Source organism: Myxocyprinus asiaticus, chromosome 19 (assembly GCF_019703515.2).
Source record: "Myxocyprinus asiaticus isolate MX2 ecotype Aquarium Trade chromosome 19, UBuf_Myxa_2, whole genome shotgun sequence".
NCBI lineage: Eukaryota > Metazoa > Chordata > Actinopteri > Cypriniformes > Catostomidae > Myxocyprinus > Myxocyprinus asiaticus.
The window spans coordinates 3807189-3951367 of NC_059362.1; the positions used below are offsets into that span (position 1 = coordinate 3807189).

Below are 144179 nucleotides of genomic sequence, written 5' to 3' on the forward strand. Positions count from 1 at the left end.
TTTTTCTACCATTCCCTCGGTGAAATCTGTGGGTGGTGAAATATTTACCTCAGCCATTGATATTAATAATGCTTTTAAAGAATTCTACTTTGATCTCTATTGTTCCACGTCTTCGTCTACTGATGAAGATATTAGGAACTTTGTGGAACCATTAGATCTTCCTAAACTGATGACTGAGCAAAAAAATTCTCTTGATTCTGAGATAACCTTGGAGGAGCTTGATGAGGTAATTCAGGCCTTGCCTACAGGCAATGCTCCGGGGCCTGACGGATTTTCCTCTGAGTTTTTCAAATCTTATGCTACAGAACTGGCTCCACTTTTGTTAGAAGTTTATATGGAATCATTAAAGAATGGAAAGCTTCCTCCAACCATGACACAAGCCCGGATCAGTCTGATTCTTAAAAAGGACAAAGATCCAAGCGAGTGTAAAAGTTACTGCCCAATTTCCCTGATCCAGTTAGATGTAAAAAATGTTTCACAAATTCTGGCTAATTGATTAAGTAAAGTTATGATATTACTTATAAATATAGATCAGGTGGGGTTTATTCGAGGCTGTAGCTCTTCTGATAATATTAGGCATCTCATCAATATCATGTGGTCAGTAGCGAATGATCAATCTCCGGTCGCTGCCATCTCACTTGACGCCGAAAAGGCGTTTGATATGGTAGAATGGGATTATCTTTTTAAGATTTTGGAAATGTATGGGTTCAGGAGTACTTGTATTGTTTGGATTAAGCTACTTTATAGACACCCTGTGGCAGTGGTACAAACAAATTTCAGATTATTTTACTCTGGATAGGGGCACCCGGCAGGGCTGCCCTCTTTCCCCATTATTGTTCTGTCTTGCTCATTAGCATAACCATTAGCAGCCGCGATAAGAAAGGAGGATGATTTTCCAGGGGTGATTGCGGGAGGTGTGGCACATAAGCTTCTGCTTTACGCAGATGATATTTTATTATGCGTCTCCGACCCTACTAGATCTATGCTTTGCCTCCACAGAATTATTAACTCATTTTCCAAGTTCTCAGGATACAAAGTCAATTGGTCTAAATCTAAAGCTTTGGCTTTGACAGCGTACTGTCCAGTAACGGCCTTCCAGCCGGGTGCCTTCCATTGGCCCAAACAGGGAATTAAGTATTTGGGAATTTTATTCCCAGCAAATTTGTCTGATTTAGTCAGAGTTAATTTTGATCCCTTAATAAAAAGGTTTTCGAATGATGTGGACAGGTGGGCTTTATTACACTTATCGATGATTGGGAAGGTTAATGTTATTAAAATGAATTGTATTCCAAAATTCAACTACCTGCTACAGCCTCTCCCTGCAGATGTCCCCCTCTCTTATTTCAAGCAATTTGATAGCATAGCGAAGTCCTTCATTTGGAATGATCAGCATCCCAGTTTAAATTTTAATAAGTTACATAGGCTGATTGACAAAGGTGGGTTAGGCCTACCCAAGATTTCGTTTTATTATTATGCATTCGGTCTTAGACATTTGGCTCATTGGTCGCTTCTACCTGAGAGAGCCCCTCCCTGGTTTTATATTGAAAAGGAAGTTCTTGCCCCTATCTCGCCACTGCAAAGCCTTTCGATTAAACTAGCCGAAGAGATTAAATCGCACCCCGTTATTTTGCATTTGCACTCGATATGGACAAAAGTGTCCAGAGTGTTTAATTCTGATATTTATTTAAACGTAGCCTTGAGCATATGGCTGAACCCTAAACTATGTATTAATAAGTCCCCTTTTTGTTGGTCAGATTGGATTGTGAGGGGGGTTAATACACTTGGTGACCTATATGAGAGTGGAGTATTGAGAACTTTTGAAAATTTGGTTCAACATTTTGGCATTCCCAGATCTTAGTTTTATAAGTATTTACAGTTGCGCCACCTACTCTGCACTGTTTTTGGGAGTGGCACGCACCCAAAGTGTGGCAGACACACTGGGAGTGGTGATTGCTGCTTTTGGGAAGGGTCATGAGGCATCAGTGTATTACTCCCTGCTAATTCAGAGTCTGGGGGACGGAACTTTGAATTCTCTCAAAAAATTATGGGAGAAAGATCTAAACTTGACATTGGAGGAGGGGGTGTGGGCTAGGATCCTAAAAAATGTCAAGTCTGCATCTAGAGATGCAAGGGTTTGCCTTATGCAATTTAAGATTTTACATAGATTTTATTGGACCCCCTCCAGATTGTATAGGCTTGGTCTTAAAGACACACCCACCTGCTGGCGATGTCAATCAGAGGTTGGAGACATAACTCATGTCTTTTGGGGGTGTGTTGAGATCCAGGAGTTCTGGTTGAAAGTTCAGAGTCTTATATGTGATGTATTGGGCACTCGGCTTTCACTTTGCCCCAGACTCTGTATTTTGGGTGAAGGGGTGGTCATCGACATTGAGAATCGGCACATAAAGAGTTGGGTCCTAACAAGCATCATGATCACCAGACAGGTTATTTTAAGGGGTTGGAGGTCGGTTGGAGCACCCTCATTTCATGAGTGGAGCTCGGAGATGGGGAGGGTGGCGGCCTTTAAGGAAGGGATGTATAGAAGGCTGGGAAATCTGGGGTTATTTGATAGGAAATGGGGCAGATATTTGGCCTTTTTGGAAGGCTTTCGGGGAGGGGTAGTGGAGAGGGATCTCTAGTTTTAAATATGTGTGTGCAAATTTATTGTTTTTTGAAAATACGCTTTTTATTTTTATTTTTTGTGTGTGTGTGTGTGTGTGTGTGTGTGCGTGTTTTGTGTTTTTTTTTTATTTATTTTTTTATTTATGACCACTGGGGTGTGTTTGTGTCGGGTGGGGGTGTTCGGGGGGAAGGGTTTAATTGTACATAATTTGATTCCACATTTTCTGTGTTGTTTATTTAATTTGTTGAATGGAATCAATAAAAATTGTTAATAACAAAAAAAGAAAATCACAGCCAAAGGAACAACTGCTTTCATTAAACTAGAGGACAAGAACACAGGTGAACATCACAACACCTCTATATGTACACACATATATTCTGTATGCTTTATTAATGCCATGTTGTTCAGATGAGTTGTTAAGCTCAGGCTCCTGCGGATCAGTATCCAGGTTCTGCTGTTAAAGCCGTCATAGACTCCAGCAGATAATTCGTCATCAGGATTGAAGATGGAAATGGTCGTCACGCATTCATTGGCCTTGGTTTCGCTGATCGCGGCATTTCTTTTGATTTTAATGTGGTGCTACAAAAACATTTCAAGTGGGTGAAGCAGGAGAGTGAATTCGCCCGACAGGAAGCCAATCAGGACCCGGGGCTGAAGCTGGATCTGGGCTTCAAAGAGGGTCAGACCATCAAGATCATCATCGGGAATATAAAGAAGAAAGAGTCCAGTGGGGTGGTGAAGTCTCGGGCGGTGGGCGGCGGTTTACTTCCTCCTCCTCCTGGTGTGAAGAGCGGCGGGCTCCTCCCTCCACCTGCAGCACCGCCGATGACAGCTGTGTGTCCGACCAGCACAGGGACGCTGTTGGATTTTGGAGGCCCCGCCCCTATCTCCACCCCCATCGCTGCTCCGCCCTCTCAACATCTGTGGGGGGATTTTACAGCTGCAGGCTCAGGGTCGTCTCAGGACGTAGCGCAGATGGGTTGGGTGCAGTTCTAGAAGTTTATAAAGGGAACATGAGCCATCATCATGAGTCATGTGACTTGTGATGTCACACAGACGATGTTTTCTATGCAATGACATATGGCTGCGGTCACATGTCTGAGTCTAATGGCTCATATTTGACGCATCGTGTGAAACATGTTTCTTATTAGTTATACACTCACTTCCTGTTTGTTTGGCCTCAGTTATTGTTTTCATAAATAATTCATCTCAATCCAGTTGTCATCTGATCAGTATGTTTACCTGTGTTTTGATGTCAGTTGTTGACATGTTTAGTTTGTTTGGTGTGTCAGAATCAATGATTGTGTCAATGTAAGAGATTTATAATTACAGTCACATTCAAATCACGATTTTAAGAACTTATTTTATATTCATTTATAGCAGATGATGTTCACACTATTACATATATATAGAGCACTAATCCCACACTATTCCTTTCATTGTTATTCTTGATATTGTCAGTAATTAAAATCTTCAAGTGCCTTTCTGAAACACCTGTAGAATGTAACTGATGGTTTATATGAAAATAAAGCTTTTCCTGAGAAAAAAACAAACATTGCAAGCGAGTGGGCCTTTCATATCTTGATGCTCACTCATTAGTCATAATGCAGCACATTTGCAAGAAAGGCAGAAATAGCAAAAAAGCTTTGTGTAATATACCAGCTGCATGATGAAGAGAGACACTTAAACACCTGTTGCATCTCTTATCTCCATCTCTATTTTCATCCAGGGTTGGAAATTAATGTAGGCTCTGGGCAAAAAAATAAAAATTCCCCTGAAATCTGATATAGTTCCAAATTAATATATCCATCACGTTCTTCATTTGAATTTTCGCTGAACATTATTTGTTTTGTGCCGTCCGTTGTGCAGATGTTGCTGAGTCAGTGGTGTATGCCTGCACCATAAACGCACACAGATGGGCACTCTGCTTCTCATGCTCCACATCAGTTCGGTGTCATGCTCCCATGCTAAAAATACCAAATTCTACAATGTAGTTAATAATAATATTAACATAAATAATATACAGAACATTAACCTCTTTTGTTATATGAATCTCTGATTAATGTTCATTGTTTTATTAAATTGGCAAGGAGTTGCTAAGTTTTTTTTACAAGCTCCTCATTCCAAATCTGGAGAAATGCTGTCATCTACTCTGTGTCGGTGCATTAGGCCCCCTCTGCGATGGGCTGCACGCCGGGGCCGGGCCACGGGGGCGGGCTGCGGTGGAGCCGGAGGTATTGCTGCAGGGAGATGACCTTGGCAACAAGCAGATGGGGTGCAGAATCTTGAGCCGCACCAGGGCAGGATGTGCTTTATAGCCTCCATCTGCTTCTTCACTGTTGAGAACTGCTGGGCAAAGTCCTCGACAGTGTCGCCAAACAGGCCAACCTGGGAGATGGGGGCGTAAAGGAACCGTGCCTTGTCGGCCTCTCGCATCTCTACCAAGTTGAGCCAGAGGTGGCGCTCCTGGACCACAAAAGTGGACATCGCCTGCCCGAGAGACCGCGCTGTGACCTTCGTCGCCCGGAGAGTGAGGTCGGTCACCGAGCGCAGTTCCTGCATCAATCCCGGATCAGAACTAACCTTGTGCAGTTCTTTTAGCACCTTGGCTTGCTGTACTTGCAGGCGAGCCATGGCGTGCAGGGCGGAGGTGGCTTGTCCAGCGGCACCGTTGGCCCTAGCCGTCAGAGACGATGTAAACCTACAGGCCTTGGACGGGAGCCTCGGGCACCTGCACCAAGTGGTGGCGCTCTGTGGACACAAGTGCACCGTGAGCGCCTTTTCCACCTGGGGGACCACCGAATACCCCCTGGCCGCTCCACCATCGAGAGTAGCGAGAGCAGGGGGGCTGAAAGATCAGGACCGGGCAGTAAAAGGTGCCTCCCACAATCTTGTCAGCTCCTCATGCACTTCTGGGAAGAAAGGAACGGGGGTGGGGCGTGGCTGTGAGCGGTGCCCCGAGCCCCGGAAACAATCGTCGAGCCACGAGGGTTCAGGGGAGAGTGGAGGGTTCCACTCTGGCCTGACGCTCACAGCTGCCCGGGAAAGCATGTCCATCATTTCTGCGTCGGCCTGAGACTGGGCGACCGTTCCCGAAGGAGGAAGCCCAGCCGAAGCCTCAGCATCAGACGGGACGAGCCCGCTCTCCGATGCTGTGCTCGATAACTCATCATCTTCCGGGGCGCCAGACGAGATGTCCAACCCGCCCTGAGACAAGCCGGCGAACTCGTCCGAGCACACGATTAGGGCAAGCGAGGGTGCTGGGGAATGGGAGGTCCGTGGGGGGATACCCAGCGGAGGTGGTCCCATTGAGGTCCCCAAATCGCCCCCAGTGCTCACCAGCATGGCCTCATACCTGTAGGTAGGAGGACCGAGGCGGGAAGCTGCTGGGGTGGCTTGCTTTCTTACGAATGCAAGCCGCGACCACAACGTTGCCATGGTCATGTTCTCACAATGAGGACATGCTCCATCCACGAACGATGTCTCCGCGTGGGCAGTGCCCAGACACGTAAGACAGCAATCGTGGCCATTGGAAGCGGAGAGTTAGCGACCGCAACCAGGAATAACACACAAACGGAAAGGCATCTTTAAAAAGACGTTCCGTGTGTGCCGCTCTTTTATGAATAGAAAATATACTCTTTTCAGAATATACTCTTTTTTTGCTTTGCCGAAGCGCCCAGGGGCGTTCTCTGCACTGCACAGGCACAGAGGGGGAGAAGCCGCTGAAATGTGCCGTCAAATCCAGCAGTCTTTAGCGAGGTGAGTTTTTCTAGAGGAATTGTATTCAGTGCACTGAATGCAACCGCTCGGCTCCAAAGAGAAAATCTGAATGAGTGGTTGCATACTAGCTCCTTTTATACCCGTTTGTCTGGGGGAGTGGCATGCAAATTCCATTCGCCAATTCTCAATGGCCTTTTTTAAAAAAAGCAGAGGTGTTTGGGGCTCCCAAGAGTGACCTCTAGTGTCACTACATCGACACAACATCGAGTGAGTGACAGATAGGGAACAAGATTCATCAGACCAGGCTATGTTTTTCACTGAGATCCCATTCTGATGGTTGATGTGAACATTAACTGAAGCACCTGACCTGTAACTGCGTGATTTTATGCATTGCACTGCTGCCACACGATTGGCTGATTAGATAATTGCATGAATAAGTAAATGTACAGGTGTACCTAATAAAGTGGTCATTGTGTATATATATATATATATATATATATATATATATATATATATATATTTGCAAGAGAATGTATGTGAACCCTTTGGAATTAGCTGTTTTTCTGCATTAATTGGTCATATAATGTGATCTCATCTTCATCAAAGTCACAAGTTTAGACAAAGCACAATGTGCTTAAGCTAAAAAAACACAAACAATTATAATCTTTCATGTCTTTATTGAACACATCCCATTAAACATTCAGAGTGCTGTGGAAAAAGTAAGTGAATCCTTGGATTTGGAACTGGTCGATCCTCCTTTGGCAGCAATAACTTCAACCAAGCATTGCCGGTAGCTGCGGATTAGACCTGCACAATGTTCAGAAGGAATTTTGTATCAGTCTTCCTTACAGAACTGCTTCAGCTCAGCCATATTTTTAGGATGCCATGTATGAACGGCTCCCTTGAGGTCATTCCACAGCATCTCAATTGGGTTAAGATCTGGGTTCTGACTGGGCCACTCCAAAAGGTGGATTTTCTTTTTTTGAAGCCATTCTGTAGTGGATTTACCTCAATGTTTAGGGTCATTGTCCTGCTGCATCACTCAACTTCTACTGAAATTAAGCTGGTGCACAGCAACCCTGATATTATCCTGTAGGATATCTTGAAAAACGTTTAAAAAATTTTTTCCCTCGATGATGGCAAGCAGTTCAGGCCATGAAGCAGCAAAGCAGCCCCAAATCATGATGCTTCCTTCACCGTACTTCACCGTTGGGATGATGTTTTCATGTTGGTATGCAGTGCCCTTTTTACACCATACGTTGTGCTGCATGTTCTTCCCAAACAATTCAACCTTAGTTTCATCAGTCCACAAAACATTTTCCCAGTAGCGTTGAGAAGTGTCATTGTGGTCTCTGGCAAACTTCAGGTGCGCAGCAATGTTTTTGTTGGAAAGCAGCGGCTTCCTTCGTGGTGTCCTGCCAGGGACACCATGCCTGTTTAATGTTTTCCACATAGTAGACTCATGAACAGAGTTGTTAACCAGTTCCAATGATTCCTTCAAGTCTTTAGCTGTCCCTCTAGGGTTCTATTTTTACCTCATTGAGCATTCAAGGGTGTGCCCTTTGAGTCATCAAACGGCCACTTCTAGGGAGAGTAGCCACAGTACTAAATTGTCTCCATTTATAGAAAATGTCTTTAACTGTAGACATATCTGAGCTCTTCAAGATAAATTTGTAACCCTTTCCAGCTTTATGCAAAGCAACAATTCTTGATCGTAGGTCTTCTGAGATCTCTTTTTTGCTAGGCATGGTCCACGTCAGGAGATGCTTTTTGTAAATTGCAAACTCAAAATGTTTGAGTGTTTTTTATAAGTCAAAGTAGCTCGAACCCACACCTCCAAAGGTTTGCCAACTACTGATTTTAATTAGCTTTTTTTGACATCATTAGCCTGTGGGTTCATTTACTTTTTCCACAGAACTGTGAATGTTTAATGGGATGTGTTCAATAAAGACATGAAAGTTTATTATTGTTTGTTTGTTTTTAGCTTAAGCACACTGTGTTTTGTCTATTCTTGTGACTTTGATGAGATCAGATTTTATGAGCAATTAATGCAGAAAACCAGCTAATTCCAAAGGGTTCACATACTTTTTCTTGCCACTATATATATATATATATATATATATATATATATATATATATATATATATATATATATATATTCTACCAATATATGGTCCACTCTGGTCTACTAAGTTGAATTATCATTTGCTGTTAACAATATGAATACGCATTTGTAGCGGGGAAAACACATTATCATAATAATAATATAATAAATTTTTATACCAATCTATTTCTGTTGAAAATAAAGTAGGGTACAGGTTATTCACCCATTTAACTGTTGCTGAAGCTTAGCCTTGAACTCATAGCTGATTGGTCCTTCTAAGATGAAGTGCAGCTTTGGTGCCGTTAGAGTGTTAGTTGTAGAAAATTGTCCCCTACAATGAGTTGGTAATTTGATATGTACAGTTTTTTTCAAGAAGCTGCTTATGATGTAATTGAGTAAATTGTCTGAATATTTATATTTCAGTTGAGGAAATTCTGGTGAGGCTGGTGAACGGCTCCGGACTTCATGAGGGTAGAGTGGAGGTGTTCCACGAGCGTCGGTGGGGGACTGTGTGTGATGATGTATGGGACATTAAAGATGGAGACGTTGTATGTAGGATGCTGGGGTACCGCGGTGCCAAAGAAATTTACAAAACAGCGCGTTTTGGACATGGTAAGATTCACTTCAAGGCAGATGTGTACAAAAAGCCACCAAAATCTTGTTTATTCAAAATGTGAAATGGAACTCTTAATTTAAAAATATCTTAATTGTTATTATATTGCAGTTCAGTATCAGTACACAAATGTTCACAAGGCCAATTCACATGTGTGAACTTATGAGTCATATGTGAGGCGATGTTTTTTGTGAGGTATAAAGAAATGGAAAGTTTTTCACTTAATCAAGCGTAATGTGTTCTCTTGGACCTTCAACTCCTCTGTCTTGTGATATGAAACCATGAAGGTAGATAAGATTTATTTAAACAGTTTTCGACCATCTTCTGTCTATCTTTAGGCACTGGTCTGATCTGGATGGATGATGTGGCTTGTGTTGGCACTGAGGACACTATTCACCAATGTAAGTTTTCAGGCTGGGGCAAAACCAACTGTGGTCATTTCGAGGATGCAGGGGTGACCTGTAACATCTAGCCTGTTTGAAGTCTTTAACATTCTGCAGAATGGACAATTAACCTGTAAGAGCTCAGCAGCGTTGATGATATGCTGCGAAGTCTGTGGAAGCAGTATTGTGTCCCTCCATACAGCAGTAGATGTATGAAACTGATAGTCAGGCTGAGGGAGAGTTCAAAGGCCCTGAAGATCAGAGTATCACAGGCTCACAACATCCCACCAACAAAGAACTTCTACACAAATACTACACCCATATACCATAAAAGGACATCTAAGGAAAGCGTGCGTTTTCACAAGGATAGCACCTTGAAATCAGCTTTATTGTGAGAACCAAACAATAGGGTTAGGAGATAGAAAATATCATTAGCACAGTGGAAAGTCCCTGTCATTATAGAAAAACAAACATGTGTATGGGGGTGGGGGAGGGGGGGTGTTATTGAATGGCTCATCCCTTTTTTAAATAGCCAATAGCCTTTAGTTTAAATAGCTATAAACCATAATTTGCTAGTTGATTGCAGGTGGTATAAAAGGGAGTGGAATTTACATTAGAAAGCATTTTAGAGGGTACAAATGTAAAAACTGATCTTAAATGTAATAAAGGCCCTAAATATAATAACTTTGGTCCTAAATATATACTAACGTGTCAGCTAGTTTAATTTTGTGCATATATTAGTATATATATATATATATATATATATATATATATATATATATATATATATATATATACGTAAAAGTTGTTTATGCACTCATTTTTGATAGCTGATGATTTAATATAATGATGTTGGTATAGCTGATGAAGGTAAAATGGTACTGTTTCTTTACTTTATGCACAGTTGAGTATGGTTTAACGGCCAAAAGTTCATTATCACATATATCCTTATCCATATTTTTTGGGTGTATATATATATATAATCTTTAAACAAATCGTAATTTGTTCACATTTACTAAGTACATTTATGAAATCTTGTAGCACTAGGTAGTCACTCTTTAAAAAAATGGCCTGTAGGAGCTGTACACATTATAAATCTAACTGATAAATAGTTCATTGGTGTAAAATGTAAAAATTATTACAGATAGGTGCCCTCAATTACATTTGTGCCCTCAACAACATTTGACTGAACAAAAATCTGTGTAGTGCAACATGAGTCAATATTTTTGGTCAATTTTCCTGGAAGAGCAATGGTATTAATTTTAAATGTGTATAACTGCTAAAAGTTCATTTTGTCTACATGAACTAAAAGCTACACATTTCCAATTTGATTTGGGCCTTTAAAGCTCTATGCTGCTGCTTGAACTGTTTGTATTTGATTTGTCAAATGTATTATATTTTTTAAATGAGTTGCAGTTTATATTGTGTATAGACAGATGCATTTACAATAGCTTTCCAAAGACATCTATGGACACATTTTTATAACTCCCAGTATATTTTTATAATGTTTAACTCAATAACAATTTGAAAGGCATGTGCATCTGCAAATTTGCTTTTAAACTATAACATTGATCATAATGAGATGTTATGGCATGGTTAGCATTTATATACAGTACCTCAGTCAATGACGAGTACAATCACGGTCAGTCTGTTGAACAACAACAGTCTTGAAGTGGTTCACTATCTGTTGTTCAGCGCCTTTATTATTACACTAAAATATTAGTATTGATTAATCTTTATTGTACAACAATATGCCAATAAAAAAAAACATTTTTATTAATAGTTGTTGTTATAGTGTCATTGATTCATCTTTAAGGAAGTAATTTTTTAAAATACTGTTTTAACAAAAATGTAATGATGATTTAGGATGTTTCCCTCATCCCTTTTAGATGACTGTGGGCCTGGTTAAAGTCAAATTATTAAATGTTAAACTGGGATACTTTTTACAAGCTTAGCGTTCTTTGCTCTTTAATTACTTGTGCAACAAATTTGTAAAGGCTTTGTAAATGGCCTAACAGAATATTGTTTGAGCACTATAAAAGAATGTTATTTTCTATAATGTCAAATTTTATTTACTGTGTCTAAGTTAAAGGTGTTGTAAGGGATTTTAGCTGTTTTGTGAATTCACAGAAACCACAGAAACTCTCTAAAACCCTGCCTCTAAAAGACTTGTCAGTGATCCTGAGTGTGCAAAATGATTGAAAGGCAAAGATTGTTACTTATTGGCTACATTTTCTGATTGGTCAAAAAAGTCAGGCCACTCCCTGGCTCTTTCAAAGAGATCAAAGAGTCATGAATGATTTCTCACAACATATTTTACTGATATCTGTCAGGTAGAGAAATGTTATGTGTGGTATTCCAAAAAAAAAATCACTTGCAGCAGTTTAAATAGCTGTGTATTCCAAGGAATATTGTATTATCATTTTTGGTCATTTTGCCCTTTGATTTAAATAGATGATTAATTTTTTTTAATCACTCGGATAATATTTGACCAATGAACTGTTTCCATATCTAAATCCTTCAATAGCACATCTAACACACTTTGGATGGTTATATACAGTATCCATGTATACTCTTGTATGAAGAGACTATGAAGAGTTATGCTTATAAACTCATGTCATGGTTATTACTGATAAGCTTGCAGAATAATTATGAATGTGGATTGTTGTGGACATATTTTTTTTTAATTATTTTTTTATCTATGATGTCAGCAAATTCATAGATATACAGTGGGGTCCAAAAGTTTCAGTCCATCAGTGATTTTGCATTTTCCTAATTGAATACATTTTATTTTTCAAATATAATTGAAAATTAGCCTATACTATCAGCAAAACAATTTGAATGAAAAATGGATTGTATATGAATTTCAGAACTTCCTTGTTTTTGACAAGTCTGCTTGTGATTTCATGGCAGCATGCACCTGGCATGGACTTCACAAGTTTGTGCAAAGCCTGATGATCCATTTCATCCAGCATGATTTGAGAATGTTCCAAAGAGCACCTTGTGTGCTTGATTGGAAGCAAGGAAATCAGACTTTTCATAATAGGGAGCATGGTCAATATCACAATCTGACACACTGTCCTTTTATTCCTGTCCAAGTGTGTGATCATTTGAAATGAAACAGTAGCTCTTTATTTGTTACAAACTGTACAGTAATGTGCCACCAGACACTGAAAATGCTCAAAGGAGGAAGGAATTCAGAGGAAGAGAACAGTGGCAGTGTTCTGCACACACTAATGCTCAGGGGCGGTCTTAGGCATGTGTGACATGGGCAGCCTTTTGATCTAAGATTTAGGTTTAAAAGCTTGAAATTCAGTCAAGTGTCCAGCATGCATGAAATCTCCTTCAATACTATTAAAATAGCAGGATGCACCTTAAGAAGTTGGTTGAGAGGATGATCAGAGTGTGCAGAGCTGGAATCTACACAAAGGTTAGATAGCTTGAAGAAGATAAATTATATCATAATTTTGTTTTATTTATTTATTTTTGGTCACTACAAAATTCCCATACTCCCATTTGTCTTATTTAACAGTTTTGAGGAGTGTACTACTGTATTATTGTAAAACACATGACATGTATGACATTCTGTTGTGTACAGTATACATTTTGTGCCATTTAATTGCACAGAATTTAACCCCTGATACTTTCTAAAATTACTTCTGCTAAATGACGAGTTACTTATTAAAATAAAACTCCATAATTTTTTTTTATTTTATTGTAAATCATTCCTTAGTTCTACAGGAAGGATCATAATGCCCTATAGTTAAAGAGATAGTTCAACCAAAAAATGACAATTCTCTCATCATTTAATCACCTTCATGCTGTGTGAAACTTGTATTATTATTATTATTTATTTATTTATTTGTATTTATTTTTTGTATCTGAGGAACACATACAAAGATATTTTGAAGAATGTCTCATGTGTTTTTGTTCATTTAATGTAAGTCATTGGGTCTAAACTTTCACACTCCAAAAAGACATAAAGGCATTGTGCAATAAATTCTAGGATCTGCTCTTCAAAGTTTATTGTAGAATTAACAGCAATGTGACAGAAAAATGTGCACAAAGGTTAGGTTACAGGTTGTTTGTTTTTTTAATCACTTTTGCTACTATTTTCACAAGCAAGTGGTACATTTTCAAAACTCAGTACAAAACACCAAACTGATCACACTTGTAACAAAGCTAGTCATTCTTTCAAAACCTGTTAACATGCTTTCATCAGGGTCGTACATGTTTCCTTTCATATAATCACTATTTCAGAACACAAGATTATTGTGACGTGTAATGAGAATATTTGGTTTAATCAACCAAACACAACAGAATGATCATCTTTCTATTTAGTCATTTTATCAATCTGTTCATTCTGTAGCAAACAATACAAGATACATTTTTCAAATTAATTTTTTTAAAGTTTTTTTTTCACAGTTGTAAAGTCACATTAGGAAATACACTTACATTGCGTGACCAAACTGACATTACCGTAAATTCATAATGTCTATAATATCAACCCAATGTGTAATCAAAAGATGTGATCAGTGAAGTGACAGTATGACGCTGGACTGACGTTTTCAGTCAATTCTGACAGTACGGAAAATACTGTAAGAATTGTGTAACAAGTACTGTAATGTAGACTATAATGTCATTTACTGTTCACTACTGTACAGTATGAATTGTCAGTTAACCATTTCAGATTGGGGTGAGTAATTACATTTACATTGAGTCATTTAGCAGACGTTTTATAATAACCAAAGTGACACAAATTTGTCACAGTCCTGTAATTTGCTTAATAGTAGTTAGGGCTTTGTTTACTGAATCACATAGTGGACACTGATGGCCCAGATCCTGCCCTCTTCCTCCCTCTGATGCCCACCTCTGTGACCTCTCTGACTGGCCTCCAGTATACAATTTCATTGTTTGGTTCCTCTTCCTTGCAGTCTCTCCTGCACTATGTTGACAAACTGCAAATGCTCATACACACATTCTGAATGCATATGATACATACTGTAAACAATAGTGGTTATGTATTATATAAATTGGCAATATTGTAACAAATGCATTATGTTTTCCTGGTCTGAACATGTGATTTATTGTAGATGTTATTTTATAAAACAGTCAAACCAGTTGAAAATCTTTAGATATACCAAATGATTAATCATTAAGATGAATTGGATGAAATGATAGACAAATGTATTAAACTGAATGAGAACAGATGCAAAAACTGCATTTTTGATGATCTGTTGTGATATTAGTTGTGATATAGAAAATGTACCTCTTAATAATAAATAGATAAATACAAATAATAATAAATAAATATAGTACCAAAGCGTCTAAAAAAAAAAGAAAAAAAGAAAAGAAAAAGAAAAAAAAGAAAGAAACTGTAAACAAAACTTGCTGCAGTACCGCTAAGAACCACACAGAGGTGCAGTGAGCTAAATGAAACATTTCTTCTTTTTTTTTTCAGTGCCTCTGCAGCTCTCCACAGAGATCAGCAAACAAACCCTCCAGCAGACCACAGACATGTGTTTATTGATGGACGCAATTAAGTGTATTTCCCTGAGATTTCAGCATGTTGTTGCCTGGCTGGTACAAATACAATTTCTAATAGACAATAGTAGTAAGATGTCAATAACTTTAATTAATCAAATCTACAATGCAAATTACAGCACAATAATTTCAGGGAAATGGTAACAGAGAGGAATTATATACCTCACCAGTTCAGAATCAGAATCAGAATGAGCTTTATTGCCAAGTGTGCTCAGGTACACAAGGATTTCCTTTTTTTTTTTTTTTTTTTTTTTTTTGGTGATAGGAGAAACAAGTGCACACAGAACATTACAGTGAGACACAGAATATAAAACAAGGTAAGAGTATAATTAGACATACAAAAAATAGGACATATAATATAGAATTAAATATGAGTGAATTTGCATATGTACAAGACATATTTATACATTATTGCACTATGGGGGAGTCCTGAAGGCAGTTTAATTGTTCATTTGGAAAATGGCCTAAGGGTAAAAACTGTTCTTGTGTCTGGATGTCCTGGCGCTCAGTGCTCTGTAGTGCCGGTAAATAAATACTCTGTATTTTATTTATATATATAAAAAACATAATATATATAATATATGTAGCCTATATGGGTAATATATACACAAACTTCTCTGTTAAATAATTTCCTATTTTATTTTGTTATATATATATATATATATATATACATACACACACACTACCGGTCAAAAGTTTTGAAACACTTGACTGAAATGTTTCTCATGATCTTAAAAATCTTTTGATCTGAAGGCGTATGCTTAAATGTTGGAAATTAGTTTTGTAGACAAAAATATAATTGTGTCACCATATTAATTTATTTCATTATAAAACTAACATTTAATAAAAAATAAATAAAAAAAAAGTTTTTGAAATTGATGACTTGAACCAAATAATAAAGAAAAGCAGCCAATAAGTGCCCAACATAGATGGGAACTCCTTCAATACTGTTTAAAAAGCATCCCAGGGTGAAACCTCAAGAAGTTGGTTGAGAAAATGTCAAGAGTACATGTCTGAAAATTCTAGGCAAAGGGTGACTACTTTGAAGATGCTCAAATATAACACAGTTTTGATTTATTTTGGATTTTGTTTAGTCACAACATAATTCCCATAGTTCCATTTATGTTATTCCATAGTTTTGATGAGTTTACTATTATTCTAAAATGTGAAAAAAAAAAAATATAATAAAGAATGAGTAAGTGTTTCAAAACTTTTGACCGGTAGTGTATATATATAATTTATTTATTTATTTAACTAAAAAAATATATTAACTTAATATTAATACTGGTCATTTTTTAGTGCTCTACGCTAAGGACACTAATTTGTCATTTGACAAAAGTGTTATTTAGGGATGACAGTACCTGTACAGTCCGCTAGATGGCATTGTTGAACCAAATAAAAATTATAATCTTTTTTTATTTTTTTTATTTCTTGACATAGGGATCTTAATATCCAACGTAGTAAACATGCATATATTGTTTATTTGCTCCGTATTTCTTTTAAACACATGTCATTGAGTGAAGGAATATCTTTTTTTTTTTTTCCATGCCCTGAGTTGCTGTCATTGTGTTGTGTTTTGTGTGTGTGTGTCCGTCCAATAATAATTTCAGGGATCTACAGGTAGAGAAATCATAGAGGGAAAATGTAAAGAGGGAAAACGTATTAATGTGTACATTTGCTAATGACATGTAAAAACAGTGGTATTCTTGGGCAGCGTCTTTGAAATCTCTTTTATGCTTTTTAGACACAGTCCTTTTAACATTTCAAGTCAGTTCATGCATGTCAGTTTTATACTTGCATGACCTTCATATTACTGTAATGAGCAGGTGTCTGTTATTAAATCTTTGCCCTTAATTTGCGGGTCCATGCCTCACTATGTTGTATGCCTCATTGTGCATCCAGAAATGGGTCAATTATTGGACTTGTAGTCGGGGGAGCTGGTCTCAACTTCAGCACTGCTTTTTGCTCTTTGGAATGGTCACTTTCAACTAAGGTGTGCAGTTAATCATGTTACAGTCTTTTTATTCGCTTTGGTACTATTTTCACAAGTGATACATTTTCAAAACTCTTAATTCTAATATCACAACAGATAATCAAACAAATCCATGTATTTTTTTAACATTTCACCATATTTCCCACTAAGTACAAAACACAAAATCACAAAGTAAGATTTTCACCACACCAAATTAGTGTTTCATCTAAATATACATTTCATTGAAAGTATATGCCTTTCATAATGCCATTACCATCAAACTTTGCATATGTTCTCGTTCATTTGAATACCTTTGAGTATCATTTCATCCAACTCATCTTAATGGTTAATCAGTGAATCATTTGGTATATCTAAAGATTTTCAACTGGTTTGACTTTTATGTTTGTAAAATATCAACATCTACAATAAATCACATGTTCAGACCAGGAAAACATAATGCATTTGTTACAATATTGCCAATTTATATAATACATAACCACTATTGTTTACAGTATGTATCATATGCACTCAGAATGTGTGTATGAGCATTTGCAGTTTGTCAACATAGTGCAGGAGAGACTGCAAGGAAGAGGAACCAAACAATGAAATTGTATACTGGAGGCCAGTCAGAGAGGTCACAGAGGTGGGCATCAGAGGGAGGAAGAGGGCAGGATCTGGGCCATCAGTGTCCACTATGTGATTCAGTAAACAAAGCCCTAACTACTATTAAGCAAATTACAGGACTGTGACAAATTTGTGTCACTTTGGTTATTATAAAACGTCTGCTAAATGACTCAATGTAAATGTAATTACTCACCCCAATCTGAAATGGTTAACTGACAATTCATACTGTACAGTAGTGAACAGTAAATGACATTATAGTCTACATTACAGTACTTGTTACACAATTCTTACAGTATTTTCCGTACTGTCAGAATTGACTGAAAACGTCAGTCCAGCGTCATACTGTCACTTCACTGATCACATCTTTTGATTACACATTGGGTTGATATTATAGACATTATGAATTTACGGTAATGTCAGTTTGGTCACGCAATGTAAGTGTATTTCCTAATGTGACTTTACAACTGTGAAAAAAAAACTTTAAAAAAATTAATTTGAAAAATGTATCTTGTATTGTTTGCTACAGAATGAACAGATTGATAAAATGACTAAATAGAAAGATGATCATTCTGTTGTGTTTGGTTGATTAAACCAAATATTCTCATTACACGTCACAATAATCTTGTGTTCTGAAATAGTGATTATATGAAAGGAAACATGTACGACCCTGATGAAAGCATGTTAACAGGTTTTGAAAGAATGACTAGCTTTGTTACAAGTGTGATCAGTTTGGTGTTTTGTACTGAGTTTTGAAAATGTACCACTTGCTTGTGAAAATAGTAGCAAAAGTGATTAAGGATAAAGGATTTAAAAAGGCATATAAGTTTAGATTTTAGTAACCAAAGGCTCTGTAATATTGGTTATACAACATACACAGTGGTATATTTTTACAGAATGTCCCATCTAGACAAAATGGTTTAATTGTTTCAAGAAATACTTTTTTTTATTTCAAACCTGAAGAGCAAATCTTTACAAATTATTTGATAAAGATTTTTTTTGTTTGTTTTTTTGGAGCAAATCAGAATAAATCAATGCAAAGGTGACAAAGTTTATTCAGATTTTTTTTTATTGTTTTTACAAATAACTTATCTATTACAAAGACAGTTTTCCCAGCTAAAAACAAAAATATTAGATATTCAAATGACTTTTCTCCCCCTTTTTCTAAAAATCCATACACACATATGACAAGTTGACAGACGGATCTGATTATTTCTTTGGGTTTCTCAAAAGTTAATGAAACATGACTCTGAACCAGTTTCTTGGAAATAAAAAGCACATAGAATAAATGTTCTTAATGTTCTCCAAGTTATTTTTAGCCTGGATACCAGAAACCTGCATTCTGGGAATTGAATGTATTCATTTGTTTTATAAATAATGACCTCATAACATTTCAATGCACAATTTATGCATTAGCAGTCTGAGGACAGGTAACAAAACATTTCTCTGAGAAAAAAAAAAAAAGGTTAGATCAATGAATTAAGTTAGAAAACATTTGAAAGGACCTGTTTAAATTCTGTAACATCTGCAGAGGAGGCATTGTGCATACTGTCACAAACCATGATCCGTAACAGAGAACCTCTACAAGACTGAAGGCACATTGTGAAATATTTCGCTACACTCAGGAACACAGTGATATGCGCTTCATGTACTTTGGCAAATTTCAAAATCTATAAAGGCCAACGGTGAGTACTCAGTGTTTTAAAAGCCCTTGCGAATACTCATCCCTTTTAGGTGGGCACCCAGACACCGTAAGACAAATCTAACAAGTCTTTTCTCTCAATCCACATTATATCAAATACTCTGATAAAGCTTTACGAATGCATAGCAAAGAATCATTCCTCTTGGCACAAAGGTATAAATTCAACTAATAGTAAACCTACATTCCAGTTGTCATATAGGAAGGCATTGGTTGTCTGAGGCTTTACTGGATTTCTTGTGAAGTCTTTTGACCGCTCAGAGGTCATGTACCTTATTAATGAGTTCGTGATCTTTTTCAGTTTTGCTGCGACAAAGAGCATTTTCTTTTTTCCCCCCCATTTGCCGTTGCACGTTTGAGCATCCCTTTAAGTTCTCACAAAACACCCTAAAGCTCAAGATGGAAAACAATACTTATCTGAAAGAACAACAACAACAAAATAACACATAGAAATAAATGAAGTCTATAAAGCTATACTTACAGGAAATACATGTGAAATCTTGAGAAAGAAATAGGCATTGAAAAGCTCATTCTAAAACTATGTACAGAAAAATCTGTGTGGTGGAGACTCTCCTCTGTAAACTGTACATCTAAAGCATGCATTTTTTTTTTTCATTTTCAGTTTAATTTACCAAACAAAAGAAATGTGAGTTTAGCAGATACCAAAATTAGAAAGATTCCATCCAAAAAAGAAGTCCTTTTGTTTTTCCATTCAGGTGGCTTGCACGAACAGGTCCCCTGACGAAAGGCACGCTGGCATCCATACCCACACGTATGAAGTGTTTGTGTGTGTTTGCATTTTATAAACATGTAATAATATCACTGACAGCATTGAGCTGCTTGAGTGCGTGAAATCTCCCATGATCTCCCATGCAACACACAAAACTCACATTCTATACAGAGACAAAAGAGCTGTAAACATCATCCAGTCTTCAGTGAACACCACAACACAAACAGATAAACACTGACACTGCGCGGCAAATAGGAAACTTTATACAAAGACGAAAAACCTCCAACAGGTGTGTCCAAGATTCCTGATGAAGGCAAAACGGTGGCTGTCTATGCGTCTTTGTGTATGTGACATGCATTTTGTGTGAGGCTCAGAAATGCCGTGGAAATTCACACTCTTCACAGCGGATAAGGGCAGGGTGATTGAGGAAAGTGCAGGCAGTACAGCTCCACGGAACTCCCTCATCTTCCTCAGGTTCCGACATCACCCTCACGTTTCTACTGCCCTCTGAAACAAAGACACAAATGCCATTTACATGAGGTATAAAGGAGGGGGATCCTGTCATCAATACCTCATCAATGTAGTTCCAACCTCAAATGACTTACTTTCTTCCATGAAAGAGGAAGATGTTATGCAGTGTGTTAAGGCGGTTTTACATGGTACGCGGTGGGCGTTCCTTAAGATCCTGCTGCCTCTCGTGTGTACAGGCGTTTTCCATTTACACGAGAGGCGGTGCGAAGTGTGCCAGCGCAAGTGCACTGATGCCCCCTACTGTTTCAGTTCAAACAATGCTAGCGAGCGCTAAGATGCTGTCTCTGAGGCGATTACGGTAAATACTGTATTCTGTGTCTCAGGTGAGTTCTACATTTACTTTAGCAAGTGGTTAAAATAAAAGACTTTGATATTTCATATTTTTATTGGCAAATTTGTATTCACAAATACCTTAAATAAAATAATCACATCAAGTGCTACATTTAAGTTTGCGTTATAAAGTTCAGGAAAATCTGCCACAGTGAGTACTACATTCTCCTCCATGATGTTTTTGACAATGTAAAAGCTACATGCCATTTGATTGGTTGTGAAAAAAATCCCCTCAGGTTGGTCAATGACAAGCGGCAGCTGCGGAAAGATAAAATATTTTTATCTTGCGCGGTGTGCGGCACAAGCAGTCCTGCACAACAAAGCAGTAGGATTCTCTTGAGTGAGCTTGGAAAGCGGCGCTCTCCACTGCGGGTCCATGAGGGGACTCGGCTGAAGATGCCTCTCGCACGACGTCATCATGTGAGAAATGCCGCAATACAACCGGAAGTGCAGCTCGATTTGTTTACAAGAGAACGCTGTTCACAAGCTTCATTGCTTTCGCTTTCATTTGAACATGCCAAAACGCTTGCGTCACGCGAGAGGCAAGGTGAACCAAATCCCACAGTGGACACGCATTGGAGAGCGATTGGAAGTAAACAATTATAGTGAAAAGGAATTACATTTTTATCTGTTTCTCACCTAAAGCGATCAATTCGCTTTAGAAGACATTAATTTAACCATTGGAGTCATATGGATTACTTTTAAAATGATTGTCTGTGCTTTTATGGAGCTTTAAAGTGTTGGTCACCATCCACTTGCATTTTATGGACCTACAGAGATGAGATATTCTTCTAAAAATCTTCATGTGTGTTCTGCTGAAGAAATAAAGTCACACATCCGGGATGGCATGAGGGTGAGTAAATGATGAGAAAATTTACATTTTTGGGTAAACTATTCCTTCAAGAAAAACTGTGGTACCGGCAGTATTTTGAAGCTTGAGTACCGCGGTAATACCGTGCAACACCAAGCTAGTATAGAACTGTCTATTGAGGTGTTTCTTTACTAGTTTTAATTTTTTTACTTCAGATTTGCAAGGAAGGATAAAGCTTGCACACAATGTCCATAGATTTGTTTTTTTAAAGATAATTTATTCAGAGGCCAAAAATTGTCAAAGTTCTTAGTCAAAACAAAAAAGACATCACGTTTTAGATACTAGTTCAGTTGTTGAATATCTGTGAAATTGAGAAAGTGTCAACTAGAAGAAAAAAGAAAGTCATACAGGTTTGGAACAACATGAGGGTGAATAATTAATGACAGAATTTTTATTTGTGGGTGCACTCTCTCTTTAATACCACATGCAAACTGGGCAAAAGCCTGAAGAGTTAGAAATAGAGCGGGAAAAGTTAGAGAAAATGGAAAGAGAGAGAGACCCACCCATGGGTACAGCCACAGGAGGAGGTACAGGAGGTAGAGAGGGGTCTCGCTTTAACTTGGAGCTGACATTTATTTTGCGTCGCCTCTTGTCTAGAGCGCCTGTGGGATCCGCACCTTGATGACCACCACAACACGATGTACAGATTGAATTGAAAAAAGAAAGAAGAAACTGAGGATGAGAATGAAATGTGGAGGTGGAGAAATAAAGCTGTAGATGCTTCACGAAACAAAACAAAAAATAAAAAGGTCAAATAGAGAAATGCAGACAGTTACTGCAATGTTTAAAGGTTTCATAGACAGAAATGCAGATAAATAAACAGATAAATAAATAAAAACAACAGAAGCACATAAAAAAAATGTGCATAGATTGTACCAGAAGTGTAAAGAGATGAGGACAGAGGGTTTCTTTGAGACCAACCTGGCTTTGTAGGACCTTTAGGAGGTTTAGGAGGTACAGGACCCTTGAATCCAAGGTTGTCATAAAAATTGTGAATTGCAATTGGATTAAAGTCTGGTCCTAAGAGACAGAAGAACAAGCAGTCAAGTACTTGTCCTTCAAACAAGTAAAATGATCATTGAGTCACTTAAGTCCAAAAACAATACACCTTTAGCACATTAAAAATATCAGAAAAACAAAATCAGAGGCATTAGGAGTATAAATGCAACCATAAAGTGTAAGTACAAGTCAGTACTTATGCTAAGCTAAACATTTAAGTCTAAAAGAACAAAAATGCATAAAAATCACATTGCAACAGCAGCTTTCATGTTCAACTGGGTGTGTGAAAACTACAAACATCAAATAACGCCTTCTGACTAGTGGTCAACCGATATATCGCCGAGGCCAATAAATCAGCCAATACATTTTCCCATTTGGCCGATTTGTTTCTTGAGGGCGCTTGCATGTGAAGCGACTGAGACATGTAAACGACCAGTCACGGTTCGTTTTGTTGTTACGTGCCATCGTGTTACTACAATAATAGACCGGTGTGCAACACAGTCTCATTTAAACGATCCGCATATCAGAGCCGCGGCAGACACATTTGAGCTCATAATGTTAAAGTGCTCGCCTGGTTCATTCTCCCTCTCTCTCCTCAACAGTTCCCTGTACATTTTAACTGTCTTATCTAATGAGAAAAAGGCAAATATCAATAAAACTTCTATTATATACCGTCTGCGAATATGTGCATATCTCATTTAAACAGATATAATAACCCAACCTCACACAACTTGAGCAGATCCAGCATCCTGTGGAATGCTCATAAATCTTCCTCTAAAGCACATATTTTAACAGTCGCTCCTCAACAGTTCCCTGTAACTTTTCTAATGATAAAAGGCAAATATCAATAAAACTTGTATTATATACCATTTGCAAATATGCATATATCTCATGTAAACAGATGTAATTCACGAACCTCACGAAAATCCAGCATTTTCTTCCTGTCGGAGGCTCATCTAATATCTTCCTCTAAAGCGCGTATTCTATCAGCCAGAATCAAAAACTTCAGGATCAGGATCAAAAGTTCCTCTGATTCATAAATCATGACGGTCTGACCTGTGACAATCCAAGCAGGCGATCCAGGCCATTTAAACTGTCAGGAGACTGTTGCTCGCACTGGATCCGCACGAGCGCGCAAGATATTTTTTTTTTTAGTAAATGCGATTGCTAACGTGGACATGCCATCCATGGTTGCTGGACTAGTGTGTACTGTTATTTCCTTCTTCCTAATAATATTAACAATTTCTTTAAATGTGCAAATAAATTACTAAAATTTGATGACTAAACAGAAATCAGAAGACATCTTTTTTTAGTTTTGTGTGAAATTGAGTAAATATAGTGCTAAATAAGAGTTTTTTTTTTTGTTTGTTTGTTTAGTTTTTTTTAGCAATTTTATGTGTTATTTACTATATTAAATTGTGTGATATATCGGTCCCCAGCTCTCTGGATATTGGCATCGGCCATTAAAAAACCCATATCAGTCAACCACTAATTCTGACTCCAAATTAAGTCAAGTTTTGCCCTTGCTCTGCTGCCAATTTAAAGAGTTACTCTTTAAGGGTGTTCACACTTGAGTCCTCTTTAAAACAAATACTGCTGTAATATAATACTGAATTATTATTATCATTATTAATAGGCTTGGGATCAATGCCTTTTTCATGCATCGATAAATCAGAAGATTTTCCTGATGTTTATCGATATATATCGGGATTTTTTTCAGATACAGTTGAAACATTTTTTTTTATCCTTGTCCTAGACCGTGATCTTCAATCTTAAAATCATCATCAAATATTATTACATTTCTTAAACTATGATAACATGTATTGTGTGAAAATGATTTATATCAATGCATAAAATGCTTGCTAAGAAGTTAGCATTAGCAATATGTATGTACAGTTGAAGTCAGAATTTACATACACCATAGCCAAATACATTTAAACTCAGTTTTTCACAATTCCTAACATTTAATCACAGAATACATTCCCTGTCTTAGGTCAGTTAGGATCACTACTTTATTAAGAATGTGAAATGTCAGAATAATAGTAGAGAGAATTATTTATTTCTGCTTTTATTTCTTTCATCACATTCAGAAGTCAGAAGTTTACATACCCTTTGTTAGTATTTGGTAGCATTGCCTTTAAATTGTTTAACTTGGGTCAAATGTTTTGGGTAGCCTTCCACAAGCTTCTCACAATAAGTTGCTGGAATTTTGACCCATTCCTCCAGACAGAACTGGTGTTTGTAGTCAGGTTTGTAGGCCTCCTTGCTCGCACACACTTTTTCAGTTCTGCCCACAAATCGGATTGAGGTCAGGGCTTAGAGATGGCCACTCCAATACCTTGACTTTGTTGTCCTTAAGCCATTTTGCCACAAATTTGGAGGTATGCTTGGGGTCATTGTCCATTTGGAAGACCCAATTGCAACCAAGCTTTAACTTCCTGGCTGATGTCTTGAGATGTTGCTTCAATATAGCCCCATAATTTTCCTTCCTCATGATGCTATCTATTTTGTGAAGTGCACCAGTCCTTCCTGCAGCAAAGCACCACCACGCTTCACGGTTGGGATGGTGTTCTTTGGCTTGCAAGCCTCACCCAAACAGTTGAATTTTTGTTTCATCAGATCAGAGGACATTTCTCCAAAAAGTAAGATCTTTGTCCCCATATGCATTTGCAAACTGTAGTCTGGCTTTTTTATGGTGGTTTTGGAGCAGTGGCTTCTTCCTTGCTGAGCAACCTTTCAGGTTATGTCAATATAGGACTAGTTTTACTGTGGATATAGATACTTGTCTATCTGTATCCTCCAGCATCTTTACAAGGTCATAGGCATTTTTTGCACCAAACTACGTTCATCTCTAGGAGACAGAATGCATCTCCTTCCTGAGCGGTATGATGGCTGCGTGGTCCCATGGTGTTTATACTTGTGTACTATTGTTTGTACAGATGGATGTTGTACCTTCAGGCATTTGGAAATTGCTCCCAAGGATGAACCAGACTTGTGTAGTCCACAATTGTTTTTCTGAGGTCTTGGCCGATTTCTTTGATTTTCCCATGATGTTAAGCAAAGAGGCACTGAGTTTGAAGGTAGGCCTCCAAATACATCCATAGGTACACCTCCAATTGACTCCAATGAGCCAATTAGCCTATCAGAAGCTAATTGGCTAATTCCCTAAAGGCTTGACATCATTTTTTGGAATTTTCCAAGCTGCTTAAAGGCACAGTTAACTTAGTGTATGTAAACTTCTGACCCACTGGAATTGTAATATAGTCAATTAAAAGTGAAACAATCTGTCTGTAAACAATTGTTGGAAAAATTACTTATGTCATGCACAAAGTAGATGTCCAAAATGACCTGCCAAAACTATAGTTTGCTAATATTAAATCTGTGGAGTGGTTAAAAAAAATGAGTTTTAATGACTTCAACCTAAGTGTATGTAAACTTCTGACTTCAACTGTATAAATAGGGCTGCTCGTTGCACAATAGTCTTTGTCTCTTCAGACATATTTCTCAACACAACTTTGGTTAAGTGTGAGCGGCAGGGTAAATTAAAGGGGGTCGCACACTGGACGCATCTGGCGGACGACATGGTGCCTTCTAAAATTAGAAACAATTATTTATTTTCTACAAAATGTACGAACACACCGCCAACACTCAGCGTCAACATTCTGAAGTGCCACGGAGCTCAACTCTCTTAGTTTTCCATTAAATTAGACCCAAATCATTATCAAAGGACAAAGATTATTTACTCTAGCCATCACTAGATGACCTATTGTGAACATATATCTTTCACAGAGCCTAATTTTAGTTACAAGTATGTTGTTTTGTAGTTTGACAGCTTGAAAAAAGACCTATTAAAGGCTACTGTACATACAGAGAAACTGCATAATAAACGTCGCCATTTCTAATCGTTCAGTTTGTGCAGTTTTACCAGTTTCTCTAACCTTTAAAATCAACCCCACTTTGTTCATTCTTGAAGTACAAAAACCCTCATAACTTTGGATTATCTCCTGTGCCACTTCAGCTCGTCCTGTGTGTGTGTGTGGGATACATGTTATATCGCCCTCTTGTTGTCTTCCAATGCTATTACGCCAGACTGTTAAACAGAGGCCAACTAAGACAATTGGAAAGCACGCAAATTGGGCTTCTAATTGAAATGTCGGATAATTTTAAAATATCGATGCCTCAAAAATATATCGATAAAATAACATGCTGATCAATAATCAATATATATCAATATTTTATGACATCCCTAATTATTAAACAAGTATTGATTTATTTGAAAACGCGGAATGGAGTTGAATGCATTGAATAGCGAGGGGAAATTGCTGTTGCTCCAATCCACTCTGGTGTCGATAACATATCTTATAAGGGTATGTTATTAAGCTGTTTGTCTTTAAAAACAGACACAATTGTGTGTTTTAAATATTTATAAAATGCCAGCGTAACAAATCTGAACACATACATTCTTCAATGGCTTTAAATAAAATTCTTAAACGTTGCAAATGTTTATAGCAAATTTCCTAAATAAAAGGTGCTCCAAAGCAGGTTTGGGTGCAGAAAACACATTAAACATTCCTTGGAATAACAGTGAGAACAGAGACACTGAAGAAGTGACAGTGATAGACTGAGGAAGGCCGCAAGGCTGTAATGTCTCTGTACCCTGATATGTTAGAAATAAAAAGACAAAAAATTGATGTAAAGGGAGTGCAGATTTTATTTATTTTTTTGAGTATGGACAGAATAGAAAGGAAAAGACTAGCATGGCTCACCTTGTGTTTGAAGGAGGTCGATCTCTTTGGTTAAACAATCAATATCAATCTGCAGTAACCTATTCTTACACCTCAACTGCTGCATCTCCTCAATCTGAAAAACAAGAGTATAAGGTGTAAAAAAGGCATTGTCATATTACTTTGCATCAATACCTGTTGACGATTAGGACTGGGTAAAAATATCTATTTTCTGATGCATAGCGATCTCGATTTGAATGATCTCGATATCAATTCTTAAATCCCAAGATCACTCTTTTACTGTATGCGCAACCCCCTACAATTAGAGAAAATCGCTTGCATTTGCAACCAAATTCACCAAATTCACGCTTTCCGACTAAAAAGGTCTATGATTATCCACTGGCTGTTTAATGTTCAGATTTTACTCACCAGTGATTGTGTAGTATACTGGGGAAGCATTCAGCCTTTCACTATGTGTTGAGAGTATAAGTTTGGCTTGACTCGTACCATGTGTGTACAAAGACGAGATCCATTTGTCATTGAATAATATCTCTTTTAATATTCTTGTTGTTCTTTACAGTCAGTTGTTGATTAAAAAAAGAAATAAAATAAAATAAATAAAATAATTATAATTTAAGAAATGCTCTTTAAAGAACAGCTGGTTTTCTTAAAGAGACAGAACCGTTTTTAGCACGAGTTCAACAAATCAATGTAAATACTTGTAAATAGTACAAATTGTGCATTTAAACAATAAACATGTAACTAAATATTATATATACAATATAATATTATATTTATTGATGGAATACATTAATTTGTTCATTTTTAAAAAGCTAAAATGATCTAAATGATGAAAAACTAATAAAATATAATTAGTACAATTTATATTTTCATAATGTACCTAGTTAGAAGGTCCCCTGTATAATTTACAGCATTAGCTGGGAGAGAATTTCTTTCATATGTAAGCAAAATGGACATTATAACTGAAATATACCCACATGAATCGATATCAAATCAAAATTGGATTCGAAAGCTTGTGAATCTGAATAAAATCTGGAAATCTGTATAAATACCCAGCCCTATTGTCGATATTCGATACATATCTTTTTCTCCCAATTTGGAATGCCCAATTCCCGATGCGCTCTAAGTCCTCGCGGTCGCATAGTGATTCGCCTCAGTCCGGGTGGCGGAGGACGAATCTCAGTTGCCTCCGCGTCTGAGACAGTCAACCCGCGCATCTTATCACGTGGCTTGTTGAACGCGTTGCCACGGAGACATAGTGCGTGTGGAGGCTTCACGCCATCCACCGCGGCAACCACGCTCAATTCACCATGCGCCCCACCGAGAACAAACCACATTATAGCGACCACGAGGAGGTTACCCCATGTGACTCTACCCTCCCTAGCAACCGGGCCAATTTGGTTGCTTAGGAGACCTGGCTGGAGTCACTCAGCACGCCCTGGGATTCGAACTAGCGAACTCCAGGAGTGGTAGCCAGCGTATTTTACCGCTGAGCTACCCAGGCCCCCTTCGATACATATCTTGAATAATAATGTATTTGCTCTTAAATTACATAAGTGATTTTTATAGATAGATAATTAACACAATAAATTTTATTTAATCATTTATATTTAGATGCACCAGTACAACAATACAGTAATAAAAAGCAATACTGACCTTCATACCTTAATTTTTACTAAAAATAATTTTTGTGAACGAACAGGGTGTGCAAAAACTACAAGTTCAAGCACTTTTTGGGATTATTATGAGGATTATACTTGTTTTGTACAATAGTAATATTATTTCTGTCGTATTTACTCCACCTTTACCTGGAGCTTTTATTTTGCAGACCACTGAAAGTGCAGAGAGTATTTGACAGTTTATTATGTTCCTCATTACAAATCTAGTGAAACACTGTCATCTCCTTTTCTGTGATACTGTGACCCGTTTTAAGATTTGTATAATAACTTGTAGTTATTCATATAACATATTAATTAGGGCTGCAACAACTAATTGATAAAATCAATTATTATCGCTAATGGTAATCATCGACAACAAATTTCATTATCGATTATTTTGATATATGCCGCCAGCACGGAGAAGCTCCGTCAGTGACGTCACTATACAGCCCGGTGGAAAATGTGTTACATGATGAAACTCATTTGAAAAGCTTGAAAGTTGAAGTGGAAAAAAACACGATCCAAGTTGTCCAGGGCACGAAAGTACTTTATAAACACTTCAAAGAAGATCATAATAAGCATACAGTTTAATGTGGAGCGGTTGCTGCATCAGGTGCACTAAAAGAGTGATTGTGCCGTCTGATGCGCTTAAGAGTTGTTTCTTGTCCCACTCCATCCCCGATGGATCATTTTACTCTTTAATGAACAGTACTTTTTGTTCTACAAAATTTTACAAGTAATGAAAGGAACAGTTTTGCATATGTACTGAAAGTAATAATAAATTCATACTTAACTTTTCATGATTCAGGCTTTGTTCAGAATTCAAGTTTTGTGAGAGTATAGAATCATGAATTCAGTAATGTAAATCGAGCCAAATCCTTACACCCTTTATCATTTCTGTTTAAAAATATAAAAAATATTTAAATAAAATACAGAAAATAACTTTTCTTTTTTTATCCGATTAACCAAAGAAATAATCGGAGATTAATCGATTATCAAAATAATTGTTAGTTGCAGCCCTAGTATTAATATAAAAACCATTACGTACACCTCAGCATCTCAATGCCTCCTACCTACAACCTTGCAAACTGTACATGTGGAATTTTGAGACTGGGGAACAGTCTTATTCTGAGAGCAATCAAACAACTTTACCTACTGGAGGACTAATGTAGAAAAAAGCACTCACTTTTGCCCGGGAATAAAGCAGCCGAGCTGAATGCTGCTTTGATGTTGATGGGATTTAAGCAGATCTGGAGACATCGGCCACCATGGTAGTGTTAGTAATATCACTTGGGCTAAGCATTGTGGTTAACCTAGCACAGAAATGTGCCATAGACAGAAACCACTTGGCAGCGGATTTGTGGCTGGCCGACTGCATGTGTGATTTTAATGAATTCATTCCCCATTCCCGCTATTTTGAAAAACCTTTTTACAGATCGCATAAGCTTTGCATTCATTGCCTTAGTTACCCATAACTCAAAGTCCTTTTCCTCCAGCCATTTCTCAGAAAACTTACATTTCCCCATCTTGTCACAGTCCTCCTAATGTCTTCTTGGTGCGAAGTTAGACTAAATCAAATGGGTGACGTCAAATTAAACCATGATTCTATTTGTTTCTACACAGACACGCAAAATCAACCTGCACAAATGAGATATCCTAATAAACAATTTAATTCAACCTTACGACCCATGGAGGGAAATGTAAAAAAACAACTAAGACATCCTTCCTATAAAGCCCCATACACACATGCAGACTTCCATCAAAAAAAGCGACCTGATCTCATTCATTTTCAATGAGATCAGGCGACTTCCAATGACACGAACGACAGCGACCTCTGGCGACTAGATGTGGGCGTGGCGAGCAACACGACAAATATAAGTTAAGCAAACATTTGGCAATAACAACCAATATGAGTGAAGACGGTGTTCACTAGAGCTCACGTCACCCATCTCCTTTGAATTAATGGAGTCGAGTGCAGGCAAGACAGAGGAGAAGTTTCTGTGACCACATACATGGATATAATAAAAAATGATGCATGGAAAAGAAATTGTTGGCAGTCTGAGTGAGTTTGATTCATACATTGATAGATTGTTCATCTTGTTAATGATATGATGCACTGAGAACTGCTGTAGTTTATATAAAAACACTCCACAAAGAATGTTCATTTTTAGGGACAACAGAACTGATTCCCTGTCAAATTTGTATGATATCTTATTTTTACCAGCATTATATCTCATATGTGATCACATTTTCTAAAGATATAGCCAAACATGAAGTCCACCAATAATGTTAGAGCGAAAGCAGTACAAACGTCTACTAGCAATTTCATAGTACAGAGACTAGCGACATCAAGCAATAAAGTTGCTGCAAAAGTGTACAGGGCTTAAGACTTCCTAAGTTCTTTCTGCTCAACACAATGTACATTAATTTCCAAAATACAATTAAAGCCGGTTAATGTTCAAGACTTTCCCCATGTGAACTTCCCAACTCCCTCTATATGTGAAAACCAAAACAGACACAGGCCCAAGACTCACTGCTATCAGCCATAGCAGATTTCTATATACATCATTTTGTAAATAATCATAATCAAATCATTGTCAGAGCAAATATCATGGACACCCCTCATGGAGAAAGATACATGAACTTACAGATGGTATCTGACAGACTGAGTTAGAGCGCTGTAGTCGTCTCCTCGTGAGGTCATTCTCCATCTCGTTGACTTCCTCTTTCAGCTTCTCTAGCTTTCTCTTCTTCAGCTCTAATTCATGCCACAACCGCTCCATACGTGCACGCTGATGCACTAACAGAGCTGTGAATACAAGCAGACCTTTATTAGATACATCCAGATCCAGCAGATTCTCGCAGACTTTGAGACTACTTTTTAGAAAGGCTAATTTTAGAAATGCTGCATTTCTTCCAACAGTGGCTTAAACAATGCCCATATAACTATTTGGCTATTGGTTTATATTAACCAATAGCTGACACAGCCTTAGTGATGTCAGCTGAAAAGGAAAGCTGTTTCAGAGGCTATTACATTTTAATGAAAGATTACAAAAACATTTGTATTTCTTTAGAACAACATGCATCTAAGAATCATGCACAATAAGACCAGAACATGTCTTTCTTCAATTCACTTCTCATGGTCTATATGCTCCAACTCACTCTCTGCAACCTATGAATGAGCGGCGTCTTGTGGTCCCATCACAAAGAGGCTCAAAGTCTATTTCACGAACGTTCACTTTCTCTGTTCCACTGTGGTGGAATGAACTTCCAACCTTCACACGATCTGCTGATACCACCTCAACTACGGCTGTCAAATAAAACATTTCGAATAATCGTCGAATTTAAGAAAAATACACACATTCGAATGCTAAAGCTGCACATTCCGATTTTGGATGTGTGCCAAGCACTGGCAATGACTTCAGACTGATCGCATTCTTGTGCTAAAAAAAGGCTAGATGAAGCGCAACAAAATACAGTTTAAAGGAAACCAGGTGTCTCGAGGCGCGTTTTGAAGTTCTTTTTAAGTTGACACAGCATCTAAACAACAGTGCTCCTCCAAGAGATACTGAATAAACAAAAACAAAGCGAATCAAAGACGTTCATCAAGCGCATTTACATAGAAAAATAAATGGTAAACTGTATGGTTGCTAAAGCGTTCAGTGTGAACAGCCCCTTACAGTAGTTGGAGGTCTTTGGCCATTGCGTCTTGCTCTCTTATCAGCATTTCTCAGTTTAAGAAATGGTTTTGTCTGTAAAGGAGTTCAAGTTGGAAATGTGTGTCTCGAGATCCTCGCGTTCAGTTCCTTTCTGTTGTGATCCCTGACCACTGCTATCTGGGAATAATTCTACCCTACATACAGCTGTAATTAATGAAAAACACTGTGGTATATCACTGTTATTATGAAGTTTGTGTCTGTGGTAGTATATACTGTGGCCCAAGTGCAAGTGTAACCATGTTAACACAGAACTGCCTATTGAAGCATTTCCCCCCTCATTGTACTTTTGACTTAAAATATGAACTAAAACAGTTTTTTTTTTTTATTTTTTTTTATGCACTTTAGTTTAAAAAGTTTTTTTAACAGCCAGGAATGTTCTTTGCAATAATATAACATGGTGCTGTATGGTTCTATGTATTCAGTGCGTCCTCTTGTGGACTAAGGAAATAATGTCAATTTTAAATATCAGCTGACTTTAAAATTCAAATTTAGAAAATTTTTAAGGTAAAAATTCGAATTTAGTTTCTCTGCCCAATTGACAGCCCTAACCTCAACATTCAAGAACCAGCTGAAAACATCTGTTCCGCAAGCACTTAACCAATCCACATTAATTACACTTACTATTGAACTTAACTTGCACTTACTGTACACAAAAAACTTCTGTCTCCTCCTGCGCTAGCACCAATACTACTCCAGCCACATTGAGAGCTTGGCAGTACAACACTGTAGATGTTGTTGAACTTTGTATGACAAATTGCTTGCTAAGTTCCTCATTTGTAAGTCGCTTTTGGATAAAAGCATCTGCTAAATGACTAAATGTAAATGTACATGTTTTAAGAAAGTCAATAGAGCCAATTTTGTTTTGTTGACTTTCACAGTGCTGAAAACAAAAATGTACAAATTTAGACTCTACACACTAATCAGGATTTCTTAAGCCTTGCATGAGCATACACACATATTCAAATAAGATGCATGCACATACTCATAAAACATGCATGCATGCACACAGACAGACACACACACACACACACACACACACACCATTAACAGTTTCAGTAATGTTTAATGATCTAGTGATGCCAGAACATATGTAAGAATTGAGGGTTGTTTAAAAAAGTAAACATTGAGTTTTGCTGCTCCTGCACATTTCATAATGTACTCCATTGTGGGTTAAGTACACATAACAAGCTAATAATACTGTATCTGTTCATACTGAGTGGGATATAAATGAAAGTTAGGATGTTTGTAATTTTTATTCCATATCCACTAATGGCTGTTGAATGATTCATTACATCTCAGGAGTTTTTGGATTTTTTTAGTTAAAGCCAGCAAAGACATAGAAGGATGTGTTGTCTTGGTTTTATTTCAGAACACCTGGCCCTTTATACTCATTATGTTTAATTAAGATCGCAAGCTCACAACTCGGGTAAAATATGTTTTTTTTTTGTTTTTTGTTTTTTTTTTGGTGAGGCATTACGATTTAGTAGTGGTGTAGGAAATACTTTGCTGTATGCTATGAAGACTGGGAGCTATGTGTCATCAGAATCAGATTATGTGAGCAGAGCGAGTTTTTTTTAAAAATCAGAGCGTCATTGTTTTCCCTCGCTCCAAGAGCACTCCACTTCATCACGAGCATAACACCTGTTAACAGACCATAACACAGCAAGAATTCACCATGTTTTAAGCAGTGTTAAACACTATTGGCATGAAAGAATTATGCAATTTCTGATATCACTAAAGGAGAGAGAACCTTTTTTATTCGTTCACAGAATTGTAGCACAAGGTTAATTTATATATTAAATAAAAACATTTTGTTTGTTAATTCATTTATTTGATCTAATTTAACCCTCCTATTGCATTCAGAATCTGCATATATCTTTTGCATTCATGGGTCAATTTTGACCCGGTGGAATTCAAGCTTATAAATAATTCATCTAAAACTATACTGTAAGTCATTAATAAGTTCTTAACTGTTCATACATGTAAAAATATTGATATTTCCGGCATGTTAAATGACAAATATAAAAGTTAATTAATATGCCATTTTTCTACAAATAATAAAATGTAGACATTCTTTGACATTTCAGAATATACATTAACTACAGCAAAACCAGAGTGATACATGTGAAGGCATCTTTTTTTAATCAACATTTCTGTGAAATTTCATCTAAATATAACATAATATACAATTTATATTAACATCTAATGTGAGAATTACTAGTAATTTCCTATTACTCATAACTGCTCAATACAACTTGGTGGTCAAAAGTTATGAAACCAACGTATTTTTTTCAGCTAAACCAACTAAAATATAGAACATTAATACTTCTCTACTATGTTTTTAAGCAAAATCAATTCTATTTACTCGCATGAACTGCTGCAAGCTGGTTTGGCATCAGATGGCTGCAGAGCAAAATAAAATAAAAAAAAATCCTCTTTCAAGCCCTATTTAGACTAATGTGTGCATGAACTTTTGCTCTCGCCACATTCCCTTTAGACAGTAGTACCTTTGGTTTAGTTTATTAGTTATGTTTGTTAAATCTGTCATGTCTGATTTGTACAGGAATGTGTGTGTGTCTGTATGTGTATGTGCGTGTGTGCATTTTTGTAAACAAGATGCAATCCCAGTGAGAGACAAAAAAGTGTGTGAGTATGGGAAAGAGACCAAATGTAAGTGAAGTGCTTATAAGAAAAAATCGAATTCATAGATGTACAACATCTACATAATCATGCCTTAATCTACAATTGATGCCCGGGTCAAAATTGACCCACGAACGCAAAAGATGTAACAATTTTATTAAAAAGCAGAAAAACATTTCTTGTGTATTTTGATAGTCTTGACGAAGTCCCAAAGTTTGGATTCTGTACTAAAAACAATGTGGTATTTAAAAATTATTATCTACCTCTCCCTGGTAAAAATGACCTGAACACAATAGGAGGGTTAATGTTTTTCGTTTTGGTAATATATATATATATATATATTGGGGTTGCTTGCCTGAAATGTTTCTCATGATCTTAAAAATCTTTTGATCTGAAGGTGTATGCTTAAATGTTTGAAATTAGTTTTGTAGACAAAAATATAATTGTGCCAACATATTAATTTATTTCATTATAAAACTACAATTTAATTAAAAAAAAAAAAACTTTTTGAAATTGATGACTTGGACCAAATAATAAAGTAAAGCAGCCAATAAGTGCCCAACATATAGATGGGAACTCCTTCAATACTGTTTAAAAAACATCCCAGGGTGAAACCTCAAGAAGTTGGTTGAGAAAATGTCAAGAGTACATGTCTGCTAAATCTAGGCAAAGTGTGACTACTTTGAAGATGCTAAAATATAACACAGTTTTGATTTATTTTGGATTTTTTTAGTCACAACATAATTCCTATAGTTCCATTTCTATTATTATTCTAAAATGTGAAAAAAAATAAAAATAAAGAATGAGTAAGTGACCCTAAACTTTTGAACGGTAGTGTATGTGTGTGTGTGTGTGTGTGTGTGTGTGTATATATATATATATATATATATATATATATATATATATATATATATATATCTTTCATTTTTTTATTTCTTTTTTATTTGGTAATTTAATTTAATGGATTTGGTAATGTTCCAGACATGTAAGCCAATTAAAAAAATTGTATATAGATTTGCGCTAATTTTAGTGTTCTAATAAAGCACATTAATGCTTTTCTCATAGTATTGTGTATTTACACAGATCAGCCACAACATTAAAACCACCTGCCTAATATCATGTAGGTCCCCCTCGTGCCACCAAAACAGCTCTAACCCGTTGAGGCATGGACTCCACAAGACCTCTGAAGGTGTCCTGTGGTATCTGGCATCAAGACGTTAGCAGAAGATCCTTCAAGTCCTGTAAGTTGCGAGGTGCAGCCTCCATGGATCGGATTTGTTGGTCCAGCACATCCCATAGATGCTCAATCGGATTGAGATCTGAGAAATTTAAAGGCCAAGTCAACACCTTGAACTCTTTGTCATGTTCCTCAAACCATTCCTGAACAATTTTTGCAGTGTGTACATTATCCTGCTGAAAGAGGCCACTGCCATCAGGGAACACCACTGCCATGAAGGGGTGTACGTGGTCAGCAATGATCTTTAGGTAGGTGGTACGTGTCAAAGTAACATATACATGAATGCCAGGACCCAAGGTCCCCAGGTAAACAACGCACACGCACCCGGTCGTCCACATGATCTAAAAGAAAATGTGATTCATCAGAACAGACCACCCTTCTTCCACTGCTCAATGGTCCAGTTCTGACACTCATGTGCCCAATGTAGGTGCTTTTGGCGGTGGACAGGGGTCAGCATGGGCACTCTGACTGTCTACGGCTATGCAGCCCCATATGCAGCAAGCTGCGATGCACTGTGTGTTCTGACACCTTTCTATCATGGTCAGCATTAAGTTTTTCAACAATTTGTGCTACAGTAGCTCTTCTGTGGGATCGGACCAGATGGGCTATCCTTTGCACCCCACGCACATCAATGAGCCTTGGGCGCACATGACCCTGTCGCCAGTTCACCGGTTGTCCTTCCTTGGACCACTTTTGGTAGGAACTAACCACTGCATACTGGGAACACCCCACAAAACCTGCCATTTTGGAGATACTCTGACCCAATCATCTAGCCATCACAATTTGGCCCTCGTCAAAGTCGCTCAGATCCTTACGCTTGCCCATTTTTCCTGCTTCCAACACATGAAATTCAAGAACTTGGTATTAATGTTGTGGCTGATCAGTGTATTTTTCATTTATTACATCATCTGCACAGAGGTTTGTGATATTTAAAACCATATTGAACTAACTTTACACTGGAGCAGTAATTAGGCACAAATTTTGCCATGGAGCGAGAAATGGACAATCTGGAGTGGAGCTGAGTGGAGTTCCTTAAAATGGAAACCTACCCAGCAGAACATGAAGTGTAAATGGACAACTGTTAATCAGGGCAAAAATCCATATAAGGCAACACAGCACTGCAACTTCTCATTACATCTCACACACAGCTCAACTTTCATTCCCATTCTTAAAACACACCAGCCGGAAGTTACACACAGAGTAGTCTGTGTAAGAGAAATGTTCATGAGTAAGTCTGTGCTGACAGTTCGGAAAAAATCTGTGCGTAATCAACACGACAAACGCAAATCCCAAATCAGGCACATACCAGTATCAAATGAACATTTTCTTGGCAGCGGCATGTAGAAAAATGTTTTACAACAAACATATAAAACATATAGTGTGCTTACAGGCAGGCAGGCTGTTTCTCATATAGGGCCCAAGCGAACTGAACGTGTTTCAGTGTGTTTGTGTATAACATAAAGCATTTAGTATAATTACGTGTTACGTCTTTAGTAGAACTTTAAACTATTTAAATAAAGCAAGAGGACTCTGAGTCTATATCAGGTTCTAGTCAGCCTAAGTATACTGTATACTGACCTAAAAAGTACAATTAAAACTTATCAGCAGAAAGGAGAAAATATTGAAAATCAGCTTAGTTTGTAGATGTGTATAATGAGAACAGCCCAGACTGGGACAGAGAGGAATCTTAAAAATATAATGCAAAATTGCACAATTGTACAAAATAAATAAAAAAAATCCTTTTATAAATAAAAATGAAAGAAAATGTGAAACAGTATTAACAACACATTTAAAAGGTTCAATGGGTTCAATTCAAGTTATGCTCTATGTACAGCATCTGTGAAATGCTGACAATTAGAACAGAAAAACTCTTCCCATAAGCAAAAAATGGAAGTCTAACAATGGAAGTCTATGAGAATAAATGTTAAAATATACAACATTTTCAATGAAATCAGTTACTAAAAGTAGGCTACACAATTAAGCTTTAATATTGAGTTTGAATATTATTTTCCTTGCCGATGCAGCCCTCGTTTCATCAGTAGAAAAGTAACTGCATTTTGATGAAAGACTACGAAAATACCATTTTACTCTTTAGAATAACATGCATCAAGACGAATCATGCCAAATAAGATTTTAGGAAATTACATAAGTAAATTCTGATGTCAACTTTAAAACTTGCAAAACATCCAGACACGCTCGACACAAACACTAAGCTTTTCTCCAGCCCTCCAACTGTTTCACTTACCTTGTGTGTAAGCAGCGTCGTCAGCACCCATGCTGAGTCTGCGCGGCTCTGAACTTTTGTCCCCGTGAGGTGAAAGCGGGTCAGAATGGTACAGGGGCTCTGGCTCTGAGTAATGGTGATCGGCAGGTAGACTGAGTAGGTTAGTGGGCTCGAACGTTGGAGATACCACTCCAGGAGATACAGCCGGGGGTTTATTGGGGGAGACAGTGATTTTAAAGGTGTATTTGGTGTTGGGCTGTGTTACCACCACACGAGGTGACGAAGCTGTGCCTCCAGCCCCCACAGAGGGTCGAGATTTGGGCGGGTGGTGGTGGATGTAGGCGGGGCCCATGCTCACCTGTAGGGTTGTTACAATAACAACATTTTAGTAGAATGTCCCAATACCAGTGAAATTTCTTGACTCTCAAAATAAATTTGAATACCACAGCCAAAATAGCCAATATGTTATTGAACACACTACTTTATTTTTAAAGTTAAACATTTATGTAAAAACTAACACATTAAAATAAAAGAATAGCATGTTTCCTTCGTGTTTTTCAATTAAGTAACAGTACTTCAAGTTGACAATGAAGCACATATGACTTATCACGTGAAACCACATTACCACATTTACTTTGAGGAGCGAGCACTGTTCATACTCAAATATGCATGTTCAAAAACAGCTGCATGTCAGACAGCATGCACATATGGAATTGATTCAGAAAGACTGGTATCATTACATCATTTTAATTTTAGTATGAACATTTTAGTTCAACTTTTGACTACCCAACTCACCTGGCTTCCCAAACCTCGAGAAGAACCCTGAAGTGTTGGATTGGCCGAGATGTAAACAGTGGCCGGGTTTCGTCCCACTCCGTCATCGGATGACGTGTTGGCAGAAATGTAGAACTTGGGCTGTGAACGAGGGGTGTTAGGAACGATGGCACTTTCATCTGATGGAGTTGTAGCAGCAGTGGGTGGAGATGCAGAGATATACACCGTGGGCTGGCTGCGGCTGAGTCCCGGACCTCCAATTGAGATTGGAGTTGAGGATCCGGTGCTGGTAGCCAGCGAAGACGAAGATGGACAGGACGAAGATGTAGGGGCGGGTCGCGGGGCGGAGCTGGATCGCAGGAGTGTAGCGGTGGCTGTGCCCGAACCTCCACCTCCTCTCTGAGGAGACTCCAACTTTATCTCAATCTGATTCTTCCGTGGCCCTGTTGAGATGTTCTGGATGTTGTACTGGCTAAAGGAGGACGAGACTGGGCCAGGAGTAGATGAGGAGGATGAGGAGGGCAAGGGTGATGAAGAGGAGGCATGTGACGCCACTGCCGAGGGTATGGAGGGGGCCTGGGTGTTGGTGGGTGAACTGATTGGCATGTATACATGTGAAGTCTGATGTTGGGTTCCACTCCAAGTACTCTGGGAACCTGCGGGATGGGTGATCTGATATATCTGCTGAGCAGGCTGTGAGGTGGGACTGTACTGCGCTCGGCCTTGTACCTGTCGTGTAGAGCCCGGCTGGGTCACATACGGGCGAATGTAGATCGAATTTGGACTGTTCAGACCCGATTGAGGCCCTCCATGAATGTGGAGGGAGGTAGGTGTATTTCGACCGGTGTTGGGTGCAAGTGTCACTGTGATAGGGTTGAAGCGTGGGGTCGGGTGTGGCCCATGACCTTTGCCCCCAATCTGGTACAGGCCAAGGTGCTGAGGAGGCTGGGGCTTGCGAGCGGACTCCATGGCACCAAACGTGCTGAGGCTTGTGGGTGTGTGTGTGGGCACGGACTGCGCTTCAGGCTTATAGAAGTCAGAGGCGGGAGATGGAGCATTTAAAGGCCCATCGCTCACACTTGGGGTGACAGTCCTGCTGCCATTCATCCTTACTACATCTCGCTGAACAGCACCATGGGTATTCTGTGAGACGCCGAGGTTCAGCTGGGTCATGTGATTGCGAAGGTCTGTCAAACTTTGGCTGCCTTCACTATACAAGAAACCAGGACTCACCTTGGCCAGGTACTTGCAACATGCAGCCAAATCGTTCTTATTCTGAGAAAGGAAGAGATGAAAGAAATTGACAAAGCAATCTGTCAGCATCAAATATGTACGAGAAAAATTATAATAACAAATCATATCTTTATGTCAGGATCAATGTAGTTACCGGTACTTATATTATTTCTCAATACATCATAAATGTACTTCTAAAAATAACCAGTTTTGTTTTAAAAAAAAATTCTTTAAAAGTCAACATAAAACATTGTAATAGGTAGTGACTTGATTTTATCCATTGGAAACTGTTTGGATAGTGCAAAGTTGTCTCTATATGTGGTTGAAATGGAAGGTTTGAAAAATAAGAGGGCTTGTTGAAATCCAGTTTTATCCTTAGAACTAACATTCTTAAGGCCCTTTTACACCAAACACGATATCTTGCTGATTTTGAATAGATTTTGAATAGAAACAATGGATTCCTATGGAGCCTTTCACACAAGGAACGAGCATTCGTACACCTACAAGGTTCCACGTTTAATAAAATGAGTACTTTTGAGGATGAAATACATATGTGGCCTTTAAACACAATGTGTGAAAAAAAAAAAAAGAAAAAAACAGATCCTGCAATTCCACAGGGTATCGCACACCGTCAGGTGGCACAGGAGATACATGATCAGTAGAGGGCAGTTGTGTCTCATTCTATGAACAAACACTGATTTCTAATGGCTTTATCAACCTGATAATATGAGCTAGAGGTCTGCACCCATTGATTATTCATGTATTACTTCAGGTTCGAGTCCGTATTTAATGAAAAATGTTATTATAATTATAAACTAATTAAATAGCACAGTGATCTGTGATTAATTGTGATTAATCATGGTACATGATGCATTAAAACAAACATTTAAAAAAATAATCCTAAATATAAACTTGGCAAAAAAAGAAACGTCCTCTCACTTTCAACTGCTTTTATTTACAGCAAACTTAACATGTGTAAATATTTGTATGAACATAAAAAGATTCAACAACTAAGACATACACTGAACAAGTTTCACAGACATGTTACTAACAGAAATGGAATAATGTGTCCCTGAACAAAGGGGGGGTCAAAATCAAAAGTAACAGTCAGTATCTGGTGTGGCCACCAGCTGCATTAAGTACTGCAGTGCATCTCCTCCTCATGGACTGCACCAGATTTGCCAGTTCTTGCTGTGAGATGTTACCACACTCATCCACCAAGGCACCTGCAAGTTCCCGGACATTTTTGGCCCTAGCCCTCACCCTCCGATCCAACAGGACCCAGACATGCTCAATGGGATTGAGATCCGGGCTCTTCGCTGGCCATGCCAGAACACTGACATTCCTGTCTTGCAGGAAATCACACACAGAACGAGCAGTATGGCTGGTGGCATTGTCATGCTGGAGGGTCATGTCAGGATGAGCCTGCAGGAAGGGTACCACATGAGGGAGGAGGATGTCTTCCCTGTAACGCACAGCATTGAGATTGCCTGTGAAGAGCACTTTTTGCCAGTCCTGTCTGGTCCAGCGAAGGTGGGTTTGTGCCCATAGGCGACGTTGTTGCGGGTGATGTCTGGTAAGGACCTGCCTTACAACAGGCCTACAAGCCCTCAGTCCAGCCTCTCTCAGCCTATTGCGGACAATCTGAGCACTGATGGAGGGATTGTGCGTTCCTGGTGTTACTCGGGCACTTGTTGTTGCCATCCTGTACCTGTCCCGCAGGTGTGATATTCGGATGTACCGATCCTGTGCAGGTGTTGTTACATGTGGTCTGCCACTGCGAGGACGATCAGCTGTCCTTCCTGTCTCCCTGTAGTGCTGTCTTAGGCATCTCACAGTACGGATATTGCAATTTATTGCCCTGGCCACATCTGCAGTCCTCATGCCTTCATGCAGCATGCCTAAGGCACGTTCACACAGATGAGCAGGGACCCTGGGCATATTTCTTTTGGTGTTTTTTAGAGTCAGTAGAAAGGTCTCTTTAGTGTCCTAAGTTTTTATAACTGTGACCTTAATTGCCTACCGTCTGTAAGCTGTTAGTGTCTTAACGACCGTTCCACAGGTGCATGTTCATTAATTGTTTATGGTTCATTGAAAGCATGGAAAACGTTGTTTAAACCCTTTACAATAAAGATCTGTAAAGTTATTTGGATTTTTACAAAATTATTTTTTAAAAACAGTGTCCTGAAAAAGGGATGTTTCTTTTTTGCTGAGCTTATGTACTTTATACTTTGCTTCTATGTTTACTTTGTCATTATGTTAAAAAGGTTTTTTTTTTTTTTTTTGTGGCTTGAGTTAATGAGACACATTTTGACAGGTATAAATCTTTGATAGAAGTATATGTTTACATGCCATAAAATCAGTGGACATGCTGTGATTAAAAGCTAAATCTTCAGTCGTTTTCCAGTGGGGAAAAAAAAGGATCAAATGGGCATATTCAATTCATATCAAGGTTTATTGGCAAGAAAAACTTAAGTGTACATTGCCAATGCATTACTAGACACTATGCATAAATACATAAAAAAATCGAAAGCTGAAGTTTAATTTGCTGAGGTTTAAATTCAGTCTCTATTGCACACATGCTGGGTCTCTCTTATGCGGGTTCACTTTTGACACTGGTTCAGATGTTTTCGGGCAATGTGAAGCGATATGGCAGCTTTCCTGTATCTCTCTAACACCTGGCTCACTGCTTTAGGTGAAGTCTCCATTCTCTGTGCAGTAATCCGCTCCCATGTTTATTATGGCTGGGACATGCGTCATGAGTAATGAGTAATGAATAAGTGCGCACTGCTCCACATAATTAGTTTCTGACTGTGCTAGTATGTGCAGTCGAGTCCAGCGTGTACCTCCTGGAAATTTGTATATGCCAATTTTAGCAACAGGAAGTGGGTAAAAACAGTGAAGTTTCAAGAAGTAAAAAACAGATACTGCATTTATTGTGCAATATTTTTCATATTATTTTGTGTAAAATAGTCAAATATTAAATCGCAGAAATTAACACATTAAATTTCCCAGTCCTTGTTTAAAAAAATAAACATTTTCATCTTTTCATTTTGTTCATGTTGTTTTTGTTTTGAGTGTGAATTATTCCATATATATTTTTGAAATTGTACAAATATAACTTTCACTTTCTTTGCTTTTAGGTATATCCTTCACAAATTCCCCAATGAAGATGTGATAACTATTTAAATTCTAGGAATGAATGACAATAACTTTTTAATAGCCCCTCACATGAATCTCCCTAATTTGCCCCTGCTCGACCTACATTAGGGTGATGTCAGGTAACACAGACACTTAAAATTATAAGCAATAAAATTATCATTATTGGATTATTACCTGACAATACCTCATAATTATTACCTGATAATTATTACATTTAAAGGATTAGTTCACCCAAAAATGATAATTCTCTCATGATTTACTCATTTTTAAGCCATCCCAGATGTGTATGTCTTTTCTTTTTCAGCAGAACCGATGTGAAGATTTTTATAAGCACATTTCAGCTCTGTATGTCCATACAATGAAACCGAATGGGTGCCATCAGGCTGCTGGCTGTTTGACGGTTCAAAAGTCTAACATTTGAATTAAATATTCATTACAATGTAGTTTACTGATTTCATTAATAAAAAATCCAGATTTTTGGACAGCTTTTGTTTATTATATATATATATATATATATATATATATATATATATATATATATATACACACACACACACATACATACATACTATATATACACTATATATATATATATATATATATATATATATATATATATATATATATATATTGATAAGGCTATAAAATGTAAAGATTAAAAACATAAGTGCTTATGCAGAGTTTAGAACCAGCAACACAATCCGTGTATCTTCCGTTCATTTCATATCCGTTTTGAAATAAAAAAAAAAAACGGAAAATGAAAAAACAACTTGTCCTTTTATTTATCAATTATTTGCCTTGGTAAATTATTCACTAAATCAGGTTTTTTCTCTTTTAAAAAAATGCATTATGCATTCGGAAAATTACGTTTTAGAAAAATGACCTAAATACTGATTATGTAAATTCAATTTTCCAATTATCTGTAACTCATCTGTTGGCTGTTATTTCACGAAATGTCCATGAAAGTTCACGTAAAGGCTAACGAGGACTGACACTTTTAACCTACTTTATGTTCTGCTGTTCCTATGAGGATCATAGATGCTGGATGTTTGTTTTATATGGGGACGTGGGGTAATGTAGCGAATAATTACCAGAGTTTCTACCTAAATTAAATCCCATGCGAATTGGTCATGCCAGTAATTTTTCTGGACTTCTTATGGACTGCACGTTCCTGAGCAGGTAGGCTATTTTACCTTCTATAAAACGTTCGGTAAAAATAACCCTTGCTTATAATCCCATGCAAACTGACATGCTGGTAAAAACCCAGTGAATCTGTACTGTCCAACCTGTGAACACTTTAACTTTCGTTGTTTCTCAAGTTATTCAAGTTCTGAAGTGGATGTTAGCCAAGAGTAGACACCAGAAATTGTAAAACACGCTTCACTTCAGATAACCTGCAGAAAACACTTGCTATTTCATTTGCATTGATGCATGTGTTTCTCAAGCTGTCGAGTGTTTATTTAGCCATGAAATTGTTTTTTGTTTTGTTTTTTCGGTTAAGAAAATGAGAAAAGTAGCTGGACTAGCAAGGAATATTGTGATTTTTCCCCTGCGTTTCAGAACGTATTTTGCAGAGGGACAAATATAATGTGAAAGGATTGTTCATATTTTATATTCAAAAGTGTAATATAGGATTTCAGACTCGCTAATATCACCAGTTCTGTTGTATTTTGCCAGATATTCCAATCAGTTTCTTCTAATAATAGCAGATACAGTATATGATCATGTTTAATATTTCCTGTATAATCAATCAGCATTGCCATACATTTTCTGATAGGTCAGTTACGTGGCGACAGTGTGTAAATGAAGAAGACCCATCTCTGTTATTTCTGCAGACATCGCTTAAGTCCCATGCAAATCGATGGTAAACTTAAAGACATCTGCAGTAATAACATACAGACATACGTCCGATAAACGAATCCCATCCGAATCAGGCTTTCCTTACCCTTTAAAAGTCCCATTACTGTATATCCCTTAAAATCACCATGATAACAATAATTTTTCAACAAAATTCCATATTTACTATACTATTATTAACCATCTGAATATTCATATCTTCTTACCCCACGTTAAATATATTGGGTCTTTTTTTAGATTTTCATTTTTCTTCTGTAAGTTTTAGTTTTGAGAAGAGAGAATAAGTAACAAAAATGAATCAATTTGTGTATGTTTGTTTTTGAAAAATAAAAAAATAAAACACCTGTTTTTTCATTATCCGATTTTTGATTTCAAAACAGAAATGAAATGAATGGAAGATACATGATTTGACACACTACTCTAGAAACTGGTTGTTTTGTACTGTATATTTTAGCTTTACCTAATATAAAAATTTACTGTATACTATAACTGTACTTACTACTGCTTGATGGTTCAGTTGATCTTTTTAACATTCCATGTAGCACCTGGTGGATATTGTGAGAAGTGTAACAAGTGTATTTACATTCCAAGAAACCCACCAGACGTTCCTGTGCGAGATCGTGTGATAGGTTGCATGAAGCTGCCTGGAAAAGTGTGTGTTTTCAAAGGCCACATTTATAAATAACTGGTTATGCTTAAGTGCCTAAGTTTTCCAGGTTAATTACATCTAATCTTTTAAAGATTTTCATAGTTTCATTGCACATAGCAGCAAATCAATTTTCAATATTCAAGAGAAGAACTGCATATTCTGCATTTTTTTCTTAGTTATGTCAATGAGATAGTCTGTATTTAGCTTTTCTTTGCTGTACTTAGACTCTCTGCACATTTTCCACTATTTTTCAGTACATTTACTGTGCATTTGCTCCAGTCTTAGTTGTAAAAGAGCCCAGATCTTTTGCCGCAGTCCAAGGTCTATGCAAGACTAGGCAACATTAGCTGTAAAGTTATTTCAGAGATAGTGCTAGCAATTACATTTTCATGAAAGATAATTTTCTTTAAAATAACGTGCACTGATAAATCGTGAACAATAAGTCTAGGACTATGTATTACACTGAATAAGGTCCATTTTGATTTCACAGTTGACATGCAGCAAAATGTGCTGGGGTGCCAAAAGACAGTTTTGGTCACATGAGATCTGACATAAACAAGACTGTTGCATGAAAATTACTTGCACCTTTAAAAATACCTTAAAAACTGAAGTGTGTAATTTCTGCACCACAAGCGTCACCAAACCAAACAGAGTGAAAAAAATAAAATTTACTTTCCTGAATACTCCCCACAACTGCCTTTGAACGAGAAAAAAAAAAAAAAACAAAAAAAAAACAGACAGTATTGCCCAAACTCACGCCACTGGTTGAGTGTCAGGTTGCTCAAAACAAACAGCATTTTTTTTTAGAGTGCCAAAAAGACAGTGTTTACAGTTTCTGATGAAAAATGTACAAATGGCTTTCTAATAGTTGTCTCTGTATTAAACTGGGAAAGGAGAAATTATATCGAAAAAACATTACACACTTTAAAGTCATTGTAAAATTCCCACACAGGACCATTTCCAGACACACAGGTAGAGTATTTCCGACTCACCTCTAGGACACACTGAGACACCACGTCCTCTGGAACTTCTGGAAACTTCTGGCGCAGGTGGTACAGAACCTGGTTATCAATCTGCTGGTTTCCCTGTGCCATTCGTCTACTGCCACAACAAAACGGACTCGACCACAGCACACACTCACACACACTAACTCAGCATCTTCTGCATTGGAGAGAGAGAGAGAGAAAGAGAGAAAAACAGTAAATACATTTGTGTGAACAAACCATTAAAATACAGGAAAAGCATGAAATGAAAACATGTGGGGCAGATTCTGATGTAGTAGAATAAAATAAAAAATAAGCTAAAAACAGCAACTACTATGTAGGCCCAAATGTAATCGGCAAACTATTTTCACATCTTCTGTACTCATTTTCTGCTCCTTTTGTGTTCAACGGAGGGAAGACATTATGTTTAATGACAGAATTTTCATTTTTGAGTGAACAATTATACTGAGTTGTGGACGAAAAGCTTTCAAATTCCGTGGAGCTTTCCGTAGAGATCTGCAGGCACAGACTGTGTGTAGGCCTTCTAATGAGTTCAGAAAGAGGGAAAGTGAAAGATTAATAAATCAACTAATATGAACCTACCCCTAACAGTCTGCTAAAGCACATGAACAAGAATTTCCTGCATTATAAATGTAGAATCTGCAGGCATGATTAAAATTGTGTGCAATACCCATAATCCTGCAGTGAAATTCAGGCCCTGCCCTTCGTGTTACTTTTAACCACATCATTTCAACACTTGCAGTAACAAAAACATTCCTCTGAAGGCTTGCTGATTCACAGAGTTCTTCCTCAACTGAGAGGGTTAGGTCAAATGATAATGCCTTTTCTGACTATTTCTATTTAATAATGTACTATGTTTTCATTTTTATATTCTTATAATCATAGTTATTATTTTTATCATTATTATCTTTTTTCTTTTTTAGTCTGCACTTTTCTTCTAGATTGAACAGCACTTTGGTTCAACTCCTGTTGTTTTTAAATGTTCTCTATAAATAAAGTTTGACTTGACTTAAATATCACACTGGAATAACACAAATGTTGTCTGACTAACAAATTAAGGCTTTAAACATTAGACTTTTGTTCTTAACAGTGATGTGCCAAGTTTTGCTTTGTGGACTGGTACAAAATACTGAAATATTATAAAAGCAGTTCATGAAAGCACTGAGCTCTGACAGCAGGAGATGTGACAAGTAAGGATTCACAGATTGTGATAGTCCGATTGTGCCTAGATTCTGTGCCAGTCTTTCTTTAATTGCAGCATGCACAAAATCATACATACACTGCAATTCTAATGAATGAGCACTTGCTTGAATTGTTGGCAATTCTACAAATTTTAGATATGCTGTTATTCAGATGAATATGCTGGTTTGTTTTAAAAATGTTCATGAATTACATGTGTATGAATATTAAGGTGCCCATTTTCAAGGTTCGTCACAGTAACACTAATACCAGCAATAACAGTTTAACCTTCAATAATTAAGGCAACGTCTACATTAATCCAGATTCATTCGAAACGCTCTGTCCACACTGCTGTTTTTAAGTATGTTCCAAAAGTTGCTCGTCCACACTGAAATGTATGAAAATGCTTAAATCCCCTTACTGCGCATGCAAAAAAAAAAAAAAAAAAAAAAAAAATCGCTGTTGCATATACGGCTGAAACGCAATTGTACTCGTGTTCTGTCACCAAACACCAATTGTGAGTAAACGTTCCGTCGCCTTTGATGGAATGCAATGTGAAGGCTGTACAAAGTAAAATGTATCTTTAAAAATGCTAATTGAAGTGAATATTAGGCACAACAGCGCTGCTACAACATAGGCAGCCATCTTGATTGTTTTGGGTTGAATGGATCACATGGCTGTGTCACATGACAACAAATAAGTAATCATTTTCAGATACACTACCGGTCAAAAGTTTTGAAACACTTGACTGAAATGTTTCTCATGATCCTAAAAATCTTTTGATCTGAAGGCGAATGCTTAAATGTTTGAAATTAGTTTTGTAGACAAAAATATAATTGTGTCACCATATTAATTTATTTCATTATAAAACTAAAATTTAATAAAAAATAAAATAAAAGTTTTTGAAATTGATGAATTGGACCAAATAATAACGAAAAGCAGCCAATAAGTGCCCAACATAGATGGGAACTCCTTCAATACTGTTTAAAAATCATCCCAGGGTGATACCTCAAGAAGTTGGTTGAGAAAATGTCAAGAGTACATGTCTGCAAATTCTAGACAAAGGGTGACTACTTTGAAGATGCTCAAATATAACACAGTTTTGATTTATTTTGGATTTTGTTTAGTCACAACATAATTCCCATAGTTCCATTTATGTTATTCCATAGTTTTGATGAGTTTACTATTATTCTAAAATGTGAAAAAAAATTATAATAAAGAATGAGTAAGTGTTTCAAAACTTTTGACCGGTAGTGTATATCCATTTTCGCAGTCCACACTACAAAACGAAGTCGGCGTTTTCAAATGTATCCACTTGGGAGAGCATTTTCAAAAAGCTCAGTTTTTGCTGACAAAAACACCATCTCAGTGTGGATGGAAGGCCAAAACGTAGAGAAAAAGATGCATTTTTAAACTAAAATGTATTAAAGTGGACATGGCCTAAGCCTCTTCACACATATGCTTAATAATTAGTGATTTGTGTAACAACAAAATGCCAAAGATGGTAAACAAATCATAGATACTAATATTACACACACTGAGAACTTTATTAGGACCACTATGAATCTAATAAAGTGCCCGACATGGTCTTCTGCTGTTGTAGCCTATTCGCCTCAAGGTTCGAAGTGACCTCATCAACAAGGCGTTTTAGTTGTTTTAGAGGCAGATAAAGTTGTTACAGATTAAAAAAAAAAAAAAACATTTTTTAAAACAATTAAAACAAACCTATTAAACAACTATTAATACCATTTTCATGTTAAATGTACCGGTAAATGAGCTCCATTTTGATTTCATGTTGACATTAACAGACATTTTTGGATTGTTTTACTCATCAGAATATAAGATGTTTTGTGTGGATAACGCTCTGCCCACAGACCATATTCTGATTAATGGCTTACTGCTGAAAATGAAAAGGACCTGTAGGACTTTTATACAACATGAAGAGGGTCTTCAGGTCTGGAAATGAGGATGATATTAACCTGAAGCAAGCTAGACTGTGTCAGCTCTGAGAAACTTCAGCACAGCATGAAGAGGGTGCAGTGTGGAATCAGGACCAACACCCGCTACATACAGGCCTGTAACATGGTGGTATAGGAAACATGCCAAGGTTTTGTCTGTCAGTCAACATGACAACCTCTCTGAGAACACAACCAAAGCCCAGACTGACTGTCTCTGCTGACCAGGTGAGGATTCACTATGCTCAGATTTAGAGAAAACAGACTATTTTATAATGTACATTTAGCTGGACAATCAAAAAACTTTGAAGCCATTTTTCTCAGTTTCAGTGTTGGCATAGTTACTGCATTTTGGCATTGTGTGGCAGCAGTGTTGTTGGGTTACTCAACACCTGTTCTTGCTCTCCCTGAACCTGAAGGAGGTATATTCCTTTGAAACCTCTCTGAAACCCCTTTTCCGTAGAAATGGTGCTGGTGTTCAGCAAGGGGATCTGTGAAACTCTCTCAGTACCAGCCCTCTTGAGGTCAGTGCTCCGACATATGGTGCGGTATCCATAATTCTGGATTCAATAGTAGGGCTGGGCGATAAAACAATCTTGACATTCATCTGGGGGAAAAAAATCCTCAATATTGATAAGAGTAGCTTTCGATTTTTAACCTATGAACTACATTGAGACCAGGAGTGCTCATCACATCGATCGCATGACAACCACTGGTCAGTCTTGATAAAACTTTTTTGTTATTCAGATTTGTATTCTTTTATTCTTTTCGTGGAGGTTCCAGAATTAAGGTACATTTTCTTTACAACTTTTTAAATCAAAATAGACATTTGCTCATCGAACAAGGAAAAGAACGCAAGTCTTTTTATTTCCTCGCCTCTGTAGTCGCGTGCCGTTTAACTGACAGGTGGCTTATGTGTGTGTGTTTTAAATACGTGTGTGCTCAGAGAGGGCCTGCACTGTGGATATGCGCCTAAATGGGACAAAACGCAGATTTGTATCAAAATGTTGGACTTGATGTGTAAATGTAACCTAAGGCTTTGTACACACTGCAGAAAAAATAAGAATTTTTAGACTAACAGTTCAAACTGCAGGTTATATGTGGACAGATCGGATTTTTTGCTTGTTCAGACTGCAGTCGCTTTTGCTAGCACGTCCACATTAGTTGTCATGTAATGCTGCAAATTTGTGTCTGTTCACCATGCATGAGTGTTTATCAATGGATGTTTTTCATGAGGGGATCCAAATATTTACACATTCTTCACAGAAAATGGCTTAAAAACAGAAGATGTAGCATATGCAATGTTTATTGCTGCTAGGGTTTACAACTGTCCCGTTTTTGCCAGATGTCCCGTATTCATCCCAAACGGGACACGCCTATTATTTTAGCAGGTAGTGAAACATCCCCTATTGAAGGCTTAGTATCCCATATTAAAGCATAAAAGGGCCGGACAGCGAGACTTTTGAAGAGGACACCCGTCCTGTATTAAAGCGCTCAAAATGCTCAAGCGCCCTGTAACATACAGTATATGACATATGGGTACGTTCCAATCAGAAGACAGTCCCTCATACTTCACCTTCCACTGTCGGAGGGCTGATAGGTTTAACAAAACAGTCATGCTGAACTCGCTTTTTAAGTTATTTTTATTGAAAATTGTCTTGTAACGATCCCACAGCATGGCCATCATTATTGTTTTCCCTTCTAAATTTCCTGTAAAGGCATCGTTTATGCCATTTGGAATGCAGTACATGTCTTCTCATCGCAATACATGCATTTAGAAAAATCTGATTTTAATTGGCTTGTAAAAATTAGATTTTTTTTGTGTTTTTGTCCTGTTCAGACTACAAAAACCTAATCGGATTTTAGTCAGACTGGCTAAAAAATCTGATATTTTCTGCCTGTGTGAACAAAGCCTAATAGACAGCCCACTGTCTAGCAGAGCATGTGAGCGGAGCGTAGCGAGGAGCGCGTTTCACAAGACTGCGCTCAGCTCCGCTATGGCCACTCACTTCTGCTCCTACCAGAATGCGCTACATTTCTCGTGCGGCCAAATTAGTATGTGCGCGCTTCTACACTGAAAAATAACTAGTGTTATTTAGGACCAAGATTTTAAACAGAGTGGATTATCAGAGATGAGGCAGCATTTAAACTCTGTGTGATTCGCGAGCTGATAGTGACAGTATGAAGGTAAATCAGTAGCAAAACTCTAGAGCTGGCATTATTGGATATGAGAACTTGTACAATAAATATTTGTACTCGTAAGTTGAAATTTTCACTCACTGCACCGATGTGAAAACTTGTAAAATAAACATTTGAAGTTGAATGTCGCAATCTGCACCCACAGACAAGAATTCAAAGCTTGTGTTTTGAATTCACAATTGCAGACTAGTCACAAATGTGTAAAATTACATTCACATAAATACAATTACAGACACAAACTTGTATTACACATTTAATTCATTTTCACATTACAACCACAAATCGGCACTTACAACCTCTAAAACTCTGGCACTGCAACTTTAAATCTTCAAGCCTCGACTTTTGCAACACCTTTTGTGAAAAACCTGTAGCAAAACTCACTTGTGCACTTGTAAAATTCTGATGTGAGAGAGCAAGACCAGTGTTCTACTTTGTGCATGACATGAGTAATTTTTCCAATTGTTTACAGACAGATTGTTTCACATTTAATTGACTATATCACAATTCCAGTGGGTCAGAAGTTTACATACACTAAGTTAACTGTGCCTTTAAGCAGCTTGGAAAATTCCAGAAAATGATGTCAAGCCTTTAGACAATTAGCTTCTGATAGGAGATGTACTGAATTGGAGGTGCACCTGTGGATGTATTTTAAGGGCTACCTTCAAACTCAGTGCCTCTTTGCTTGACATCATGGGAAAATCAAAAGAAATCAGCCAAGTCCTCAGAAAAAAAATCGTGGACCTCCGGAAGTCTAGTTCATCCTTGGGAGCAATTTCCAAATGCCTGAAGGTACGACGTTCACCTGTACAAACAATAGTACGCAAGTATAAACACCATGGGACCACGCAGCCATCATACCGCTCAGGAAGGAGACACATTCTGTCTCCTAGAGATGAACGTAGTTTGGTGCGAAAAGTGCAAATCAATCCCAGAACAACAGCAAAGGACCTTGTGAAGATGCTGGAGGAATCAGGTAAACAAGTATCTATATCCACAGTAAAATGAATCCTACATCGACATAACCTGAAAGGCTGCTCAGGAAGAAGCCACTGCTCCAAAACCACCATAAAAAAGCTAGACTACAGTTTGCAAGTGCACATAGGGACAAAGATCTTACTTTTTGGAGAAATATCCTCTGGTCTGATGAAACTAAAATTGAACTGTTTGGCCATAATGACCATCGCTATGTTTGGAGAAAAAAGGGTGAGGCTTGCAAGCCGAAGAACACCATCCCAACCGTGAAGCATGGGGGTGGCAGCATCATGTTGTGGGGGTGCTTTGCTGCAGGAGGGACTGGTGCACTTCACAAAATAGATGGCATCATGAGGAAGGAAATTTATGTGGATATACTGAAGCAACATCTCAAGACATCAGCCAGGAAGTTAAAGCCCGGTCACAAATGGGTCTTCCAAATGGACAATGACCCCAAGCATACCTAGAAAACTGTGGCAAAATGGCTGAAGGACAACAAAGTCAAGGTAATGGAGTGGCCATCACAAAGCCCTAACCTCAATCAGATAGAAAATTTGTGGGCAGAACTGAAAAAGCGTGTGCGAGCAAGGAGGCCTACAAACCTGACTCAGTAACACCAGTTATGTCTGGAGGAATGGGCCACAATTCCAGCAATTTATTGTGAGAAGCTTGTAGAAGGCTACCCAAAACGTTTGACCCAAGTTAAACAATTTAAAGGCAATGCTCCCAAATACTAACAAAGTGTATGTAAACTTCTGACCCACTGGGAATGTGATGAAAGAAATAAAAGCTGAAATAAATCATTCTCTCTACTATTATTCTGACATTTCACCTTTCTAGATCCCCTTCAATTTGCTTATCGAGCAAACAGGTCTGTGGATGATGCAGTCAACATGGGATTGCAATATATCCTGCAACATCTGGACAGACCAGGGACATATGCAAGGATCCTTTTTATGGACTTCAGTTCGGCTTTCAACACCATCATCCCAGCTATACTCCAGAATAAATTACACCAACTCTCTGTTCCCATATCTATCTGTCAGTGGATTACCAGCTTTCTGACGGACAGGCAGCAGCTTGTGAGACTGGGGAAACTCACTTCCAGCACCTGTACAATCAGCACTGGTGCCCCCCAGGGATGTGTGCTCTCCCCACTACTCTTCTCCCTCTACACCAATGACTGCATCGCTAAGGACCCCTCTGTCAAGCTTCTGAAGTTTGCAGATGACACCACTGTCATCGGCCTCATCCGAGATGATGATGAGTCTGCATACAGAAGGGAGATTGAACAGCTGGCTGTCTGGTGCAGTCAAAACAACCTTGAGCTGAACACGCTCAAAACGGTGGAGATCATTGTGGACTTTAGGAGAAACACCCCAACACTGACCCCCTTCACCATTCTAAACAGCACTGTGGCAGCAGTGGAGTAATTCAGGTTCCTGGGCACTACCATCTCACAGGACCTGAAGTGGGAGACCCACATTGACACCATTGTGAATAAGGCCCAGCAAAGATTGTACTTCCTTCACCAGCTAAGGAAATTCAACCTGCCACAGGCGCTGCTGATACAGTTCTACTCAGCAGTCATTGAGTCTGTCCTCTGCACTTCAAATACTGTCTGGTTTGGTTCAGCTATGAAATCAGACATCAGAAGACTACAAAGGACAGTTCGGACTGCTGAGAGGTTTATTGGTTGCCCCTGTCCCCCCTTCAAGGACTATACACTTCCAGAGTAAGGAAAAAGGCTGGAAAAATCACTCTGGACCCCACTCACCCTGCCCACTACCTTTTTGAACTGTTGCCTTCTGGCCGACGCGTCAGAGCTCTGAGCACCAGAACCGTCAGGCACAGGAACAGTTTTTTTCCCTCAGGCTATCCATCTCATGAACAGTTAAATTGCCCCATTGAGCAATAACTATGTGCAATACACAGTTTAGTCTTTTTTATATTTATCCAACACATCCAACCTCTTCTGCCATTTCATTCCTCTGAGAAAAAAAACAAAAAAAAAAACATTTGCACTGTACATAACAAATTTCTATTTGCACTGTACATAACAGATTTGTATTTACACTGTACATAACAGATTGTATTAGATTTGCACTACCCATGTGTATGTGTGCATGTATATGTGTCTGTACGTATGTGTATAATTATTTTTTATTATTATCTATGTCTTACTGCTGTTTTTGTATTGTTTTTGTATTGTTGTACACTGGAAGCTCCTGTCACCAAGACAAATTCCTTGTATGTGTAAGCATACTTGGCAATAAAGCTGATTCTGATTCTTAAAATAGTGATCCTAACTGACCTAAGACAGGGAATGTGTTCTAAAATTAAATGTCAGGAACTGTGAAAAATTTAGTTTAAAATGTATTTGGATAAGGTGTATGTAAACTTCTGACTTCAACTGTAATATTGACAGAATGTAGAATTTTTTTATTTTAAAAAGATAAAATCCGATCATGATGACAAACAAATGAAATAAAAATAAAAACTACACTTTCACATACTTTTTCAGGACAGATTCTGTTTGTTCTACTGCTTGTCATGCACCTGATCAGCCTTAATGTAGCCAACTATTTTGCAACATTTATTTGTTTGTGATCTTTTCTTATAGAGAAGGTAAATGAGAAACTCTTTATTAATTGAACTTTGAGAATTTATATTGTGTATTAAATATCTTTATTCTGATGAGAAATTATAATGTGCATTTCACTTAAACATTTTTCTAAAAAATATTTGTTTGTCATACTTTCAAGTATCATTTAAGTATTAAAATGTAGAGATATCGAACCTCATACATCAAACTGAATCGTGAGCCATATCGTCCCATCCCTACGATTAACGCATTTATCAATTTTCACATTTGTTTCTGACAATTTATTCAGCTCCGTGTGAGTACTAAACACTGGTTGGACTAGGGCGGAACCTTTATGATGTGTCAGGTAGGGACATGACACTGATGCATACATCAGAAACACACAACAGCGATTCTGTGCCAATGATCAACAGTGTTGGGGATCATTACTTTTAAAAGTAACTCGTTAGAATGTTGCATTACTCCTTAAAAAAGTAACTTAATTAAAAAGTTATTTTTTTATGGAAAGTGTTACTTTACTTTTGCGTTACTTTTTTCTCACAGCCACTTTCTCTTCTGCAGTGCTATGCATTCCATATAAATAAGCCATGCATTGCATAAAACAGACATTACAGGTCATGCTAGCTACTGTACAAAACTCATGTTAAAACAACATAGTAAACCGACTTCATGACAGCTTCTTCCCCCAAGCAATCAGACTTTTGAACTCTTGATCGCTCACGATACATATATCAGCACCGCAATTTATTAGCCTCAGACTGGACTCACATTTTATACTTCTCTTAATAACACACTGGCAACTGACTATCAACCGACAGCTGAATGTCATCACAACACTGACTATCAACCGACAGCTGAATGTCATAACAACACTTCATATTTATTTCCACTGATTACATTATACAATTACATTAGGTGTATATTGTATATTATTATTTTTATTGTATACAGTCTTTTGTGTATACTGTATATTATTTTTATTGTATACAGTCTTCTTATTTTGTGTATACTGTATATTATTAGGTATATATTGTGTTGTGTAACAAGATGTGTTAACTGTGTTATGTGTAAATCAGTTTATTGTAATTGTCATACTGCTATGTTGCTTGGAACCGTACTAATGACTTTCACCCACTACTGCACTTGTGTATATGGTTGAGTGACTATACAGGGATTTGATTTGATTTTGATAAACAAACAGATATTTAAAAAGTGGGTCTTCACGTCATATTTATAAAAAAGAATCAACAACATGAATATGCATGATTTGTTTTTCCATCAGCATGGCAGACAATGTGAATAATGAAGAATAACCACTGTCTTACCTAAAGCAGCAAAGTCCAACACTTGAACCTGCATCATATATGCTATCATGTGCTATGCCCATAGACAATGCCAGAGTCAACTTAAGATGTTTTTAAAAAGTCAGGATAAAATTCAATGGAGAATGCCAGTCTAACATGTTCAAGGAACAAGTCTGATGAATAAATAAATATTTATCACTTAAGTCATCTCAGTGCAAGCTTGTTTTGAGTTGATCCATGGCGCGTACAGATGCCACAACTTCAAGGCGCATTTTGATACAACTTGAATGGAAATGTTTTTAATGATACCAAAATGTCATAAAAACAGATTGTTTCATGAATCAAACTACTTGTTTATTATAAATCAAAAATGTTGAATATATAGAAACTAAGACATTTTCTCTGCGCACACAATCGATGTAGAACTTTGCTCGGAGCCACTGATCCAGAGTCTTTTCTCATCCCATTCTCATCCCAATTGAACGAATATTTCACCCTGTGTATCATGTCGTGGCCAGTGGAAGACTAGTCTTTTAATCCCTCTGCCTAAACACGTTTACTGATTTTTTTTTAATGCAGTGTGTATTAACACATGAGTGGTGGTGGCATAGTGGGCTAAAGCACATAACTGGTAATGAGAAGGTTGCTGGTTCACTCCCCACAGCCATCATCATTGTGTCCTTGAGCAAGGCACTTAACTCTAGGTTACTCCAGGGGGATTGTCCCTGTAATAAGTGCACTGTAAGTCACTTTGGATAAAAGCATCTGCCAAATGTATAAATGTAAATTAATCAACCGTGTTTCACTCAACCAAATGTTGACCTCATATTCATTTAAAATACAAAATGCGCATGTGCGTTAGCGAGTTGATTGACAGGCGTTGTCTGTATCTAAAAGGTGATTGGCTCTTTTACCTGCAAGGCGGAACTTCCTTTCTACATCCATTGACTGTTGGGTGCTAGAGCTTCTCGGTTGGGCATTCCAATTTCTTCCATTCATTTAAATAGAAGTAACTCGTCTCTCTGCTAAATAGTCTCTGGCCTCACAAGCTATAGAACTACAATGCTCATCATGCACTACGTCTCCTCCCCTAAGTTCGCACACTTTTACTCCTGATTTCTCACAATACAGGGACAGTAGACGTACAAAAGCAAAGAGTTACTTTATTTAAAAAGTAACTCAGATATTATGGTCTAAAATTAAAAATATGACTGCCTGAAGAACTTAACGGCCCGTTTTTTTTATTTTATTTTATTTTTTGTTGGTTCCGCTAGCGGCTGGAGTTTGTTTTGTGGAGGCACACACTTTTGAGACAGTTAAGTGGATGAATCTACATGTTTTTTTGTGTTTATTCCGCTTATGGACTGGAGTTTGTTTTATAGATTTTCTTCTATACAAATTTTTGTATAGAAACACCGGACTTGAGCAATCCGACGGCAAAGTTGTCGCAGGGGCTCTCGTAGGCGTACATGGACTGTTTGAGTTTAGAGGGATGGACGCTGGTTGGCGCTGTCGTGCGCGGGGTTAATGCGCATGATTTTTCTTTTTTCTGTTTTTGCTCTGGGGAAAGTTCGGGGGTTGATTGTTGCACCAATGTGGAATGTGGTCTTTATAATTTTATTTTTGACACAATCTATTTTTTCTAATATATCAAAATGTCAAATGTTAATATGAGTGGATTGTCTCTCTCCACGTGGAATGTGAATAGGTTGGGGCACCCCATAAAAAGAAGGAAGGTTATTTCTTTTCTTAAACGTAAGAAATATGATATTGTGTTTCTTCAAGAAATGCATCATTCCCCGCAGGAAGCTGAAAAATTCGGGAAGATATGGGGTGGACATGTTTTCTTTAGTGCTGGCTCAAGTAAGAGCAGGGGAGTCATTACATTGATTAAGTAAGCATCAACAATTCAAATGTCTCAAACAGATTAAAGATAAATTAGGAAGAGTCATTATTATTTTAGCAGAAATTCAGGGGCAAAGGTTGATTTTGGCTAATATTTACGCACCTAATGTTGATGATCAGAGCTTTTTTATAGATCCTGAAGGGAGGTTGCAAGTCGCTGGCACCACTCATGATATAATATTGGGAGGAGTCTTTAATCATTTGATGGACTCAGTCCTTGATCCTAATGAAGCAAAAGTGTGCAAGCCCCCTAGAGCAACATTGATGCTTCACAGGATGTGTAAAAATCTTGGTCTAACAGATATTTGGAGACTTTTGAACCCATCTGGTAGTGACTATAAATTTTTTTCATCAGCCCATACGATTTATTCTAGAATAGATTTTTTTTTACATTTATTCTAGAATAAGATTTTTTATATTTCATCTGTTGTGGATTGCTCAGTTGGAAACATTTTAGTCTCAGATCACGCCCTGTTGAGTTTAGAGGTGTTTCCATATGAAGAAATCATATAGTTGGCGCTTTAATGTATCCCTTTTGCAAAATCCTGTATTCCAACAAATGTTAAAGGCTGAAATCAATGTTTACATGGAGACCAAGTGGTCCTCAGTATCCTCTGTGGGTGTGGCTTGGGAGGCACTTAAGGTGGTTCTTAGGGGCCGGATCATACAGTATGCCTCATTCATCAAAAAATCCAAAGCACGAGAACTCGTGGAGTTAGAAGAGAATATTAAGAATGCTGAGGCAGAGCTGAAGTAGCAAATGTCATCTGATGGCCTCAGAGAATTGCAGAGATTGAAATACAGATATAATACTATTTGTCAAGGAAGGTGGAGTTTTGGCTATTCAGGGCAAGACAGTCTTAATTTGAGTTTGGGGATAAAACAGGGAAGCTTTTGGCTAGATATATAAAGCAGAGAGAGTATTTTTCTACCATTCCCTCAGTGAAAACTGCTAGTGGTGAAATATTTACCTTGGTCATTGATATTAATAATGCTTTTAAAGGATTCTATCTTGATTTTAATAGTTCCACGTCTTCGTCTACTGATGAAGTTATTAGAAACTTTGTGGAACCATAAGATCTCCCTAAACTGACAAATGAGCAAAAAAATTATCTTGATTCTGAAATAAACTTGGAGGAGCTTGATGAGGTAATTAAGGCTTTACCTACAGGCAAAGCTCTGGGGCCAGATGGTTTGCCACTGAATTTTTTTAGATTTTATGCTACAGAGCTGGCTCCACTTTTGTTAGAAATTTATACAGAATCATTAAAGAATGAAAATCTTCCACCAACCATGACTCAAGCCCGGATCAGTCTGATTCTAAAAAAGTACAAAGATCCAAGCGAGTGTAAGAGTTACCATCCAATTTCTCTGATTCAGCTAGACATTAAAATTTTGACAAAATTTTAGCTAACCGATTAAGTAAAGTTATGACATCTCTTATACATATCGATCAGGTGGGGTTTATTCGGAGTCGTAGCTCTTCTGATAAGATTAGGCGTTTCATCAATATCTTGTGGTCAGTGGCGAATGATCAGACTCTGGTCGCTGCCATCTCACTTGAGGCCGAAAAGGCGTTTGATATGGTAGAATGGGATTATCTTTTTAAGATTTTGGAAATATACAGGTTTGAAAATACTTTTATTGAATGGATTAAGTTACTTTATAGACACCCGGTTGCGGCGGTACAAACAAATTGATTAATTTCAGATTATTTTACTCTGGATAGGGGCACCCGGCAGGGTTGCCCTCCTTCACCATTATTGTTCTGTCTTACCCTGGAACCATTAGCAGCCACGATAAGTAAGGAGGATGATTTTCCAGGGGTGATGGCAGGAGGGGTGGCGAATAAGCTTTTGTTTTACGCAGATGATATTTTGTTATTCGTCTTCGACCCCACTAGATCTATGCCTTGCCTCCACAGGATTATTAATTCCTTCTCTAAATTCTCAGGATACAGAGTCAGTTGGTCTAAATCTGAAGCTTTGGCTCTGACAGAGTACTGCCCAGTAACAGCTTTTCAATCAGGCACCTTCCAGTGGCCCAAACAGGACATTAAGTATTTGGGCATTTTATTCCCAGCAAATTTGTCTGATTTATTAATTTTGACAGCTTAATAAAAAGGTTTTCGAGCGATGTGGTCAGGTGGGTTTCATTGCATTTATCTTTGATTGGGAAGGTTAACGTTATTCAAATGAATTGTATTCCAAAATTTAACTACCTGCTACAATCTCTCCCTGTAGATGACCCCTCTCTTATTTCAAGCAATTTGATAGCATAGCGAAGTCCTTCATTTGGAATGGTAAGCATCCTAGATTACATTTTTAAGTTACATAGGCTGATTGACAAAGGTGGGCTAGGACTCCCCAAGATTTTGTTTTATTATTATGCATTCGGTCTAAGATATTTGGCTCATCGGTCGCTTCCACCTGAGAGAGCTCCTTCCTGGTTTTGAATTGAACAGGAAGTTCTTGCCCCTATTTCGCCATTGCAAAGCCTTTCTATCAAACTAATCGGAGAAGTTAAGTTACACCCCGTTATCTCGCATTTGCACTCGGTATGGACAAAAGTGTCCAGAGTGTTTGATTCGGACATTTATTTGAATGCTGCCTCGAGCATATGGCTGAACCCAAAATTATGTATTGATAAATTCCCCTTCTGCTGGTCAGAGTGGACTGTGAGGGAGGTTTCTACGCTCAGTGACCTATATGAGAGTGGAGTGTTGAGATCCTTTGATAATTTGGTTCAACATTTTGGGATTCCCAGATCTCAATTTTTTAGGTATTTACAGATGCGCCACCTGCTCTGTACTATTTTTAGTAGCATACACCCCCCCTAAAGCGGCAGACACTCTGGGAGTGGTGATTACTGCTTTTGGAAAAGGTCATGAGGCATCAGTGTATTACCCCCTGCTAGTTCAGAGTCTGGGGGATGGAACTTCTATCAAGAGATTATGGGAGAAAGATTTTAATTTGGTATTGGAGGAGGGAGTGTGGGCTGGGACTCTAAAAAATGTCAAGTCTGTATCTAGAGATGATTTTACATCGATTCTACTGGACCCCCTCTAGATTGTATAGGCTTGGTCTTAAGGACACACCCTCCTGCTGGCGTTGCCAATTGGAGGATGGAGACACAGCCCATGTTTTTTGGTGGTGTGCTGAGATCCAGGAATTTTGGTTGAAGGTACAGAGTTTTGTGTGTGACATGTTGGGCAATCGGATTTCATTTTGCCCCAGACTGTTGCCCTCAATTCGGGAGTGGTGCGAGGAGATGGGGAGGGTGGCAGCCTTCGAAGAGGTCTTGTGTAGAAGGCTGGGGATATGGGATTAATTTAATGGGAAATGGGGTACTTATTTGATGTATTGGGGGGACTCTCGGAGAGGGACTGTGGAGAGAGGGGCATAGTTTTAGAGCTGCATGATTAATATATATTTTATTTTATTTATTTATTTTTTCTTGTGTGTGTGTGTGTGTGTGTGTGTACTTATGTAAGACCATGGCGATGTTCGTTTGGGGTCCAGTGGGGTTCTTGATTGGGGAGGGGGAGGGGTAGTAGTGGGAGTTAAATGTTGATTCATTGTATATATGTTATGTTTTTCTTTGTCTTTCTGGAATCAATAAAAATGTTAATCTTCATAAAATAAAAATACTGTGTTACTTTACTCAAAAAGTAATCTGATTACGTAACGTGTTACTTTTATCGCGTTACCCCCGACACTGATGATCAAAATCTTTACGTTTTGAATCACGATACACTTAATATAAAGGGGAAAAAAACAACACTTACTAATGCTGTACATCCCATACTAAGATACAGTTGTGCTCAAAAGTTTGCACACCCTGGCAGAAATTGTGAAATTTTGGCATTGATTTTGAAAATATGACTGATCATGCAAAACAACTGTCTTTTATTTAAGGATAGTGATCATATGAAGCCATTTATTATCACATAGTTTTTGGCTCCTTTTAAAATCATAATGATAACAGAAATCACCCAAATGGCCCTGATCAAATATTTACATACCTTTGAATGTTTGGCCTTGTTACAGACACACAACGTGACACACACAGGTTTAAATGGCAATTAAAGGTTAAATTCCCACACCTGTGGCTTTTTAAATTGCAATTAGTGTCTGTGTATAAATAGTAAATGAGTTTGTTAGCTCTTACGTGGATGTACTGAGCAGGCTAGATACTGAGCCATGGGGAGCAGAAAAGATCTGTCAAAAGACCTGCGTAACAAGGTAATGGAACTTTATAAAGATGGAAAAGGATATAAAAAGATATCCAAAGCCTTGAAAATGCCAGTCAGTACTGTTCAATCACTTATTAAGAAGTTGAAAATTTGGGGATCTCTTGATACTAAGCCAAGGTCAGACAGACCAAGAAAGATTTCAGCCACAACTGCCAGAAGAACTGTTCGGAATACAAAGAAAAACCCACAGGTAACCTCAGGAGAAATACAGGCTGCTCTGGAAAAAGACGGTGTGGTTGTTTCAAGGAGCACAATACTTTTTGACCCCTCTCCAAACATAGCGCTTATGGTTGTGACCATAAAGCTCTATTTTGGTCTCATCACTCCAAATTACAGTGTGCCAGAAGCTGTGAGGCGTGTCAAGGTGTTGTCGGGCATATTGTAACTGGGCTTTTTTGTGGCATTGGCTTCTTTCTGGCAACTCGACCATGCAGCTCATTTTTGTTCAAGTATTGTCGTATTGTGCTCCTTGAAACAACCACACCGTCTTTTTCCAGAGCAGCCTGTATTTCTCCTGAGGTTTCCTGTGGGTTTTTCTTTGTATCCTGATCAATTTTTCTGGCAGTTTTGGCTGAAATCTTTCTTGTTCTACCTTGGCTTAGTATCAAGAGATCCCCGAATTTTCCACTTCTTAATAAGTGATTGAACAGTACTGACTGGCATTTTCAAGGCTTTGGATATCTTTTTATATCCTTTTCCATCTTTATAAAGTTCCATTACCTTGTTACGCAGGTCTTTTGACAGTTCTTTTCTGCTCCCCATGGCTCAGTATCTAGCCTGCTCAGTGCATCCATGTGAGAGCTAACAAACTCATTGACTATTTTTACACAGACACTAATTGCAATTTAAAAAGCGACAGGTGTGGGGAAATTAACCTTTAATTGCCATTTAAACCTGTGTGTGTCACCTTGTGTGTCTGTAATAAGGCCAAACATTCAAGGGTATGTAAACTTTTGATCAGGGCCATTTGGATGATTTCTGTTACCATTATGATTTTAAAAGGAGCCAAACAACTTTGTGATAATAAATGGCTTCATATGATCACTATCCTTAAATAAAAGACAGTTTTTTTGCATGATCAGTCATATTTTCAAAATCAATGCCAAAATTTCACAATTTCTGCCAGGGTATGCAAACTTTTGAGCACAACTGTACCTGCATTAAAAAATATGAATGAACTCCAGACACAACCGACTCGTGTTGTATTCAGAAGTGATCACCTCTGGAAATATTCAGGCGTGAAATGTCTCAAACACAACCGCGAATTCGCTTTTATTCCTCCTCCTTCAAATAGCAAATTCAACCCGGCGGGCCCGTAACCAATGTAGTTTGGGGTAGAGAACAGGATTTTTGGGAGGGAAACAAACGAAAATACACCTCTTCATCTCTGCATTAGCTGCTTTGACGCCAGGTTTGCGTACATGACTCTTAAAGGGGCGGGGTGAAAACGGACTAAAAACTTGGCCTAACTGCATTGCATACATCAGCAGAGAAAAGTCAGTCATACCCCCGGAAGAGCAAGTTGACATTTTGATTAAAGATTCAAGTTCAATTTAGGATTCTGCAAATGACCTACCTCTAATTAGACCTAATGCTTGGAAGTCAAACAGTGTGAATGTCTGCTTGAATTTGATTCATTATTCATACACAGTTTGGTGGGCCAAGAGTGAGCCGAGGCTATCTGTGCTGAGTCTATGGCAGAGGAGAGACCGTTGTAGCGGAAATGCTTTAAGCAGCTGCTAAAATATTACTCCCTACCTTGAGGCCAACCAAAAGACCAATTGCAGCCAAGTCACATGACTCAGCAATGAAGAGACATGATTGATTAAACATCATACCATTCCATGCTGTTGTTTCATACCATCAGCCAGTTAATCCAGCAATAGTTTAAGCAGCATACAATATGATCTGCACAACTGGATATTTACAAATCAGGAAACAAAAATCGAACTCGCAATGCAATCAGCTACAGTAGGGCAGGACTTTTTTAAATCCAATGGGATGTCCATTTAATTGAATTGTGAAAAGTGGGGGCTATTATATTCAGGGACTTAAAATGGTTCAAGGAACGAAACCGAAAAAGAACAAAACGTTTAGTTAAAATACTGAATGTCCTATGTGTCACAGTCTTCATTTGCACAATCTCAATATCGATTCTTAAATCCCAAAATTTATCTTTATTCGGCAACCCTCTAAAATGAGAGTAAATCACTTGCATATGCAACCAAATTTTGTGCTATGCAACTAAATAATCTTTTTAGTTTAGATTAGCCACTGGCTGATAATTGTTCAGTTTTTAACTCACCAGTGATTGTCTAGTATATTGGTGAAGAAGTTCATAAATGGATATATTGCTAGGCCTGTCGTGATTATTAAATAACCGTCTGATTGAGGTTTTTTTTATCTAACCATTCCAATCACATTTTACTGTCCAAATAAGGTTATGAACAGCATGTTTGAGTTTCTCATTTATTTGAACTCCGACCATCTCACAGAGCCACACTGTGGACTGCACTGAGTGCAGCTGCTGAACAGCGTGTGAAGATAACTGCTTCTGAACCAGCTGTGATGCATGAACCGTCCGTGGAGGTTCACGCCAAACTCCCACGAAAATATTAAACGAGGATTTTAGTGAATGCAAAGTACTCCAGTTTCACTTTAATTTAACGATCGTGTAATGGCAAATGTTATTTGTCGTTGTGGGTTCAGTGTTAATGACACGCAGTGACACAGAGGAGCCCTGTGTCACGTCCGAGATGATAGAATGAAGAAACACAGAATCTCAAAGGTCTTTCTTCATGTGTAATAAGGGTTCGTATGTTTAATCGGACAGCCTTAAAGGGTTAGTTCTCCAAAAAATGAAAATCCTCTCATGATTTACTTACCTTTAAGCCATCCCAGATGTGTATGACTTTCCTTCTTCAGCAGAACCGAAGTGAAGATTTTGTCGCACGGGCTACGAAAAAAATCAGTCTGTGCGATGACTGAATTTACCACAATAGCACCCGTATGACACAGTTTTGCATGTGTATGAGACAGAGCCGCATGTCTGTGTGTGAGGTTAATCGATGGCGCATCGCTATTTTTCTCGGTAGTTGTAGTCTATTATGCGATTAAAAATCATGTCCCGGCTGTGTAGAGTTCATACATCTAACACCAATTCCCACAATTCCTAGGGAACAATCCCATAATTCCTACGCAGTTGCCTCTATGCCATTTCCTCAGCTAGTTGAGCGTGTTAGATGATGACAGGAAAACGAAGCGGTATTTTCAAGTGCTCAACCAAAAACACAAACGAGCCCGCGAGGAAGAAACGAAAGAAGCAACACTGCCAAATTAAATTAAGGGAGAAACTAAAGGGAAAATTTATAGATAAAATGCCGAGTGGAAAAAGGATATTCCTTGGTTAACTTTCGATGCTAAACAACAGCTCTTGTTCTGTTGCTGGTGCATGGATGCTCCAGAAAAGATTAGAGAAGACAATCCTTATGTAATGGGTAACAGCATTTTAAAAAGGGATAACATAAAAATAAAAAAACACAGCACTTCCCAACGCCACGCCAGAAGAACAAATAGGAAAGATTAGCCAGCAGACATGCTAGATCTGTGTCACACACTCACACAATGCACTAAAGCAATGATGCAACTGTAGACAGCGTGAGTTCAATGGAGGAGTGTCACAGTTTGATTGAGTTTGCAAATAAAAGAGTTCTTTTATTAAGTGATGTCTGTCCGCAGACCCACAGATTTGTCCTGCTAATTTGAAGTGTAATATATGGATGTTTTTTTAGGATTGTGATTAGTGATATTAGTGACTTGATGTTATGCAAGAGGTGTTATGTTCATGCTGTCTGCCATTTTGGCAAATAAAGAAAATGTTTGTCTGAAACATTTCTTGTCAAGGTTTTGGTTTTGTGTGCCCTGTATGCAACATTAATGTTAAAAACATTTTAATTATTGATTTTGTTTCTTACACCAACCTATCAGTTTGCTCCAGAAAACATTAATTGGTCAACTGGTGTCGTGTGGAATACTTTTATGCTGCCTAAATATGACTTTTGGACTGTCAAACAGCCAGCAGTCTAATGGCACCTGTTTACTTTCATTGCATGGACAGACAGAGCTGAAATGTGCTAATTAAAACCTTCACTTTGGTTCTGCTGAAGAAGACATACACATCTGGGATGGCTTAAAGGTGAGTAAATCAGAGAATTTTCTTTTTTGGGTGAACTAATCCTTTAAAGTAACGTGTGAAAGTTAGAATTTTGAATAGAAATACTTTACTATTGCATAATTTAATATAATATGATACAATAACAACAACAGTAAATGCAAAATGGACCAAGACCAAAAGGAGAACAGATATTTTTAGCATTTTGAAATATTTTGATGTTTCAAATATCATTTTTAATGTCACAAGTTTTTAAAGCCTTAAAGGTAATCATGTTAAAGTTAAATATGAATAAATTACTGTGGTGCACACATATTACTATGACAAAAGTATGATAATTTGTATGACAATTGATCGTCATAATTGTGAAAGCCCTAAAACAATAGTCATAATCGCAATTATTTGTTTGACAATTAATCGTCAGCCAAATTTCATAATCTTGACAGCCCTATATACTGCACACATTATACACACATATATACACACACACACACACACACACACACACACACACACACACACACACTACCGGTCAAAAGTTTTGAAACACTTGACTGAAATGTTTCTCATGATCCTAAAAATCTTTTGATCTGAAGGCGTATGCTTAAATGTTTGAAATTAGTTTTGTATACAAAAATATAATTGTGCCACCATATTAATTTATTTCATTATAAAACTAAAATGTAATTTAAAAAAAAAACGTTTTTGAAATTGATGACTTGGACCGAATAACGAAAAGCAGCCAATAAGTGCCCAACATAGATGGGAACTCCTTCAATACTGTTTAAAAAGCATCCCAGGGTGATACCTCAAGAAGTTGGTTGAGAAAATGTCAAGAGTACATGTCTGCAAATTCTTGGCAAAGGTGACTTCTTTGAAGATGCTAAAATATAACACAGTTCTGATTTATTTCGGATTTTGTTTAGTCACAACATAATTCCCATAGTTCCATTTATGTTATTCCATAGTTTTGATGAGTTTACTATTATTCTAAAATGTGAAAAAAAAATTATAATAAAGAATGAGTAAGTGTTTCAAAATCTTTGACTGGTAGTGTGTGTGTGTATATATATACATATATATACATATACATATACAAATATACACACACACACACACACACACACACACATATATATATATATATATATATATATATATATATATATATACACACACAGTGGTGTATACACTTTTTCACAGTGGTGTGAAAAAGTGTTTGCCCCCTTCCTGATTTCTTATTTTTTTGCATGTTTGTCACACTTAAATGTTTCAGATCATCAAACAAGTTTAAATATTAGTCAAAGATAACACAAGTAAACACAAAATGCAGTTTTTAAATGAAGGTTGTTATTATTAAGGGAAAACAAAATCCAAACCTACATGGCCCTGTGTGAAAAAGTGTTTCAGCGGGCTTTCGAACAACGCTGCCGAGCATTCAGCTTGCGAATCTCCGCTCTCTTCCTAACAGAAACGGACGAACTACATCTCACCTGCACAAACAAGACTTTTCAACCTCTGCTGCCTTGTGCTTCACAGAAACCTGGCTGAGTGAAGCCATTCCGGACAGCGCGTTACATCTGCCTTCCAACTGTTAAGAGCGGACCACATCGCGGAGTTAACGGGGAAAACGAGAGGCGGTGGAACATGCATTTACATCAATGAAAGTTGGTGTACAGATGTAACAACGTTAAAGAGGATGTGCTGTCCTAATTTGGAAGCGCTCTTTATTAACTGTAAGCCTTTCTACTCGCCGCGGGAGTTTTCCTCATTTATTCTGGTGTATATCACACCAAACGCGTGTTTGAATGTGGCGCTGCAACAGCTGGCTGATCAAATCACAGACACGGAACAACAATACCCGGACTCAGTTATTGTATTCTTGGGGATTTTAACAAAGCAAATCTCACACGTGAACTGCCCAAATACAAACAGCACATCACATGCCCCACCAGAGACAGGAACATACTGGATCGTTGTTACACAACAATAAAGGATGTGTATCGCTTTGTCCCTAGAGCAGCTTTGGGACTCTCTGATCACTGTCTGGTTCATCTTCTTCCAACCTACAGGCAGAAATTAAAATCAACCAAGCCAGTAGTAAGGAATGTAAAGAGATGGACCAATGAAACAGAGCTGGAACTATAAGCCTGCTTCGATTGCACGGATTGGAGTGTTTTTGAGGCTGCAGCCACAGACCTGGATGAGCTCACAGATACTGTTCCATCATATATCAGTTTCTGTGAGGATATGTGCATTCCTACTAGGACTTATTTAAAGTTCAACAATGACAAACAGTGGTTTACAACAGAGCTCAGGCAGCTTTGTCAGGCCAAAGAGGATGCTTACAGTGGTTGGGATAAAGTCTTGTACAATCAGGCCAGGAACACACTGAACAGGGAAATCAGAGTGGCTAAAAGAAGATACTCTAAAAAGCTGAAAAACAAGTTTTCAGCTAACGACCCTGCATCAGTGTGGAGTGGCATGAAACAACTTACGAATTACAGGACTCCTACCCCCAACCCTGTGGTGGACCAACTGGCTGACGACCTGAATGTGTTCTACTGCAGAATTGAAAGGCCCAATCTCACACCCCACACACACTCTGACCTTCACTTCACACAAACACCAACACCTCCTTCAACCCCCCTCCTGATTCTGATTCTCTGATTCTGATGTGTGAAAATGATTCCTTGTGCTCCCTGAATCACTCTTTCACAATTTGAGCCTGATGAATCTTGGCATTGTTGTCCTGGCATATGCCTGTGCTGTCAAGGAAGAAAAAAATCCATTGATGGGATAACCTGGTCATTCAGTACATTCAGGTAGTCAGCTGACTTCATTTTATTGCCGCATAACGTTGCTGAGCCTAGACCTGACCAAATGAAGCAACCCCAGATCATAACACTGCCTCCAGAGACTTGTACAGTGGGCTATGCATGACGTGTGCATCGCTTCATGCATTTTCCTACTTACCCTGATGCGGCTATCGCTTTGGCATAGGGTGAATCTGGACTCATCAGACCACATGACCTTTTTCCATTGCTCCACAGTCCAATCTTTATGCTCCCTAGCAAATTGAAGTAATTTTTTTCCGATTAGCATCACTAACAAGTGGCTTTCTTGTGGCCACACAGCTGTTTAGTCCCAATCCTGTAAGTTCTCGTCACATTGTGCATGTGAAAATGCTCTTAATTTCACTATTAAACATAGCCGTGAGTTCTACCGTTGATTTTTTATGATATGACTTCAAGCGTTTTAGTGATCTCCGATCAAGATCATTCAAGATTTTTTCTGACCACATGCATATGTATATATACATACACACATGCACACACCAGCAGCTTGCAGTGCATAAATCAGGTACTCCAACACTCCTTTTTGGGCTTATTTCCAGAATACAATTGCGTCTTGGACCTTCACCCACCCAGCAGGTGTGATGTCATTAAAACAATTTTTTTTTTTTTTTTTTAGCAGAACCAGTTCCATTTGAAAAATAAAAATAAATAGATAATCCTAGAACTGAATGACTTTCATGACTTTTGGCTCAGTTAATGGTCTCAAACGTGCAATTTTGGAAAACTGCATTAAAATATTCTTGACAGTGTTTCCTATTCAGTAGCATTGCAACACTGTCAATAAAATCAGCAACACGAAACATACAGCTCGATCAGTGTAGTCAAATTCCTAGACAAATAACTCAGTCGGTTGTTTTGATTCTACACTGCAAAACATATGAAGCTTTCTACCAAGTGTATGACGCTCATGAGCAGGTTCTTTTTAGTAAATCAAGAACTTACTGAACCATGGCATTTTGTAAAAAAAAAAGAATTAAAAAAAATTTACTGACCCCACGCTAAGCCCCGCCCTAAAGGCATTTCTGACCAATCCTATCTTAGGAACTGTTGCAGTGCACAATTTCTCTGAACAAGCGCTTGCTTTTTTCCCCCAACAAGAGTCTACAGGAGTAATGTCTGTTTGAGCAGTTTTCAGCATAATTTTATAGAAATGATTAAAAAAAATTATAAAAAAAACAAATGTACACTTTGTTGCTGGACCATTTGTAATAGTGACATGAGGTACCTAGAGAGGATACATAGTGTTTTTTCTTTCTTTTTTTAAATCTTTAAATAAATCTCGAGAAGAGTATTCTATGGAATAAACCTGGTCAGCCCTCATTCCCACATGAACATGTATAACATCAGCAAGGACCTACATTTGCTCCAAGGTAAATTAAAGCTAATACATTTACACTAATTCATTTGCATACTGATTCAGGTCTAAGTAAAAGTGATAGAAAATAAAGTGTTAAAAACATCATAGTGAGTGTGTTGTGAAATGTTATTAGCAGTTCTGTTTACTTAAGATAATGTTATCAGGTTCTCTTTTCAAGTGACTATAACAATCGTTTGCCTCAATTCTGATTCACAGTCTCCACTGTGTAATTTAACAATTTCTTTTGCAAAAAATTTCAGATAAATATGCTTTATAATGTCACTCTTCATTCCAGCCCATGTAATAATATTATCCATTCCGTTTATGAGAATATTTTGCCAAAAACTGCGGCATTCATGGCAAACTCCTATTCATTCCTATGGGAAGTTCTGTAAAGCTTGTCAAAGTGAGCAGCGGTAACCAAGAGGGGCGGAGCTTAGCGAAGGGTCAATTAAAAAGTATTTTAAATAACTTTTGCAAAAATCTGCCATTTCCTTGCAAAAAAAATAAAAAATTGCATACAAGACCAATTCTATGTTCCCGCAACATGCATACCTCAACATGCATACGCAGAAAGGCTTTCTTAGGACTACATCAAAACTATTGTAAGACAAACCACAGCTTCAACACAACCTTAAAAAATGTCTGCAATGCCACAGGATTTCAAGAGGGCTTTAACTAACAGAACTAATTCATGAAAAATTAGGAAAGCCATCATGTTGCATTACTGCAGAACAAATCTATCAAATAAATAAACAAACAAACAAACAAACAAACAATAAAAAAATATAAAAGGCATTTGCCAAACTATATTTCTAGGTTACCAAATATATTATTAAGGTCATGTGTCCTTAAAAAGGTTCATTTTGTTAACATTAGTTAACATGAACTAACATTGAACAATATTTTTACAATTTTTATTAATCTTGGTTAATGTTAATTTCAACATATAGTAATACATTTAAATCAAAAGTTGTATTTATACTTTAGTTAAGGCACTATAAACTAACATGAACTAACAATGAACAATTGTATTTTTATTACCTAGCATTAACAAAGATTAATAAATGCTGTAAAAAAATATAACGTTCATTGTTAGTTCATGCTAACTAATGCATTAACTTATGTTAAGGAATGGAACATTATTGTAAAGTGTTACCAAAATCTTAAGCACAGTTATATGTAACAATGTGATTTAAGCATTGAATTCAGCAGAAACTACAGCACTATCAGCACATTTCACACTGAATAGCTGCTGCGTGGTGGTTTTTGGCCAGGAAGTTGAATATTTTGACCTGTGTGGGCCTGCCGCTCAGATCCTATAGAGGGTGAATTGAAAAAGGCCATTCATTTCCATCCAACTGGACATTTATGATAACATTCTGTTAGCCAATCAAACTAGCCTGTGTGCACACCTGAATAGTGCTAATGGAGAGATATGCAATATCAGCCAAAATGATGCCTAATTGCTCAAGATGGCAATTTTTATAACACTACAGTGACAGTCAATACGTTTACATGGACACCAGAAAGTGGCTTATTACGAAAAAGTGTTGTTCCTGTTTACATTCACTGTATACGCAGCATACTCTTTACTCCTGTATACATGCAGCTCGGTCAGTAAGCAGCTTTCTCCACAGCAACATCATTTCCCCAAAATGCTTGCGTAAATAACATACATGGCATCCGAAGAAGACTTCGCTATTTTCTTCTCTGTTGCTTCGCTTTATTTTCAGATATTCCAGAGTTGTTGCGGTGTTTACTTAAATTTCTACTGCAACCTGCAGTGGAATTGCGCTGCAATAGTGGGGTTTCCCACTTACGTCAAACTCCGGGATTCCCCCAATGTAGGAGCGCATATATGGAAACGTGAAGGACCGTCAATATTTTACACTGGTGTGTATAAATGGATATAGTTTATACTGTATGTGCTTTTCCCACTGTACTCCCAGAAATGTTGAATTCTTTCCACTGTTGACTTGTTGGGCTCCATCCTATGATGCTTATGCGTTTACATGGCCACATAAGCCACGTTCTCCAGGAGAAACCCAGGTGTGTTTAACTGCTTTCTCTTAATTCCTTAAACGGCTTAAGGAAATCTGTGTTCTCATTTACATGACGTTTCATAACGCACTTTCTCCAAAACCATGGAATAAACCGTTTTAAGTGCATGTAAACATGGTCTTTGTTTACAGTTTTCAAAGAAATCTACAAATGGTTTACTTATAGTTCAGCTGGGAAAGAAGAAAGTATTTGATGTAACAGTGGCTGGGTTTCCATCAAAATATTTTGCATTTTTTTAATGCGCATTTCTGAAAATTTGACTAAAGAAAATGCAAAACATTGTGTGTTTCCATGAATTGTAAATGCACATTATCTTAAGGGATCCTGCTTTTTTGTCATGGAGCAGCTGAACGACTTCGGGGAGAGTTGTATTTATTGTAAAAAAGCAACTGTACATTATGTTATTAAATGCAGCCAGGAGACGTCGCAGAATAAGCGCAATAGCTCACATAATGAGGGCTCAAATGGCTATTCCCATTCGCCGACAGCCTCCATATACCTGGGAGCGCCTGCGCTCAAAACACTTCTGGTGGATTGTGAGGACCCACTTTAACGATGATCTGTGGGTGAAGCACTTTCGACTAACCAGGGCTACGTTTAAAGAATTGTGTGCCGGGGCCCGTGTAGCTCAGTGAGTATTGATGCTGACTACCACCCCTGGAGTGACGAGTTCGAATCCAGGGTGTGCTGAGTGACTCCAGCCAGGTCTCCTAAGCAACCAAATTGGCCCGGTTGCTAGGCAGGGTAGAGTCACATGGGGTAACCTCCTCGTGGTCATGATTAGTGGTTCTCGCTCTCAATGGGGCGCATGGTAAGTTGTGCTTGGATCGCAGAGAGTAGCATGAGCCTCCACATGCGGGGTCTCCGCGGTGTCATGCACAACGAGCCATATGATAAGATGCGCGGATTGACCATCTCAGAAGCAGAGGCAACTGAGACTTGTCCTCCTCCACCCGGATTGAGGTGAGTAACCGCGCCACCACGAGGCCCTACTAAGTAGTTGGAATTGGGCATTCCATACTGGTAGAAAAGGGGATTCAAAAAAAAAAAAAAATGTGTGTGCCATGGTCGAGCCTTTCATTGAGCCAGTCCCGTCAAGCTCTCGCACATCTAGACTATCCGACGACCACATTGCCATCGCGCTTTACAAATGGTCATGACAAGTCATCGCTCATGCAAATAAACTGTTTTAATGCGCATTTTAAATAATGCAAAACTACAGAAAATCCACCTCCTCCTAGCGCATTAAATTTTATACAAATTTTGGGAGTTTATTCGTACATCAAGCGTTTCCATTTAGGATTTCTTTTGCGCAATTTCAAAATGCACATAAAAATTGTTCGATAGAAACGTAGCTACTGGTAAATTTACTAAAAATTTTTGATTCAAATTGAAAAAATACTATTAACCTCCCATGCAATTAAAATAATTAAAAAAAAATAATAATTAAAATAATAATAGTTGTTTTGTAAAAGCAGGGTTTTCTGTCGAGCTTCCAACTGTAAGGCCTTCTAAAAGTCAGGAATTCTGAAGTTTCTGGGAATAGACACTGTCCTGCACTGTTTAAATGGCTAAACTGATTTCAGCTATTAACCTAGATAATATTTTGTTAGATAAGATACTGTTTACATCTGTGACACTATTGTGCAATCTGTATAAAAAAAAAGAACAAGGGAGGAGAAAACACAACAGTAAAAAAAGAGAAATTGAAGTCACGTAGTCATTTCACTGTTTGGGAAATGTGTCGTTTTCTTCCCTGAGGCTAAAAAGGCCATTTAAGACACTCCAAAAGTTGCAAAACACAAGCAATGCCATCTTCATTCAGTGCTCCCACTGCTTGTTTGTTTGAAAGGATGGCCCTCAGAAAAGTCACTGTTTTACAAGATGCCTGGAGCGCTAAACTGCCTGCCACACCCACACAATGAATGCAAAACATAACAAACAGAAAGAGATGCAAATGCTGCTCATAACGGCTGCGTCTGAAACCAGGAAAATGCTGCCTCCGGAGGCTATATATGGAGGCAGGAAGGGATCAAAGCACGTCCGAATCCAATGTTCGTGTCACATCATGTCTAATAAGATACCTTCATCTGATCGATTTTTGAAGGCAACATAGATGTATCCTTAGCTGCCTATGAAATTCCACAATCCTGTGCATGCGGATACACAGCGGCTGAGCTGAAGAAAACAAATGGCAGCCGAAGAGGCAGTTGATAGCCAATTTGTGTATAATGTACGTTTTTATTCACTTATATAACTTTTGATTCCAATTCTAGCGAGAAAGTAGTATTGTAGTTATGAAATAAACACTTGCTTATCGCCAAAACTCTCTTGATTTTGTTCTATATTATTAGACCATTGTGGTTTGGTTGGACTGAATGAAGCAGACGCGTTACCTTTAGTGGACACCAGATGGCGATAATCACTTGCTGGTATCCTAGCAACGATGTGAGGTTATGCTGCCTCAGTAGCCTGTCCAAAACCAGTTTCTGAAGGGATCTGCGTATGCAAATGCTGTCTGGCAACAAGACAGCTACCTTTGGTTTTGGACGCAACCAACATCACAAAACGGGTAGTTTGGTGTAGTGGTTCAAGATCAGGGATGGTAATGGGACAGTTGCTGGTTCTAGGCATGGATCTTGATAGTCGACCAGTTGTTCAACAACAGATTAATCGATTAGTGAAGTGGACTAGTTTTTTCAAGCTTAAGTATATTAAGTGCCGATGTTTTAAAGAACAGACGCAACTTTCTGAAGAGGGTTTTTAGTGCACTAACAGTAGACCTGTTGCAATTATTAAATAATCACTTCATGTTGATTATTTGATGTAACTGCTATTATTTGAGATAACCGTGATTATTAAGGGAATTTTAAGCGAATCTAGAAATACCATGAATGCTGATTCTTCCGGTCTCATTTTCCGGTGCTACAATGCATATAGAATAATATATATTAATATACTACAATACAATATAATATTATAGCAATATCACATGAGCAAGACTACTGTATGGCCCTACATCAGCACGGCTGTGATTCGGCCGTAAGTAATCACAGCAGTGCTGATTTAGGTCCATACAGCACGATTGCGAGTGTAATATTGCTTTTATATAAAACTTCAACGAACAAGTAAATAAAAAATTGGGATAAAATAAGGACTGTCACAAAAAAACACACTTGGCCATGGAACTACTTTCTTATGCCACGAATCTGTCTCTGCATGTTTTAGGGTTATTGTTTTTGATTAAAGATTAAAAGGGAAAAACAACAACAACAAAAAATTAAATAAAGTGCACAGATAAATACTATAGTTTATAATAAAAACAGCAACATCCAATAAGAAAATAAGAATTGTCAATTTTGAATTCATGGTGATTTTACATATCCATAAGCATGCCATAAGCATAGGTAAGACCATGGATGGCTCCTCATTTCTGTGGTTAGGTTAATGAAGTTTGTCTTTCTAAAAATAATAATAATAATAATAGAAATAAGGTGTTAATTAAATAAAGCTTAGTTTGATTTCACATAGCATCTTAAAGTAAAAAAAAAAAATCAGCACTGAATTCAAAATGTTCCCATATACTTAGATGGTGAAAATCCAATGTAAACATGAAATGTAATTAAGTAATTGTTATTATATTAATTAAATGCAATTATGTAATAAACCAACTTCGAACATGTGGATGACCATATACGTCAGTCACCACTAAAGCCCATTTTTGACCAAGGAAATAGCCTGCCATTTGATTGGTGTCTGGTAGACATGAACCCAAACCAGCCTGATTACACAAAAATTTTGTTTTCCACATCCCTAGTTTGATAAATGCCCTCAAGGGGTGATCCATCAACAATGTGTCCTTGATCAAGACAGGTTACTCCAGCAGGACTGAACATGTAATAAGTGTAACTGCAATCACGTTGGTTAAAAGCGTTGCTACATGACTACTTTCTTACAAAATGTGCAACGTTACAAGACATCTGTGATTTTTATCAGCTTCTGGATGAGAGACTTCATTGGAGCAGTAAAGACTTCAAAGTTGTGGGAGACATGCAACAGTTATAGTAGAGTAGAATCACCAGGCTGCCAGACACCACTGTTATCATGCAGAAGTATAAGGGCAGCCTATTGACGATATTCAGTATATGGTATCTTGATAATTATCTATTTGCTCTAAAATGGCTCAAAAGTGTTTGTTTGTTGTTGTTTTTTATCAGAGGAACCATCATTTCATCCAAACAGCCATTGTAGCCAAGTAGATTAAATATTTTAAAGACATTAAATACAAATCTAATAATTCATTTTTCATTAAATAAACACAATGGAGAATTAAATTCAATCATTTTCATTGATATGCACTTTATATTTATATTGCATATACAATGATACAAAGTAGCTTAATAAAAAGCATTATTTACCTTCAAATGTTTTTACTGTGCAAAGCTTATTTTTGAAACCCCAGCTGAACATTGCATAATATTAAATTATTACTGTGGGACACATCGGGTTGATTATTATAATATAATGCTGAATTACCATTATTATTAGATTTGTGTTATACAAAAATCATATATTTCTGTCCTGTTTCATCTTCCCTTGGGGGCTTTTATTTTGACACCGAAAGTGCTGCAGTATTTACTTCAACTTCACAAGGAGCTTTTATTTTGACACAGAAAAGGCAATGTGTATTTGACAGTTTACAATGTTCTGCATTTCATGAAATGCTATAATCTCCTCCTCTTCTGTTATTCTGTTCCGCATTTGTGGATTTGTATAATAACTTGTAACTGTTACTAATGTTTGAAATTGCGTGAATGCTTGAACCTGCATTACTTTGATTTCACAATCAATGCACGTGAACTGAACTGAGAGCACCGCCATGCACATGCACACATAGATCAGCACGTCACCGACAAACCATGTTTATCTGTCTTTAAATCAAAGCCTTTTGTGGATTAATAATTACATTTGACCAACTTGCCATTTTGATGTTATTTTGTTTAATTGTGCAGCCCTGAAGGATCGTGATATTAGTCTACTTATGCGCTCTTTATGAAACATAATGGCCAAATGAAAGCGCATTAAAATCATCGTGATATTCACGATAATGGTCAATTTTACAACGTCAGCAAAATTATCACGATAGTATCGTTAATATTCTATATATCGCCCAACCCTAATAAGTATGTGCACTATTTTACACATTTTGCATGTCTCTCTAATCTAACATACATGATTCAACTAATCAGCTCATTAGTAGAGGCTACATGACCTGAACTGGGTGTATCAAATTAGGGAGACATCCAAAATGTGCAGTGCTAGGGGTATTCCAGGAACAGGACACTGATCTATGGCAATAAAATCTGACCAGAATCTGGTAAACCATTATCAGCCATGATTGCATAAAAGAGACAATCTTCTGTTGGAGACAGCAGACTTTACTCAAAAGCTTTTACATGGAGCCACAATAAGAAAATTAGTCTTTCAAATGACCCAACTTCAGTCTGAACAAGAAAATAAACATGATGTGAAATAAAACGATAATGAAGCTCTCCTTTATCATTATCACATATCAAAAGGAACAAGAATAAATAGAAGAGATGTCTGACTTTATAAAGTAGACCAGAAGAGTCATTTGAATGAATGAACCTTTTATGTCTCTAAAGCAAACCTGGAGTACTCAAGAGTCAAAAATGAGAGAGGTAAATGGAGAAAGAGACAGGGCAAAGGGTTGTCTCGCTTTTTTCCAACACTATGCATTTTTCTCAGACCTTCTGGATAGCTACGAAGGCAAATCAGAAAGAATCATATGTAAAGGTGCATTCACACTGATACCGATTTCCAGTAACAAAACCACTGCAAGTCATTCATTTTCAATGATATTTGTCAATTTGAGGCAACAGTCTCTGATTAGTGATGCAACAAAGTTGAGAAGAGTTTAACTTAATGCAAAAGTGTCTGCAAATGCAAAAGACCGCATGATATGATCCCAGTGAGATCTTAAAAAAAGTAAACGCTATGGCACACTGTGCGACATTATGTCAGATTGTACGATACACATCGTAGCCAAGACTTTGGTCCCAATCGTCCTGACAGTGTTGACTTGGTATTATAACTCATCTGGCCGTCGTAGGAGCAATCACACAGAACAACTGCGACGAAACATTTATTGGGGGCTAAGATTTATCATATAGGCCATCGATGAACATGCCACACTAAAGAGGTGGTCACACTAGGCTATGAGCACAGCAATTTTTTTACGTACAATGCAACGGACCAAGATATGATGTCACGCAGGAGGACTTCTGCTGTAAGAAAATAATATATCACAAAAAAATCAAATAATATTATTATTAAAATTTTTTAAATATATTGTCTACTCACTTTCCCACAATAACAAATCTCACAGCTTTGAAATAAGTAGCATTTGAATTGAGCCAATAGGTCAGCGTGTGACGAATCAGTTTCCTATTGGTCGCGCGTCCTCTTGTCGTACGAATTCATGGTTCAGAGTTCACCAAGCTTGAACTCTGGTTTGCAGCATAGTACGAAATTTCTTCACATAAGCTTGCATTTCCGCTCTGCTGCATTTGGATGCGTTTGTATGGGAGTGAAGAGCGTGAAGTGTGAAGTGATCAAAGACAGTCGATTTTGCCCTACGACAAAATAAATCTTTTTCCATTCTCAAAATTCATCTCAGACGGCAAAATTGTGGCCAAAATCATACTGTGTACCATAATTTTTGTCCTAACCAGGCTATATTAAACATCAGTGTTCTGACTGGCTGTGGTGATGTCACATCAGGCAGCATTTTATCCAGACTGAATTAAAAATATTTTAATTAAAAATCCAGATAGACGAATAAGGGGTAACTCTATATTACCTGCTGACGCACATGATGTGATGTAGAATCTTTCCAGTGAACAATTCGGAACCAAATACTATAATATGAAAAGAGACTAGCAGAAGCAGGGGGCATAACTGAACTCTGACTAGGCCTGTCTCGATTATTAAATAATTGATTAATTAATTAAATAACTGCTGTTATTTGTGATAACTGTGATTATTGTGCACTTCAAATTCCAATCACATTTTGATGCCCAAATAAGGGAATTTTAAGCGAATATATAAATGCCATGAATGGCACATTTGTGTGTCATTCAGTTGAACTCCGAGCATCACTGAGCCACACAGCCGGACGTCAACCAGAGCAGCTCCTGTCCAGCAGAGCTCCTGTCAGCAGAAGCTCGCTCCAATCTCCCGCAAAAATATAAATGGAGAAATACAAATTTGATAGTAAAACCAAAGCGCTCCGGATTCACTTTAATTTAATGATCGTGTAAAGGTAAAAGTTCTTGGACATAGGGAGTTCATACACTCAGTATTAATGACACACAGTGACACAGAGGAGGAGATGCAAGCTTACTCTATTTCTGTGGAGTGATTAATTGATGAAACGAAATCTTTAGTGTTGCCAACTATTTTTCACGGGAAGTCGACAAAGGCTCGCTGAAATGCCACTAAAAGTGGCTAAATCACGTGATTAGTGCCCTGCCGATATTAGCCTTAAACCGATATATCGGTATCGGCGTATATATTTACCAATACGCGCAGACAAGAAAACTTTTTTCAGAACATATAATGCAGAAAACAATGCTTTAGAATTGGTCTGCATTATGGTGTCAGTACATCTGAGTTTTATTTTTTATTTTTTGCTACCCTCTCATCTCTCATACAGCCCTGGGTTGAGATCTGGTGCTTGGCAAACTTTTCAGTGTTCATGTATTTGTTGGCCTTCAGGCAAATGAAAGGAAACTTATTCCAATTCCACTTAAGAAAATTATCAACTTAAATGTTTCTGTATCCATTAAACAAACAACGTGTTTTGTTTGGAATATGAATGTCAGTGCACACTGAGTCTATTGTAAGAAGTATTTTCCTTCATTCAGTGTAAATCTTTTAACGGCTAAAGCCGTGTGTCATTAAAATTCAAAAGTTGTTTTTGAGTCCTTATACACTTTTGGAAATGTTTCAAAACATGCAGTTCTCAGTAAACCCATTGACATACAGACCTTTTAATCTTCCAAATTGAGTGGTTAACCAACAAACCTACATACAGGTCAAGACCTGTAATTCGCAGTGGGTATGCAGGTATTGAGTACAATTTTAACAACTTTTGCAAGTTCCATGTTCAAAATGTGGGGAATGGGAGTTAGTAAATGAATCCACACAGACGAATAAAATTTAAATGGCAACAAGATTAACCATTCACGTGTGTTTGTAGTCTACAGTGCAAGTGTGTGACATCGGAGGGATCTGGTTTTGCCACGTCACATCGTGCTGCTTACTCATAATGCAGAGTTCCACCTGACATACAGGTATTTTCTCCGCCTTGTGAATCAGTACATTTTTTAAATATAGCCTACGCAAGTAATAATAAACACAGATATTCAAAATTACATATTATTATGACTTTTTTTATATAGGCCTAAATATTATCATCTATCTTTAAGTAAAATGCATCCTAACTGATTTAGCAGGAAGGTGCCCTCTCTCACGATTTCATCTGTTGCCATTTTCAATACATTTTGACCAATGGTGTATTTTGCCGATACGATAAATAAGGTGGAAAGGCCGATAACCGATTCATTGGCCAATAGTTTTTAAAATAGACTTATAAAATGTTTAAATGTCTTAGTCTTCTGTTACTATGACGGACACAGAAACAGAGGCTAAAAGACTCCAAAATGAATAAAATCTCAAATGCAGTTTATTGTTCAACCAAAATCCCAATTATAACCAGAAAAAAATAGATTTGGTGCATCATGTGGGACTTTTAACAATACATAAAACACACAGGGGACTCTTATTTTGAAATACAACAATTAAAAATATGCACTGAAGTGAGGAAAAAAATATGGATGAATATTGTCAATGATGCAAGATTTAAATACATCAAATCCCCACGTGATTGTTTTAATTTCACCTCTAGAGGCCACTGTTATACTGTAGAATCCTTCAGCGCTGGCCAGAGGACAACAGTAAATTAAATCAATTTAAAAACTATTGGCAACTACCGGCACATATTTTTGCAGATAACCGATAGTTCCAAAAAGCAACTATCGGCACCGATTAATCTGTAAACCGATTTAGCAATCTACCTCTACTCTTAATTATTAAAGTTATTATAATTAACTACCTTTTTAAGCAATTGTTAAAAGTCGATTTTTGTAAGAGTCCAAGAACAGCCACGCAAGACAGCACATGATTGCATCACGTCTGGCTAGGAAACAAGTTACTGAAGAGAAGAGCCATAAAGTATGCTGTATACTTTAAAAAAAAAACTAAATAAAATTAGAAATAAAAATTAAGGAAAAACAACCCACCAAGAGATTTAGTTGAGATTGATGAAAAATTTCAGAAGCTCTAGTATCATTCACTCTCAAATCAAAACATATTAAAAGCACGTCAATCAAATATGATATCAACTTCGATAACATCAAACCTCTTTGGTTCTCATGGCGTCTTGTGACCAAACGTCATTAAGTCACTTGAAATATGTGCATATACAGTATAGTGCATAACATTACTTTTACTGTGGTTTTATTTTATGTTTTCACCTTTTTCGAACATGAAAGCACGACATCACTTTTCAATGAAATTATGGTGAATAACCCTTTAAACCCTGTGTTCCACAGAAATCAGTCACATGGGTTTGGAGTGACATAAAGGTGAGTAAATAATGAGTTTTAATTTTTGGGTGAACTATTCCTCTTAAAGTTGAGTTCTTCTACAAGAAGAGGAAAATCTGGCTTTTATAATGCAAGCTATCATATAGTGAAGTGTATGGTTTAGTGTATTCTGCACAAGTCGTTATATCTAGCATACTGCTACCAGCATGGTGCAGGGTGTAAAATAGTGTAGTGTGGTATGCGGCGTACACTTTTAGCCTCTATATTTGGCTGTCATGGTGTAGTCAGTTAAGGAAACCCTCACTGCTGTATACAGTCACACTGTCAGAGCTTTTCCTGAGCACAGAGATGCCAGTGCCTATCTCCGAAAAGTCTCTATCCTGTCTGGCTGAGTCAAAGACAGTAAAGGAAACAAACAGAAGAGAGAGATAAAGCAGTTGAAAAAGACAAGAAACGGTTATGAGAGGATGTATTGGTCTGAAGTGCTCCTAACCCACATGTCCACCAGCAGGGAACAAATACTCTCAAAATGCCAGAGACCTGCCTCTTCGTGGTGTACCAATAAAATGTACAGCGAGAGTCGTTGTCTTCGGTACAGTCTATTATAGGGCTGGGTAAAAATAATGATTTCCCAATGCATCGAGATCTTCATTTGAGTGATCTGGATATCACTTAAATGCCAATTAATTTTTAAATCCCAAGATCGATCTTTAACTCTATGTAGCAACCCTCTAAATTGCACGTATGATCACTTGCATATGCGACCAAATTCCGTGCAATGTGACATAAAATGTCTGTGATTGGCCATTGGCTGATAAAATTTCAGATTTCACTCAGCAGTGATTGAGTAGCATATTTGTGAAGAAGTTCAGTATGAGATCCTTTCACTGAGAGTTAAAGAGTTTGGCTTGGCTCGTTCCGTGTAATGTGTGTCTAAAGAGGAGATCCACACAATCTATTTATCACTGAATAATGTCTCTTTTAATAACCTATCTGTACTTTACAGTCAGTTTTTGATGAAAAACAAAAAATAAACATTTAATTCCAATCTAACATACCACGGATGTGGTAAAGAAGCCATTCGATTTCACTCTCGAGGGAAAAAAAAAAAAAACTTTTGTGAGACACTCGCTGAACTGCCTGTTTTTGTGTATATCTCATACTACATTGTTTCAAAAATCCAAACAAAATCTTACATAAAACAAAGGCAATCTGAGTAAACACAAAATACAGTTTTTAAATGATAATGTTATTTATTGAAGCAAAAAAGCTATCCAATACCAACTGGGCTTATGTGAAAAAGTATTTACCCCCTTAGTTACTAAATCCCCAAATCTATAAAACTGCATTCATAATGGGGGTCAGCTGGACTAGACACACCCAGGCCTGATTACTGCCAGCACTGTTCAATCAAATCAACACCTAAATAGAACTTTTTCAGCAGCATGAAGTTGTCTAAAAGGTCTCACCCAGTAGCACACTATGCCACGGGTATGAAATAAATTCCAGAAATGATGAAGATAAAGGTGATTGAAATACATCAGTCTGGGAAGTGTTAAAGCCATTTCAAAGACTCTGGGACTCCAAAGAACCACAGTGAGAACCATTATCTCCAAACGGAGAACTTTTCACAGTAGTGAACCTTCCCAGAAGTGGCCGACCTTCCAAAATTCCTCCAAGAGCACAGCGACGACTCATCCAGGAAGTCACAAAATAGCCAAGGACAACATCCAAGGAACTGCAGGCCTCCCTCGCATCCATAAAGGTCACTGTTCATGACTCCACTATCAGAAAGACACTGGCCAAAAATGCCATCCATGGAAGAGTGGCAAGGCAAAAACCACTGCTAACCCAGAAGAACATTAAGTCTCGTCTGAATTTTGCCAACACACACCTTGATCCTCAAACCTTTTGAGAGAATGTTCTGTGGACTGATGAGTCAAAATTGGAACTGTTTGGAAGACAGGAGTCCTGTTACATCTGGCGTAAATCAAACACAGAATTCCACAAAAAGAACATCATACCTATAGTTTAGCATAATAGTGAGATGGTGTGGGGATGCTTTGCTACTTCAGGGCCAGGGTGACTTGCAATAATTGAGGGAAACATGAATTCTGCTTTCTAACAGAAAATCCTAAAGGAGAACGTCCGGTCATCTGTCCATGATTTGAAGCTCAAGCGCAACTGGACTATGCAGCAAGATAATGATCCAAAGCATAGGAGTAAGTCCACCTCTGAATGGCTCAAAAGAATTAAATTTAAAGTTTTGGGGTGGCCTAGTCAAAGTCCTGACTTGAACCCGACTGAGATGCTGTGGCAGGACCTTTAATGGGCAGTTCATGCTCGAAAACCCTCCAATGTGGCTGAACTAAAGCAGTTCTGCAAAGAAGAGTGGGCCAAAATTCCACCACAGAGTTGTGAAAGACTTATCTCCAGTTATCGGAATAGTTTGGTTACAGTTGTTGCTGCTAAAGGTGGCACAGCCAGCTATTAATTTAAAGGGGCAGTTAGTTTTTCACATGGGTGATATGTGTTGGATAACTTTTTTGCTTTAATAAAAAATATAATTATATTTAAAAACTGTATTTTGTGTTTACTCAGGTTGCCTTTGTTTTGTGTTATATCTCGTTTGAAGATCTAAAACAATTTAGTATGAAAAATACACAAAAATAGAAGAAATCAGGAAGGGGGCAAATATTTTTTTCACATCACTGTCATTAGAAGGCCCCCTGAATTTTACAGCATTAGCTGAGAGAGAATTTCAAATGTAAGCAAAATGGACATTAGCCTATAACAGAATTGGAATCAAATCAAATTGAGAGCTTTTGAGTCATAATCGAATATGGAAATCTGTATCAATACCCAGCCCTATTCCATGATTCCTTTTAATACATTGTCAATAAAGTCATCATATATTCAACCCTGCCCATTTTTCAACACTCCGCTCTTCCACATTTTGTCATCTTCCTGTTTGTACTGAAGCTACGGAGAAGAGTTGATCAAAATGGATTACGTGTGTAGAGTACAGAAAGTATTGTTGTCAAAAGAACCGGTACTTTGATACCAAGTCGATACCAAAATAAAAAAGATGTAACGGTGCCAGTATTTCTGCAGTACCGGTAGTACTGACTCTATCCGGTACCAGCGCGCAGTCTGACTGACAAACGACAGCTTTAAAATGCTCACAGGCTTATTTTTAACATGTGCTATGTTACTCCTTGTACACTGAAATGGACAATTAATCAAATTAAAATTGTGACATGTCCTAGTGTGGTTTATTAAACCGCTAAATGCTGCAATCTTACTGTGGACGAGCTGCGTACTTTAAATAAATCCGACTGCTTAAACACTAGAAACTCCACAGACATTGAGAATCATTCACGTTGTATGAGATGACAAAGCAGAGCACTAATCTACTGTGAAACATGCAGCACATGTAAACTATATATTTATATAATTAAATCACAGCATTTGCGCTTTAATCTCAGCTCAGCTTTATTTATACAGCATTTAAAACAACAGAGTTGACCAAAGTGCTTCACAGTAACAAAATTTGAAACATAACATTTCAAAATTACCACATACACAAATACCAGTAATTTAAAATACAAATACTCCAAAACTGTGTCCTACATTTCATTTGTCAGACTCTAAGGCCAGTGTAAAGAGATGAGATTTCAGAAATTGACTTAAAAGTCTCCGTGTTGCGAAATGTTTATCCGGAAAGTGAAGATTCCGGCAAAAAATACACGTCATAATAAAAGCATGTTTCAAATTATAAGCTAGAGCCCTGAAATTGAAGAAATTGTGACAGAAATATATTACAACTGTGTAGTAAAATAGAATATTCACTGTAATAATAATAATAACATAATAAAAATTAGGGAATATATCACAAGCAAGACGGCTATTGAATAAAAGTTTGGCAAAAAAATGACATGTTGAAAAGTTCTATTTTCACTTGTTAAACGTTTTAAGAATTTATTGATTAGACACCATTTTGATGAAATTAAACGTTAAAAAAATGTCTGTAGGGGGCCTAGGTAGCTCAGCGAGTACTGACACTGACTACCACACCTGGAGTCACGAGTTCGAATCCAGGGTGTGCTGAGTGACTCCAGCCAGGTCTCCTAAGTAACCAAATTGGCCCAGTTGCTAGGAATGGTAGAGTCACATGGGGTAACCTCCTCATGGTCGCTATAATGTGGTTCTCTCTCTCGGTGGGGCGCGTGGTGAGTTGTGCGTGGATGCCACGGAGAATAGCGTGAAGCCTCCACACGCGCTATGTCTCCGTGGTAACGCGCTCAACAAGCCACGTGATAAGATGCGCGGATTGACGGTCTCGGACGCGGAGGCAACTGAGATTCGACTTCCGCCACCCGGATTGAGTCACTACGCCACCATGAGGACATGGAGCATTGGGAATTGGGCATTCCAAATTGGGAAGAAAAGAGAAAATAAAAAAAATAAAAAATAAAAATTCTGTAAAGTTCTGGAAAATAATAATTAAACTATAATTATTAAATAATCATTAATTAAAAATAACTTATTTATTTTTATTGCCATATCAGCATCACTGGCTATTTTCATGGCAAGATCAAGGTAGTTTTAAAAGATAATATACACAATATAGTATATAATACAGTAATATACACAATGAACATTATATAAGACCTTTCATTTGGGGCTGAAATGATTATCGACAACGTTGACAATAAAAAATTGTCGACAAAACTTTTCATTGTCGAACAGTCGTTTGATCTTAACGTAACATGAGATCATATGAAACGCTAATGATTGCACACAAGAGCAGCTCTGCAGCTCGTGCCTGACTGAGGAGAGGAAGAAAACACATCTCACAGTCCAGACGCACTCTAAACTTTCCAAACAGCTTCAGGTGATGTAGACTGCAAAGTAAGAGGGAATTATAATGCAAAAATACAAAATAATTAAATACAGAACCACTCTTGTTGTGGAATAAGCAGAGCCGGAGCTGACGCTCAGCTTAAGCAAAACGTGCTTTACATCTTTAATGCAGTTCTATTTAATGCGTTATAGCTTTATTAAAGTTAAAATAATAAGGAAACTGGCATTTCTCTGTGCGGTCAGCGCCTCTTCTATGAGTTGCGCGAAGTGTCCCGATCTAAGGGGGAGAGATTGTGGGGAGAAACTGCACCCGGTTGAGGTACATTCTGTTGCGGGGACGCTCATCCCTCGAGTGCGCGCGCTTAATGCGGCTAGATTATGACGCGATGGCAACTTATTGAATCATAATATATGTCACTCTGCGTTTCTTATCGTGAAGAAAATTGGCAATATGCAGCTTTATTAATAAGAGAGAGTTTGTTTTTTTGTGAGTTAATGATGGATTGAAGTGAACAGGTGAGAGAGGGTAGTCTTCGCCACATTATACACATTATACATTTTTTATTTGTTTTGGTTTGTTTTCTAATATAAATATCTAAAACTCCTTTAAGACAACGTACATTTACTTTAGCAGCTATACTGCAGAATATTTTTTTTTTTTTTTTTATATCTGAGAATGTTGAATATTAAAAATACAAATATTTTAAAATATCTAAAAATCCTTTAAAAAAAGATGCATTCACCTAAGAAGCAGCATATATGATATTTAGACTTGCTTTTAGAGAATAGATCTTGAATAGAAGTATATTTTGACTACTGCACTCACAAAAGTATAAAATACACATATACAAAATACACTTTATATTTAAGATACATTCTCTTAAAGCAAGTCTAAATATCTTATATGTTGCTTCTCAAGTAAATGTATCTTGTTTTAAGGATTTTTAGACCATTTTAAATGGAAAAAAGACAAAAACAATTGAATTTGTTTTGCAGTGAATTTCTTTACTGAATTAAACATAATAAAAATTATTTTTCCCCTTTAATTCAGTGAATGTCATTTAGAGGGATTTTTAAAAGATGATTTTGTCCTCTTTATTGTTAGTGAGCACGTTTAATACAACCTTTTAAGTCGGGGCACAAGCTGAATAGTCGGTTTAGAGCTAATGATTAATCATTGCAATAATCGCCCGAATAGTCGAATAATCGGTCTAATAATCGTTAGATTAGTCGATTATCAAAATAATCGTTAGTTGCAGCCCTACTATCATTTCAATATTTGATAAAAAAAAAAAAGAGTCAAATTTTCCCTAGTGACTAAAAAACTTTGAGTAAAAACGTTGCCTAGTGGCATTAAAAGTACGACATTCCAGTAAAATGTGTTTTATAGACAGCGGTGTCTGACAAAAATCACATGTTGGTGGCACTTCACCTTTCAATAAAAACATATGAGTAACTGTGGAATGACCAATATGGCATCTTGTGTAAACAGTCTGGTCATATCTACACTCAAAAGGAAAACTTGTTAAAGATCTTTCATTTATAATTGGGTTTACTTCATACAACTTATTATGGATGTAGCTGTTCCATTCCATTTGCCACTTTTTATATACATACATATTCAGTACGGGTTTGAGATCTGATGGTGAGACCTGACAGTCTGTAATTCTCAGAGTGAGAGCTTTCTTTGCAGCAGTATCTGCCCATATGACCCGGAATCCAGCAAAAAACAATATTAAAATATTTTTCCTTTAAGAGATTCAGTTTTGCTATTATATTAACAATTATGGGGCGATCAGTTTTTAATGATTCAAGTGCTTGGAGGCAAGATTTGGAATCTGTACAAATTAAAAAATTCCGTTGTTGTGCTCTCTCTATCTGCTCTAAAGCCAAGAGTAAAGCACAGGCCTCAGCTGTTAAAATTGAGCTTTCTCCTGGAATACGGACACTAAAAATCTTTTGTCCAAATACTGCAGCTGCAGATACACCGTTCTCTTTTTTGGATCCATCTGTGTACACAGGTTTATGAAGCGGAAAATTATATCTCATTTCTATAAATTCCTGTTTGTGTTCATTTGGATGTACCATTGTCTTCTTTTGCTGGGCCAAATTCAACATGATGTTTAATGTTCTCAGATTCCAGGGAGGAATAGTGTATAGATGGGTTTGTGTTAGTATGTCTAGATTAATGTCCATGTTCTCCAAGTGGGGTTTTATACGGATGCCAAAAGGACTAATATACTTGGGTCTGGCTTCATATAAATCTGGATGTTGAGGGTGGAAAACTGAAGATTAAGCTGGATTGCATTGGTTTGTTTTCATATTAAAAATAACTAAACTGGTGTGTTCAATAGCACATTATAATATTAGCATATTTATGATGTGGTATCGAAATTGGTATAGAGGACCGTGAAATTTCATTGTATCGGGACCGACTACTGAAATTTTGGTACTGTGACAACACTAACAAAGTATTCTTCACCAAGAGTTGATGCTGTGAGTCTACATCACCCCTTCACTACGTGAAACTTCTACTAAGGTGTTTTGCTGTAACAATAAATGTTTGGACAGCTACAGTATGACACACTGCACTTTTTCTTGATACAAGTATTTTATTGTTATATGTGTAATTCTGCTTAATTTTGTAGGTTTTAACTTGTTAATAATTTGTGTTAAAATGTGTAGTTGACATCAAATTTCAAACATTAACAGCTCGTATTATTTCACATGCAAGTTCATAACTTTGAAGGAAATTACATTTGTACTTTTTAAAATTAATTAGTCACCCCACATTTTTAAGAGTATTAAAAGTGAATAAAATTGCTGAAAACTGAATATAAAATAAAAAATACACTTCCACATGTATATTTGTATGTGTGTATAGAGGCACCCCTTCCCCCGTTCCCTTTTAACAATCAAAAAATCTGCTCACCTTAACTATAATGCGATGGGTGAATGACATGTTTTAAAATCTCCCCACTCTGCTTAAAGTTATGATTACACTTTGACATCAACACCATAGATATCTATGAGCCCGCTTACATGCACACCAATATGCTAATTATAATTATAATTATGATTGCTCTCTAAAATCAGCTTATTTAAAAAATTTGACAAGGCAAAAAATCCGCATTTACGTGACATTTGAAATAATCACATTGCTCAATACTTTTGACATTAAACCATCAAGAGGCATGCGCTCAACACATGTGCACATTGGATGAGCTGATAAAAACACCAGGTAAGGTGTTTACATGGCACGCAAAATCGCCGTAATGGGCAAAAATCTGCTCGTGGCGATCTGGCTATTCATAAGCTGTTTATGTCTGTTTACATCGATAAGCCGCGTTGTCGGCTTGTTAAGCGTAATCAGCGTAAGAACGCGCATATAAACACTCTATATAGAAAACACTAGACCAGAAGTTCAGAGACTACATTTTCAAGATGGCTGCATGCTAGTTTCTCTGGCGTATAAGGTGAATATGCTTGGAAAAACAACAACGATTTCCAATACCCAAAGTACACATATGATATCAATTTAAAACACTGTTGTTAACCAGCCACAGCCAAGCCACAATGAAAGGATATGATGTGATCTGAGCACTGAATCCAGTAGCAACTCCAGCACTACCAATAAATTTTGAAACTCTTATGACACACGTCACTGCCTTCACCCCACAGTGATTGGCTGACGCCAGGCGGTTTTAACCTCATTTGCAAAAAGTTGAACATTTCTCAACTTTCTGACACTCATCGCTTCCTCCGCTCCACTGTCACAGCGCAAGCCTGTTGCTCAGCTCTCATAGAGAATGAAATAAAAACTCCCGCTCAGCTCCGCTCTCTTCTCACCAGTGGACATGTATGGTAAACGCCCTTGTACAATGTTTCTTCTTACAAACACTACAAACCATAGTTTCAGCTGACTGATAATAAAACTGTTTTGCACTCTAAAGAGGGGAACGAACATCTATTGACAGATGAAAAGGGGAATGTTGAGACTGTAAAACAGAGGCAGAAAAGACTCAGATAAATCCATTGATTATGATCTCGAGGAGCTGGTCAACAAAAAAAAAAGTGGAAAGAGAATGAGGAGGTGATTCCTGTTAAAGGATGGTCATTAAAGATTGGCCTATTAGCCTGGAATATTGAGCAGGAGCACTATTTGTATGGTGCAAAGCTGCAGCTTGTGCAGATCATTCCAAGTCAGTAACATACAGTGCATTCAGAAAGTATTCAGACCCCTACATTTTTTTCACATTTTGTTATGTTGCAGCTTTATGCTAAAATACTTTAAATGATTTTTTTTAACATCAATCTACAATTCATACCCCATAATGACAAAGCAAAAAAAAACAAAAAAAAATAACTTTGCAAATTTATTAAAAAGAAAAAACTGAAATATCACATAAGTATTCAGACCCTTAACTCAGTACTTTGTTGAGGCACCTTTGGCAGTGATTACAGCCTCAAGTCTTTTTGGGTATGATGCAACAATCTTTGCACACCTAGATTTGGGAATTTTCTGCCATTCTTCTCTGCAGATCCTCTCAAGCTCTGTCAGGTTGGATGGGGACCTTCAGTGGACAGCCATTTTCAGGTCTCTCCAGAGATGTTCGATTGGATTCAAGTCCGGGCTCTGGCTGGGCCACTCAAGGACATTCACACAGTTGTCCCTAAGCCACTCTTGCGTTGTCTTGGCTATGTGATTTAGGGCTGACACTTTCTCGACAACGTCGAAAATAAAAAAAATTGGCAACAACATTTTTTGTTGTTGAAAAGTCGTTTGATCTCATTTAACGTAACATGAGATCATATGAAACTAATGATGGCGAGCAAGAGGAGCACTGCAGCTCATGCCTGATTGAGGAGAGAAAACGGCTCACAGTCCCAGACTTAGTCCAAACAGCTTACGGTGATGTAGATCGCAAAGTATCAGGAAATTATACAAAAATGCAAAATAAATAAATAAATATAGAAGCACTCTCTTGTGAAATAAAGCGGGGCCAGAACTGCCGTTCCGCTTAAGCAAACTTGCATGTCGAGCGTCTTTAAAGGAAACACCCCGACGTTATGTCTTTAATGCATCCTTTATTAAAGTTCAAATAATAAGGAAGCAGGTCATGTAATTAAGTACAAACTCCGAAACTGCCATATCTGTGTGCTGTCAGTGACTCTTCTATGAGTCGCGTAAAGTGACCCAATCTAAGGGGGAAGAGATTGAAACAGCATCCTGGCTGATGTGCTCCCTCGCGCGCTTGCTGAAACTAGATTATAACGTGATGGCTCGTAACGTAGTGAATCATAATACATACTGTATGTGTTGTGGTATGTATCTAATCATGAAGAAAATCAGCAATATGCAGCTCTATCAAGAGTTTTTTTTTTTTTTTTTGTGAGTTAAAGATGGATCAATGTGAATAAAAAGGTGACGGAGGTCTTCGCCCATTAAATTTTTTTATTTGTTGTTGTTTTGGCTTGTTTTCCAATATAAATATCTAAAACTCCTTTAAAACCACGTACATTTACTTCAGGAGCTATACTGCAGAACAAAAATGTGTTATCTGAGAATGTTGAATATAATATTTAGGGACGTGCGCTGACTAATTTGACTGTCGTTTAAATGTAAGTTTTGTAACTGACTAGTCAACCAGTCTAAAGAGAAACCAACCTTCAGAAAACAGTTAAAAAAAAAAAAAAAAAAAAAAAACATTTTTATGTGACCCATTTAAAATACTTAATCTATTCCAAATCCAATGCTAAATTCTACTGAAAAGGGGCATTAATCTGCGACGTGCTCGCTTTGAATTATGATCATTGTACATTAAATATAGAACATGACACGCATTCACTGAATCAACATTAGCGAATATTTAACAGACTTATTTATTGAAAACAATTGAATGAATAGTGCAGGATCAATGGAACAACCCTAAAAGCCTGTTCTAAACGGAATTCACCACGTAAAATTTACTTAACATATTAAAACAGTCAGGACATTGTTGAAAATAATTAACAGTTAGACTAAGCCAAATCTATGAGAGAGAAAAAAAATGTGCTGAAAAGTCACGCGTATTTCACGCCGTGCAGTCGTGCATTAACCATTGATCTAATATGACAGCTGTTCGGTAAAGAACGTTAACCAGTAACAGTTATGATGTAAAAAAAAAAAAAAAAAAAAAAAAAGTAGCTATAGGATAGAAAAAAGATGCCTGTGATGTAGCCTACAATAAACCTAATGTATTCTAAACATGACGTGCACACAGAATCAAAGATAGTTTAACACGTTCAGCAGTCGGCACCTCGTTGAAAAAATTGCATACCTAGTCTAAAACAGTTATTTTCTAGGCTACTTACTCAAAAGCATACATTTTTTGATGGGTAAAATTAACACGTCGACATGGTCCGGTGAAAGACAGGACTTGACTCACCTGAGGCGTCTATCCTGCGCTTGAAAAAGCCTGCACAGCGGAAAAATAACATACAACCATGCACAGATGTAAAGAAGACTCAAATGTGAACACATCTATAGGGACTTTCAAACATTTGGAAAGCCGATTCCCGCACCACCGAAGTGATTTCATAACTACTTTGCTGAGTTTGCTTGTGTAGCAAGAGGACATTTTCCTGCGCATGCCGTGAGTGAGAGAGGGAAGAAGCACGCGCAGCCTGAGGTGAAATGAAACTTTGTATCTGCTCCAGAGATATCCTCTTTTTTAAATAATATTTGTATTATTAATTCTATTTAAAATATGTAACATTAATATGACAGTAATTTAAGTGCAGCCTCTGTAAAAATATAAAGCCAAACGTAAATGTGTAAAAATGATGATCAGTTTAACGGGGGGAAATATTAACCAACTAGTAATTCCAGTGTCGACTAGCAGCATCAGAACCGTTTAGTCGACTAGTCTCGCACATCCCTAATAATATTAAATCTTTAAATATTTGTAAATATCTAAAAATCCTTAAAACAAGATACATTTACCTAAGAAGCAACATATAAGATATTTTTAGACACTTTTCAGAGAATATACCTTGAATATAAGTATATTTTGACTTTGACTCAGATCAGATTTTGACTGCACTGGCAGAAGTATGAACAAGTGAAAGAATGCACTTATATACAAAATACACTTATATTCAAAATACATTCTCTGAAAGCTTTACATTTTTAAAAACAAAACAAAAAACACTTAACAATATAATATTGCAGTGAATTTGTTACTGAATTAAACTTACAATTGATTTTTTCCTTTAATTCAGTGAATGTTGGGGGCCTAGGTATCTCAGCGAGTACTGACGCTGACTACCACCCCTGGAGTAGCGAGTTCAAATCCAGGGTGTGCTGAGTGACTCCAGCCAGGTCTCCTAAGCAACCAAATTGGTCCGGTTGCTAGGGAGGGTAGAGTCACATGGGGTAACCTCCTCGTGGTCATGATTAGTGGTTCTCGCTCTCAATGGGGCGTGTGGCGAGTTGTGCGTGGATGCCGTGGAGAATAGTGGCGCGGAGAATAGCGTGAAGCCTCCACATGCGCTACATCTCCGCGGTAACGTGATCAACAAGCCACGCGATAAGATGCGCGGATTGACGGTCTCAGACGCAGAGGCAATTGAGAGCCATCCTCTGCCACCCAGATTGAGGCGAGTCACTATGCCACCATGAGGACTTAGAGCGCACTGGGAATTGGGCATTCCAAATTGGGGAGAAAATCTCATTTAGAGGTATTTTTAAAAGATGATTTTGTCCTCTTTACTGATAGTAAACACGTTTAATACAAACTTTTAAGTCAAGGTACAAGCTGAATAGTCTGTTAAGAGCTAATGATTAATCATTGCAATAATCGCCCGAATAGTCGAATAATCATTCAAATAATCGTTAGATTAATCGATTTTCTAAATAATCGTTAGTTGCAGCCCTAGTGTGCTTAGGGTCATTGTCCTGTTGGAAGGTGAACCTTTGGCCCAGTCTGAGGTCCTGAGCGCTCTGGACAAAGTTTTCATTAAGGATATCTCTTTATTTTGCTGCGTTCAGCTTTCCTTCAATCCTGACCAGTCCCCCAGTCCCTGCCGCTGAAAAACACCCCCACAGCATGATGGTACCACCACCATGCTTCACTGTAGGGATGGTATTGCACAGCTGACGAGCAGTGCCTGGTTTCCTCCAGACATGACGCTTGGAACTGAGGCCAAACAGTTCAATCTTCATTTCATTAGACCAGAGAATCTTCTTTCTCACAGTCTGAGAGTCCTTTAGGTGCTTTTTATGTGTCTTAAAAAGGCTTCCGTCTGGCCACTCTGCCATAAAGCCCAGATCGGTGGAGTGTTGCAGTGATGGTTGTCCTTCTGTAAGTTTCTCCACACATGATCTCTGGGGCTCAACCAGAGTGACCATCGGGTTCTTGGTCACCTCTCTTACCAAGGCCCTTCTCCACCGATTGCTCAGTCTCGCTGGGCAGTCAGCTCTAGGAAGAGTCCTGGTTGTTCCAAACTTTTTCCATTTAAGAATTATGGAGGCCACTGTGCTCTTGGGAACATTCAATGCAGCTGAAATTTTTTTGTACACTTCCCCAGATCTGTGCCTCGACACAAACCTGTCTCTGAGCTCTGCAGGCAGTTCCTTTGACCTCATGGCTTGGTTTTTGCTCTGAGATGCATTTTCAGCTGTGAGACCTTATATAGACATTGGTGTGCCTTTCCAAATCATGTCCAATCAATTGAATTTGCCACAGGTGGATTCTAATCAAAGTATAGAAACAAAGTTATCAAAAATCTGGTTTTTGCTTTGTCATTATGTGGTATGAAGTGTAGATTGATGTGGAAAAAAATTAATAATTTAAAGCATTTTAGCATAAGGCTGCAATATAACAAAATGTGAAACAAATGAAGGGGTCTGAATACTTCCTGAATGCACTGTATAAGGTTTCATTCAGTTAGGATATGTCTAGTGCCCGACCTATATATTGGTCGGCCGATATTAGCCTTTCAATGATACATTGGTATCGGCATATATTTTACCGATATGAAAACTTTTTTCAGACATATAATGCAGAAAACAATGCTTTAGAATTGGTGTCATTACGTAGTTTGTCCAGCAGAGCGCGCTCCGTCTCCATTGTTTACAGAGCTGAACTGACGGTGACTCTGCAGACAGGGCGGAATTCAGCGGTGTCATCACGGTAAGTTGTTAACTAGTCTGTTAAATACATACTGGAAACTTAAACAATGACCCCATCATTTTCCCTTTTCAATATAACTAATATAACATTAACCTTGTCCCTGACAACCATGTCACTCATGTCTATTTGCTGTTAGCCAGCTATAGTTTGTCAGTGCAATCAGTAATGTAGCAGACTGAAAGGTAAGAGCATCTTTTTGCAGCTCCACAGACAACGGCGCGGTGGTGGATTGTGTCTGATGAGTGTTGATTTCATGCCATGTTGTTACCTAGTTGGTGAGACACAATGCTGGAAAATAAAATAAACAACATCCGTCTTTTACTCTCCGTGACAACGAGCTTATAGCTAACTAGCTAATCACGTAGCTACTTTCATTGTTGTCAGCTGAGTAGAAGCTAATGAGTTATCATGTATTCACCAAACTGTTTTGTTCAGGATTCACAGTTTGGTACCCCCTTCAACCGAACAATTCCAGTCGTTGCATTTATAAAATGTAATATTTAGAAGTCTGGTTTTCCACCGTTGAAAGTTTCCCCTGAACTTGTATAGCAGAATACAATGTAACACCGCTGCTTATCTGTTTATCTTGACTCAGCAGTTTTAATATAGTCAGCATCTGACTGATGTTTATTTAGCTATTTATTTTATTTGTATTTATTCTTTATTTTAATAGTCAGCATTTGACTGATACTAAACGGTACTGATGTTTATTTAGCTATTTATTTTATTTGTATTTATTCTTTATTTTAATAGTCAGCATTTGGCTGATACTAAATGGTACTGATGTTTATTTAGCTATTTGTTTTATTTTTATTTATTCTTTATTTAAATGGTCAGCAATTAACTTATACTAAACATACAGTACTGATGTTTATTAAGCTATTTATTGTATTTTTATTTATTCTTTATTTTCTCAGTGTTCCATTCTAGAATTTGTTGATAATGTATAATAATAATGTCAAATATTCTTTGATAAAAATATTTAAGAAAGCAGCCTTCTGAGTACATTTGCATAGTCATAGTGGTGCAAAATCAGTGGAAAATCTACATAGAAAAGGTCTGTTTTCATTACAGCTCAAAAATGAAATATATCGGCTACCATATCGGTAATCGGTAAATTTTCCCTCTCTAAAATCAATATCGGTCTCAATAATCCCATATTGGTCGGGCTCTAGATATGTCTACAGCCTACTTATGGACATTTCCACGGAATTGTCAATGTTACCATGGAAAAATAAAGTTTGAAGCAAAGGAAAAAAATAATTTTAAATGGTCCAATTTAGGAATATATTTTCCTGTATTACAGTGCTATAATGGAATTATGAAATTGCATTGTTTATCCACCTCACATAAGGTGTGCACCATTTCTAAAACTAGCCATATTTCATGGTTGCAAAAGGGGTCAAAGGACTTTTTATTTTCACTGTATTTTAACAATAATAATTTTCCAGAGAGACAATCCTTTCTGTATAATGCTAACACACGATGAACAAATGGTCTCCCTTCTTTAGTTTAAATCCTCATAATAATGTGTTACAGACGTGACGGTTACGGACGCTTCTTATCAAATCATATGTGGCCAATATTTATGAGCATTACAAACATCCATCGCTCGTTCTTTTACCATGATGATTCTGATAGATCAGACAAAAAACTGGAATAAAATACTCAGTTTTTCCTGTACTACCAGCCGCAGCAACCCTCACTGCTTCTGCATCTACAGCGTGAGACATAAAGCTCTACCAAAGTAAACAGATTCCCAATCAAATGACTCTTTTGAGATGGTTCTTTTTAATCTACAGCGTGAGACATAACACGTGACAGTGTAGTCTGATTCCCAAAGAAATTACTCTTTTGAGTCGGTTCTTTTTAGTGAATCAACAACTACAGCACTACCAGTGTTGTCCAATTGCTCAGGAGACTCATGAGAGTTACTTAATGGTATATGACATATATGATGTAGTTTAAAATACAAATTTAGTTTTGTAATAAGGAAATAATCTGAAATTATTTCATAAATAATCAAATTAAACAATGCAATTCTTTAAAAAAGCAGTTTTTTTAAACATGCTTACAGTATTGTTTATTTGTCTCTCATGTCTGTAAAATCCACTTGAAAAATGGAATAAAAATTGGCAGGCAAGAAATCTGACAGGCTGGTAATTTTTTCATCTACCAGCCACCTTGGATTTTGAAGTTTTTGAATCTACTTCTCGCACCTAAACGCGTGTGTCATACTCTATTTAATAACTAAAATTCTAAATTTCAAGTAATCGATTTGGGGGGTTTTTGTGTTAGTACTCGACTACAAAATGACTCAAAATGTCCATCCCTATTTTCCAGAAAGGGATAAGGGGATAGTTCAAACAAAAATAGAAATTAAGTCATCATTTAACCTTAAATCATTAAACACGTGTTGTTCTGTTCTAAGCTCGTATGACTTTCTTTCTTCAGAGGAACATAAAAGGAAAGTTTGGGAAGAATGAAAGTCTTAATCACCATTTACTTTCATTGAATGGGGAAAAAAAAGTTGCAATGAATGTGAAAGGTGACTGAGGCCAACATTCTGCCAAACATCTCCTTTTGCGTTCAACTGAAGAATGACAGTCCTATGGGTTTGAGTAAATGATTACAAGATTTTCTAGGGCTGTCAATTGATTAAAAGTTTTAATCAAATTAATTACATGACATGTCGATTAATCAAATTACTTGCATATCATTATTTGGCGAAAAAGCCCCCAAATAAAAATAATTCTATATATAATTATTAAATCATTATAAATATGGTTAAATGATTTTAAATGTAAGAATAATTCATATGATTAAAATACATTACATTATTGTGGCTTACGAGTAAAGCACTGATTAGACAATATAAAAAGTGGCTTTAGAAGGCAATATACTGTTTATTTCCATATAACTGAACATAAGCCTATCATTGGCCTACAATCCATAGCAATCCATTTTGCAATTTGGCTTATTAGAAGAGCTTTTCTAAAGACGCGTCTTTGTACACATGTCAGATGGACACTTTGGTTGCGTCACGTCATAAACACAGCTGCCTGATTTCGGTAGAGTGACTAGTTGCTTGTAAAGTTGAGCATTGCCTGTACAGCTAGAGGTGCACTTACTGCCCCTGTGGGACTCACAAAAACACGAAGGTGGTACTTCAAGCTTGAATTGATCCGATGTCAGGAATATTCCTTATTACGGTCTGGGGGCATGATTAACTGTATAAAAAAAAAAACACTTTTTACATGTTATTTTTATATAATTAATTGCACTTAACACATTAAATTGACAGCACTACAATTTTTATTTTGGGGTGAATAATTCCTTTAAGGTGTATCTGTATGTTTGCTTTACATGGCAGCGCAGCCACACATGGAATGAGTTAAAGTACTGCACCTATAAACATTTTACTGTGGAGAACCTCTTAGACACAAGCTGCTAATTACTAATGAAATATCCACCCTTCTTGCCTTGTGATCCTCTCAACTGTTGACATTAACGAAAAGGAACTGAATCTCAAGATTAAACAGCATTATTTTAGTACAGGGTTTTTTAGGAAAAGGAAATGCAAGTATACATAAATTCATATTACAAAATTTCATAATTTCTTGTTATTTACTGGGGGGGTTTTCAGCGAAAGCATTTTAATAAATATAATTATTAATAATTCAATATATTTCTTGTTAATTATTGTGAATCATTGATTTATTTAAATAGATTTTTCATAGCCTTTCAGATAAGACTCAAAAACGGTTAGTATAAAGGTGTTTTTATTCAAATGTGCTAAAAGTTATTTGTACCGCATGTTTTGGTAATTGTTCTGCTGGAGTATGAAAAGCATCTCTACTCTTGCTGACTGCAGCAAGTTTTCTTCAAACTATTTTTCCCTCTCTAAATGGCTTTATCCTTACTTTCTTTCAAATCTCTTCTGCAAGGAAACATTCCCACCACTATTGGGTAAATTCCAGATGAGATATTATTTTATTTATTTATTTTTTTATTTTTCAAAGGCTCATGTATCTTTGTCATGAGCTATGTTCAAACAGGAATAGCCTACTTGTCTATTGCTTACTGCATGCTGTGCAGTACATTTTGCCTACTATTTTGTGAAAATCATATGCAAAACAGTATTCATTATGCAATGATAAATGTGTCAAACATGGGTATCTACATTAGCTATTAGATTAGTTTCCATCCAAGTTGCAAATTTAATATATGCGAAAAAACATAATAATCGCAAAAACAATTTGTGAATAAAGCCACGTTTAAATCCCATGTGTTCTAAAGAACAAAACAGTCACATTCAGGGAAGTTGTACTTTTTTTTCTCTCTCTCTTTTTTATAAAATACTCGTGTTTTATAGTGTAACAGGAGCCAGCTGGTATGTGATAGCTGTGCGTTATGTGTAAACCTCACTCCCCTGGCCTCAAGAGGCGCACTAGCGACTGATACTAGAGGCTGTTTTTGTTAGCGTGCCCGCCTCCCATGCCGGCAACCCCGGTTCGAATCCCGTTCGGAGCGGGTCAGTGGTGCCGTGATCCGGATGGGAGTGAGGTTTAGGCGGGCAAGTGTAACAGGAGCAGCTGGTACGTGATAGTTGTGTGGTATGCGTAAACCTCACTCTCCTGGCCTCAAGGGGTGCACTAGCAACTGACACTAGAGGCTGTAGCCTTCAGACTCCTTGTTAGCGTGCCCGCCTCCCATGCCGGAGATGCTGGTTCGAGTCCCGTTCGGAGTGGGTCAAGCAGGACTAGTTACAATAGCACGCAGACAATGTAAAGAACTTTGTCTCGTGTCTGGGAGCGACAGCGTGTGTGTGTGCATTCCTCCTTCCTTATGTCTTTGACGTGCAGATCTATAATTTATTTTTCAAAAGTGTCAATAAACCTGCTCTTCGGCAACTTCAAGTTTGTTTTTGACTTATTTGCTCTGCAAACTCTATGCAGGCTTTGGATTTTCTAGACTTTCTTTCGATTAGCTCAGATCAATCCTGATCATAACTACCAAATATTCATTCATTTTCAGGATTTTAACCCTTTAAATGCCAGTTTGTTTATATAATGCCACTGTTGTTTTTTTACATAGACACAAATTTCTCAATACACACCTACAAAACACACTCTTGACATCCATACCAACACACAAACAAAATTTTAGCTGCATCATTTATTCAATTGGCCTGCAGTGCTCTATGATACAGCAAACAGAAAATAGGGGGAAAAAGCATGTATTTGCTCCATAGGCTAAACACGAGAAAATTGTGCCATCTGGTGGAAAATATTGTAAAAAATTTAAATTTTGAAGCCAAGACTCCAAGATTACAGCAGAATATCATAGAATTCATTATTTTATGCTTTAATGGCACTGGGATCAAGTATTGCAGTTTTAATGGGTTTCAATGGGGACATTTTTGTCCTGAAGGTCCTGGGTGTAACTATTTTGTGTACACAGTGTATTATAGATGTATTATAGGAACTGAGGTTGAAATATCAAAATTCCCTCAAAAATATACACCTCTGGCAAAAATGTATGTCGTTGGCATTAACACAGCCAAAATGATCGAAAAAACAATAATGAAAAAGACAAAAATGTCCCGAAGGTCGCACAAGGGTTATCAGTAAAGTGCTTTGGGAGTTATTAGAGCTAAATTACAGGCCCAACTTTTTTGACTTGTCAAAGTGTCTTGAACTACTTTACGTTGCAGTCAACCCATCATATAAGACAGTGAAATACACTGGTCCATTGCCTTTGAATTTCATCCCTTCAGTCGTGCTCAACGTCACAAATGCATTCGCCACTTTACACTATTCTGAACTGTTACAATGTGAAAATATGCCTTGAAAATATACCCTGATTTTTCCCAGTATTATTCTTTAAATATCATCCACTGACAGACCACTGATTTGTTTTGAAGGCCTGATAACCACCCTAGTACTGATTTCTTTTGGGGAACTAGTGAACCATTTCCCATCTAAAAGATCTGACCCAGCGATCGATCTATCTGTCTAACAGCTTTTAGTCGACTAATGATAAAAAGAATCAAGAAACCGACAGTGTCAGATTCTGTTAGAAGTCAGTTTCAGACCGACATTCTTTAACGAACACATCAGCTCAAAACTCCACAGACAGCTCATTAAATACACAAAATAGGAAATGCTAAACGTCAACAAACAGAAAAGAAATCAAAATAACGCGTTTGACTGAATAAGACCGATCAGAGACAGCAGTTCATTCTTCAACCGGATGCAGAGACGCAACGGGCTGAAGAACATTCGCAACTTTTTCAAACTTTTCTCGTCGCGTCTTCGGCCAATAAAGCGACGGCACGGGAACACATACGGTCACAGCACACGTCACAAAATAGCAAAAACACACCAAAAGCGTTCTTCGCTGAATTGTTTGACATCTCCTTTCTCTTCCGACTCCATAAACACTTTAAAGGCCTATCCCTGAAGCGTTTCTCTCACCGTGTCAGCCGCCGCTCCCCGGCCACCTTCAACCCCCGAGACGCCGCCGGACTGCTGACAGAACCCAGGCCTAACTCCGTTAAAGACCACGATGAGCGGAGAACACCGCGCCACCGCCTCCCGCTGTTTCACAGACTTGGGGATTTCTTTTGACAGCTCTTCTTCTTTCCCCCCTCTGCTCCCCCCGTATTTTCTCTCTTCCTTTCTCGCTTTCAGCAGATAAGAATCAAAATAGTGTCACACAATATGGCGGCCGTACAAGTGAGCGTCTATCGCGAGAGTTGAGGGGGATTTTTTTCCTTGTGCACGGTGAGGAGCTGATGAACAGCCATACCTTTACAAATCCTACTATGGAGAAGTCATGGTTCATTAATATTAATAAGGTCCTACTATAGAGAAGTCATGGCTCATTAATATTAATAAGGTCCTAGTTTGGAGAAGTCATGGCTCATTAATATTAATAAGGTCCTACTACGAAGAATGGCTTATTCATATTAATAAGGTCATGCTCAGTAGCGCCATCTTTGACGGGAATGAAACAGAGGCTGTGTAGGATGGACTTACCATGGCCGTTTCTCAATACCAAGTACGCCAAGTTCGGACTTGTACAAAGTAACTCCCGAGGACGGGAGAACGCAGTACGGTTATTCTGCAATTGGTACAGCAGCGTACTTGATGACGTCACCATCTCAGCTTGGCAATACGACAATAAAACGAAAAACGAAACACAACCCTGCCTCTTTTCGTTTTAAAATATGAATATGTATATATGTGGAGTGTTCATAGACCTGTAACCTACATATAAAAAGCCAGAGGAGGGAAAAAGGTTGTTGTTGTGGACGTTGGTGAATGAATGAATGAATGAGGAGAAACAAAAGTAATGCAGTTTAACATTGTATAAAGTCTTTATTTAATGTTTTAGAAAGGTGTTGATTTATTTTTTGTGTCAGCTGTAATTTGTGGTGCTGTTGAACTGTCCTGGGTTATACTGAGAGGTGTTTCTAATATTTAGTCTATCCTCATTCATATAAATGGCATGGACAAACACCTCTCAGAAACAGATTACATAAAAAACTTAACCTCAGCAAGGTTATAATGTTAACATTTATTGCAGGGCTGTTGTATTAGTCTGCATTAGATTTATCTAGGTCTACCTAATAAACTGCCAATACAGGGGAGGTTTGACAGTTAATATTGGATTAGCCTACATTCCACATACATTCCTGCCGTTTGTCTTCTTGGTACTCAAACATCAAGAGGTTGATACACAATCTGGCAAACTCTGTACAGTTAGGTCCACAAACATCACTATACATTAATGCAAGAAGTACCTGTACCTCATCTGTGTCACATACATCATTAGTCATTAACCAGGACAGACTTCAACACAAACAGGACATTGCATGTCTATGATAAAGCAATCATGTAGGTTACAGTAACTTTTTGACTCAGAACCTGGGAACACAGGGGTGCTCTTATACTGCCTATCAAGCAATGAAAGAAATAGAAACCTTCTCAAGCATAAGCAAGTACCTGACCAAACAGGTCAGATGTCAGAGGGAAATGTAATTCTGGTAGACTTCAACAATTCATATCAGACAATATATTTAGAATAAAGTTGAATAAATATTGAATACTAAAAACACATAAATAAGCAATAAATACATAAAAAATATAACAACAATTAATAAACAAAATAAAAAAAAAATCTAAAAAGAGATTTCTTTTTTTTTAACTGGACCAAAGTCCCTTACAAAGGTATGCACAAATGAATGAGCATGTGCCTATCCTCGCCTTGTTCTTTTCTGGAGCTGACTTGAAACCAGCCTTCAGCATCAACATGCTGGTCCAGATGCTGCCCTGGCAAAAAGCCCATGGATGGAGCCATAAAACTGAGGTGCTGGTCAAGGTATACTAGCTTGCCTGTGGAGCCTCCAACAGGGTAACTGCAGACATCTTTGCCATGCCACTAGCCACAGTTTGCAGGACTGTCCACAACATCGTGGTGGAAATGATGACCATCCTCCACAGAGCTATTCATTTCCCCAAACCAGAGGAGATGGAGGTGGGGGCCGGCTTTGTTCGCCTTGCTGGACATGAGGTATTCCACTGTGCTGCTGGTGCCATCGATGGGTGCCACATCAAGATTCTTCCTCCTGCAAAGCCACAGAAGAAATGTTACATAAACAGAAAACAGCTACTGCAGGGCATCTGTGATGCCAAGGGCACATTTATGGATGTGTACATTAGCAATCCAGGATCTGCACATGATGCGCTTGTCTAACAAAAACATAAACAAAGAGTGACACACTGCCACTTCAATAAGATATTAATCATTTTGGATGGAGACTGCCCAAATCTGGCTCCAACCCTTCCCCAGACATACAGGCAATGATACAAGCACTCAAAATCAATACTCACTCCCATTCACTTTTTGAAGAAAATCACTCAAAAGGCTCTCGTTGGCCGTCTGCCAGTCAATGAGGGCTCGGGTTTCCTCAGTTATCCCTTGATTAAAATATTGCTTAAATGTTAGTTTTAATGCACAATAATAGCCATTATAACAAGTATAACAAGTTTGTACAATAGAGAATAAAGACAAGCAAACAATTCGGTCAAAAGTACAAAGGCAGCGCTTTAATACAACGTTAAAGTTAAATAAAAATACAAACTCATGAACCTTAACTTTACCCTCAGCCAAACCGATTAGCCTGGGAACAAATAACAGATTTAGACTCTGAGACCAAAGATTGCCTGTTAGAGATACCCAAAATGAATTATATCTCAAGTTTAACCATTACAGAGACATCAGAGCCAGAGGCAAATTTCAAAAGGACTGGCTGAGATAAGGCTGTTCTTGGCAGGGGTCCATGAGACGCATATTGAGTAGCGCCTCATCTCTTCATTCACTCTATAAAGCTATTAAAAAGCTCGAGCTAGATCACATCTAATTTTCCACAACTCATGTTGTCTGGAGTTTTTTGTCTACTGAAATTTCCTAGAAAGATATTTTTCAATTTTCTTCAGAAGAATGTTCCAAAAAAACTTTAAGCCAGTGGTTCCCAGACTTTTTTAAATTAAGATACAGGAGTTCTGGTTGAGGGTCCAGAATTTATGGCCGACATATTGGGTACTCAGATCTCCTTTTGCCCCAGGCCCTTTATTTTGGGTGATGGGGGCAGTCATTGATGTAGGAGACAAGTACATGAAGAATTGGATCCTGGCCGGTGTTATGGTAGGCAGACAGGTTATCCTTAGAGGATGGAAGTCAACTGGAGCCCCCTCGTTTCGTGAGTGGTGCGAGGAGATGGGTAGGGTGCTCCTTGAAACAACCACACCATCTTTTTCCAGAGCAGCCTGTATTTCTCCTGAGGTTACCTGTGGGTTTTTCTTTGTATCCTGAACAATTCTTCTGGCAGTTGTGGCTGAAATCTTTCTTGGTCTACCTGATCTTGGCTTGGTATCAAGAGATCCCCGAATTTTCCACTTCTTAATAAGTGACTGAACAGTACTAACTGGCATTTTCAAGGCTTTGGATGTCTTTGTATATCCTTTTCCATCTTTATAAAGTTCCATTACCTTGTTACACAGGTCTTATGACAGTTCTTTTCTGCTCCCCATGGCTCAGTATCTAGCCTGCTCAGTGCATCCACGTGAGAGCTAACAAACTCATTGACTTCGGTTCCATCCATCCATTTATCATGCCAATGATAATCGAAAGTAATTAAATATAATTAAAATAATGAACAGCAACAAGAAGAAACATTTGAATACCAGATTGAGATTTATGTCAATAAATGGTGTCAGCTCAACTTTACACTCGCAATAAAAGAACGTGTATGTATTAATATTTCAGTTTGATATTTAAGAGAGGAGAGATATCAAGAGGAACGACGCTGAGCTATATGAAGAAGAAGCGGTCTGTCACATTATTAAACCAATCAGGTCGGAGTAAACTGTTCAATGAAAACCTCATTTGATTGGTTAATAGAAGCAGGTAGACCCGCCTTCCCCTCGTGCTTGCAAAACTCTTTTCAGTGAGAAATTTGTGCCAAAAGTGTGAGTGTAACAAAGGGAAGATGGAACAGTGTATATCGGATAATTTCTGGAAAAAATTTATGCCACAAACACAAGTCATTTACACGTTTACAGTAGTTTATTTTACACATACAGACTGATTCTTCGCGGTTTCTTTGCTTGCATATCGCTGATTGCAGGTTTGCAATGTTTTTGGCCATGTTTAGGTGCAAAAACAGTGCCAAAAGTGTAAGCACAAAAGTCAGAGAAATACACACCAAATTTATTTTGTGTTAAGATGAAATTACAGATTCACAACACATGAATTACACTTGTTCAAAGCATTAAAGTATTGCCAATATTTGTTTGCAACTTGATTTACACCTTTACAAAACGTTCTGTGCATGTGCAATTAATTTATATTTATTTGATTTTTGCTTTCACAAATACTACTTTGTGCATGCAAATCATTTAGGCACTATTTTACCTTCATACACCAGCGTGCGATGTTTCAAGCGTTTCAAAAGGGTGAATCATTTTGTGAAGCAATTGGTTCAAGTGATTCAGAGTTTCTAAAAGCTTAGTTTCTGCCATCACCAGCCCTCAAAGCAGTACCTTTTGCTAGCCGAGTCACCTTTGTGTTTTTATGGTGCAATCAAACAAACTGTATTTAATATCAAAACTAATTATCTTGTTAAAAAAAAAAAAAATATATATATATATATATATATATATATATATATATATATATATATATATATATATATATATATACACACACACACACACACACACACACATTTCAAGTAAAAAGCCATCAAAACTATGTGCACTGCGAGTAACTTTTCGTTTTTCTATGCTCAGTTTCAAAACTTTTCATCATGTGCAGATATTTTGCTCTGTTCTACCGTCATAGTTTGCGGGTCAAAAAACTTTGTTCACGAGAAGAAATGTTTGCTTGCAAGTTAAGTGGAATCTTGTGGCTGGTATCTACACATCTGAATGAAATACCTGTTTCTATTGGTCACTATCAATTGTAGGTACAGATTGGCCGAACCCACTACGCTTCCCACCAGTCGGCAAGAGCGAGTTTGTGGATGGACACGTGGAAATTATTTCAGTGGTGATTAGAAAGAGAACGACACGTAGTTGGTGAGGTAAGTTAGCTTTCTATCCAATGTCATAAACTCATCAAAGGCACTTATAAGTGCATGTAACAGGATAACTTCTACAAAACCATCCTTTGTTTTGTTTTCTCATCTCAGCGTGTACTATTTAAGCAGGCTGTGGCAAGCGATACCTAACGTTAAAGGATTGGTTCTCCCAAAAATTAAAATTCTCTCATGATTTACTCACCATTAAGCCATCCCAGATGTGTATGTCTTTCCTTCTTCAGCAGAACTGAAATTAAGATTTTTATAAGCACATTTCAGCTCTGTATGCCCATACAATGCAAGTGAATGGGTGCCATCAGGCTGCTGGCTATTTGACGGTCCAAAAGTCATATTTAGGCAGCATAAAAGTAATCCACACGACTCCTGTCGATCAATTAATGTCTTCTGAAGCAAATTGATAGGTTTGTGTAAGAAACAAACTAATAATTAAAACGTTTTTAACTTTAAATCGTTGCTTCCGGTTGCTGTTTGAAATGACCTAACTCTCGCATGACGTTCAGTCCTCTGTTGTAAACAAAGCACGCAATTCCGACTTCTCGCGTGAACGCCATCACGCTTACGTCACACGACAGCTCTGTGATGCGTCAACTGCTGGCAGGAAGCGTTTTTTAAAAGTGAATAAAGTTTTAACATTTTTTATTTTCACAAACCTATCAATTTGCTTCAGAAGACATTTATTGATCAACTGGGGTCATGTGAATTACTTTTATGCTGCCTAAACATGACTTTTGGACTGTCAAACAAACTGTTGGCACCTGTTTACTTGCATTGTATGGACATACAGAGCTGAAATGTGCTTATAAAAATCTTAATTTTGGTTCTGCTGAACAAGGAAAGTCATACACATCTGGGATGGCTTAAAGGTGAGTCAATCATGAGAGAATTTCATTTTTGGGTGAACTATTCCTTTAACTGGCTAGCTTTCAGCCAACCATTGCTAACAACCAGTGGTGATCGATTACACTGCTTCCCATGGCACATTTTACCAATATTTTTAGTATATTTTATTTTAATTTGTTTTTTGTTATCCACACATCATCTTATTATGCCATTTCCATATATGTGGTTACAGATAAATGATATACAACATTGAAATAGCTCAGAAATGCTTAACTTCTCCATCTTGCCTGCATTTGAATTATTTTTTTATTATTGAAGAACATTGCTCAGTGAAAGTGACATGTTCACAGTATTTTAGATACAGTCAGATACAAGGATAAAAAGGGTACATTGGCTTACACAAGGGAAAAAAAACAAAAAACAAAAAAAACAAGAAGGATATTTTAACTGTAGAATATCACACAAGACGCTCTAAACACGTAATTTTGAGATATGCCCAAGTGCTGTGCTTCACCAAGGATACATTTGGAATGGCATACTACCCTTAAACTCTTAATACTTCTGTCATAGCTCTATGTGTCAAAAATAGTAAAGAGTAGTAGGTCTGGTAGGACTCTGATGGGGTCATCATGCACGCCAATCGCAAAGGGGATGTGATCTGATTGTTAAAGGAATATTCCGGATTAAATACAAGTTAAGCTCAGTCAGCAGCATTTGTGGCACAATGTTGATTACCACAAAAATGTATTTAGCCTTTTCTTTAAAAAAAAAAAAAAAAAAAAAAAAAATCTGAGTTACATTGGTGCACTTACAATGAAAGTGAATGGGGCCAATCTGTCAAACTTTCAAATACGCACTGTTTCAAAAGTATAGCCGCAAGACCTAAACAATATGTGTGTTAACATGATCTTAGTGTGATAAAAATCACTTACTAACCTTTTCTGTGTATAGTTGTATCTAATTTTACAATTTTGTTGCCATGACGTAATGCTGTAAAGCCTGTTATCCCAGTAAACAATGATTTAAACAACTTTACAGCTCAAATTAAACAAGTTTTAACATGAAATGTAAGTGCTTTTACAAAATTTTAAGCTGCATAAATCTGCCTTTAAACCCTTCAAAAAGTTTGCCTCATTCACTTCCATTATAAGTGCCTTGCAGTAACCTCGATTGTTTTTTTAATTCTATCATGATTTACTCACCCTCATGCCATCCCAGATGTGTATGATTTTCTTTCTTCTGCAGAACACAAATTAAGATTTTTAGAAGAATATTCAGCTCTGTTGGACCTTACAATGCAAGTGAATGGTGATCAGACCTTTTGAAGCTCAAAAATCACATAAAGACAGCATTAAAGTAATCCACATGACTCTAGTGGTTTAACATCTTCTGAAGCCATGCAATCACTTTGGTTGAGAAGCCATATTTAAATATTAAAACAATATCAATATTTAAATCCTTTTTTAATATAGATCTCTACTTTCACTTTCAGAATGTGAAAGTGAAAGAAATTAAAGTGGAGATTTATAGGAAAAAAGGACTTAAATATTTATCTGTTTCTCACTAACACCTATTATATCGCTTCTGAAGACATGGATTTAACCACTGGAGTCGTATAGATTACTTTTATGCTGCCTTTATGTGCTTTTTAAGCTTCAAAGTTCTGGTCACCATTCACTTGCATTGTATGGACCCACAGAGCTGAAATATTCTTCTAAAATCTTTGTGTTCAGCAGAAGAAAGAAAGTCATACACATCTGGGATGGCATGAGGGTCAGTAAATAATGAGAGACTTTTCCTTTTTGGGTGAACCTTTTACCCTTTTTCCTTTTAATTTGTATTGAACCTGGAAAATGCCTTTACTTGGACCTTGGCCAGACACCATGACGACATAGGCTCATACACAATATAAAAAGTACACATTTGTTAAGTGATGTGCTTCTGTAACTGGTGAATGTCACATTCCCTCTTTGTGCCTAGACTTCTATGAAATTCTTGTTTAGTTCCCTGTTCCTGTTTCCTGTGTAAGTTTTGTAGTTTAATTTTATGATTGGTTTACCCTGATTGTTTCCCCAGGTGTTCCTTGTTCCCTTGTGTATTTAAGTCCTTGTTTCCCCTGGTTTCTTTGTCAGTCGTCGCATGTGTTACCTTATGCTTTGTGCTTGGTTCCCTGTGTTTTGCTTCTTTATATTCTGAGTTACTTTGTTTATCTTTGTTTTATTAAAGCTGCATTTAGATCCTTAAACCTCGCCTGCCTCGTCATAGAAAGACTGACCAAGATGGATCTAGCGGCTGTCAGAATTATCCACCTCAAGCAAGGGGACCATCCAGTTGAGGATCACGTCCGTGAGTTTTTAGAACTGGCTAACTTGGTGCACTATGATGACCGTGCTCTGGTGATTTTCTTCAGGGACGGTCTATCCATGCACTACAGGCATGGATGCCTCCGGCGGATCCTCGCTGGACATTGTACAACTACGTGGAGGTGGCTCTGCAACTTTGTGACTCCCCTTTCACTGTGGGTAAGGTGGATGAGGACGTTGATCACCTCCCACAGTAAACGCCCCTCAGCCTCCCATGGCCCCCTGCTCCGAACCTCCCTCAGCTCCTTGCTCCGAGCCTGCCACGGCCAACGAGCCAGCGTCCACGCCTGCCACGGCCAACGAGCCTGTTCTTGAAGCCTCGGCCGTCCCCTGTTGCGTGTGCTCTCGGACACGGAGATAAGTTCCCAGTCGCTGCCAGCACCCCTCAAGCCTCCCACAACTCCGCCCTCAGAGTCTTCCATGACTCCGCCCACTCCCCCAGAGACGACTCCTCCAGCGGTTCCACCCGCTCCTCCAGAGACTCCTCTTACAGCGGCTCTGTTCACCTGATCCAGTCCCTGCCCGGTGGCCACCTCCCAGGCCTCCTGGCCCAATCCCTGCCCAGTGTCCGCCTCCCAGGCCTCTTGACCCTGTCTCGGCCCTGTGGCCACCTACCAGAACTCCTGACTCAGTCCCTACCCTGTGGTCATCTTCTTGGTCTCCTGGCCATCCGCCTGAGCTGCTCTGGTCTCCTGGCCATCCGCCTGATCTGTTCTGGTCTCCTGGCCATCTGACTGATCTGCTCTGGCCTCTTTGGTTTCTAGCTCCACCTTGGTGCTTATTCCCACCGGCTCTACCTTGGTCTTTCGAGCACCCAGCTCCACCTCAGACCTCTGAATCTCTGGCTCCAGCTTGGTCCTCCGAGCCTGCAGTGTCTCCCTGGTTCTCCATCCCTCTGACTCCACCTTGGTCTCCAGCCTCCCTGTCTTCGACTTGGTCTTCCGGCTCCGCCCTGGACTGCTCCGCCGTGGGTCACCTTTCCTGCAGCTCTGTCAGGGTGTTCCACTCCGCCAGTTCTGCCCAAGTCTCCAGCTCTGCCTTGATATCCAGCTCAGCTGGCTGCACCCAAGTCTCCTACTCCACAAGCTCCACTCTGGCCTATTCCTCCAGCACCACCCTGGTCTTCTGTTTTGCCTTGTTCCTCTGCTCCCCTTGTACCCCTTGAACTGCCTGTTTCCCCCTTTCCCCCTACACCCCATGAACAATCTGTTTCCATTGTGGAGCATCTGGAATCCGCTCCTTAAAGGGGGGGCTCTGTCACATTCCCTCTTTGTGCCTAGACTTATGTTGAAATACTTGTTTAGTTCCCTGTTCCTGTGTTAGTTTTGTAGTTTAATTTTATGATTGGTTTACCCTGATTGTTTCCCCAGGTGTTCCTCATTCCCTTGTTTTCCCTCGTGTATTTAAGCCCTTGTTTCCCCTGTTCCCTATCTGTCACTCACTCGACGTTGTGTCGATGTAGTGACACTAGGGGTCACTCTTGGGAGCCTGGGACACCTCTGGTATTTGATAAAAGGTCAATGAAAATTGGCGAGTGGTATTTGCATGCCACTCACCCCAGACATACGGGTATAAAAGGAGCTGGTATGCAACCACTCATTCAGATTTTCTCTTCAGAGCTGAACGGTCATGCTCACTGAGCTGAATTCTCACGACTGTTCATTCACCTCTGCTGGATCTGACGGCGAATTTCAGCGGCTTCTCCCTCCTCTGTACTGGTTCACTGCAGAGAACGCCCCTGGGTGCTTCGGCAGAAAAAAGAGAGTATATTTTCCTGAAAGAGTATATTTCTCTAAAAGAGCGGCACACACGGAACGTCTTTTTAAAGACGCATCTTTTTAAAGATGCCTTTCCGATTGTGTGTTATTCCTTGTTGCAGTCGTTACCTCTCAACTTCAGATGGTCACGATCTCTGTCTTTCGTGTCTGGGCGCGACCCACACATCGTGAGAAAGCAAGCCACCCCAGCAGCTCCCCGCCTCGGTCCTTCTACCTACGGGTTTGAGGCCAGCGCGTCTAGCACTGGGGCGATTTGGGGACCCCAATGGGACCACCTTCGCTGGGTATCCCCCCGCTGACCTCCCATTCCCCAGCACGCTCGTCTGCCCCGATCGAGCTTCCGGATGAGTCCGCCGGCTCGTCTCATGGCGAGTTCGACCTCTTGTTCGGAGCCCGCGAAGCTGATGAGCTCTCGAGCGCAGCATCGGAGAGCGGGCTTGTCCAGTCAGACGCAGAAGCCTCAGCTGGGCTCCCCCCTTCGGGGACGACTGCCCAGTCACAGGCTGATGCATAGATGACGGACATGCTTTCCCTGGCGGCCGCAAGCGTCAGGCTAGAGTGGAACCCTCTGCTCTCCCCTGAACCCTCGTGGCTCAAAGATTGGTTCCTGGGCTCGCGGCACCGCTCAAAGCAGCCACGCCCCGCTCCGGTGCGTTTCTTCCCGGAAGTGCACGAGGAGCTGACAAAATCGTGGGAGGCACCTTTTACTGCCTGGTCCTGATTTTTCCCCCGCCCTTACTACCCTCGATGGTGGGGCGGCCAGGGGCTATACGGCGATTCCCCAGGTGGATAAGGCGCTCGTGGTGCACCTATTCCCGCAGAGCGCCGCCACCTGGCGTGGACGCCCAAAGCTCCTGTCCATGCCCTGCAGGTTCTCGTCGTCCCTGACGGCCAAAGCCTATAGCACCGCTGGACAAGCACGCCATGGCTCTCTTGCAGGTCCACCAAGCCAAGGCGCTAAAAGAACTGCACGAGGGTAGTTCCACCCCAGATCTGATGCAGGAACTGCTCTCGGCGTCCGACCTCGCTCTCTGAGCGACGAAGGTCACGGCGCGGTCTCTCGGGCGGACGATGTCCACATTAGTGGTCCAGGAGCGCCACCTTTGGCTCAACCTGGTCGAGATGGGTGAGGCCGACAAGACACGGTTCCTTGCTGCCCCATCTCCCAGGCTGGCCTATTCGGCGACACCGTCGAGGACTTTGCCCAGCAGTTCTCGACGGTGAAGCAGCAGACGGAGGCTATCCGGCATATCCTGCCCCAGCACGGCTCAAGATCCCACACCCCATCTGCTCGTCGCCAAGGGCGTCCCCCTGCGGTGACTGCACCGGCTCCACCGCAGCCCGCCCCTTTGGCCCAGCCCTGCCGTGGAGCCCACCGCAGGAAGCAGACACCACCCGTCTCACGGCCGGCCGCCAATAACCCTCGAAAGGCTTCAAAGCGCCCCTGAGACGGGCGACCCAGGGTCGACGAAACCCACTGCCTTGGAGCTGGTAAGACCACTCCATCCCCCGGTGGAAGGCCAGGTGGAGAATCTTTTGTTGCCTTTTCATTTGATTTCGCCACATGCCCAAATGGCTGCGGTACCCAACAGTTCAGCAAAAGAGCGGTTTCCTCCTTCCCTGGGTCACATACCCAGTGCGCTAAGTCGTCATCATGACCACCGTCCACCTTTTTTCCCTTGCAGGATTGACGCTCCAGCAGCGGTCTCCCCGCCCCTGCGCGCCCAGCTGTGGCACACATCCGCCACCGATGTGACAGTCTCCATGGTGCGAGGACAGTGCTCTTCCTCCCCCATCCCAGGCTGTTCCGGTGGTCACAAGGAGCCAGGTAAGTGCTTCGATGTCCCTAGACTCAGCACAGCCACGACAGGGTGTGGCACCTCGAGCTCCGCCCCGCCGCGAGGCCCCACCTGCCGGTACATCCGACGACGTTGTCCCTTTGGTCCCCCTCACACGGAACTTGGATGCGTGGCTTGCGCTTTCCAATCTGTCACGATGTCTGGTCCGGATCGTCCAACTCGGCTATGTGATTCAGTTTGCCAGGTGTCCGCCCAGGTTCAGCGGTATCCACTTCACCTTGGTGAAGGACGAAAATGCTGCTACCTCGCGCACGGAGATCGCCACCCTCCTACGGAAGGGTGCGATAGAACATGTCCCTCCGGCCGAGATGAAGAAGAGGTTTTACAGCTCCTACTTAATCGTAACGAAAAAAGGCGGTGGGTTGCGGCCAATCTTGGGCCTGCGAGTACTGTACCAGACTTTACACAGACTCCCGTTCAAGATGCTGACGCAAAAATGCACTCTGGCGAGCGTCCAGCATCAAGATTGGTTCGCGGCGGTAGACCTGAAGGACGCGTACTTTAACGTCTCGATTCTACCTCGACACAGGCCCTTCCTGCAGTTTGCATTCGAGGGTCAGGCGTACTTATACAGTATAAGTACAAGGTCCTCCCTTTCTGCCTGTCCTTGTCCCCTCGCGTCTTCTCGAAGGTCGCAGAGGCAGCTCTTGCCCCGTTAAGGGAAGTGGGCATTCGCATTCTCAACTATCTCAACAATTGGCTAATCCTAGCTCACTCTCGGGACATGTTGTGTGCACACAGGGACTTGGTGCTCTCGCACCTCAGCCGATTAGGGCTTCGGGTCAACTGGGAAAAGAGCAAGCTCCTCCCAGTTCAGAGCATCTCTTTTCTTGGTTTGGAGTTGGACTCAGTCTCACTGACAGGGCGCCTCACGAACGAGCGCGCACAGTCAGTGCTGACCTGTTTGAAGGCGTTCAAACAGAAAACAGCGGTTCCACTGAAACTCTCTAAGAGGCTCCTGGGGCATATGGCATCCTCAGCGGTGGCCACCCCGCTCGGGTTGATGCATATGAGACTGCTGCAGCACTGGCCGCGGGACACATCGCGTGGCCATCACGCCGGTCTGCCAACGTCTCTTCAGCCCTTGGACCGACCTCTCGTTTCTACGGGCAGGTGTTCCCCTAGAGTGGGTCTCCAGGCGCGTCGTGGTCATGACAGACGCCTCCAAAATGGGCTGGGGTGCTGTTTGCAATGGGCACGCAGCTGCCGGCTTATGGACGGGCCCGCGGCTGCATTGGCACATCAACTGCCTCGAGTTGTTGGCAATTCTGCTTGCCCTGCAGAGGTTCCGGCCATTGATCCAGGGCAAGCACATGTTAGTTCGGACAGACAACATGGCAATGGTAGCATATGTCAACCGCCAAGGCGGTCTGCGCTCTCGTTGTATGTCACAACTCGCCCGCCGTCTCTTCCTCTGGAGTCAGCAGCACTTCAAGTCGCTGTGAGCCACTCACATCCCAGGCGACCTCAACACTGCAGCGGATGTGCTGTCATGGCAGGTTACCCTCAGGGGAGAGTGAAGACTCCACCTCAGTTGGTCCAGCTTATTTGGAGTCGATTCGGACAGGCACAGGTAGACCTGTTTGCCTTCCAAGAATCCTCCCACTGCCCGCTCTGGTACACCCTGACCGAGGCACCTCTCGGCATAGATGCGCTGGCACACAGCTGGCCTCCTGGCCTACGCAAATATGCATTTCCCCCAGTGAACCTACTTCCACAGACTCTGTGCAAGGTCAGGGAGGACGAGGAGCAGGTCGTCCTGGTAGCATCCTACTGGCCCACCCAGATGTGGTTCTCAGACCTCACGCACCTCGCGACAGCCCCCCCTGATGAATTCCCCTGAGGAAGGACCTTCTTTCTCAGGGACAGGGCACCATCTGGCACCCACGACCAGATCTCTGGAATCTCCATATCTGGCCCCTGGACAGGATGCAGAAGACCTAAGCGGTCTACCACCCACGGTGGTAGACATGATCACTCAGGATAGGGCCCCCTCTATGAGTTGCCTGTATGCCTTTAAGTGGCGTCTGTTCACTAAATGGTGTTCTTCCCGATGGGAAGACCCCCAGAGTTGCGCAGTCGGATTGGTGCTTTCCTTCCTGCAGGAGAGGTTGGAAGGGCGGCTGTCCCCTTCCACCTTGAAGGTGTATGTTGCTGCTATAGCAACACACCACGACACAGTGGACAGTAAGTCCTTAGGGAAGCACGACCTGATCATCAGATTCCTGAGAGGCGCCAGGAGGCTGAACCCCTCCAGACTGCGCCTCATTCCCTCATGGGACCTCTCTGTAGTTCTTCAGGGTCTACAGAGAGCCTCCTTTGAGCTTTTGCAGTCAGCTGAGCTTAAGGCACTCTCCTTGAAAACTGCCCTCCTGACTGCGCTCACTTCCATCAAGAGGGTAGGAGACCTGCAAGCATTCTCTGTCAGCGAAACGTGCCGGGAGTTCGGTCCGGGCTACTATCACGTAATCTTGAGACCCCGACCGGGCTATGTGGCCAATGTTCCCATGACCCTTTTTAGGGACCAGGTGGTGAACCTGCAAGCACTGCCCCAGGAGACGGAAAGGAAGCGCTGTCTCCAAGAAGTGGATCGCCCACTGGCTCATTGATGCCATAGCTATGGTATATCATGCCCAGGACGTGCCTCCCCCGGTAGGGCTACGAGCCCATTCTACCAGGGGTGTAGCGGCCTCCTGGGCCCTGGCCAGGGGTGCCTCTCGCTGCCGGCCCAGTACACGTGCTAACTAAGAGCCCTGTTCTGGGGTAGGTGCTCCGCATGTGGCGGTTCCCTGTAAGGTAACCCCATGCGAAGTATATCTTCCACTAATTTGTTTCCCTGTTGGCAAACTGCATCTTCCTTGGGCAGAGCACCCTCTGCCACAGTCTCCATGTTTGTAGTAACTCCTCCCCCATTGGGTAGGATCCCTTTGGAGGGACACCCCCCGACTAGACCTGGCGGCCCAGTTGGATAACCCCCCTTGTTTTTTAGGGAGTGGAAAAAAAGAAGGGGAAAAGAGGCCATGACTGGGTTATCTTTTGGGTAGTCGACTTGTCCCCAAAGGGCCGTTCGACACTCATAACTATGTTGGGGGAGGTTACGTGTCGGCCTGGTGCGCTGGCTACGAGGCACACAGTTGTCTGCCCGTCACACACCGCCAGTTCACGTAACACAGTTCAGCCAACTGCGGCGTTTTATATAGGGACCCCTAGTGTCGAGTGAGTGACAGATAGGGTATGTCCTGGTTACTTGCGTAACCTCTGTTCCCCTTTGGAGGGAACGAGACGTTGTGTCCCTCCTGCCACAATGCTGAACTACCTGCTGAAATGGCCGGACCTTGTCTCTGCTCCTCAGCATAAAACCTGAATGAGTGGTTGCATACCAGCTCCTTTTATACCCGTATGTCCGGGGGAGTGGCATGCAAATACCACTCGCCAATTTTCATTGGCCTTTTATCAAAGACCAGAGGTGTCTCGGGCTCCCAAGAGTGACCCCTAGTGTCACTACATCGACACAACGTCTTGTTCCCTCCACCAGGGAACGGAGGTTACGCAAGTAACCAGGACGGTTTCTTTGTCAGTCTTCGCATGTGTTACCTTATGCTCTGTGCTTGTTTCCCTGTGTTTTGTTTCTTTATATTCTGAGTTTCTTTGTTTTTATTAAAGCTGCGTTTAGATCCTTAACTCTCGCCTGCATTGTGTTTTGATGGATGGACAACTCTGGCCAACAGTGGTTGTGTCCATTCATCTTTTAATTTGATGGAAAAACAAAATCAGCAAACATAAAACATGTCAGTTTGCCCTTGTATATATTTCTCCCATATGGCATCAACTCCAGAAGGAAAGAGGAGTTTAGACATGAAACGTATGTGATGAGAACAGAAATGCAGTCAAACAATTAAAGGGGGCAGAAAAACACAAAGACAGGCATATTAAGTATACATTAAACATATTCTGTTATTCTACACAGATAAATGTGTACAATATAATTCTTATTAAAATTAGGCTGCTCAAAATTCAGCGATGTTCCCATCATCAGCAGGCAGCCCATTGATTTTGAATATCTGCATTTTGCTTGCTGTCCGGAGTTTCCATTTCTTCGAGCTGGGGCAGCCTATATTGATATACCCAGTGTGTGTTAGGTGGTTTAGTTGTCTGAGTTGATCTCTTGTTAACTCTCACAGAGTGCTGTCCCTCCACTATTGGATAATGTAACTGAGGTGGAATGAAGTGGAAGTGTGGGGCGTCCCAAACTAAACATACAGAGAGAAACACTCCAAGATTTGCTCAGCAAGCACTTACCGCTGAGCTCTTTGGCTGATGTGCATGGTGTCTCAAGATCCACCTTATACAGGTGAACGAAAGAGAATAATCTGTCTGTTAGAAGAAGCTATTCTGATATACCTGATGAAGAGCTTCATTAGAAGGTTAGATCTGTATAAAGGAAAGAATGCCTCATGCGAGTGAAAGGATATCTATCTATAGGCAATGGGGAATCGAATTGCTTGGAGAAGAGAGAAGAGTTCTTTGCAACATTGGATGGTGCAGGAGTACTTTCCAGGATGGTCCAGCTGTCATGCATAGTAAGACGTACATACTCTGTTCCTGCTCCCTTGTCACTTGTCCATATAGATACTAAACACAAGTTGATAAGGTAATGTGCAAAATTTTTATTAATGCAATACTATTCTAAACATATTACCATAAATTTATCTTGTATCATTTGTGATGTTGCAGATGTTATGTCACTACATTTTATCTCAGATCTGGCTTACCTTTTGTAGGTATAAAATAGTGTTTTTTGGAGCTATTGCTGGCTTTGAGTAATGTAATCTTAATTAATCCTTCATTTCACCAGATGTGAACATTAACTGAAGCGCCTGACCCGTTTCTGCATGATTTTATGCACTGCACTGCTGCCACACGAATGGCTGATTAGATAATCGCATGGATGATTGTTGGTGCCAGACGGGCTGATTTGAGTATTTCTGTAACTGCTGATCTCCTGTTATTTTCACACACAACAGTCTCTAGAATTTACTCTGAATGGTGCCAAAAACAAAAAACATCCAGTGAGCAGCAGTTCTGTGGACGGAAATGCCTTGATGATGAGAGAGGTCAACAGAGAATGGCCAGACTGGTTTGAACTGACAAAGTCTACGGTAACACAGATAACCGCTCTGTACAATTGTGGTGAAAAGAACATCATCTCAGAATAGGTTGGCACTGTTTTGGCGGCACGAGTGAGACCTACACAATATGAGACAGATGGTTTTAATATTGTGGCTGATCGGTGTATATATATACTTTTTGTACTCTAGTCTGTCTTGAATACTATTATTCTGATGCAACTGACACTTGGTAATGCAGCAATTTTTGTTCTACTGTCTCCTTAAGCTGAATCGCTTATGATGTATTTATCCTCTTTTGTAAGTCGCTTTGGATAAAAGACTTACAAATGAGGAGAACAACAGAAGCGATTCGTCCTAAAGGAGACAGTAGGAAGCAGTAATACAAGTTTCAAAATTGCTTAGAGATGTATACATAGTGAGGAAGTTGAAAGACAGAGGCAGAAGAATGGATACATTTTTTTTTCTTTTTTAAATGAAGCCATGAGTGCATTAGTAGGGTAGGGTCAAGTGCTCACAAAAGAGCTGTGTCTTTAGCTGTTTTTTGAAAGAGCTAGAAAAACAGCTGCTCAGGTGGAATTCGGCAGGTCATTCCACCAGCGGGGAACAGTCAAAGTGAAAGTCCGGGAAAGTGATTTTGTGTTTCTATGAGATGGCACCATGAGGCGCCGTTTACCCGCAGTACGTAAGCTTCTGAAGGGCACATAGACCTGAAGTTGTAAGTGTAGATAAGAGGGTGAGAAGCCATTGAGCCAGTGGTTGTTATGTAAGCAAGTACCAATAACTTAATGCGAGCAACCATTGGCAGACAGTGTAGTTCAAAGAAGAGAGGCGTAACGTGCTCTGTTGGGCTCATTAAAGACCAATCGTGCTGTCACGTTCTGGATCAATTGCAGAGGTTAGATTGTACATGTATGTGTCTTTCTTTGCCTCTCTGACACAAGCAGATGTCTGTGAGCTTGTCCTTTCATCCATTGCACTATCTTTGGTACAGACAAGGTTTCTTCTGCTACCCCATCGTCTGGTTGTGTATCTTCAAAAGAAACAGAGAGATTAAATTAGGATTCACGTTTGTCTATTTATACAGTATTTGATTAAATATGAAAACTGCCGTTCAAGTAGGAAATCTTGGAGGAATTCAATTATTTTTTACTCCTTTATTTGTTTACTCGAACCACTTGGGCTCATCTCTGGGGCCAGGTGGGATAGAATGTAATGAGTCGACCCAAACATTAAACATAATAACATTCCGGCACATCCACACATACCTGAGGAATTTGAAAATGTGGTTTAATACTTATGCCATGCCATACCATGAAACAAAAATAAATGCTCAAAGCAGTATTACTGCATACTCTGTCATCATATCCTATGACAAATAGATCGTGACACACTCGGTGGTTTTCTCTGCATGACTTTGATGAGACTGTACACCTCAAGGCCTTCACACAATTGTAGCATTGGGATGCGTTTTGTTGTTGCATGTTGTGCAATAGCCCTGACAAACCAAAAAATAAAGATATATTATAATTTAAAAACAAAGTAAAATGTAAATGTCATTATAATGCTTCAAACCTGAATAATACAAGGATCTTTACTGCGCTCAAATACTTTTTAGAAAAGTAACAATTTGCTAAAGGTCTCAATTAATAAAAGTATTATTCTTTGCTCAGTGGTGACCGAATGTACCTTAACATACTTTCCATCTGGTCAATACCAATTGGTCCAGTGTAGCCACAATCCAGGAATTCTTCAGTGAAAATAAAATGAAACCAATATTAAAGGGAAAGACACATACTTGAACAGTTCATCATCCAGATAGTTGAGGGAATATTTTGGTGTTTTTCCATTCTCAACATCACCTTCAAAGAGATGTTTTTCAATCCCAGCAACTATTGCAAAATCCAAAATTATTAAACAGTTTAAGGCTAAAGAGAGGCAGCCATGACAAAGAAAAAAAAAAAAATACAGCACAACTGTGATCATTTAGTACACTGGCTGTGAATGCAGTGTATTTTTAAGAAATTAATAAATGTTGAAATGTACAACATACTGTACATATCAAACTACATAAAGTCTTGTTGCCAACACAAACTTTGATGTTGGCTTGACAAAGCCTTGCCTGAAAACTAAAGATGTGCTGAACTACTAATTTCACTGACGTTTAAATGGAAATTAAGCCGACTAGTCGACTAGTCTAAAAAGAAGACAACCTTCAGAAAACAATCAAAATAAATTATTTATGCGACCCATTTAAAATACTTAATCTATTCCAAATCCGAAGCTAAATTCCACTGAAAAGGGGCATTTATCTGCGACATGCTCGCCTTGAATTATGATCATTGTACTTTAAATATAAAACACGCATTCACTGAATCAACATTTGCAAATATTTAACAAGCATATTTATTGAAAACAATTGAATGAATAATGCAGGATCAACGGAGCAACCCAGCCTGTTCTAAACGGAATTCACCACATAAAAATTACTTAACATATTAAAACAGTCAGGACATTGTTGAAAATAATTAACAGTTAGACTAAGCCAAATCTACGAGAGAGAAAAAAAATGCTCTGAAAAGTTGCGCGTATTTCACGATGTGCAGTCGTGCATCAGCCATTGATCTAATATGACAGCTGTCCTGTAAAGAACATTAACCAATAACAGTTATGATGTAAAAAAAAAAAAAAAAATAGTAGCTATAGGATAGAAAATAGGCCTGTGATGTAGCCTACAATAAACCTAATGTATTCTAAACATGACGTGCACACAGAATCAAAGATAGTTTAACACATTCAGCAGTCGGCACCTCGTTGAAAATTGCCTTCTTAATGAGCAGATTAAAAAAATGGCATACCTAGTCTAAAACAGTTATTTTCTAGGCTACTTACTCAAAAACATAAATTTTGAAAAAAAAAAAGTTTGCTTGTGTAGCAAGAGGACATTTTCCTGCGCATGCCGTGAGTGAGAGAGGGAAGAAGCACGCGCAGCCTGAGGTGAAATGAAACTTTGTATCTGCTCCAGAGATATCCTCTTTTTTAAATAATATTTGTATTATTAATTCTATTTAAAATATGTAACATTAATATGACAGTAATTTAAGTGCAGCCTCTGTAAAAATATAAAGCCAAACGTAAATGTGTAAAAATGATGATCAGTTTAACGGGGGGAAATATTAACCAACTAGTAATTCCGGTGTCGACTAGCAGCATCAGAACCGTTTAGTCGACTAGTCTCGCACATCCCTACTGAAAACGTTTTAAAAGCTTGAGGTTTGAAGGCTTTACATACCTTACAGTAAAACAGATAGATAGATAGAGGGAGATAGACAGATTAAAGGCCTCTAGTGTGTGTGTTTTTTTATTTATTTATTTATTTTTTATTGTTGACAGGTACAGTTCGAATTAATGAGCAAGCTCTTGGCTCACTTGAACGTTCCGTCAATGTAAGTCTATGGGATTTTTCGAATAAAAATTATCCCATAATTTACTCACCTTCATGCCATCCCACATGTGCAGACATTGCAAATAAATCACTCGCATATGCAACTAATTACCAAAATGGCAAATTTTGCCGAAAGATGAGGACTTTGCATCCCTGTGATTATATGGTATATTCTAACATTTTGACTATAATATTATTTGTTTTTTGTGATTTATTGTTTATTACAATCAGAAGCCCTTGTGCATGACATCATATCCTGGTCCATTGCAATGTTCTAAAACTGTTTGCATGTTTAAAGCCTAGTGTGACTGCGGCTGTATGCAGAACACAAAAGGAGAAATTTGAATGAATAATCCAGTCCGTCTTTTCAATACAATGGCAGTTGAAAGTGACCCACTTTAAACAATAAATAAATGTAAACAATGCGACTTGTGCATCATACTCCAAGTCTTTTGAAGACATACAATAGGTTTAATGACACTAAATTTAAGTCAGTTTTCAGTGAAAATATTGTCATCCATTGTGCAATATGACAGAAGTGAGAGCTTTTAGCACTAAACAATGCGTGTTCTCGTGTAAACATAAGGCACTGTGAATAAGTTTCTCTCATAGCACTCATGATCGTGCAATGGACATTAGGGCTGGGTTTTGCCTGGCACCTCACGATACGATATGTATTGCAATACACGTCACGATTCGATATATTGCGATACATCACAATATCATAATTTGATTTGATAAGGAATCAATTCCAATTCCAATTCATTTGGGTATATTTCAGTTTTATACACCTGTCTGATGAAGACCATGTAGCTTGAAACATCACATTTTGTCTCTTGGTGGTTTCATTAAATTGATTTGCAAGTAACAGTGAACCAACTTTGTTGTGTGTTTACATAATAAGATTACACAAATAGTTTAATATAAATATCAACACATGGATCTAAAGTATCGATACAATATCACGAGAAAAAGTATTGCGATATACCGATATTTGATTGTATCGACATAACACTAATGGACAAAGATTTTCTCTGAAAAATAAAAATATATTTTGTGTTGTTTCTTCCTAAAACCTATTGTTTGCCTTTAGAAGACTTAAATAATGATGCACAAGCCACATTGACTACTGTTATTATACTTTTGGATCCTTTTTTAAGCTTTTAAATTGAGGGTCATACTGAAATGTGGAAGTAGTTAGAAGAAAGTCTATCTAATCAAGTATTAGTAAAGACTACAGTGGTACTTACTGACCTGTCCTGGCACTAGTTGCTAAAGAAACCCTTTAAGTTAAGAAAACCCTTAGTTATAAAACTTTAAGGCTACTGTCAATAAGGGTTTATTTAGCCTAATCAGTGTTTTTTTTTTTTTTTTATATATATAGCTGGAGTCTAACCAGGGCTCCATTAAAGGGATCGTTCACCAAAAAATAATTTACTCACCCTCATGCCATCCAAGATGTGCCCAGCGAAATGGTAAGCCCCAGGGCCCCGGAGTACCTTAATGCAGCCCTGAGTATAACACCTTTTGCTATTGCCAGCATTGTAACTGGGTGACATACACTATATTGCCAAAAGTATTCGCTCATCTACCTTTAGACGCATATGAACTTAAGTGACATCCCATTCTTAATCCATAGGGTTTAATATGATGTCGGCCCACCCTTTGCAGCTATAACAGCTTCAACTCTTCTGGGAAGGCTTTCCACAAGGTTTAGGAGTGTGTTTATGGGAATTTTTGACCATTCTTCCAGAAGCGCATTTGTGAGGTCAGACACTGATGTTGGACGAGAAGGCCTGGCTTGCAGTCTTCACTCTAATTCATCCCAAAGGTGCTCTATCGTGTTGAGGTCAGGACTCTGTGCAGGCCAGTCAAGTTCTTCCACACCAAACTCGCTCATCCATGTCTTTATGGACCTTGCTTTGTGCACTGGTGTGCAGTCATGTTGGAACAGGAAGGGGCCATCCCCAAACTGTTCCCACAAAGTTGGGAGCATGGAATTGTCCAAAATCTCTTGGGATGCTGAAGCATTCAGAGTTCCTTTCACTGGAACTAAGGGGCCAAGCCCAGCTCCTGAAAAACAACCCCACACCATAATCCCCCCTCCACCAAACTTCACAGTTGGCACAATGCAGTCAGACAAGTACCGTTCTCCTGGCAACCGCCAAACCCAGACTCGTCCATCAGATTGCCAGATGGAGAAGCGTGATTCGTCACTCCAGAGAACGCGTCTCCACTGCTCTAGAGTCCAGTGGCGGCGTGCTTTACACCACTGCATCCGAGGCTTTGCATTGCACTTGGTGATGTATGGCTTGGATGCAGCTGCTCGGCCATGGAAACCCATTCCATGAAGCTCTCTACACACTGTTCTTGAGCTAATCTGAAGGCCACACGAACTTTGGAGGTCTGTAGCGATTGACTCTGCAGAAAGTTGGCAACCTCTGCGCACTATGCACCTCAGCATCCGCTGACCCCGCTCTGTCATTTTACGTGGCCTACCACTTCGTGGCTGAGTTGCTGTCATTCCCAATCGCTTCCACTTTGTTATAATACCACTGACAGTTGACTGTGGAATATTTAGTAGCGAGGAAATTTCACGACTGGACTTGTTGCACAGGTGGCATCCTATCACAGTACCACGCTGGAATTCACTGAGCTCCTGAGAGCGGCCCATTCTTTCACAAATGTTTGTAGAAGCAGTCTGCATGCCTAGGTGCTTCATTTTATACACCTGTGGCCATGGAAGTGATTGGAACACCTGAATTCAATTATTTGGATGGGTGAGCGAATACTTTTGGCAATATAGTGTATCTAAGCTCTTAAAGATAGTTGCCAAGAGGCTCATCACAACAAAGAAAATTGTATTACCTCAATTTCAGAGTTTTACCCGCTGTCACACTGATCAACGTGGAGAGCCAATGTCTGTAGTGGCATCACAGTCTGGCATTTTTTACATGTTGCCTTTGGCAAATTCAGGTGCATCTGCTGGCAGTGGTGTCATATCAAGCTCATCTTGCAACGGCACACTGTACAGCAAATGTCTTCCTTGATCCAGTATACCCTTCAGTCTCTAATGGTATTTTAGACATTCTTCTCCTTCCATTTCCACCTGTATCAACAACACAACAACTGAAATGGAGCATAACTCTGAAGGATAGTGCTTTAATGTTTTCTGTACTGAATGGACATTTCACATTTAAAATGTTAACACTGGAAGATAAAAGTTATGAAAAAGTGCACCTGCAGCTTTGAAAAAAAGCCATCTGTCTTGAAGATCATACCTCTTTGAATGTTGCCTGCAATGCACTGGATAATTATATTTAACAAGAAAAAGAAAACCCTTAAAAGACACAGTGCGACTATAATGTACCAAAACACACAACACGTACTCTAGATATTCAAAATCTGTGTTTGCTTAATCTCAGACTCCTCACCTCTGCATGCATTATGTCAGATGTTAAAGACAGTGTCCTCTTTCCCAGCTCTGCCTGCATGAGTTCCAGCTCATCAGATATGAATGGGGTCATATCTGATTTGGAGCCAAGTAAGGAAACTACTACTTTGCTACTACTGCAGGTCTGAGACCTCTGAAAAGCAGCCTTTTATTTCTGCCACTGCTTTTAAAAATCCAGGGAATGTCCTGTAAATTATAGTCAGTAAAATTATTTTAAAGTTTGAGTAGCAATGTATCCTCATATTCATTGTTATGTTTAACTGCTATGTAACCTCTATGTCAGTGTTTCCCAACCACTGTGCCACGGCACACTGCCATTTTGAAACCATAATCAGTCACTTTTGTGATTGTGAAGAGCAATGATTAATGTGCAAAAGTGACTGATATTTATATGCATTAAGGATCTTTCACATGACTCGCGTCAGCGCTGCAGAATACACTGAAGTCTATGAAGTGACGTCACGAAAAGTGTTTTTCACACACACGTTTTTGCTTCACCAATAATATCTTTGAGAGTACTAAGCAACAAGAAATATTTAAAAACTGTCCAAATTTGTGAAGAGACAGAATATCTTTTAATTAAATATTACCTTATCGTTTACGAATATCAAAGACCCCAGATATTGAACTAATTTAAATTCACGAAGAAAACACTTAGACCTAAACATAAACAAGTCCTTTTATTACTTTCTGCTATCAAAGCAACTGCAAGCTTTTTTTTTCTCTCTTCCAAATATGTTTTCAATGTTTATTGTGCACACCTCCCGCTTTTTTAAGTGGCAAACTCGTAAAATCGCCCCTCTGTGACGCTTTCTGCAACTCATTGTCAATACGGTGCTTTACGCTGATGTTAAACGAAGCGCTGACACCTCGATTCAACTCTTGATATGCGCTTTACTATGACGAAAGAACATTATTGAAACACAAAATTATTATTATTTGTCTATTACTGTGGTCTTTTCTGATAAAAGCCATGATCAGCAGTTTAAATAAGCTACTGTAGGAAAATGATGCCGTAGATATGATTTGTGTTTATAATTCTTATACTGAAGTCAGGAGATTTGTAGCCATGCAAGTTTTAATAAAGGAGAAGGTAAGGACATTATTGAAACACTATTATTAGACTATTATTGTTGTCTTTTTGCATGAAAAATAATGCTCAGACTGAAGGAAGACTATAGATCTTCTTTGTTCTTTTAATGCAGAAACACTATAAAGTCTCTTGGTAGATTTCGGTCATGAATGACTCAAAATGATTCACTGACTCACACATAGCACATAAGATGCTCATTTGTCGCCACCTAGTGACATTTCCAGAAGAGGTCATTGAACTAATCAGTGAATAAAATTGAACAAATTTGTGAAACAGAAGCAAGCCTCACCAAAATACTCTTTATTTTGCAGCTAATTCTACACAATTGTAAACTTGGATAAACTTGAATTACTAAATTAGCTGGAATTGGTGCTTTTAGCTTATTCTTTAAAAAAATATCCCCAGAAAACATGTTCGTGGACCAGTGATTGTCTTACCTTTTTTGCCCCTCATGAGTTTGCATCCCTGTAATTTGTTGTGGCATTGCAAGAACAAATCTACAAATTAGAAAAGCAGCAAATTTGTTGTCTTTTCATTACCCACAGCCGACCTATGTGAATTTTTTTTTTTTTTTTTTCAAACTTTACAAGTAACTAAGATGGACAGAAAACATGGACAAGTTCTTGAAAAGGAAAAATATTGACGATGGTAGAATTTTTTAGTTGTAAAAAGTGTGCCGTGGCAGAAAGAGTTTGGGATACACTGCTCTATGTAGCACTTCTACTACTTCTACTACTACACACTGTACATCTACTTATTCATGCAATTATCTAATCAGCCAATCACGTGGCAGCAGTGCAATGCATAAAATCATGCATACGGGTCAGGAGCTTCAGACTTCAACCATCAGAATGGGGAAAAAATGTGATCTCATCGATTTTGACCGTGGAATGATTGTTAGTGCCAGACGGGCTGGCTTGAGTATTTCTGTAATGGCTTTCCTGGGATTTTCACACACAACAGTCTCTAGAATTTACTCAGAATGGTGCCAAAAACAGAAAACATCCAGTGAGCGGCAGTTCTGTGGATGAAAAAGCCTTGTTGATGAGAGAGAGGTCGGCAGAGAATGACTAGACTGTCCTTACGAAAATCGAAAGTTCATGGCAAATTTGCCGCGAACTTGCCACTGATAATTTTCACATGGAATGAGCTTTGTGTTGCGGCAACATACTTGCCCAATGAATAATCTTCTCTACAACAAAACACACAAAGAAACACACACTGACTTTGATAACTGTTGATTCATATCCAAACAGTCTCATCTATTTACACCAAGAATAGCACATTGACAGCGATCACCGGTGATTCATACACAAAACAGCACCATCTAAGACCAATATAAACACAATGACAGTTGATTGTTGTCTGGATGAGCTGTAATCCAATCAAAATATTATTTTGTCCACACCACAGACATTTGTTTACTACATTACGTTATTCACACATAGTGTTATTCACTGTTGTGTATACCCACATCATGGTAAAAATAAATTATATGCAAAAACTCACCGAATTAAAATGGAATCATCAGTTTCATCGAATGTAGTAGCCTGTTGCATCGTCGCTAAATCTCTCTCCTTTGAACAGCAGCCCTCCTTGTTTTTTACTAGGAGTGATTGCCTAGTTAAAAAAAAAAAAAAAAAATTCTCATGGGGATGCGAAGTGGCGAAACTCATGAATATTAATTAAGTTATGCACAGTAAAACATTATTTTATATGTTCTGTTTTGATAAATAGTCATTCTTGATGACATATTCAAGCGCTCAAATACATATTTGACATAATTAATTTGATAATTTCAGTTCTAAATCTGCTACTGTCTGTCATGGGATATTGTTCACTGGTGGAAGAATACATCAATTGGCTCCACAGTGAAGCACCTAACTGATTGGTCTTGTGGTAGAGTAGTCAGCATTAGTGTGAGGTTACAAGTTCAAATCTACCCTTTTGTAACTTTTTTGAATTTGAATTTTTTTAATATTTGAATAAACCAAGATTGCATCCCCATATCTGTGGATGTACACTACCGGTCAACAGTTTAGGATTACTTCACTCATTCTTTATTCTTATTCTTATTATTCTTATTATTATGTTTTTCACATTTTACAATAATATTAAAGTCATCAAAACTATGGAATAACAGAAATGGAACTATGGGAATTATGTTGTGATTAAAAAATCCAAAATAAATCAAAACTGTGTTATATTTTAGCATCTTCAAAGTAGTCACCCTTTGCCTAGAATTTGCAGACATGTACTCTTGACATTTTCTCAACCAACTTCTTGAGGTATCACCCTGGGATGCTTTTTAAACAGTATTGAAACTATGGTGAGCACTTATTGGCTGCTTTTCTTTATTATTCAGTCCAAGTCATCCATTAAAAAAAAAAAAAAAATAATAATAATAATAATAATAATAATAATAGTTTTATAATTAAATAAATTAATATGTTCGCACAATTATATTTTTGTCTACAAAACTAATTTCAAACATTTAAGCATACACCTTCAAATCAAAAGATTTTTAAAATCATAAGATCTACATTTCAGTCAAGTGACCCCAAACTTTTAAACGTCAGTGTATATCTTCAGTGGACAGACATGTTCGCACATCTACAGCTAATGGCACTAATTACAGCCAATGAGCACTCAACATATCATTTAAAATAACACATCATAGTGCCGGATCGCAATTTATTTTAACATACGAACGAAATGGAACTTCTGTCAAAAGATTACTGTACCCTAGAAACATGGGATACTTTATGAGATTTCAAGAAGACAAAAGGCTTTTTAAAAGTTATGCATGGCATAACTTTTAATATTTAATAAATATTAAAAAATAATAAATATTGTTATCATCATTTAGAAATAAAAGCTATTTGAAATGGGTAACAAAGACAGTAACAGTAACATAGTCCAGACAAAACTTTAACTAGGGATGGGACAATATGGTTATCTCACAATTCAGTTTGATATATATGATATGAGTTTCATGATTTGACAATCTCGATTCGATATAACAACACTTAAATTACAAAATATTACAGATTGGTTTTTATTTTCTGAAAAAAAGTTTGAGCAAAATATACATTATAATTTCTCATCAAAATAAAGTACTTTAATACACAATATACACTACCGGTCAAAAGTTTTGAAACACTTTTCTTTATTATAATTTTTTTTCACATTTTAGAATAATAGCAAAGTCATCAAAACTATGCAATAACATAAATGGAACTATGGGAATTATGTTTTATCCAAAGTAAATCAAAACTATATTTTAGCATCTTCAAAGTAGTCACCCTTTGTCTAGAATTTGCAGACATGTACTCTTGACATTTTCTCAACCAACTTCTTGAGGTATCACCCTGGGATGCTTTTTAAACAGTATTGAAGGAGTTCCCATCTATGTTGGGCACTTATTGGCTGCTTTTCTTTATTATTTGGTCCAAGTCATCAATTTCAAAAACTTTTTTTATTTTTATAAAATTTTGGATTTATAATGAAATAAATTAATATGGTGGCACAATTATATTTTTGTCTACAAAACTAATTTCAAACATTTAAGCATACGCCTTCAGATCAAAAGATTTTTAAGATCGTGAGAAACATTTCAGTCAAGTGTTTCAAAACGTTTGACCGGTAGTGTAAATGCTCAAAGTTTAAATTATAAGCGTTGCTCATATACCTTTCTCTATAAGAAAAACAAACAAATAAGCTTTCAAAAAATAGTGGGATACATTCAGGCTGATCAGGTGCAGAACAAAGAACAGAACTGAACAGAATCTGTCCTGAAAAAAAGTATGTGAAAGTGAATATTTTATTTTTTAATCATTTGTTTATCATCATTATTATAATCACATTTTAAGTGTGTAAAATCACAAAAATTCTACATTCTATTAATTAATATTATATCATGAAATGGTATATATAATAATGATATGAGCTATCACTGTTATAATGTGTACAATTGAGTTTACATTCATTTGTATAAGAAATGCTAAAAAGGTTACTGTCACTTTAAGAGTTTCAACGAATTGGAGCAGTAGCGACTTCTGAAAATCACGGCGACATTAGCGGGATGTGAACGAAGAAGTAATAATCTGCAAAATGTGGGGAAATTAAATCGAGTTGAAGATACTTTCTTGGTGGCGGTTGAGCAGGACTGCTCATGGATCAGAGGTAGGTAGTTGGGCAGAAATTGATTATTGTGAAGGGAGAGATGAAGAGAATAAGGGGGAAATAAGGGGACGTTTGAATGACAATTGAGACAAAGTAAAAAGAATAAGAAATTACAATGATGAGAGTTCTGAAAGTGAGGAAGAAGGGCTTGATCAAGTTCAGAGAGAAAGCCCTGAGAAATGTATTATCATGGTAAGGTTTAATGAGAAGGCTCAAGGTAGCATGAAGAAAATCAACCCGTTTGTGCGAACTACAACTCTGGCAAATAAGATTGGAGAAATACTGTATGCGATGGTCCTTAATGATGGCAACCTATTGGTAAGATGTGTGAATGAAGATCAACTTGAGAAAGCACTCAAACTTAAAGAGATAGGAAAACTTAAGGTGGAAAGCACAGGGAGGGTAGGGGTACAAAATGTAAAGGAGTGATCACACAGTGTCAATGAGTGTAGGTATGAAGGAACTAAAGAGGAATATCAAAGGAGGAAAAATAATGAATGCACAAAGACTGAAAACAGCAAAAGAAGGAGTGAAGAAGAATAGTGAAACAGTATTGATTGAATTTGAAGGAGAGAATGTGCCAAAGAAGGTAATCCTGGGTTTTATGAGTTACCCAGTGAGAGTGTATGTGCCAAAGCCATTGAGGTGCTTTAATTGTCAAAGAGCAGAGAAGATGTGCTAGATGTGGGGGTGACCACATGTATGGAAAGTGTGGAACATGGGTGCAACCAAAATGCTGTAGCTGTGGAGGAGCCCATAATGTGGTATATGGTGGGTGTGAGGTTATGAGATGGGAGAATAAAATCCAAAAAATAAGAGTGGAAAGAAGGATAACTTATGTAGAAGCTGTAAGAATGTCAAAAGAACAGAATAATGCTACAAATGAACAAGAAGCAATGAGGTACGAGAGCTACAAAAAAGAACAAATGACAGAATGTATGTGGATATAAGGGATTTAGTAACATTCATTGCAGGAGTGATTAACAGTACGGCTTAAGTAAAGTCAAAAAATTAAAAAAATCAGCTGGTGGTCAAAGCAGCAGTGAATCATTCTGGATTAGTATGACTGACATGGGAAGAAGTGAGGAAGAACCTCATCAATCAGTCAAGCCAGGAAGTACCATGGGTTGGTTAATACTAATTATGGTAATTATCTTACAATGGAATGCCATGAGTTTACTGGCCAATAGCCAGGAATTCAAGCATTTCATTAAAAAATTGGCTGCAAATCCGCATGTAGTTAGTATTCAGGAAACCTGGTTGAAACAAACTTTAGACTTTGTGGTACATGGATATTCAAAGATAAGGAAAGATACTGTAGAAATCTTGGAGGAGGAGGTTGTACTACATTTATCAAACAAGGAATACCATATATGGTACTGGAAAAGGGAGATGATCAGGAATAAATAGTGGTGGAAGTGTGGGAAAGAGGGGAGGATGTGGTTATAATCAACTACTACAATCCTTACAAAATGTTGGATCTGGATAGCTTACTAAGGATACAAGGACAAAACAGACATGAATTGGTATGGTGTTCAGATTTTAATGCTCACAGTACAATGGGGGTTGGGGGGGTTCACATACAGACTCAAATGGAGTGGTCATTGAAGATTTGATGGATGATAGGGATTTGGTCTGTATGAATGATGGTAGAAGAATGAGGATAAACATAACAACAGGTAATGATTCAGCATTAGTTATTACTTTAGTGTCTAATTCCTTGGCTGGAGTTAGTTACTGGGAAGTCTGGACAGCTGCCACAGTAGGCAGTGATCACTACCCAGTCCCATGCTTGGTATGAGAAAGAGTGGAAGTAAGACCAGGTGGTGGAATCCCAAAGTGGATCTTTGGAAAAGCAGATTGGGATAAGTTCCAGAAGTTGAATGAGGAAATAATGACAGGAATTGATATTTCTGGAGATATAGATGAAATAAACAATCAGGTAACATCGGCAATTATTATGGCAGCAGAGGGATCTATAACCAGGAGTAAAAATAGGATGAATAGGAAACTGGTTCCATGGTGGACAGAGGAGTGTCATCAGGCTGTAAGAAACATGAATAGAGCATTCAGACAAGTTAAAAGAACCCATAACATGCAGCATTTGATTCAGTATAAGAAGGCACAGGCAGTGGTGAGAAGAACGATATGTCAGGCTAAGAGGGCAAGTTGGAGAAATTTTTGCAACAAAACAGGAAGAACACCTGTGGGAAGACAGAAGGGAATGGGAATATCCAGTTATGACATTTGAGGAGGAAACAACAGTCTCCAATAGGGATAAGGCAGAGATCACGGCCAAATCATTTGCAAAGATACATAGTTCAGAAAATTTGTCAGAAGAAGGGTGAAGGAGAAGGGAAAGAACAATAAGTCAGCATCCAGATGTTCTAGACAAGAAGGAAGATGTCATGTGTATTTTGTTGATTCATGTCTTTTATTTTGAAAAGTTTAGTTCCTGTTCCCTTGTCATGTGATTTCATGTTTTCCCTCCATGTTCATGTGTCATGTTTTCATTGGTTTATTGTTTAATTAGCTTGTTATCAGTTTTGTTTGTTCATTGGTTCTTGTTCTCCCATGTCTTGTATTTAAGCCCTCATGTTTGCCATTGTCAAGTATTGAATGTGAATGAATGTATGTGTTTGGTACACTGTTGTCAAGTCATAGTCATAGTCATAGTCAAGTCCATGTTCATGTTTTGTAGTCAGAGTTATTGATTCTCACTTTATAAATAAACTGCACTTGGGTTCTCATCATTCGTCCTCATCATTGCCAGTGCCAGCATCATTACATGGACAAGTTAGTGGACGATTCTGCTTCGCACTAATGAATCTACAAACTTGGAAATATTTAAAGAAATGAGACTGAGGAATGCCACATTTCATATGAAGGCCACTAAAAGATAACATGGTGTCATCCTCAAACAAATCTGCGACCACGCGAATGCCTTTTTGGAACCTATGTTTAAACCCCATATCATTTTACCCTGGTCTAAAGTGTGCCTTCCCCCAAATGGGAGAGAAGCAAGAGAGAGACGGAACTCCTCCTAACGCCTGCTGTGCCTCATTCCATATTAAAAGTGTATTTTTAACAAAAGAATTCTTCGTGATCTTTTTAAATTCCTGCAGGAATCAGAATACATGTACAAAATCAGACTAAGCCCCTTTGCAGCTTCAGACTCCAATCTAACCCAGGGTAATTACAGCTGTGCAGAGAACCAGAAGAAGGCTGCTGCCAATTGGGCCAACCAGTAATACCATAGCAGGTTTGGTAGATGAAGAACCCCCTCTGTCATAAGGGACATGCAGCAGGGTTAACCAAATCCTTGGACGCCTATTTCTCCATATAAATTTAGAAAAATAATTTTTCCAACAGTGACTGGTCCAGCCCGGTGGTTCTAGTACCTAAGACCGATGGGGCGGTTCGGTTCTGTGTGGATTTTTGAAAAGTCAATGTGGTGTCTAAATTTGATGTGTATCCGAGGCCTCGTATTGACGAACTGCTAGATCGGTTAGGCGTGGCTCACTTTTATTCGACACTGGATTTGACAAAGGGAAATTGGCAGATTCCCATCCTTAGTTCTCCTGAGCAGGCAAGGGGAACTATCAACCCTCCGACCCTGCCTGGACCCTCCGAGTCCTGGACTCGGCCTGTCGGTCCTTCAACATTGCCTCAGCTCTGCGTTCCCTCAGCTCCACTGCGGTCCTTCAGCCTGTCGGCCTTGCCGGGGTCCCTCGTCCCTCTGGCTCCTCCTTGGTCTGTCGGTCACCTGGCTCCACCTTGGCTCGCCAATTCTCTGGCTGCGCCTCGTCCCTCCGATCCGTCAGCTCCACCAGGGAATTCCTTCCTTACGGCTCCACCTTGGTCCTCAGTCCCACCGGCTCCGCCTCAGTCTTCCGATCCCCCAGCTCCGCCTTGCTCCTCCGAGCCTCCGGCGCCGCCTTGGTCATCCCTGCCTCCGTCTCCACCCTGGCCCTTCGAGTCTTCAGCTACTCTCCGGGTATCCAGTTCTCCATGGTTCCGCCCCAGGAGCCTCTCACGGCTCCACCTTCCATGGCTCCATCCCTCGAGCATCTCATGGCTCCATCCCCCATGGGCTCCACCCTGATCCCATGCTCCACGTCCTGCCAAGCCATGCCTCAAGACCCCCCCCAGCTCCCTATTGAACTTTCAAAAGTATGTCATGGTGCATATTGTGTTTTGTTCATGTGTTGGGGCGTCGGGAGCCGCCCCTTAGTGGGGAGGATATGTCATGTGTATTTTGTTGATTCATGTTTTTTATGTCTTTTATTTTGAAAGTTATTTCCTGTTTCATGTCATGTGATTTAACATTTTCCCTCCATGTTCATGTGTCTTGTTTTCATTGGTTTATTGTCTCGTTATCTTGTTTAGAGTTCTGTTTGTTCATTGGTTTATGTTCTCCCATGTCCAAGTATTTAAGCCTTCATGTTTTCCATGGTTGGTTGTCAGGTATTGTGTGTGTTAATGTAACGTTGTTAAGCCAAGTCAAGTTCATGTTTATTAAGTCAGGTTTATGTCAAGTCAAGATTTAGTCAAGTCTATTCAAGTTCATGTTCATGTTTATGTTTCACGTTTATAGTCAGGGTTTTTTGGATTTCACTTTTGTAAATAAAATTTTGCTTGGGTTCTTCATCTTTACGTCATCATCTTCATCATTGCCAGCAGCCACACGTTACAACATGAGTAAAAGTAACTATTAAATTTTGACAAAATGTTATAGTTTCATATGAAAAAATCTAAAGGTAGAATCTATTAGACCTCATTTTATATCAACAATGGCAGTTGTAGTTAAAGTTTCAAGATGTGTTTCAGCTAGTACTTATTTTTTCATAAATACTATAATTTGTTATTATTATTACTATTATTTAATACTAGCTACACTGCCTTTCCTCATGTGTAATTTGTATGTTCTGTTTGAATTATGTTTGAAATGAGGAAACAAACAGGATAATAATGGGCTCATATAAATAAATATGCTCTTCAATTTTTAAAAGGGGGGAGAGAAAACTTCCTGTCACTTTTGTTGTTGACGTCCACAACAAAATAATGTCACTTGATGCATGTCCTTGTACTTGAAAACCATGAACAAAACTATGCAACATAAAAGGAAATGCATCCCATGCTTTAGTTATATAACATGTTGTAGTTACATACTATTTTTTTATCATGTTTATAATTCAGTTTATTATTATAATTCTGTTAGCTTTCTTATTTATTCTATTTATTTTATTTATTTTCAAAAAGGGGGGCTTTTTTTACACATACTTCCATTAAAACAAATTAAAAAAAAAATGGTTTCAAGTTTCAATTATAATAAAGTGTTTGTTCAACCAAAAAAAAAAAAAATAAATAAATAAACTTCTGTTTTCACTCCTTAAAGGGTCATAGTAACTGATAATAATAATTGTGTAATACCGTATACCGTGATATTTTCTGCTTCTTCTCCGCCGACCATTGTTCTCCCGTAGCTTCGATCACTAACAGGTAATTTTCGAACATTTTTAGCCATATAGGAAAGGCTATTGCAGGCTCACCCGGGCATGGCATAAATGGAGCTGGTAATGGTACTGAAAGCGCCATCCTCATCACCAATATGTTGTGACTTGCAAAAGAAATGAACTCAATGAAGGCTGCAGACCAGTATCATGCTTTTCACTCTTTTACTACTCTCCTCCTCTCCTCTTATCACTAGTGCCCCCTAGTGGTTGGAGATTTATACAATAAGTATTAAACACCACATAAGGATCTGCGGGAACCCTGGTCTCTAATTTGTCTAAAATTCATGGAAGTCCAGATTTTAAACCCTTTCATTCTACAGTTTGTACTTGCACATGAATGTTTAGCCTGTTATAATTCTTCCACTGTTTAATTGTCATTGGTAGCCCAATAATAGGGCCATAACCACAATAGATGGCTCCTCATCATTACTTTAGTTAGGTCAATGAAGCCAGTCTTTCTTTGAAAATAAACCAGTATTTGTTATTGAAAAAACTAATAGCCTAAACACATTTACATAAAGTACTTAATATAAAATAATATAGGGGGCCTGGGTAGCTCAGCGAGTATTGATGCTGACTACCACCCCTGGAGTCGCAAGTTTGAATCCAAGGCGTGCTGAGTGACTCTAGCCAGGTGTCCTAAGCAACCAAATTGTCCCGGTTGCTAGGGAGGGTAGAGCCACATGGGTAACCTCCTCGTGGTCGCTATAATGTGTGGTTCTCGCTCTCGGTGGGGCATGTGGTGAGTTGTGCATGGATGCTGCAGAGAATAGCGTGAAGCCTCCACACGCGCTACGTCTTCGCGGTAACGCGCACAACAAGCCACATGATAAGATGCAAGATTCATTCAAAATGAACGAATAGTTCATGAATGACCTATCACTACCTCTACCCCAAAGCTCTGGTTATCCTGTCTCTGGGGCATGCTGATGTGCGCTGCGGTGGTAAATTTGCTCGTGCTGATGAAAAATTCAAATTGAAGATTTGTTGCTATGTTCTTAAATATTTTATATTTAATTACGTTTTCTTCTTATTTAGAGTGAGATTTACTTGGTTAGAGTGAGAGCGTGAGACAGAGTCTGAAAGTGTGTGTCACACTCCAAATGCGTGAGAGTTGGCAAGCTTGCACTGCAACCACTTACATGGAAATGGGCTAATAAAATATTGCTAAAATGTTGAAATGCGCCACGGGAAGCCACTTGTAGCTAGCTACAGTTGGCTGAGAGCTAGCCAGTTAACATTAGGTATCGCTTGCCACAGCCTTCTAAAATAGTCATTTTTATTTGTATATCGCTTTTCACAACACACATCATTTAAAAGTAGCTTTACAGAAAATTATGCTTTAACATTTAACATTTTGATATTCTAGGTATTATTAACAGGCCAGAACTTTGCGATCTTAGTGAATGTGATGGAATATAGCATGGTAGAAGGTCATAAAAGTACTGTGGAGCAAGACCATTCAAAGCTTTGTAAGTAGTTTGAAGTATTTTCAAATGAATATGAAATTTAAGAGCAGGTATCCCGCAGATCCTTAAAAAGTCTTTAATTCAGTTTTCCAAAGTTTAAGGTCATAAAAAGTCTTAAATATCATAAATGATACAAAAAAAGTCTTAATTTTTATTTAAAGATGTCTTAAATTTGGGGGTGGAAAGACAGGAATCGTGATATGACGTAATGTGATTATCAAACTTAAAAAGAATATGATTTACAATAATTAAATAAATGCATCTCTGCATCCTTCAAAGTGAAAATGCGGCACTGTTGTATTTTCTCCAAGCACATGGGGGCTTGTGAGTGTTTCCAGCTGTTGCAGAGCAAGTCGCAATCATTAGGCCATATCGGAAATTTATGACAAACTATCACTAAAAATCAACTGTTGATGATGATGATATAGTGTTGATAAAATATGACAATGTTTACTTTAAATTGTTTATATTGTAATATGTTGTATATTACTGTAGGAGTGCCCCTGTCTAAGTAAGAGTCTGTGATACATGATCTATTTTGAGATTGTGTTGGTTTGTTTTGGTATGGGGATACGGTATTAATTTTATTTGTTCAGGTCTCAAAAAGTCTTACATTTGACTAAGATTGGGCTGATATGATCATATTTATTGGTTCAAGTCAGCACTCTATCTGCTGCATTTTGAACTAACTGAAGTTTATTTATGGAACCTGCAGGACACCCTTACAGTAATGCATTACAATATTCTAGTCTTGAGGTCATGAATGCATGGCATGTTGTAACTTAGCAATATTTCTGAGATGGAAGAATGCTGTTCTACAAACATTGGAAATGTGGTTTTCAAAGGACAGATTGCTATCAAATATAAGATGTGATAGTGACAGTACACCCATAGAGAGTCAAATTATATTTTAGAGCATATTTTTAGAGGTATGTGGTCCAATAATTAGTACCTCTGTTTTGTCGGAATTGAGCAGAAGGAAATTTGTAGTCATCCAGTTTTTTATATCATTGATACACTCTGCTAACTTAAAATTTCATCGGGTTTTGAGGAAATATAAAGTTGGGTTTTGTCGGCATAACAGTGAAAACTAATTCCATAGTTCCTGATAATGTCTCCCAGGGGAAGCTTATATTAGAAGAAAAGGAAAGGCCCTAAAACTGATCCCTGTGGCACACCACACTTAACTTTAGTTTGATCTGACAATTCCTCATTCACACAAAGTGGTAGCAGTCGGAAAAATAGGACCAAAACCAGGCTAATGCCTGCCACAAATGCCAACATAATTCTCAAGCCTATCCAAAAGAATTTCATGATCTATGGTGTCGAAGGCTGCACTAAGATCTAAAGGTGCAAATAGCACACACTGAGATGAGAAAACATAAAACAAAGGATGGTTTTGCACAAATTACCCTGTTACATGCACTTATAAGTGCCTTTAATGAATTTATGACATTGGCTAGGCAGCAAGCTTACCTTGCCAACTATGTGTTATTCTCTCTATAATCACCTCTGACAGAATTTCCACAAGTCCTTCCACAAACTCGCTCTCGCCGACTGGTGGGAAGCATAGTGGGTGTGGCCAAACTGTTGCACCAATTGAGAGTGACCAGTAGAAACAGGTCTTTCATTCAGGCGGGTAGATACCGCCCATGAGATTCACCTTAACTTGCAAGAAAGAAAATTATTCTCGCAAACAAAGTTTTTTGACCCGCAGACAATGACAGTGTGATGAAAATTTTCGGAACTATGCAAAGAAAAACGAAAAGTTACTCACAGTGCACATAATTTTGTTGACGTTTTACTTGCAATGTGTATATATATATATATATATATATATATATATATATATATATATATATATATATAGGCCCCGAGCCAGGGAGTCGATTTGGTTGGAGAGATGAGGGAACATGTCGGCAATGCTGAAGGTCGTTGCTGACTTGGAGGATCTTGCTGTGATACGTCGATCGATCACTGCCATGGAGATGAAATTCTCTGAGGTGGTTATAAGTGTGGGGGATATCGAGAAACAGATCGATTATCTGGAGTCATCGGAGAGGGAATAATCTGCTAATCCGCTAGTGACCAAGGTGGATTTGGAGCGTGTCAGGGAGAAGTTAGAGGACATGGAGAACAGTAGCCAGTGGAATAATGTCCATATTGTTAGAATTCCTGAGGCCGAAGAAGGTCAGGGTATGGTGAAATTCTTGGATGGGCTCTTTCCGAATCTGCTAGACATAACAGGCCATAAGATGGAAATCGAGCGAGTTTACAGGCTTCCTTCTCTGTGAGTTTTCTGGGTCACCGGAAGCACATTTTCCGGGTGGGATTGAATGAGCCAGTCTCTTCCCTGATGCCTGGCGGTCGCAGTCCCCTCAATCTGGCTCAGTATATTGCCCTTGCCCTGCAGATAAGTGGTTCTATGTTCACTGTGGGGGAGGCAGATGCCGAGCCGGAGTTCCATGTCATGGCCGCCAAACCAGAGTCCCACGTCATGGCCGCCGAGCGAAAGTCCCACGTCATGGCCACCGAGCCAGAGTCCCACATCATGGCCGCCGAGCCAGGGTCCCACGTCATGGCCGCCGAGCCAGGGTCCCACGTCATGGCTGCCTCAGCCTGCTCCATGCCATGTCACAGCAGTGCCTCAGACTGCTCCATGCCATGTCACAGCTACACCTGAGCCTGTCACAATAACGCCTCAGTCTGCTTCACGCCATGTCACAGCCGAACCTATGTCTGCTCCATGCCACATCTCAGCCAAGCCCCAGACTGCTCCATGCCATATCACAAGCAAGCCTCTGCTCCACAGTCCAGGCACGCCTCTGCTCCATGGTCCAAGCCCGCCTCTGCTCCATGGTCCAGGCCAACCTCCGCTCTACTAGCCAGTGCTCACGCCCGCCTGCCTCACCTAATCACATCTGCCGCTTTAGGGGTATGTGTGTTACTCCCAAAAACAGTAGCTATAGGATTGAGATCTGGGAATCCCAAAATGTTGAACCAAATTTTCAAAAGATCTCAATACTCCACTCTCATATAGGTCACTGAGTGTAGTAACCCCCCTCACAATCCAGTCTGACCAGCAGAAAAGGGACTTATTAATACATAATTTAGGGTTCAGCCATATGCTCGAGGCAACATTTAAATAAATGTCAGAATTAAACACTCTGGACACTTTTG

The 144179-nt window shown here is 38.7% G+C and overlaps 2 protein-coding genes and 1 pseudogene across 5 annotated transcripts in view; 2 read left to right on the forward strand and 1 right to left on the reverse strand.

Moving 5' to 3' along the window:
* Nucleotides 1-3619, forward strand: part of LOC127410066 (adaptin ear-binding coat-associated protein 2-like) — a 6523-nt pseudogene extending 2904 nt beyond the window's left edge.
* The window catches only part of scara5 (scavenger receptor class A, member 5 (putative)), a 159638-nt gene extending 148415 nt beyond the window's left edge, over nucleotides 1-11223 (forward strand). For both annotated transcript variants that reach the window (XM_051644861.1, XM_051644862.1), the window contains exons 9-10: nucleotides 8871-9059; nucleotides 9399-11223. In XM_051644861.1, coding sequence (XP_051500821.1) covers nucleotides 8871-9059; nucleotides 9399-9532 — 323 coding nt within the window. In that variant the 3' untranslated portion in view covers nucleotides 9533-11223. The remainder of the gene's footprint in view (nucleotides 1-8870; nucleotides 9060-9398) is intronic.
* A 7408-nt stretch (nucleotides 11224-18631) lies between these two features.
* tab2 (TGF-beta activated kinase 1 (MAP3K7) binding protein 2) lies at nucleotides 18632-104941 on the reverse strand. 3 transcript variants are annotated; one of them, XM_051644832.1, is made up of 9 exons: nucleotides 104680-104941; nucleotides 47631-47799; nucleotides 39759-41012; nucleotides 38985-39321; nucleotides 31792-31952; nucleotides 27507-27600; nucleotides 22663-22761; nucleotides 22245-22358; nucleotides 18632-20516 (listed from the first exon to the last, which is right to left on the reverse strand). In XM_051644832.1, exons 2-9 carry the CDS (start codon nucleotides 47730-47732, stop codon nucleotides 20380-20382), a joined length of 2298 nt encoding a protein of 765 aa, XP_051500792.1. In that variant the 5' UTR covers nucleotides 47733-47799; nucleotides 104680-104941; the 3' UTR covers nucleotides 18632-20379. The 3 variants fall into 3 exon arrangements, with proteins under 3 accessions (XP_051500792.1, XP_051500793.1, XP_051500794.1); XM_051644833.1 differs by lacking the exon at nucleotides 22245-22358; XM_051644834.1 differs by lacking the exons at nucleotides 22245-22358; nucleotides 22663-22761.
* Between the last annotated feature and the right edge of the window lie 39238 nt (nucleotides 104942-144179).

Coding starts and splice junctions, on each gene's coding strand:
- tab2 (XM_051644832.1), bottom strand. CDS start 47,732: ATGGCACAGGGAAACCAGCAGATTGATAACCAGGTTCTGTACCACCTG. Junction 41,013..47,630: donor TGTCTCAGTGTGTCCTAGAG/GTGAGTCGGAAA, acceptor TTCCTTTCTCAG/AATAAGAACGATTTGGCTGC. Junction 27,601..31,791: donor CAGTCTGTCAGATACCATCT/GTAAGTTCATGT, acceptor CTTGTTTTTCAG/ATTGAGGAGATGCAGCAGTT.